The sequence below is a fragment of the Pinus tabuliformis genome, chromosome 6 (assembly GCF_031772625.1).
Source record: "Pinus tabuliformis cultivar Carrire ecotype Pingquan chromosome 6, CPIR1, whole genome shotgun sequence".
NCBI lineage: Eukaryota > Viridiplantae > Streptophyta > Pinopsida > Pinales > Pinaceae > Pinus > Pinus tabuliformis.
In genome coordinates this window covers 1,033,356,766-1,033,500,944 of record NC_142292.1, presented here as the reverse complement: position 1 = coordinate 1,033,500,944, position 144,179 = coordinate 1,033,356,766, and positions in this window count along the sequence as shown.

Sequence of the window (144,179 nt, the reverse complement as noted above, 5' to 3'; positions counted from 1 at the left end):
ACTAGAAGTACTCCTACACTTGAAGGAGATCTTCCTCTCATTAAGTAAAATATGGTAGGATAGTGTAGAAGAAATAAATAAGGTATATATACTATCTCAAAATTAAATTGTTTCACCATTTTATGATTTCAATCCTTAGTTATTGGTTATTCTTTAAGTTGTAACTTCCAAAGGCCCAACTATTGAGACTTCTTCTAGATATCTAGATTGATCACTATTAGTCACTATCATTAGAGAAATTTTGAGGTCTAAAATGGGTCTTCTAAGGAATATTATAAAATAATAGTGAAATAATAAAATAAGATTAGATTACCTCATCTTGTTTTGGAGGGAAAAAAGAAAATTTGTTTTTTCAACTCATATTTTCAACTTATCTATTGGACACCTAATCCTCAATGGGTTAGTGTGGATGCTGAATGGACAAAAGGAGTCCAAGAGACGTTGGGATGTGAAACCCAACAGTCAAACAATGTACTATAAATGTATATCATTTGTCAATAAAAATTGTACTTGCATGTTTTATCTTTCATATTGTTCTTGCTACCCATGTGTGTTTAACATGGTATCAGAGCAGGCGTATTCCTACCCTGCATAATTAATTTGAGCCATTTGTTTTATGGCTTTTCTGTGCAAGTCAGTTCTGCATTTCATGAATGTTTTATCAGCCGTATTTTAGCTGCATTCTCTGCGCACAATTCCCCAAATAGAAAATTCTGACATACCTCACGCTCTGACGCTTCCACTGGCCTGAACGCATCATTATTCTCCTGCTCTGACGCTTCCACTGGCCTGAACGCTGCTCCTGTAGCTGCTCCACCTGCATACAAAACGCTGCTCTCTGCATACAAAATGCTCCTCTCTGTCTATTATTCACCTGTGATTCTCTATTATTCTCTGCTATTATTCTACGCTACTCCTGTCGCTACTCCACCTTCAGGAGCCTCCGAGAAGGTCGCCATTAATTAATGTCATTGATACTTTGTGCAATGGCATCCTCCTCCTCTCAGTCAGCGTCGTGTCATGCTTGTTCTTGTATTTTGCATTGCGTTATGTAATGCTGGTCAAAACATTGGTTCAAGTCAAATTGTGTTAGGACTGTGGTGCGAGTTGTATGTTAAAACTCTGGTGTTGTATTAAGACTGAAATGCATCCTTGTTAATACGTTGCCTCTGTTGTTCATTACGCCCTTAGGTGTAATACCGCTCGACAGTCACGGTTAATGATGTAGTTTCTGGTATTCAGGTATAGCTCATATACAACCACGTTGGAATATTCTCCCCGTAAGTTGCGACGATGTTAAAATCTCTACTGCCATCAATATATGATACAAGTGTACAACAATTCTGGAAATTCCGCCGCAAATTCAAAAAAAAAATAATACAGTAGTTTCCATGTTGAAATGCTGCACCCATATTTTGCAACCCAAAATCGAAGCCTTATACAGCCTTAATGAGTCTTTGTGTCGATTACAAGAAGTCTGCCACTTCCAAATTCCATCCCGTGGAAATCTCGCCGTCAAAGGACATGTCTTGGCTCACAAAATCTCTATTCATATAATATTGCAGCTCGCTTGCTTCACAGGCTCATCAAACAAGTCGTGTGAATCTCCATAGTTCTCTTCTATCCATGTGAACTGGTGGTATCGTTGGAACTGTGATAGTGTGCAGAGAAGGGTGCGTATTACCATTGAAGGACTATTAGCCGAGCCATGATTGAAGACTGAAACTTCAGTAACTGGTATGCACAAAATGCGTTAAGTTATATGCTTGTACGTTGTTTAACATAACTCCTGTGTGAAGGAAAACTTCGTTCTTGAAGAAGGCCATCAGAGCCCATCTACTCCAAGGTGGTGGCAACGGAAACGTTTGCAGGAATCAAGTAAAAAAAGCTGCAGAGGGTCCGACCCTCTCTCGTCAGATGAGTGTGATCGTTTCCCGGAAACGAGCCCCGGTCTCCATACCTCAGCGTGATATATTTCCATACAACGTATTATATTTCCATACAACGTGTTATATTCGTGATATATTTCCATAATTTGTAACACGGAAAACGCACTTTGCAGAACGTGGGTCCCGCCGAAATGGATCCCTGGGCCAAATTCCCGTAGTGGATTTCATTTAGCAGTTTAGTATCAAATTTCTTGTCACCATTTGACAAAATTACTGCACTACGGTGAGTTAAATTTCTCTGATCCGGGCATAAATTTAAGAGCACCGGAGCCACAGCTGCTGACATTGATAACGGGTACTCGAACTATTCCTGATTAGTTTTAGGGCATGAATTTTCCTTAAAATGTGGTAATTTCAACCATCCAAATTTGCAATCCCTAAATATGAAGGTTAATGTGATCTCTACACAGTAGCAAATGGGGCAACTAATCAATTTACTTCAGGGAGTTGTTGCTTACTGGATTCCGATTAAGATTACCAGAAAGAAAGCGATTTGAGTGCTCTTTATCAAGATCCTGAGTGCCCTTTATCTAACTCCTTGCTTATTGCTCCCGTAATTGTTTTGTTTGAATGTTTCACATCCGTGCACCATACAACATGTTATATTTGTGATATATTTCCATACAACGATGAGCTGCTGGCGACGCAGAGCGCTGGGCTTTGGGCTGTCATTGTAAAGACGTTCCAGAACTTCCACCTGCTCTGCTATATACCGAATGTACTTGCCCGCTTCCATTCCAAAAGATTGCGCTGTGGTGATAGTCGGGGGACGACTTGCCTCCTTGTGCTATTTCTCTCTACATCTTCGATTCTGGAACCAGACTTTGATTTGCTTCACGCTGTTGGTATTTCGGAGAAGTTAAGCGACAACTTCAGGATCCTTGATTGGCTTTTCTATTTGGTGTTCCGCAGGAGAAGCTACTGAATGAGCTGGATTGGTGGTTTCGAAGTATCCATTTGGTGCTCTGAGCTTTGTATTTCCTTGTCAACAATTGTATTTGGCTGCACTCCTCAAGCATATGGGCCTCTGAAGTGTTTTCAGGATCATTTCCAACTTCTTTTGTAGTTTCATCAACTGTTTCCGACTTTTCAGCATACACGGCTGCATGTTCAGATTTAGTTTCAACTGAAGTGACTACAGTTTCAATATTTTGATTTTGTAACTTGGAGGGACAAGATATATCAGTGCTTGCAGTTTCAGCAATTTGATTTTGTACGTAAGAGGGGCAAGATGTATTGATGACTGTTGTTTCCACATTTATATTTTGTACGTTAGTGGGGTGCAATGTATTGACTGCAGTGCCAACATTTTGATTTTGTTCCTTGAAAAGGAAGGATGTATTTTCAGTATTTTGATTTTGTACAGTGGAGGAGCATGATGTATTAGTGGGTGCTGTTACAGTATTTTCATGTCGTATCTTTGACAGGAAAGACAATAATTGCGAAAATGCCATGAAGATGAAAATAATTTGTTCACATATATCTTTGATATTTCTTGTGAATTTGGATTGAGATAGCTTTGAAGATAAATTATTCTGCCTAATGGAGTATTAAAGTATATAGAAGTTATCATCTTATTCCAAAAGTTGTATGATTTTACCATTCAGCCAAAACTTGGTGCAAATCGAAAGAGGAGCCACTTCTAATATCTTTGAAAAAAAGGTTAAAATAAGTGTATTTAACAGAGTTTGATTTGTTGATAAAATGGGAAGACTTTATGGAGTATTAGAGTTACTGAACACACTAATACATTCTAGTGCCGAAAACATAGTCAACATCAACAAAGACACTCTCTGTGACATTCAGAGCTACCTGCGTAATGCACAGGAAAAGATCGATTTTTTGCAGCTTGAATCACAGCTACAGCAAGAAGAGCTACATCAAAATAGACATCATTCTGAACCTGTTTTTTTTCAGAACATTGAGACAACCACCCATCAGCAGCAAGTCAATAATGTTACAGTTCATTCAAATAAAGCAGCAGTTGTACATGCAGATGCAGAAACTCAGTCTGCACTTCCCAAGCCCATCATCAGACCTTGGGAACAGCTTGTCCACAACAAGCACAGAACTAGTCTTGGATATGACAAGGACTTGTCCTTTCATATTCCAGACTACACCAAGCCCATTCAGTTTCAGAGTGCTGGATTCATTCATGACAGTTCACCTGGTCTTCATGATAGTTCAGCTTCAACTGTTCCAGATTCTGCCCCTCTTCCACAACAACAACAACAACAACAGATTGTGAAATGCCAACACTGTGACCGAGTTGGCCATTTGAAAGATCAATGTTTTGATCTTCGTCCATGTAAGCACTGTCATAAAACCACCCATTCTTCACATAGATGCTTCAGCAACAAATTTCCTGCAAGAACAAAGATTCATCTTGGATGGATCGCTTCTTAGCAATGGGCATCAACAGCCAAGAAGATATTCCAAACGCATGTCAGAACTTGTTCTAGAGTATTAAACAATCTTGCAGTTGAGTTTTTTCCCTCATCTCACCTTGTGTCTGACAGGGGGGGAAATGATGGTCATCTACAAGCTTCAAAGTCAAATCAAGCGAGCCTGAGCCACAACCTACCACACCAGTTTCAGAGTTGTAACCAGAAACAAAGATGCCCATGAACATGCCTTCAGTTGGCAATCTAGGACACTTCCTCTAGCAGAAGACTTTAGCTTCTTGCCAGTTTCGGAAGAATTCCAGGAACAAAATTGAGAACACTTCCTCTAGCAGAAGACTTCAGTTTCTTGCCAGTTTTGGAAGAGTTCTAGGAATTGCATTAAACATTCCAGAGTTGTTGGTCATCCTTAAACCATCACAGGTTGATACTTCCCTTTTCAGGTTGAAGTTCTCCCTTTTATGCAAGGTGAGACCTCCCTTTCATGGTTGAAGGTTTCCATCTTCAAAACAATAGGAGCAATTCCTCTAGCAGAAAACTTCAGTTTCTTGCCAGTTTTGGAAGAGTTCCGGGAATTGCACTAAGAATTCCAGTGTTGGTGGTCATCCTTAAACCACCGCCCTTTATACCAACATTTCAGAGAGCACATTCAGCCTAGTTCTTCCATGCATTTTTGCACATTTTGTATTACAGCTCTCTTCTTGGACTCATACATAACCCTTCAGATTAAGGGGGGGAATGTTGGACACCTAATCCTCAATGGGTTAGTGTGGAAGCTGAATGGACAAAAGGAGTCCAAGAGACCTTGGGATTTGAAACCCAACGGTCAAACAATGTACTATAAATGTATATCATAGAGAGAGAGAGAGAGAGAGAGAGAGAGAGAGAGAGAGAGAGAGAGAGAGAGAGAGAGAGAGAGAGAGAGAGAGAGAGAGAGAGAGAGAGAGAGAGATAGAGAGAGAGAGAGAGAGAGAGAGAGAGAGAGAGAGAGAGAGAGAGCCTCATTATTTTGTAAAGTGACTATGATTGTTGATTAGATGGTTCCTTTTCATGTCACCTAGTTAAGGTCATCCACTAAGTCAGTTGGGAGGGTTTGTCACTATTATGCTTAGATTAGCTAGTTCCTTTTCACATAACCTAGTTAAGGTCATCCACTAAGTCAGTTGGGAGGGTTTGTCACTATTATGCTTAGTACTTCCCATTCATCAACAAGCAATAATGTTATTATCGAGTGAATCAATCATATTGGTCTAGTCACTCGAAAATTTTGTTGTTATCAAGGAATCCTTTCAAGCTCCTCTAAGTGGTATTGTCAAATAAAAACCTCCTACAGTGCACCACTCTTGTAGAACCTCAATGAGATTTCATGAAAACCCTAGCATGACCAACTAGATATACCTTTCAGTCCTTATCTAAGATTCTTTATTATATCGCTGAAATTTAATATTATTGTGGATGATGTTCCCCTAGTCTAAATATAAATAATTATTTATGTGCCTCGAAAATCTAAAATACTCTTGTACCACCCATCTCCCTTACACTCAAAAAACTTCTAATGAGAAGTATACATTATTTAAAATCACTTGAGTGATATATATATATATATATATATATATATATAGAGAGAGAGAGAGAGAGAGAGAGAGAGAGAGAAGAAAAAAAATGATGAAAGGAAGTATCAAAAAATACAAGTAAACCCATCGGCATATTAAATAGGATTATTAGCAACAAGGCTATGCTTTTATGGTACCATGGAAAACTTGCTCAGGTACTAAACAGGTCTGCTCATAGCCAGGCTATGCCAGGCAAGAGAGAGAGAGAGAACACACAATGGCACATGCTCATCTCAATCAAAATCCTCGAGTTACATTCTGAAGTAATTATCATTAAATTCAAAGCTAGGAAATAAACTTCATAACTTTTGGAGAGTAGATTTAAGGTCCTTCATGTATTGTGCTTTAGAGTTCTATCCTTTAGAAATGAGGAGGTTTTCATGAAAGTGAGACTCTTATTGTATGTGATATACTTTTCTCACATAATAGGGGCTTTTGTTATACACTTCGATGATGACAAGACATTCAGAGACAAAGCAGGATAACTAGCTTGCCCTGTGAATGTATCATCTTGTCAATATTTTTTCCCTATATCACATCATATTTTTATGCCATAGCATTCAAGTCACGTTTACTTATAATTAGGTAATTAAAGTGACGAACTATTAGCTAAGGTGGGTCATGAGGTAGCAATTTGCAAGTGATGGAACCATAAATCATTGATAAAATTCTCAATAATATTTCTTATATACCTATAGGTACTTATGTAAATATTATATAGTCTAGTTGTAGGATCACTAGAGTAGTTTTAGGACACCTATAACATGCTTCTTTTCAAATTTGTTCAAGTCTATTTTAGCATAGATTTGTTTTAAAGAAGACAATGTTAATTCATGTTGATAGAAAACCTCTAAGTCTTTGGTCACAATCGGAAGACCTATGAGTATTGATGGCAAATCAGAAAATCAACTTGAGGTATGAATTGTATGTTCTTTCTTATCTCATTAATGCAAAGGAAATTGACATTATAAATATAAAATTTACCTACATTCTCCTACCTTTATTAGCCCTATATTTTCCAATCCATGCCCTAGATCCTTGATAAAATTTAACAAATAATGATATTAGTGAATTTGTGGTAAGACCTTACAATGCATTCATGATAAAGCTAGGGGGAAATGTGAGAAGGAATTTCAATATTTTGGTCACTACATCAAGACTCTAGTAAAGAGTTACAGCCATATAGTTTTGATTAATTTTGGTCTCTGTTTAGAGTATTTTCTTGCATGAGTACATGCAAGATGATCAGTGTCGGGGAACATTGAGCCTCCATTATGATCTAATTTTACACACCTTTTTCCCTGTGATTACTTATGTTTTTACCTAATTCCTATCATATCATTATCATTTTTAACATCCTTAAGTTATTGTCTTAATTATGAACATGAAAAGGTTTTTTATTTATTTAATATATTTCCTTTGTTTACACTGATTTAGGAGGATTTACATAAGATTTTTACTAATAATGTTCAATATAGAGGATCAATTCTAGTTATAGGAGAAGGGTTCTTATTTGCTTAGTTCAATTATTATTCTCATATTATAGTGCATGTTCGTACCTTACCACTTGTCATATGCCCTACTACCATGATGAAAATTGAACACATGGGTGTTGTAAGGCAGAAGCTTGAGATGGTTTTGTGTTTTTCCAATTGTGCCTATGTCTTCAAGAAGGGGCATGAAACCCCAAGAAAGGATCTAGTCAACTATCCTTTATCTACAACAGATCCTCATATGTAGTGAATCGTAATGTTTTTTCCAGCTCATCAATAATTTGTTTTCCATTAAACTAATAGCTTCAAATATTTGATCTCATTCCTATCAAATAAGCTATTATTGGGAGTTTTATGATCTTCCAATTAACTAGCATATCTAGCCATCCTTGAATTTGTTCTGAATATTTGAACAAGATAAGGTGATAGCAATAGACCATGTATGATGCGGGACCTTATGATTGATGTGTATTCAGTCTATGGAAAAATGGATTCTCATTCTGACCTAAGTCCATAATTCCTTTATTCTCTATGAAGATTCAGATCATATGAGAATCCTAAAAATGTACATCTTAATTGATATTTGACCCATGAAATAACAGGAATTAGTTTTGTCCACGATTGGAATTTTCTTATATATATATATATATATACTAGACCCTCTAATGTGATAGTGGTGGCAGTTCCATTGTAACAATATGCTATTGATTTAGATATCTAAATTTATCCAGAAGATCACAAGATTTTTATCTTTCTCTGAGGTATGTAAAGTTTGAGTATATTTTTAATATGAAGGCTATTTTTGGTTTAACATCTCATTGTTTGTGTTGTAATTGACTCTGTGATTTAATTTCTTTTAGGAAGTAATGAGCTGGTAGGTTGGGTCTGCCAACTCAACTTATTGTCCCATCCCTTTACTCATTTACTATTCTAGGTTATTGATATTCTTATCTATTGTTTGATCTATCAAGTATGGTGTGCTAATATATCTAGTTTATTTTTTATATAAGTGGTTTTCTTATAACAGTGCGTGACATTTCAACTATGTCATTTGGTATAATTATTTTCATTTTAGATATGAGTTGTGTGTGTATAGATATGTGAAACACAAGGAATAAAATCATAATGAATCACATATTTTGAATAATAAACCATGAATGGATTGTAGTGAGATTTAAATTAATAGTATTTTGATAAAGTTATAATCACTACTTTGTCTCTTGTAAGTTGTTTTATATGGATCATCGCATATGAGTGACTTGAAATGGAATCTCATCTTGGAGCTAATGACCTATAACATCCATTTTAATTTTGATAAAAAATGTGTTAAGCTATTGTGACTACAAGAGATCTTTGTAATAATATTTCAAGAATGATTTGTTCCTTCTTATGGTAAAATAGTATATTCATGATGCTTGCTTATTAGAGTTTAGATTGCTTTAATAATGTTATCCATATAACAATGATATATCAGCATGTACCTGCATTTGTGTTTCCTTATTCTTTGTAAAATTAAGTCAATAAGGATTATTGCACAAGAATGTTTCCAAAAGGAAGATAATTCCGAAGTCAATACCATGAGATGTTCATTAGTGATCTTGGCATAATACTCCTTAAGCTCTTTTAATTGGAGAGAGTCTACATAGTGGTATTTTATTCTAGTTACCACCAACCATACACTATAGATACATAACATGAAATTCTAGTACATGGTCATGAGACATACACATTCGATCAATGTAATAAACCAAAATATATTAAACACTAGCAAATACAATTTGGATCTATGTTACAATATACATCAGTAAGACTCTAGATACATAGAAGAGAGGTGCCTTAGAGTAGACCTCAAAGTACATAAAATGATAATGTTGACGGTGCTGGACCCACCAAGATGTAAGGGGATCTCCCCAGTAAGAAGTCCCAACCAAACCTCAGATCGTTTGGTGTAGTAGTCCTAGTAGTGGGCCATATGGTAATGCCTTTAACATGATGTTGCATAGAGGCAAGTAAGATGACTCTGTCAGTAGCAAGGGTGTGACTGTTGTAGTGAGTCAAAGATGGTGTATGAGAGGTTCTAACATAAGTGGGTTAACATGATGGTGAAGGTGAGTTCCAGGTTGAAAGGGATCAATCCCAACTTAGCTAGGAACACACAACACATAAGACATACACAACTTCTGGTGGAGCATTCCACACGGATGTGGCAATAACAACATGCAATGTAATATAACACGTACAACACTCACGGATCAGTCTAAATGAGTGCAACGGTTGTTACAACGAGCTTCATATGAAAGGTTTGTAGGAATCCCAACAGAGAAATCGACATGGATGGGACAACATTAACAACATATACAACACATTTCCATTAATAGGTTATGCATTACAATGAAATAGTTCAGATGTAGAATATAGGTTAAAGCAACATGCATTACAAGTGTTAAAGATTAGTCTTACAACAGATACAATACATGTGTGAAAATGTGTTGGCTTTTATTATATTAATAATTGTAAGTTCAATCACACAATACATCCATGTAAACCTACTAGCCCTAACAATGGAATGTTATAGCCACATCCGCCTACTCCAAAGAGATGAACTAGCTCCGTGCAGTGGAGAAGCCAAGGCACGTTACAATATTGTCCAAGTTCTTTCCAAGATTGTCTTATCAAAAGCTTGGCTAACGAAAATCCCTTACAATGAGTTATGAGGGACTATTTATAGCAAAGGGTGGGGTGACCCTTGCCATTCCCATTTGTGATAGTTTAACTACCCTCATGAATCTTCACCTACTATATGACTGTTACATCCAACTACTGACACTTGACTTAAACTTGACATGTCTCAACATTACAATGCACATGTACTCATGTGAGACAACATGGCTTGAGCAAGCCATGCAAGACATCACTGACCCTCAGTCCGCTATGATGAGACCAACTCTTTTACATGCTTGTGATAGTGAAGGTGGTGAGTTGATTCCAAGCTTGGTCGTCCATGATGGTGTGCATGCACCTCATGGTGACATCTTCCTAAATCGAACTCTTTCCTCTATTGGAACTGGTGCATTGGTTCAGCCCCTTCATCCAACTTGTCTGCTAACATGCACATGGTCTTCTTGGGTGCGGCTGAACTGGCAACACGCTGATACATATTCCCATGTTGATATTCAATTATGTGTTGGTGGTCATGTGCATCAATTTTCCAAAGTACATGTTCAGCTCCAGTTGGACTTGCTTCTTCTCTTGGCCCTGGTGAGTGTGTTGAATGGGTTGGATTGCATGCGTGCACACAATGGCATACATGCTATTGAATCCCTTGCATGTGATCAAAAACACTTCTCACCATGTCTTCTCTGTGTCAACTGTTGTGATGGATCTTTAACTTGTATGAGCACAGTTTCATACGTGACTACATGTTGCACCCACTGCTATTCCTGTTCTTGTTGCAACTCATTCGTCTATCTATGCAGCTTTGTTTTCTTCCTTGAGTTGCTACTTCAACACATGCAACTTCTTCTTTGCTCCATTCCATGTCTATGCACGATCTTCATGTCGCACCATCATCACATAGCTTAACTCTCCAATGTTTCTTTCATCATCAGTGGATTTGCTTGAGCTTGCAACTTTGTTCTGCCTCTTTGTTGTCAACAACCTTCGTCTTGCATTCATTGCATTTGCTGTATTCACTGCGTTCGCTGCATTCGATGCATTCACTACATTCACTGTGTTTGTTGCATTCGTTATGTTGCCTTCAGCTACTCTTCATGATGATTCTGTTGTCATATCTTGATGTCCTTTTCTATGAACAATGTGATATCTTCGTGAGAAGGAAATCTTATAGACATTTGATCGATTGCATGTCCAGGTGTGCTTTGGATGGTATCTTTGATTCTGCTCTCTTGGAAACCATTGTACCTATATTGCTGAAAGGCAGATGAACATGTGTAATAGGTGGAGACAAGAAAACACTCATGGAAATAAATATGTGAGTTGAAAACCAAAATGAACTTGATAACTAACTTGCAACATACCTATCTGGCTGATCATGAAGGTTGCGCAATTTCAGCCAGGAGGTCGGGAGACCGACTACTAAGACTACATAAGGCATACCCTGGGCTACTGGGAGACTGACTGACTGCTGGAACTATGCAATGCAAAGTCCATTCTGACTGCTAACTGCTGGGATTGCACAATGCACAACCTCAGTTGGCAATGGTTGCAGGCTCAGTGACTGCATTGCGCAGTTTTCTTGGCCAACAGTCCCTGTCCTTCAGGATTGCACAATGCAAGCTTGGGGAATAGCTATTGGGTAGAAATTCACATTTCTGTAGTGGAAGGTAGAGCCTTCCCTCTCAAGATTACGCAATTTTGTCTTGGTGAGGCAGAGTTTGGGCCAAGGCTGCGCAGACTTGCCGACAGACAAATGAAACTAAATTTGAGTGTGAATGCATGTTGATACTTAGTGTAAGCATAAGTGAATGATCATGCATGCAAACAACGAATGACATATTCAGAAAATGAAACAACATGCATGTGGGTGAGGTGAGTCACCGAAACAACAAACATTCATGAAAAATAGTTTCATGCATGCAACAGAAGTGACATAGATTCATAAACTGAAATAGTGCTAGGAAAGCTAATATACATGTAAACAACACTAAGCACTCAATAAAACCAAGCAAAAAATACTCACACAAGCAAAAACACACAAAGAAACAGAAACGCAACAAAAGAAATGGGAAGCGATCTTACCCCAAAACAGCTGAGATGAATGTGTTGACAACTCCTAGATGTGATGTGGGATGTTAGAGCTGCAAGGTTGATGTGACGAATCATCTCTGCAGCATCCGGTTGATGAGTTTTGATAACATCGAGATTGTGATGCACATGCCACAAATCTAGGGAAAGTGACACTTGGTGGGAGGTTTTTGAAATGATCCTTTCATGTAACCTCCAATTGCTCAAAACATATCCCTCAAACAAGAGATGCATTTGCATGCTACCTTGGGAGAAGCAACCCATGCATGCAAATAAGTTTCGTGCAATCCCGAAGGGAACCAGTCAACTCAGCTGCACATGCAAGAGACTGCTCGACTATTGGGAGAAAATGCACATTCTTGGTTGGGATTTGGGCTGGCAGCCTAGAAGATTTGTGCAATTTTTTAGTAGAGTAGCTGACTGCTACCCAGATTTTCACAAATTCTTGGTTGAGCAGCTGTGCTGGCGAAAATTGCACAATTCCTACTGGGAGTGTTGACTGGTAAAATTACGCAATCTTGGAGCCTAGCAGGCTGTGAGACAAGATTGCACAATTTCTTGAGGGAAGTTTGGTTTCCCTCCAGAAATGCGCAATTTTCTCAGGGAAGCTTCTTAGCCTACAACTGGACCAAGTCCGGGTGAGTAGCCTATGAGGGGAATGCATCAAGCTATGATTGATAGGCTACCTTTGTGCAAGCAAAACATTGAAGATTGTGAACCTGATGAAGCAAGACAAGCTGCTATGAAGGTTCGAAGGGAAGCTCCAAAACAAAGCTAAGGTAAAATTTTGGAGGGTGGTTGTAGCCGCTACAACACTTGGTGACACAATGGTAGAAATACAGCTCTCTGAATGGACCTTGTTTGTGAAAAGAAAATCTAACACCTCCATAAGTATTGCTCAGTTCTCAGCTCCTCTTGGTTTCATGCTAGCGTGATTGTAAGATGTAGCATCTACCAAACTCTTGGTCGATTGACACACATTCCAAGCCAAATCAACATAGTTGTTTTGATTGGGGCTGAGGGGTATATTGATGCACAAGCAGTATAGTCGTCAGAGTCTTGGTTTCATCTCTGGTGTTGCTCTGCTACTAGTAGGCCTGGAGAGTACCCTGACGAAGTCACAAAGTAACATAGACATGGCTCCACTGCCAATGACCCTGGTCAGTTCCCTGATGGAGTTACTTGCATCACTTCTCTACACAAGAAGCATTTCCCTTCTTTTGCCTTATACATTTTCATTTTCTTTTAACCTTTTTAACTTTTTCATTTTTTCATTTTCATCTTCACGACTGTGCAAAGCACTTATTCATTTCAGAGGCAGAAGAGGGATTCCAACTTATTGAGAGCAGAAGAAGTTGTTCCTATAGAGAAGTAGTTTATTATACCTTTGACGTGCATGTTAAGGTTTTCCCCCTCACCTTACTCTACTTGACTGAGCTAACAATGGTTAACCCAAAAACAACCAACTAGAGTAGGTGACACTAGTTAGTGTGCAAGAATTGTGTTTTCACCAAGGTTCAGTTCGAACAATACATATTTTCCATCGATGTATCATACACTGAAATTAACAAGTTCTTCATATAGAGGGAGGATGAGAAATAACCAAGTAGTGATAGCAGCACACGGCCTCTTGTACTTTACCCAGCTTGCTTCAAGAGTCATACATGGTTTCATGCAAAACTATCCTACGAAACAAAACAAGAGAACTAACAAACAAAAAAGAAAAGCAAGAGCAGAAGCAAAAGTGAAAGCAAAGCAATTAAGCAGACAAAAAAACAAACAAAGCAAGTAAGAAAACAAGCATGAAATAGAACAACTCAAAAGCAAACACTACTCCTACTCCTAAGCTAATAGTGCATGGGTCATCTCACGTGAAGTGATACTTCCAATGTAGCCACCGGCACATTGGTTGACCCATGTTGGTAAAGGCAAGGTTCATGAACAAGATAGCTATGCGAACCAACAAACAAGAAAGATGTAACAATGAATACAAACACACTCCAAGCTTACAAGTGACCACAAAACAAAGATGAGTGAATGCCATATGACATGCATTCTATGCTGCTACCATGATGTTGTGCTACACTGCATGCATATGTTGAGTGAATGCATTCTCTTGACTGTGACATGCAAGAAAACGTGAGAAAAGTAGACCACTTGTGTTGTGCATGTGTGTTTGCTATGTAAGATTCCTCCAACGCAAGAGCAATGGGATTGTGCTATCTGAGTGGAGGAAGAGACATATGGGTGTTTGGTTGATCTTCTATGCAGAGCAGAGAGTGATGAGGAGCCTTAATTGTTTCAACAATTTCCTTACTGGAAGTAAAACCAACCTTAGGAAAGCGAGGGCCTGACATAACCATCAGCTCGGGCTGAAGTGCGTCAACATTCTAAGGGGTTTCGACCTCATGGACAGATATATCATCGTAGACCAATGTCTTGGATAGATTAACAATGGTTGAATCAACATCATGATCAGATGAGGAAGTGAATAGATCACGACAACCAAGATCAGAAAATTCAGGATGTTCGTCAGCATCCTCATGATTTGATGAATCAGGCAGAGGGGTAGATGAGAAGAAAATATGTTCACCCTCTGTGTTTTTAAGAAAGATAAATGACAGATTGAACGGACTTTCCGAGGAATATGTGTCCTCAATGCACTGTAATGACAGAGTGACATCCAACGTATCCTATGAATGATCAGAAATAGAAGCATCCAGAAATGAGTTTTCAGAGGGGAAATAAGTAGTGGAAAAATCACAAGGGATGTCAGGATGAAGCAAATGAGGCGTGACTAGAAGAGACTCATCCTTGACTAGGGGTTCTTCTTTAGATTCCTACACACACTCATCATGAATGATGGAGCAAGCTGGCTGCATAACACCAACTCCGTTGATAGCTTCATCCACATTCACAACAAGTGAGGAGTTTGGAATGGAAGAACACAAAATAGTACAATCTGAAGGATCAATAGATTGTGAGGACGAAGGTCAAGGGAAAGAGTCCATGTGACAACCAACAATATTTCTAGCCAAATCTGCACAAATCTCAAGAACAGGTGGGGTGGGAGAATTTGACAATTCAACAGAGGCATGTGCATGATCTCCCACATCACTCTACGGTGGTCGAGACATTTGATGATGTGAAGGTGGATAGTCATTTGTGACAGTGACTATATCTGCTTGTGATTGTGGAGCTCCATCACCAAAGTGTGCTGAGAGAGGTTCAAATATGTGAAGAAGATACTCAAATATTCCATCAAGAAATCCCCAATCAATATCATCTTCCGGGAATAAGTATGCAAGATTACAAAAGCATGTGTGAAACTGTTCAACGGATTCATCGGGTGCTTTTCGTAATTTCAAAATTTCTTTATTGAGTGCTTTATGGTCATAGTGATTGAAAGCATGGTCTATCTCTACAATCAGATGAGCAAGAGAATGAATATATTTTTTGGGCAGCATGGCACACCAGTGCATTGGGTGCCCTCAAAGTGTGAAGATGAATAGTGCGCAGCTCATGTATTCCTCAAAGAATCCATGTCTTTCACATGAGACTACAATGCCAACCGCGTGCCTTACCGAGGCTATGTAGCCTCCACCATCAAATGTTTTATGAGACAAGTTATTCGAGAGCCTTTTCATAATGATTAAATCATTCCATAAGACATGCATCCTAGAAGAGAAACTCGGTAGTTAGTCATGATAGATGTGAAGAGATTCAAAATAGATGTGAGGACTTAGCTTGTCATATGGCCCTCCTTCTAGTGCCAAAATGTCGATGATGCTGGACCTGCCAATATGCAAGGGGATCTCCCCGGTAATAAGTCCCAATTAGACCTCAAACCGTTTGGTGCAGGAATCCTAATAGTGGGTCATATGGTAATGCCTTGACCATGATGTTGTACAGAGGCAAGTAAGATGACTCTGTCAGTAGCAAAGGTGTGACCACTGCAGTGATTCAAAGATGGTGTATGAGAGGTTATAACATAGGTGGGTTAAGATGATGGTGAAGGTGAGCCCAGGATGAAAGGGATCAGTCCCAACTTGGCTAGGAACACACAACACATAGGACATACATAGCTTCCGGTGGAGCAGTACACACAAATGTGATGGTCACAACATACAAGGTAAGATAACACATATGACACTCACAGATCAGTCCGAATGAGTGCAACGATTGTTACAACGAGATTCATATGAAAGGTCTGTCTGATGTCTAGTAGAGGATTCAACATATATGGGACAACATTAACAACATATAAAACACATTTCCATTAGTAGATTATGCTTTACAAAAATGAAACAGTTCAGATGTAGAACACATGTTAAAGCAACATGCATTATGAGTGTTAAAGATTAGTCTTACAACATATACAATACATGTGTGAAAACATGTTGGCTCTTGTTATATAAAGAAGTGTAAGTTCCAATCGTACAATACATCCATGTAAACCTGCTAGCCCCAATAGTGGAACGTTACAACCACATCCACCTGCTAGGAGAAAGAGATGAACTAGCTCCGTGCAATGGAGAAGCCAAGGCACGTTAGAATATTGTCTAAGCTCTTTCCAAGATAGTCTTATTAGAAGCTTGGCTGACCAAGAGCCCTTACAATGAGTTATGAGTGACTATTTATAGCAAAGGGTGGGGTGACCCTTGACATTCCCATTTTTGACAGTTCAACTACCCTCATGACTCTTCACCTACTCTATGACTATTACATCCAACTATTGACACTTGAATTACACTTGACATGAATCAACATTACAATGCACATGTACTCATGTGAGACAACATGGCTTGAGAAAGCCATGTAAGACATCAGTGATACTTGGTCCGCTGTGATGAGACCAACTCTTTGACATGCTTGTGATGGTGAATGTGGTGAGATGATGCCAAGCTTGGTCATCTGTGATGATGTGCATACACCTCATGGTGACATCTTGCTAAAGCGAACTCTTGCCTCCATTGCAATTGGTGCATTAGTTCGGCCCCTTCATCCAACTCATCTACTAACATGCACATGGTCTTCTTGGGTATGCGACTAAACTAGAAACACACTGATGCATAGTGTTTGTGTTGATCTTCAAGTGTGTGCTGATGGTCATGCACATCAACTTGCCGAAGTACATGTTCAGCTCCAATTGGACTTGCTTCTTGTCTTCGCCTTGGTGAGTGTGGTGAATGGGTTGGATTGCATGCATGTGCATAATGACATGCATGCTATTGAATCCCTTGCATGTGATAAATAACACTGCTCGCCATGTCTGCTCCATGTTAGCCACTAGGATGGATCTTTAACTTGTATGAATGTAGTTTCATCTGTGAGTGCATGTTGTTCCCATTGTTGTTTCTATTCCTACTGCAACTTATTCATCTGTTTGTGTAGATTCATGTTCTTCCTTGAGTTGTTGCTTCAGCACATGTAACTCCTTCTTTTCTCCATTCACTATCTTCGTGTGATCTTCATGCCGTGCCATCACCTCATAAGCCTGAGTCTCCAAAGTTGCTTTCATCATCAGTGGATCTGCTTGAGCGTGCAACTTTGTTCCACCTCTGTGTTGTGAACAACCTTCCTCTTGCATTCATTTCATCTACGGCATTCGTTGTGTTCACTGCATTTGTTCAATTCACTGCATTTGGTATGATGCCTTTAGCTATTGTTCATGATGCAACTTGCTGTGATGCTACCGCTATCATGTCTGGATGTCCTTGTCTACGAACAACTTGATATCTTCGTGAGAAGTCAAGCTCATAGACATTTGCTTGTTTAAATCTCCAGGTGTGATTTGGATGTGTATTTGCCTCTGCTCTCTTGGAAACCATTGTACCTATATTGTTGAGAGGGAGATGAACATCTGCAATACTTGGAGACATGGCAACACTCATGGCAAGAAATCTGCCAATCGAAAACAAAAATGAACTTGAGAACTGACATGCAACATACCCGTGTGACTGATCATGAAGGTTGAAAAATTTTGGGCGGAAGGTCGGGAGACTAACTGCCAAGACTAAACAAGGCATAGTCTAGGCTGCTGGGAGACTGACTAACTTCTATAACTATGCAATGTACAGTCCAATCTGGTTGTTGACTACTGGGATTGTACAATCTCAGCTGGCAATGGATGTAGGCATAGTGACTGCATTGCGCAGTTTTCTTGGCCAGTAGTCACTGTCCCTCAGAATTGTGAAAAGCAGGCCTACGGAAGAGCTGCTGGGCATCAATGCATATTTCTGGAGAGGAAGGAAGAGCCTTCCCTCTCAGGATTGTGCAATGTTGTCTCGGTGAGGTAGAGTCCAGGGCAAGGCTGCCCAGACTTACTAACGGGCAACTGAAAGTGAATGTGAGTGTGAATGCATGATGATGTTGAGTGTAATCAAAGTGAATGATCATGCATGCAAATGGCGAATGATAGATTCAGAAAACTGAAGAATATGCATGTGGGTGAGGTGAGTCATCGAATCGACGACCGTTCGTGAAAAACAATTTCATGCATGCGACAACAGTGAGATAGAAACAAAAACTAAAACAATTCTAGGACAAGATAATATACATATAAATGACAAAAAGTGCTCAATGAAACTAAGAAAACAATACTCACACAAGCGAAAACACAAAAAGTGACAAAAATGCAACACAAGGCATGGGAAGCAAGTTTACCCCAAAACAGCTGAGATGAATGTGCTGACAGCTCCTAGATGTGATGTGGGATGTCAGAGCTGTAAGGTTGATGTGAGGAATGAGATTTGTAGCATCCGGTTGATGAGTTTTGATAGCATCGAGGTTGTGACGTGCATGCCACAAATCTAGGGAAAGTGGCACTTGGTGGGAGGTTTCTGAAATGATCCTTGCATGTAACCTCCAAGTGCTTGAAAAAGATCCCTAAAGCAAAGGATTCGTTTGCATGTTGCTTTGGGAGAAGAAATGCATGCATGAAAGTCATTTTTGCTCAGTCCCAGAGGGAACTTGTCAACTCAGCCTCGCAAGCAATAGAGTGCTTGACTGCTTGGAGAAAATGCACATTTCTGGCTGGGAGCTGGGTTGGCTGCCTGGAGATTTACGCAATTTCTGGGTAGAGTAGTTGATTGCTACCCAGATTTGCACAAATTCTAGGCTAAGAAGCCCTGCTAGGGAAAATTGCACAATTCCTGTTGGGAGTGTTGACTGGAAGAATTGTGCAATATTGGAGCCCAACAGACTTCTAGATAGGATTGTGCAATTTCTGGAGGGAAGGTTGGTTTCCCTCCAGAAATGTGCAATTTTCTTGGGGAAGCTACTTAGCTTGTGGCTAGACCAAGTCCAAGTGAACAACCTGTGAGGCGAATGCATCAAGTTGTGATTTACAGGTTGTCTTTATGCAAGCAAAAAATTGAAGATTGTGAACCTGATGAGGCAAGACAACCTGTTGTGAAGGTTGGAAGGGAGGCTTCAAAACGAAGCTAAGGAAAAATTTTGGAGGGTGGTTGTAGCTGCTACAATAGATACATAAATCCAATTCACCTGAGGAAGGGTTCCATATAAGAGTGAAATGTATGTATCCCATGGCCTTATACTTAGCTCTGATGGTACGAATCTATAACATGTAAATGAATGAGCTAATGTTGAGCATGGTAGAAACCATATGAACCCTGATCAATGAGTTATAAAGTTAACATATGTGAGGGGAATCATAAGCGATAAAAATGGACCCAAAGGTACTTATCACAACCCACAGAGTTTCAATAAATGTGTTGATTTTAAACACTTGTGGAGCTAACCTACTAGGATTCAATGAGGTAAACTCACTAACAATTACAAGGATGCTCACAGCTGAGGTATGCAATGTCCAAGTTACTACTAGTTCCTACATCAAACTCTTGGATAATGTGCTAAATTCAAAATATAGAAGATCCATCAAAGGAGGGACTTGAGATATCCCCCATTGATTTACATAGAAATATTGAGAAATGATGTGAATGGGTGAAGTCATGAAGCACAATTAACACAAGAATGGTTGACACAAAAGGTTAACAAGGACTGTAGGTGGCCAAATAAGGCTTGCACTTCCCTTGAATGTTAAGGCGCACTGCAAAGGTGACCTGGAATCATATAATAAGGAAAACCATATGATATCATGCAACAATGAAGTAGACATTGAAGCATGCTCCATAGTGATTAGAAGAGTACCCAACTATAGGAGTAAATTGACTCCTATGTATGGTAGGGCTCCTAGGCAAGCTAAAACCTAGTTGTGCGGTAATTATGTAGACATGTTCCATGTTCAAGGGTGACACAACATATGTTGTCATTATTCCTAACATAATGGACAAAAAATACTTCCCCCTCCCTCACTTTTCTCTCTTTATTTGTTTGTATCTCCTTCATACTTCAATGAGCATAAAAGAGAGGAAATAAAGCTTGATAGTTTCTTTTCGTTTATTTTTAATGATCCTAAAAAATAGATAAATGGATACTTGATAATGGATTTTATTCATGGTTTAAGGAGCTCAAATAAGAGGTAGAGTGTGCTCAATACAAGGTGTCTTTTTCATGAGGTTTTAACGAGCTTGGAAAAGAGATAAAAGGATGCTTGATACCCTTTAGCATTTAACAAGGATGACAAGGACAAAAGGGAAGCTCATCCTAGAGGAAAAAGTGGTATAAATATTATCAACTAGTTATGAGCTAATGTTATGCTCTTGACCTGCGAGAAGATGTCAGAATAGAAAATATGCAAAGAGATACAACCCAGAACATAGAACAGATGAGAAATAAAATTATGTATTTTATTATTCAGAGAGGAAAGCAATGTTCACTTACCTCTTCGAGGGGGAAACCTCCAATAGAGTAGGGCTCAATTACAAAATAAGACATGACTCTCCTTAATGGGGAGTCTCTATCCTTTATATAGGATTCATACATGCAATACCATGGGTCAGTACCATGGTTCTTATTAATACCATCTATCTAATACCATGGCCCATCACCAAAGCAGGTGTAAAAGGGTGGGGTAGGGCACAAAAATGAGCATACTTAGAAATTTTGTCCACAACCACCATGATGATTGACTTGTTGCCTAACTTCGGAAGACCAGTAATGAAATCCATAGAAACATCCATCCAGATTGAGGCATGGATGGGAAATTGCTCTAAAGTGCCTAGAGATTTGATTGTTTCTCCTTTGTGGCACTGACACACATCACATGCAGCTACAAAAGCAAGAACATCATTTTTCATGCATGTCCAAAAGAATGAATGCCGAGTGCAGATATAAGTCTTCTGAAAGCCTGAATGGCCTGCAGTGGGAGATGAGTGAAACTCTGCCAAAATGTGAATTTTGAGGGTGGATGTTGGTGATATCACTACTTTGTCCTTGCAGTGAAGAATCTCATCCTACCAAGATTAGCCCACTATGGAATTTGGATCTTCCTACAATTTATTAATGAGTTGGGAAAGTGAAGGATGTGAAAACCATTCCTTGCGAGCCTCTTCAATCCACTCTGGAATGGGAAGAGAGATTGCTAGCAGGGTGCTTTCCTCCTCAAATTGGTGTGATAAAGCATCCAATACGACATTTTCATGCCCTTTCTTGTAAATTATCTCATAATCATATCCCAACATTTTGGCTAGCCATTTATTTTGTTGTACCGATGATAGGAGTTGCTACAAAAAATATTTGAGGCTTTGATGGTCTGTGCAGATTTGGAAATGTCGCCCCCAATAAGTATGGTCACCAGGTATCCACTTCATGTAAGATGGCCATCATCTCCTTCTCATAGGTAGATTGTCCCAAATTTGTCCCACTTAGTTGTTGGCTAGTGAAGGCCAAGGGTCGACCTTCCTACATTAAGACAACCCCAATACCCGTAGCTGAAGCATCACATTCAATCACAAAAGATTTGGTGAAGTCGGGTAGTGCCAATATGGGAGTGGAACACATGGCATGTTTGAGAGCTATAAATTCCTGTTGCGCTTCATCATTCCAGAGGAATGAATTTTTCTTGACAAGGTGAGTGAGCGGTATAGCAATGTGACCATAATTATGGACAAATTTGTGATAGTAGCTGGTGAGACCCAAAAATACTCTCAAACTCTTCAAGGTCTTTGGTTGGGGCCAATCCTGCATTCCGTGGATCTTTTTGGGATCCACCCTAACACCTTCATGCCCCACAATGTGGCCCAAATACTCAACTTTTCCATGCCAAAAGAGCACTTGGACAATTTGACAAATAATTTATGCTTCCGGAGCAGTTGCAAGAGTAGGTCTACATGTTGAAGATGTTTTTCCCAGGTGAGGCTATAGATGAGGATGTCATCAAAGAAATCAAGGACAAATTTTCTGAGATATGTTTTGAGCAGGTGATTCATGAGGCTTTGAAAAGTGGATGGGGCATTACAGAGACCAAATGGCATTACCAAGAATTCATAATGGCCTTCATGAGTTTGGAAAGCATTCTTTGGAATGTCTTCTTCTTTCATGCAAATTTGGTGATAGCTCGAGCGAAGGTCTAGCTTAGTAAAGAATTGAGCCCCATTTAGTTCATCCAACAAATCATCAAAAACTGGGATGGGAAATTTATCTTTGACCGTCAACTTGTTGAGGGCCTTGAAGTCTGGACACATACACCATTCCCCATCTTTCTTGAGGACCATGACCACAGGCGATGAATAAGGACTAATGCTAGGATGAATGACACCGACATCCAGTAATTCCTTGATGATTTTTTCAATTTCATTCTTTTGGGTGAAGGGGTATCTATATGGGCGCACATTTGGTGGTAGTGCCCCTAGGACCAAAGTAATGCTATGATCATGTTCCCCTCTCGAGGGTGGAAGCTCATGAGGTTTGTCAAAGACCTACAGAGGGTTGTTTAAGACCTGTTGCATCTCAGGATGAATATGAAGAGAAGTGGACTCGAAGGCCTGGATGGCATTAAATTGGGTGATTACTCCATGGTGGCCCTTTTTTAACAAATTTTCCATCCAATGTTAGCTGATGATAGAAGGAGCACTTGCTTGGAGTTCGTGGAGGGTATGTGTGTGGTCATTTTGCTTAAAGCTCATATATAACTCCTAGAAATCCATTGTGATTGGGTTGAGTGTGTGAAGCCATTCAGCCCCCAAGACAATGTCACACCCACCCATGTTGATGGCAAACATGTGGGTCTTTAGGTGGTAATCGCCCATCTGAAGTTTGACATTCTCACAACAGCCGTCACATTTTATTGTCCCCCCAATTAGCAATCTGGCCCTAGAAATTAGAGACTGTTTTGACAAAATAATGCACTACTTCTGCAAATATTATGGATAAAGTTATGCGTGCTACCACTATCAATCGAGACTAATACAGGGCAATGTTTAACAAAACCTTTGATTTGAGAGTTTGGGGAGAAGAAATGCCTGCCAAGGCATGGAGTGAGATAACTGGTTCTTCTGGTGTAGTTCGGAGCTCATTGTCCTGCTAGTTGTCCTCATCTTCCTCCTTTGGTCCCTCAAAGGGTGGGGCTTCCTCAGTAGCATCAATTTGAAAGAATTTCGGTTCCTTGCATTTAAGCCCCGAGGAGTATTTTTCATCACAATAGTAACACAATCCTTGCTTTCTTCTTTCCGCCATTTCTACTGGTGACACCTTTTGAACCTTAAGTGTTTGGGCAGTTCTCGAAGCTTGGCTGGGGCATCCCTTGGTTATGAAATTTGGACGAGGTGACTGGGCCACTAACGCGCGTTCCACTTCACGAGCCGTCGTGCAAGATGCCAGCCATGTGGCTAGGTGGTGCATCCATACATGGACTTGTATGGCATCTTTGAGACCACTGATAAAACATTCCAAGTAGAATTCATTTGCCAAACCTCCTGTGTGGAATGCTAATGCTTCAAATGCTATAATATAGTCTTGTACTGTGCCTGTCTGTCTGAGCTTAGTAAGACGTCCCAAAAAATTAGATTCATGTTCAAAGCGATTAGAAAGGGATTTTGAGAATATCTATCAAATAATTGGCCTTGCATAGCACTTTTGATGCCACTGCCACCATTGCCATCTTTCTTGGTGCAAATAAAGGCTTCCCACACTTAGCTTAGTCTCATCATATTTGATGTGATTCAATGTGAAATATTGGTCCATTTGTGATAGCCATATGGCCAGATGGGAGCCATCAAATTTGTACATGTCCAGATTGGGTGGTCGAGGGTGGCAATGTTGGTGGTTTCCATGGAAGTGAAGAGAATGGCTAGATTTGCCCTCATGGTCTTCATTAAAAGCATATGCCTCTGATTGTAACACCAAATTGCCCTTTGTGACTGTGTCATTTAAGTTCTGTATCTTCCTCATTAACTCCTCCAACTTTTTTTCAAGGATGTCCATCTTCTCATTAGCATAGCTTGAGCTCTAGTTCTACCCTGCACAGATCCAGTTCACTTTTCGTCACTGTGAAAAAATTTCAAACCACCGAAAATTTGAAGCTGACAAGTGAATGGTACCACCTTGCTCAAACCTTTGTCCTGATTCTTATGGGCTAAGTCTCCTATAAGCGTCCCAGGGTATAGAAGTCACAAGCCTCCCTGCACAAATAGTCAGATCTGTCTGCGAAGCCCTCAACTATAGAGTGTAGTTGTCTGTAAAACCCTCTAACAGTAGTACTTAGCCCAATCTTTTAGGGCACTAACTATGGAGGATAAAATGTACCCTTAGCCATACTACCCGACGACCCTATCATATGCATGATTAATCTCGCTAAGTTCTATTCTTAGTGTACTGTAGTAGCAAGATGGCCGACGGTTTATCTACGGCAAGGTTTCAGGTGAGGTTGGGGGCTTCCGATATACCCAGAGGATACATGGAAGACAGTCTGTGTGTGGTTCTGTCTAATGCGCTACTACTCGAAGGGGTACCCACAGGGGTTACAAGGGAGTCCAGCAAGCGCGACCACCTCTATATTTCCTATGTGCATGCCTCTAAAAATCCACAGGTTTATGCGCTCAATGAAAGATCCCGTGGTTCAAATACGTTGGAACACGTCTCTGGACAAAAAAAAAATTATACTAAAAAAGGAGATCCCACCGGCCCTAGAAAGTGCTCTGATACCACTTGTTATGCTCTTGACCTACAAGAAGATGCCAAAATAGAAAATATGTGAAGAGATACAACCTAGAAAACAGAACAGATGGGAAACAATAATATATATTTTATTATTCAGAAAGGAAAGCAATGTTCACTTGTCTCTTTGAGGGGGCAACCTCCAATAGAGCTGGGCTCGATTACAAAATAAGACACGACGCTCCTCAATGGGGAGTCTCTATCCTTTATATAGGATTCAACATGCAATACCATGGGTCAGTACCATGGTTCTTATTAATACCATCTATCTAATACCATGGCCCATTTGCAACTAACTGTCGTCCCTTCTTTAAATGCAGGTCAACCACTTACAACTATTAATATGGGATTTATTGACTCTTTAACTAACTATAACTATGACTCAACCCTATTACATAAATAATGGGGTTAGGGTTGGACCCTAACAGCTAAAGGACTGACCCTAAGCAAGGTGGAACAAAGCAGTTGGCAAGGAGGACCACTCATCATAGAGTTCCATCCAAGAAAGGTAACAATACAAAGTGAAATCGAGGGAGAGGGCCAAGGTATATGTGACTATGATGACAAAATGAGAGCAAGAAGTATCGGCATGCATAAGTGAGCCTAAATATAGCATCAATCATAAGGTAAAAAGTGTTTGGAATCCTCTAATGGTGTGGATAGAAGATTACAATGAAGAGGAAATAAGGCAAGTACATATTTTGATGGTTTTGCTTCCTGTGTATGTGTGTTTATGTGTAATGGGGTTGTTGTGCATGTATGCACATGTTTTAGGTTTCAAGCTTAGAAGACTTTGCAATGTAATTATGTAACACATGCATATTTATAAAATTAATGGTTATGGACTAAAAATATGTAAATGAGTATGGGGGGCTAAGACTCCATGGATGAGTGAAAAAGGGATCAAATGATTTAATAATAATAAAATATTTCCTGCATAAAACCAAAAGTCCATTAGGGGCTTAGGGGGCTCCCAAGTGGAAAAGGTGATGCATTATTGCAAAAGGAGCATGTCTAGCACTATGGAGAGGATAATTACAAATGATTCCTATGTTATGGAAGGAGTATGGATGAATATTGTGAAGGTTACGTAAATAATACCGTGGAAGCATGAAGACCATGGTGGAAATGGAAGCCTGGAAAGGTACTTAGAGGGCCTGTGATGGAAGTGGAATGCCTAAAAGCCATAGGTCTACTGGTTGGAGGTTTATGGGCTTTGTATATTGGTTGCATGATTCCTATAAGGGTACTTGTGTTATCAGATAAATAATTCTTGTGGACAAGACTAATCTCCTTAAATTTGATACCCAAATCTAGAGGAAGAAAAAATAGAAATATACGACTTTCCCTAAGTCTGTTATAATCAAATAATAGATGAAAACACCAATGAAAGGAGAGAGATGAGAAATTCATACTTGTTTATCATATTTTTTCCTCTCTAGTTGCTCACAATGTTGTATCTTCTAGCCTTTCTTCAATGATCTTAAAGAAAACACCTGTAGATAACACACACAAATGAGAATAAAAGCACATCTAATCAAAATATGATTCAACAAGACTTGTATATGTGGTCAAGAAGATATATACCAAAAATCATCAAACATAAATAATGTTTGTGAGAAAAAAAATACATAATTGTATTATCAAAAGCAAGTGGTTACAATTTGATGCCTTAATGTCATAGAGTCCCCTTCTAGTTATTCCACATATGAATACCTTTCTTTAAAAAGCTTAAGGATCATAATTTGTATACTTTAGCAGAGTTTCGATGAGAATATTAGAGCCAAATCCTTTCTAAAATCAACAAAGACCCCTCTCTCAATGAAATATGGTTGTATTTATAAGCTTAGAGGAGGATGAGAAGAGGAGGTTTATATCTATCCAAATTAGGGATGTGAGTAAGTTCCAAACTCAATGAGATAGATTCCATCCATGAGGCTTATATTCTAGAGGCTTTTCATTATTTTTATTTTTTCCTTTATAAAAATAATATCACACCTTGTAAATGACCAACCTGCAATAATGCCATACCTGAAAGTTATGCAACATGTGACAAATAGATATGCCACATGTTGTCAATGTGCAACTTGCAAATCCTCTTGAAATATGGTTTATAAATGGATTTGAACAATATTTTCATGTTTCAAGGAAAGGATTTTATTCCACCTTGTTCATGGCTTAATGGTAATAAATCTTTAGATGATGAAGGATAGGCATACAACATTAATTTCCATGAATGCAACAAAATAATGTGCAACAAAATGCCCCCCTAAAGTATGAAGGTAGAAAATGAGTGATAAATAAAATACTTTATCATGAAAATGAATTGAAACAAGGAATAGACTAGTTGGAAACCTGCTAACAACAATCAAGGAGTTATAGTACAATAATATAATCTATGAGGTATGGATTCACATACTCATAGTACAAGTGACTCAAAGCATAGCTATCGACATATAAAGATCCATGTTAAAAGAGAAAAGTCATGGCCATTAAAATTAAATCATGGATCCATGGCCGCATGACTCAATACAAATATAGCCACCAGACACATTGTAGATCTATGGAACAATCATAAATACTCAAAAGTCTCCATTGCAACCTGGATGTAACAGATAGGATCTAGGGTCTTCATATCCATATTTCCATAGTACAAACCTAACCATGTGAATAAATCTATTCAGGTCGAACATGGTAGAAATCTTCTGATTATCAATTAATGATGAAAATTATTAACATACACAAAATAAAGCACCAATAAAGATAATGGTCCTTAAGGTACTTGAGTACATTCTATTAAGTGTGAATAGATGATCTGAAGATGAACACTCATAGAATCATTTAATCAAAGTTCAATAATGTAAATGTATCATTGAAGGTGAGGAAAATTTCCATCAAGGCATGAATGATCCTAGGTACTGAATGGTTCCTAAAGAAGCTTCCCATATAATGTGTTGAATTTGGTAGAAAGTGATTCTTCGCAAGAGGCACTTGATGTGTCCCATATCTATAAAAAAAAAGAGGTTCAATTATGTGAATTATAACATAGCACAAAGTGATTTAGAACTAAATTGGGGATGACCAACATGATAGAAGTATTAAGAACTATGAAAATTTGTCGAACTAAGGTTAAAATTGTATTAAACATATTGATGACATGAAAATTGACTTGGAAACATTGACACAAAAAAAGGATCACAAACCAAAGTGTAATACTTTTAAAGAAATATGAGAAAAAAATGATAAGCATATTTCCCAACCCTGACACAAGGGTGAAAGGGTGTTATGTTCAAAAGCGACTTGCACGAATTTTATATATTCCCTTCTCAAATTTCCCCCACCATTTCTGGTGAGTATCTCCTTATGTTTAAGTGAAATTGAGTATGATGAGAATATAAGATCATGCTTTAGATGAGTCCTTCAATTTTTTTTTAACAAATGCTAGGAAGGAGTGGTTTGGTCCCAACTTACAAATGGGACCTTCATTGTTTAAGTTTTATGATTCCATTGAAGGAATGAAAAGAAAACTCCAAGATAACATTTTTCATTTATATTTAGCTAGTCCAAAAAAAGGATAAAAGGCATCTCATTCATGATTCTTTCAATGTAAAATTTTAATGACCCCAAAGAAAGTAAATCTTGGTGATTTTCATATTTAGAGAGTTTGAAAAATAAAAAATAAAACTCTAGTGAGGATCTTTTTCACTACTAGCATAGTCATTGACAATCTAGTCAATAAAATGGGTTGGATATTTATCTTGGATCAATACATACATAGATCGTATCCTATTTCGTGGTGACTGGAACAATATTGGATACCCAATTGAACAAAAGTACAAGGTAAATAAAATCTGCTTTAAGAAGTTTCTTAACCCCATCTTTGATAGTAGTGGCTTTTGGTGGGTGAACAAGATGAAGCTTTTTTCAAACAAGCATGGCTTCACGATGTGTCTTAGTTTTGTGAATGATAATTTGTGGATCAATATCAAGAATTTCTTCATAGGACCAAGAAAAAATATTGTGGAATTCTTTAAATAGGGTTGTATAGGTTCAAATTTATTCATGAGAAAATGAGGTACCTATATGAACCTTTTCCATGATCTTGATTTTATTGAGATATTAATTGGTATGGTTACTGATATACTCCTTGAATTCCCTCCAGATAGAACATCATGGATCAAAATGGGAGCTTGAGTGTTATTGATTATCTTGGTTAAAATCAAAGTTTCAATTTGACTCTCAATAGTCTCAAGCTTAGTGAGAAAGAACTATGATGATGACTATCATCACATGGTATTTCTCCTAAATACATGATCTCCATGCTACTTTCATTAGTAAGAAAATTATCATCGAAAGGATTAAGATATGTAGTGGAAATGAGCTATTAGGATTGAAACTATTGATATAAAACCACATGCATTCAGTTATTGGAACTAGAAGTAGCTAAAAAGGGTGATTTCATTGCTTCATAAGCTAATTCATTTGGGCTAAGTGGCATCTGGTCACCATATTCTTCATACTGTGATGGGATAGGCACTACCCAAGGGTCATATGATTTGAGGGATCCACTAGTGCTAACCAAAATCATGTTAATTTTAGTGACACAAGGAAAAGTGTTGGGTGGTAGAAGTTTAAATTCACCCATTAATGATGAATCTTTCAAAAAACCCACACCAACATTCTCATAGGAAAACAATGTTTTACCTATGAAAGGTACATTACCAGTCATCCGTGAATCAAAAGAATAGTAATTGAGATGGTCTACCATGACTATTTTCCCTTAATGAGGGAAGTGAAGCAAACAAGAAAGAGTAGAATCTATAACATACATATTGTACGTCTAGTTATGACAAAGTAAAAGGTTATAATTGAGAGATCCATCAACAAATTATAATTTGGCTATTACTATTTTACCTTCTAACTCAATAAGAAATGCATTAATAACTCTATATGTTTTGAATACTCTACCATCAAATGCTTTTAAAGTTGGTGTTGATTGATTGAGAAAAGGAGAGCCAATGGGTTTCCAATAGGTTAAAGGCATTATGTAGGTTGAGGCTCCTTTGTCAATGACGATACAAAATTTGTTTTTCCATATAGAATACCTTGAATCTGGAATGCAAGTTGGGGGGGAGACTTAGTACATGATTATACAAATAAAAAACCATCAAATGAAAATCATATGGATCAACTACACTAATATATGACAATAGATTTTTTATTGTGTAGGGAAAATTTGGAGTTCAAGGGCCAACATCATAGAAGGAGCTTGAGCTAAATCTTCCATAATATTGTAATTTTAAGCATCTCAAGAATTTGGAATGAAGGATGGCCTACGAATAACACCCTTTGGAGGGGGTTGGATCACTACATCATAATTCGGTTGCTTGATTGGAGACGTCTAGTGGTAGGTAGAGTGGATGTGGAAGATTTTCTAGGAACACTTCAACTAGGAGGATCATAGCCTTTGTCTCACACTGACACTAAAACTTTCTCTTCACACATGATTATGTTAGAAGATTTTTCAAGGGGAGACTATTTATTTTGCACAAACATTATAGTTTGCCGAGAAGGAAAAGGGTCTGTAAAAACATTATGTGTATTTGAAGTTCCTTTGATGAAATGAATGATGTTGGCACGACATGGAAAATCCTTAGTATAATGATCCTAGTAACAAATAAGAAAAGGATATAAAGGTTTTCACTTTTTTGTTTCCTTAGTGGGTTGAGTTTTAGTTTTACTTCCCTTTTAGCTTTACCTTTTCACTTTTTCTTACTTCCAAGTTGTTAAGATTTACTAGTCGACGTGAAATGGACTATGTTAATGTCAAAAGTTTTAACAGGAGTAGTAGTAGGAGGAAAAGAATTTTGAACCAAAACAGTCATAGTAGATTTGGGTTCAAATGAGTAGATTTTATACTCATGGATTGTTGATTAACAGAACGAATCACACCATCAACAACATGATATTCCATAGAAGGTGATGTAGTGGGATTATTTGATGGTTGAGGAGTATGAGGAATATGATGATATAATATGCCAAAAGATTAATATACATGATCCATCTATTTAGCCAAAGCAATATATTTCTCTTAGGTAAGATCACTACCCATGGAAACATAACGAGAAATAGGATGAAATCATGACTTTCTAAACTAATCTGCTAGTAATTGTTCTAGGATAAAGGATTTAATTAATCAAATTTGTTATCTCCATTCATGAATATGATATGAAATATGTGTAGAAATATATTTTTGTAATGAAGTTAAAAGCTCAATGTCGGTTTCATAATGAATTTCATGTTGGCTGTGGGTCAAAAATGTTTTAGCCATCATATAAAAATCATAGAATGATGCTCATGATAACTCGATCGACCACTTAGATACAACACTATTAAGAGTGTATTAGAAAAGATGTAATTGAATGGAATCATCATTTAAATAGTTTGAGGAACACCACAAATGATAATTTATAACATTCTTTGATAGGTATTAAAAATTTTTTCATAAAATTTGGGAATATCAGTTGGAGGCAAGAATTATTGGCCATAATTGATGATGAAGAATATGATAATTCATAAGTCATGATTGGTATGGTAGGTCTAAAGTCATAGGAAATGTTAACTTCCTATTAAAATCAAGTTGTGGATAAGTAGGATATTAGTAACAATTGTTGGGCCTTGAAATTTTCATTCACTTCCATTACATTTTCATTTATGTTTCCATATTGTCACCTTCACTCCACCTCTATTTCATTACATTTACCTTACCATTATCATTATTGGGTCACATTTATGTTTTTCCAAAATTTATTAATTCTTAGCATTTTTAAGTGAATTTATGGTTAAAAATTAGAAAATAATGTGCATATGCTTATACCTAACAAGTGGGATGAGATTCTTGACATGTGTAGATCAAAAGGAAGCTTCTAAACGACCCTTATGTGGCATCCCAAAAATTCGAATTTGAGTGGAGAAGATCATGGGATCATGAGGATATGTGTATCATTTCCTATTTGTATTGAAACTCTAAGAAGACATGTGTCTTATCATTTCCTATTTTGATTGTAACTCTATAGATATAGGTAGAGATTCATGGACTCTCATTAATGAGATAACTTCTCATCCTTTTGTATTAATAGGGGAAGTTTTATCCTATCATTTCAGATGTGTAAAATTGGAGTTATGCTCAAGCTTTGAATATAGAATTAGATTGTGGCACCTTACTCATGAATGTTCCTTCATTTTGACTTGGTTTTGCTTACATATGGAGCATCCCAATTTACCATCTCTCACACTTTTATCAACTACCTAAAATGTGTGAGATTCAATTGCTTTTATAAATTAAAGTTCATTTGCTTTCTTAGTATTAGTTTTAGAATGACTGTGTAATCTTTTCTTTTCTAAAAATATTTCAATAGGAAAGATTTATGTATTTCCCAATTGGATTAAGTTTGAGGAAAGAGCTCATAGTTATTTAGTTTCCTTTCATATTCTATTATTTACTTTCTTAGATCAAACTATCAATTCATTGTATAATTGAATAAAAGATCAGGCCAAGAAGGTGACTTCAAATTGAGTGATTGAATATTCAACCTATGCAATCATTGAGCTTTACTTTTTCGTGCTTTTATATTTTTTTAAGATACTCATTTAATTGCACTAACTGATATTCCTAAAGATCATTCTAAGAAATTATTTTAATCATATTTCAAGATTGAATGGTTGAATATTTAATACATGAAATTAATGAGTTATGTTCTGCACACTTTACTTGCTTTTCTAGGACATTAGAAGTTAAAGTATAAATAGTTGCTTACACATCATCTCAAGAAGGTAACACTTCATAATTGAATGCTAGAGTAACTAAGTATACATTAATTGTTTTTGATTTCACAGGTTAGTTGATTTTCATTTTCATTATTTGATTTCATAGATTAGATGAATTGGTTTTCATTATTTTGTAGTTAGATTGATCTAAACTGAAGGACAATTTCTATCACATACAGTGCATGCATGCTTCACAAGTTTATGAAACCCCTGGGTTGACAAATTAAGTAACAGGAAATCACTTTTCCCCAACATTTTGGTGTCATTGTCGGGGAAGTGTTCATAGGAACTAGCTTTCAGTTTACAGTGTATTTTATTTTTTTTGTTTTTACTAACCATTTATGGACAAAGGGTCTAGAATGCACCCTAAAGACTAGATTGAGGAATGGTATCAAGAAGCGGTTACACCACAATATTCATCAATTCTTAAAGAGATCCTTGCGGAAAATCGAAAGGTCAAGTCGATTCCACATATCCTTACAAACAATCAGGTACATTTTTCAAGTTTCGATATGAGCATTTCAAAAATTTTAATCCGTAAATGGCTTCATTGGAAGCATGAATATACTTTAAAAAAATAATTTTTAGATAGATAGGAAAAATAAAAATAGTTTTTTTATAGTTTTTAGGATAAGTTTGATGTTTTATGGTGCAGTAAGAACCACCCATCTACTAACCCTTGGTAGGAAAAATTTGCAATAAAGCAAATAGTTGAGAACAATGAGCACAAGCTAAGATCATGAATGATAATTTAATGTATGAGATCAAGCCTTTTCATTTTTTTTTTTGAAAAATTTACAGAGGAATCAATTGATAAGATCTTGATTATGCTAACAAAATAAATCTCCTAAGTATGCTCTCCTTCTGCACTTCGTGTGACTGGAGAATTAGAAAAAGAAATTGTTTTGTTAGTATATCATAAAAAATATTTAGCTACTGCATGACTTGCAAATCCATGTGCAAAATTCCTTACCTTTGTAATGCAAGAGTTTTTTGTGAGATTTCAAAAATAATGCTGTTAGATTTCTTCAAAGCGTTGTCCCACCTTTTATCTCATTCTAGATTTCGATTCCCCTAGAATTGTCTATAGGATGATTAATATAGGTAAATCTTGCCTTTTCCTTTGCTAGAAGACATCCACGTAGCCACAAGCCCAACCTTCAAAATGTGCAAATCAAAAATCACTGGAACATTTCTAAAAAACGCAGTAGCATAAACACACGATTTTAAAACACAAATTTTGAGCAAACTGAGACAAATTAGACAAAACTGAGAAATGGGTTTTCCTTGGAACATGGGAAATTAGGTAACACGTGAGCATTTTTTTAGATTTTACAACTGTTTAGGAGAAATCCAAAATTGATTTTTGCATAAAATGTAATTGCCAAAAAGCGTAACTGTCTTGACATCTGATTTTAAAACGAATTGTTTGAGCAAATCAAGGTGAATCTAAAAAAAATGGGACATGGGTTTCTTCTAGAACGGGATGAGTTTAAAAACACAAAAACCGTTCCCTTGTATTCCTAACCGTTGGGGAGAAAATCGTGGTTCTTCAGGACCCTGTTTGGTGACCATGTGAGGAAAACAGATTTTTGTTATGCACAAGGTTTTGCTGGAAATAACACATTTAATTCACTAAGACTTCTAATCAAACAATGACTCATGCTCCTCCTCAAAATTTCAACAGATTTACCCTCCTTACATCCTTGAACACTTGGAAGAAATTGCTAACTTAATGTTGCACCCATGTGTATACTCATTTCATCATGTGCCAATGTAGTGAGGGAGTGATTTTGTTTTGAATGCTATGAAGCATGAATACACAATCAGTGAATTCATGTTTATGGTTGATACATTAATACGACTTGTGCGAGACATGCAAATAGTGAATGATGGGATATGTGGATTTCCAGGCAAAACAAAGGAAGATAATTTCGAGACCACTATTAATCTGATCAAAGAATACAAGTTTCTGCATGTTCACATTTTACAATGTTATCCAAGGTCAAGAATGCCAACTGCTAGAATGAGAAAGGTCCCTACTTCTGAAGTAATGAAACAAACAACAATAATTTTCAAAAATTGAATGAAAGAAATCATTTTATCTATGAATATATATATATATATATATATATATATATATATATATATATATATATATATATATATATATATATATATATATATATATATATATATATGTATGTATGTATGTGATGATTAATACATACGCAATCAATTTATTTAAGCAATTTATAAAGTGAAAAATACTTGCAAAATTTGATTGAAATATTTTATTTTTTGTACAAGTACTTTTTCATATTTTTGCCGCTTCAAATATTTTTGACACCATGTTATTTTTGCAGCACAAATGATGATTCAATAATGGCTTGCAAAACAATTGGAAAATTATTTAGATAATTTATGAACATTTGGCATTAATATTGTTGTTGTGTATTTTTTTTATGAAGTTTTAACTTGCAGAGCACAACAAATCTTTGTGATGCCAATTGTTTCACTGAGCACAATGCATGAAGTCATTCGACAACAGGGAGTTAATTTAATTTTCATGGTTATTTCTTAAAAATGGATTGTTATCAATATCATGAATTGGACTGAATATAACACTTTTTTATTTTTCTTAGTTTGTTTCATTTGACATTTTGTGTAAGAATTAGAAAGGAACTGATCATTTCTTTTTTAACATACTTATGTTCTTTATGTCAAGTTTTTTTTGCAAGTTTAGGATGATCAAATGATCATTGAAGAAAACTAATTGTGCGCACAATTGGTCTTCAAAGGACCAATTCCACGAGAAACATAAGAACAAGTCGATGTCCATATCTATCACAACCATTACCTTTCCTCCCTTTTGAAATATAAATCCAACCAAGCAATTCAAAGCAAACCACAATCATTTTTCCCAGCAAGAGTGAGTTCTTCATTTTCCTTTATTCATATACACTTTCCGCCTAACCCACAAATAAAAACAAGAAGGTCACTTACATGCTTACTGCCCATTGTCATTATTATTTTCCATTGTCATCTTCCATTTTCATTTTTCCTTTCCTATTATTTTTTATTTCGCAAATAGACCCTACTTCAATGCAAATTATTGAGTCCATAGTCCTTTGAGTCTAAAATTCTTGCAAAAACACCTTGAGGCTTGCATGCCTTAATGGCAAGTCCTCGTGTGACGAACAATGGAATACATCAATGTCCCTTGTTTATCATATCTTCTAGGTACTCAACAACAACAAAATTATTCGTACTTAGCAAGATGTGTTTGGGCATCTTGACTCTCATTGTCATAAATGGTGAGAGTTCTCATGTTGACTAGTGGCATCCATTAATGGCCACTAAGTCAACAATTTCCTGTTATGTTCAACATCAGAACATTTATTCACATAGCAGGAATTGTGCCAATGAGTTTTGAAGACATGAAGACTATCATTTTCAACATTTTGGAGCAAATGTAGAAGATATGCAGCTACAGAACCAAATGGTAGCTACGAAATCAGATAGCAGCTGCAGAACCAGATAATAGCTACGGAATCAGACAATAGTTGCAGAATCAGGTGATAACTACAGAATCAAATAACAACTGCGGAATCAAATGGCAACAACAGAATCAACACCATTTCGTAGCAGATTCAACAAGTTTTAATAAAAGAAAATAAAAATTCATCTTGACTCTTTTCTCCATGACTTGTCCAGCCACTTGAAGAAGATTATGATCAGAATTTTGTAGCCACCACAAATGCAGCTCATTCATTTCTAAAGGGTAAGTTAAGGCATGTCATTTTCTAACTTTTTACCATAAAGGGTAAGTTAAGGCATGTCATTTTCTAACTTTTTACCATAAAATTCCTTGAAAATCTAGAATGATAATTTTTGGAAAAAAACATTTCTCTTTCTCATCTCATAAAATTGCCAATATCATCAGTTGGTGGGGGATACATTCATATTCATATTTTTCCGTATTCATATCACATTGAAAAGCCCACATACTTTCAAAAGATATTAACTATTCCATTATTGTTATGGGCATATAAAGGCTTGTCAAAAGTACTAAAAAGATAATTGGATACAAACACAATCATGGTTGTTACACAAGAACCACCTATGATGCAATCAGATAAAGATATAATTTGCAACAATAATCAAATTATCATTATGCAAAGTTCAAAGATTAAAAATGAATGCAATAACAAAATATGGTTGTAACACAAGAACCAACCATGTTGCAATTCAACTAAAAGATTTTGCAGAAGTATGAAGTTATCAAATGATATCATGTTGAACGTTAAGCCAAAGATCAAGGATAAAAAAGGAATTAATGTAATAGATTGCTTGAGGACATGCAATAACTTCAGTTGGGGGGTATTTTGGGCCTTGAAATTGTCATTCACTTCCATTACATTTTCATTTATATTTCCATATTGTCACCTTCACTCCACCTCTAATTCATTACATTTAACTCAATTTCATTACATTTAACTTACCATTATCATTATTGGGTCACATTTATGTTATTAATTCTTAGCATTTTTAAGTGAATTTATGGTTAAAAATTAGAAAATAATGTGCATATGCTTATACTTAACAAGTGGGATGAGATTGTTGACATGTATAGGTCAAAAGGAAGCTTCTAAAAGACCCTTATGTGGCCTCCAAAACCAAATTCGAATTTTAGTGGAGAATATCATGGGATCATGAGGATATGTGTCTCATTTCCTATTTGTATTGAAACACTAAGAAGACATGTGCCTTATCATTTCCTATTTTGATTGTAACTCTATAGATATAGAGAGAGATTCATGCACTCTCATTAATGAGATAACTTATCATCTTCTTGTATAAATAGGGGAAGTTTTCTCCTATCATTTCAGAAGTGTAAAATTGGAGTTATGCTCAAGCTTTGAATAAAGAATTAGATTGTGGCACCTTACTCATGAATGTTCCTTAATTTTGACTTGGTTCTACTTACATATGGAGCATCTCGATTTACCATCTCTCACACTTTTAGATCAGCTACCTAAAATGTGTGAGATTTAATTGCTTTTATAGATTAAAGTTCATTTGCTTTCTTAGTATTAGTTTTAAAATGTCTGTGTAATCTTTGCTTTTCTAAAATCATTTCAATAGAAAAGATTTATGAATTTTCCAGTTTAAGTTTGAGGCGACAGCTCATAGTTATTTAGTTTCCTTTCATGTTCTGTTATTTACTTTCTTAGATCAAACTATCAATTCATTATATAATTGAATAAAAGATTAGGCCAAGAAGGTGACTTCAGATTGGGTGATTGAATGTTCAACCTATGCAATCATTGAGCTTTACTTTTTTGTGATTTTATATTTGCTTTTAAGATCCTCATTTAATTGCATTAACTGATATTCCTAAAGATCATTCTAAGAAATTGATTTAATCATATTTCAAGATTCAATGGATGAATATTTAATACATGTAATTACTGAGTTATTTTATGCACACTTTACTTGTCTTTCTAAGACATTAGAAGTTAAAGTATAAATAGTTTCTTACACATCATCTCAAGAAAGTATCACTTCATAATTGAATGCTGGAGTAACTAAGTATACATTAGTTGTTTTTTATTTCACAGGTTAGTTGAATTTCATTTTCATTATTTGATTTCATGGATTAGATGAATTGGTTTTCATTATTTTGTAGTTAGATTGATCCAAATTGAAAGACAATTTATATCACATACAGTGCATGCATGCTTCACAAGTTTACAGAACCCCCAGGTTGACAAATTAAATGACAGACAATCACTTTTCCCCAACAACAACCCATAGGATCATAAGGTCTAGCTAGTAGAGGAGGAAATCCTAGAAATGGTTGTGCTACAGAAATTTGAATTCCACCAACATAAGCTAGAAGAGGAAATACTTGAAAAGGTTGGGCTATGTTAGGGCCTAAATCTACTTCAGGCTGAGAAAGGCAGGATCTAGGGTAACATCAAACCACGCTTAACCTAGTAGCTAACCCTACCAGGTCGAAAGAGGGCTCTCTCCTTGTTAATCTAAAAAGAATATGGTCAATAAGGCTTGAAATGACTAATATAAAGACTAATTTTAGGCTAGATATATGCTTAGAGGAGTTTGCTTGAATTTAATTTTGGTTTGCTGGCTCAAATGTGAAAGGCAGATTTGGGTCCGGGGAATGGACATAGTCTTGTAGAGGTTTCTGTGGGGCGAGGTAGACAAATGGTTTATTACTTTGAAATAATTGAGATGGAGAGTCTTAAGATTGGTGAGGAATTGGAGAGGGCATGAAAGTCTCAGGGATCCTCTTCAAACTACTGAAAACATAGAAAACTAAACAAACCCTAGGTAGAGCACTGCGACATCAATGAATTCTACCTTTATCCTTGATTCATTTAGTTAAGTTGAACATAAAGAGATGATGGCATACATAAACACATGTAAACTTGAATTACAGAAGGAAAAACAATACCAAATCAAGTTTCCATAGGAATCCCACAAAGTGCTGCAAACCTTGGTCTATTCTTTTACCAAACTGTAGAGATGAATGTACAATAATGCTCAAAGCATTCACAAGAGTCCAACCTTTACCAATCACTGAAAAATTACTAGATATAGGAAAAAACAACTCATGCTAGGATTTAGGGGCCATATTCATGATTTTAGGAGCTATTTCAACAAGATCTAAACTAAGAACTAAAAAGTAGGCAGTGGAACAACTTGCCTCTGAAACCTAGTAAAATGATTCATTCAGTTTCAAACTACCTTTTCATGATGTATCTACCTTCATGAGTGAAATTTCAACATTTCTACATCAAATTCCATCAATTTACAACAAATTACATCATGAGATTGACTATGAGAGAGAGAAAAGTCAAACTGAGAAAAAACTAGGTGAAAAACAGAGTTTTTTGGGCAAAGAGTCAATTTTCCATTCTGTGCGTCGTGCTACTGTCACTGTGCGTAGCGCCTTTTTGTAGCTGATTTTGGAGGTGTTAACATGCACAAAATTTTCTCCAAGTTGGCTTGTTGGAAAGGTCTATCTCTCAACTTTCCAGAATAGGTGGAATTCCTAAAGTTGGTGTCCATTTGCCCCTCCAAAAGTGAGTTCTCCCAACACTGCTTCCTGTGTGGCCAAAAAGGGGCATAAAGGGCATTTTTGAGGTGTTTTTGACCCTTTTGGAAGCTCAAAACTTGACAAAATTTCTTGGCCATTTTGGGTATTCATAATTTTTCATGAGGAATCCAAAAATACTCAGTTTTCTTCTAGAGAAGGTCCCTAGAAAAAGCGAGCGCTGGGTGGCACTATGCACCAGGCAGAAAAATCTGTGTTTTGCTCCAAAAATTCAAAATTGACAAAAAGTGTGCCAAATTTCTTGAAATTTTGGCTGAGTGACCTGCATCAAGTGCTGTGTTTGGCTAAGGAAGCCCCAGCCAAAATCTTGAGCTTGTCTTGCTCTTTCCTCTTCCTCAAAGCTTTCCTCAACTTGGCCTTCAAAGTCCTAATTCTCGCTTTGCAAACTTTGTTTCTTGCCAAATAGTGATGGGCCATGTGCCTCAACATCGTTTTCTCTTTGTTGGCCTTCTCCAGCATCTTCTCCAAGTGCATGTTTTCCCATTCAAGCCAAGATTCATGATCAACTTCAATCTCTTGCTCTAGTGGTGTTAACTTGATTTTCCTCCTCTTGGCTGCTTGCTAGTTTTCTCTTATGTTTTGGAGCTCCATGATAGTTTGCTGGTATTCCAATTGTTTGTTCCTTTGCTCAAGATAATTGATTACCCACTTGGCTCTTTCCAGGTTTAGAGACAAGTCATGAATGTCAGCGTGTTGTTCCTAGATGATCTCCTTGAGCTTTGAGCTTTGGGAGCCCAAATCAATGTCATCATCCTGAATGAGAGTGAACTCCCTCTCTTGACCTTCTAAAGGCCCCTCATCATGCAATGGCTACTTACCTTTGTCTGTACATGCTTTGCTATTGAAGAAATGAGGCCCCTTCCACCTTGGGTGGAGATAGTACTTGTTTTGCTGCTGCAAACAATCTCCTTGTGCCCTTTTGGTAAGTGAAAAACAATGGCACACTGGTGGTTTGAGTCTCATGAACCTCTTGCTGATGTGAAGGCTCTCCTACCTCATAAGAAACTAATGCCCCTGAAGACCTCATGTGAAATGAAATCATGCCATGAATTATTCAGTAAACTCAACTGGTGCAAAACCACAATCTTGATCAATGCAAAGTGATAGATGTTGTTATACTGCTGATGAGGAGGTTTTCTTTGCACCAATGTGGTAATTTTCTCAATATTTCGACATATGAAATAGGGGATGTTCATCATCCTCACCCTAGTAAAATGCATCAATAATCTGACATGATAGGTGTATAGGTGAGAAAATTTTCCTTCACAGCTGAAACCTTTGATTATGAGTTTCATAAGGGGAGCATATGTGTCTTGTAAGTATCTGAAAGGGAAGACCCTACTGATATGCTTCTGAAAGCTAGCCTTGATATAAGGCTCATAATGGTCTCTTTCCACCAACTGTCCCTTGTTCCACTGTTCACCCACATTCGGAATGCCTGTTGCTTCAGCTATAGTCTCAGGTGTCAAAGTGAATGTCACACTTTGCCAAATTGACCTGGCCATTGTGAAGATGGAGCACAAAAGGTCTGGCAAGCTCATGGTGGTATTTGACTCTTTCCATCATCTCATGAAATTGGTAGCAAGATTGGTGTTTGAAGCATGCTACAGCAAGAGGGCAAGCCAATAGCTCAGTAAGTGTAGTGGGCTCCTCTCGGATATGTTTTCCTCCCTTGTGAGGTCTCCTTGGTTCATGAATTTCTTGGGAGGAATCACTTACCATTTCCTCATTTCTATCATAAGATGAATCTGACTCCATGTTTTCCATTGTTTGATGTTTCTTTGATGAGTATGAAGAGATTTTATAGGAACAATAGGTGATTGTTGTTCAAATGAAAGGGGTTTATGATGGGGGACAGTGAATGATGGATTGTGATGCTGGTTGTAGGGTTTTTGGGAATGGAAGGGTTTCGGGAATGATGTTTAGGGTTTAGAGATGTCAATTAGGGTTTGGGAGTAGTGGGATTAGGGATTAGGGTTTTTAGCTTTATGGATAAGGGGATAGGTGAGTGTGAATGAAAGAGGAGAGGGAAAGTGTTATTAGTGAAGTGTAGTGAGAGAAAAATGAAAATGGGGGATAAAACAGGAAAAGTTGCAACTTTGCAAACCCTAGGCAACTTTTTCAATTGATTGTGCAAGGAACTAGGGTTTAAATTTTCTCCTATTGAAACACCATAAGAACTGACCAAAACCCTTGCAATGGCACTGGGATTGTTAGCTTACTTGTGGAATGAGGTTGGCACAATTTGGAGCTCGGAGGAAGCAATTTGGATGAGTTTCGTTCTTTGGAGGTAGGTGCTTCTCTGGTGCGTCACACCAATTACAATTCCAATTTATTTCCTGTGTTGCATGCACCGCGCTGACCAGGTGCACTGCACCTTGAACCAAGTGCACCGCGCCAGGGACTCTCACAATTTTTACTATGGTTTTTGCCTTTTGCTCCTCAAATTGACTTGGCTTGATCACTTTCTTTTTTGACACACAAATGAACTCCTTCAATATGAAAAATACTTTATATACAAAATATTTTAATTTTTCACTTATAAAACCCACTTTTCTAATGTTTGAATTTCACTTTGTCTTTAAAACTCTGTTTTGGCAGTTTGATTTGTTCTTTGCCTTTGATGGACTAAATGCTTTGAAATTTTGACTCTTTTGTAGGAGCTAGAGTGCATGAGCTTGGCAAGGTGACGAGGGCTACATCTCAGAATTATTACATATAGAAAAAATGAAATTACATGAAATTTTGTACATAAAACATAAAAAACTTTGTTTTTCCTCAAAACAGGGTTTTGAGGAAAAATCAACCACTAAGCATGTGATTATTGAAATTCTTGTTGCTGAGACTTTATTTGACCTCCTCATGTTCCTACTGAACATTATTGAGCTTTTACAAGACTTTATTGACAAAACCCTGGACCTAATGAGATCTAAAACCCTAAAAATGACTTTTGCAGATGTAAAGACAAAAAAATTGACTAAAAATGACCTAAATGTATGAAAATGGGCCAGCAGGTAAAGATCAAGAGGGAAAATTTATAATATGCCACTACCATCAGATGATCCATGATCCTAATGGAATGCAGACGATCAGATGAGACACCTAACATGCAATGAAATAAGAGTATTTTGATCATTGATGGAGAGATGAAGATATCGACATTAACATTGGCTCCAATGGGGATGGTAGCTCCTTGGAGGTGCCAAGAACAATAGACCTCTGGAACGTAGATAGTGCCTTCTTCCATTGGGATATAGAGTCAATAACTTCGACAAACCAAAACCAATATCTTGACTCAATTTCAGGACTGAAATCTGACTCAAAATTGACTCAATTTCAAGACTGAAATTGACTAAAAACTTGACTCAAACAATCCAAACCAAAACTAAAATCAAACCTTCAGCTTTATAGCCTTCACTTTGGGCCCCAAACTAAATGAATGATAATAGTACACACTTGCAATTAAGGAAACAAAATGGTATGTATAATGATACATATGACAACAGAAAACATTTCAAATATGGTACCATTTCAGCCGCCGACCATTGACTGGCCCACCTGGAGAATCTTCTCCATCCATTTCTTTCAGTAAGAAAGCATTATGACCATCATATGCAGCAATCTTGAATGGTCCTTTCCATAGATTCTTGAACTTGCCATGCTTGCCTTTGTCTTCATTTCGAGCATCCCATTTCAGCACTATGTGTTCAATATGAAACTTATCATCCTTTTCCTTTCGATCATATATTTTCTTGATTCTCTTTTGCAGCCTAAAGGTATCTGAAAAACATCCTCTCTCATCTACTATAAATGGATCATTTGATTGATTCTTCGTTGTAAATTATCTTCCTCGTTGCCAGCTTCTTGCAGAAGTTTAACAACCAGGACTGCGAGAGATGTAGGGAAAACTATGTCAACACCATACACAATCTCGAAAGGGGACATGCCTATTGATTTTTTTTGACTTACTCTATATTCCCATAGTGCATTGACCACTTTCTTGTGCCAGCTTTTCTTGTTTGTTTCCAGCAACTTTTTGATAATGTTGACCAAGGATTTATTTGAGGATTCTGCCAATCCATTACATTCTGGATAGTATGCAGTTGAGTGCCCAAGCTAATTTGATATTTATTACAAAAATCAATCATCTTTTTAGATTTAAAAGCTACTGCATTAATTGTAATCAGCTTGTTAGGATAGCCAAAACATGAAAAAATATTGTTTTCAAGAAACTGAATGATTACCAAATCAGTGGCTTGTCCAGTGGGAATCGCCTCAATCCATTTAGTGAAATAATATGTCGCTATGAGGATCCACTTATGCTGAGTTGAAGAAGTAGGATGGATCTCGCGAATGAAATCTAAACCCCACTGCTGAAACAGAGCACTTACTTCCACTGGTTTGAGTGGCAAAGGCTGTAATTTTCTCTTCCCTTGAAAAATTTGACATTCGTGGTAGTGTGTAACAATTTTGTACACATCATCAAAGAGGGTTAGACAATAATATCCCGCTCTCAAAATTTTATTGGCTATTGCCTTCCAAAATAGATGACCTCCACAATCTCCCTTGTGAAAATTATCCATGACCTGTTTTGCTTCTTCTTCAACCAAACAATTCAGCAAGACACCACTGGGATCTTACCAATAGAGTGCATTATTCATTATACAAAACTTGGCAGCCTTTAATTTCAGGATCCTACTTTTATTCCTAGCCATTCTAGGTGGTAGTGAAAGATGTTGGAGCACATAGACAATATCCGAATACCAAGGAGAAAGAAGAAACATTTCTGATACCTGAACAAGAAAATTTTCTTCATCATCTTGGGACATAGCAACAATTAGATTTATGTCCAAGGCATGCAAATTAGATTCCGCCATCAGTTTGGCCAGCCCCTGATGCTTCATGAGCTTTGTTGGTTTGATCTCCACATCATATTCTAACAAAGTTGTGATTCATTTGCCTCGTCTCCGTTCTAGATCTGTTTGCACTAAGACATCTTTAACGGCAACATTAGGGACATAAGCAAGAATATGAGGATGTAGAATATAGACTCAAAAATATTTCAATGCTTTTACCAGGGCAAGATCTTGCTTTCAATAATATTGTACTTTAAGGCTGCATCCCTTATTGTTTTGCTGAAAAAAGCAATTGGCTTCTCAAGATGGTCTCTTTTCTGCATTAAGACCGCTGCCATAGTATAATCCAAAGCAAATGAAAACAAAATGAAATCTTGAGAATAATCTAGGCTGATCAAAATTGGAGCTGAAGAAAGGGCCATCTTTACCAAATTGAAAGACTTGATGGCTTCCTCGGTCCACTTCACTACACTATCTTTCTTTAACATGTTTGTGATTTCCTTCAAATGTTCTGCTAGATTTTGCACAAAACGACATAAGAAATTCATCTTACCGTTGAATGCTTGGATCTCCTTTTTACTTCGTGGAAAATCAATCTTCTAAATGGCTTCCACTTGAGCTGGATCAATGTGGATGCCCTCCTTGGATATGATGTGACCAAGAAGCTTGCCTTCATCCATGGCAAACAAGATCTTCTTTGGATTGAGAGATATGCCATACTTTCTACACCACTGAAATACAATATTTAAATGATAAAGGTGATCTTCATCTGAATTAAAAAAACTATCAAATTATCAAAATAAACAAGTAAAAATACATCTTTCTCATTTGCAAATGCAATATCCATAGCCCGCTAAAAGGTCGCACCAGCATTCTTCAATTCAAATGGCATCTTGGCATAATGGAAAGTTCCCCATGGTGTGTTGTACACTGTTTTGTCCCTATCATCCTCATGGACAAGAATTTGGTTATAACCGGAATACCCATCGAGTAGCGACATACGAGATGCTCCAACTACTCTTTGAAGTATGTGATCCATCTTGGGTAATGGATAGTTATCTTTCAAAGACACCTTATTCAGATTTATGAAATCAATACATAATCGAATCTCACCTGTTTTCTTGTGCATGGGCACCAAATTAGAAATCCAATCTGAAAATCTTATGGGAACGATTATACGAGCTTTATACAATTGATTCACTTCCTTCTCTATTGAGGACAGAAGCTTTGGATTTATCCTTCTTAGCTTCTGTCAAAATGGCTTTTGATTTGGCTTGATCAAAATGATGTGTTGAATTATACTCTTATCATATGCGATCAAATCTAAATAGTCCCATGCAAATACATCAGTAAATAAAGATAATAAACTAATGTATTTTGCCTTTACCTATGGAGGCAATGCCTTTGATAACTTCACCATTTTAGGATTTTCTGTTGATCCAATGTTTACATTCTCAACTCCTTTCTCGGTTGGTACCAAGCTTGGTTTCCGGCCTACATCATCTTGATCAAACAACTCCTCTAAAGGTATTAGACCTTTAGGAATGACATTGTCCTTCAGCTGCAAAACATCCATCTGATTTACTTCCATGTCTGCTTCACCATCATCATGCTCTCCATCGATAGAAGTGTCTTTGTATTTGCCTTCATTTTGCAGAAATTCTTCGATCTCTTTATCATCTTGAAATACCTGCCAATATCTCTAATTATCAAGGATAGCAGGGCGATGTTTCACATGAATTTCAAACTTATTGTTTGAATTCATCGAAATTTTCAGATTACTTGCAAATGTCGCAAGAGAATCTGCAATAACATTTTGTACACGAGGGACACATGTCAAAGTGTAATCTAGAAACAATCTCAAGATATCTAATACCGCATTACGATAAGCCCGCATGCAAGGATGCTTAGCTTGGTATTCACCTTTCACTTGCTTGATAACTAACTCAGAGTCTCCATATACTAAAATTATTTTAGCATTTAACTTCCTAAGAATTTTCAAACCAGGAATTAAAGCCTCATATTCAGCCTCATTATTTGAACAATCAAAAACCAATTTGTACGAAAAAACCCTTACATTCCTTGGAACTTTGTTTGGTAGAAATGTAGGGATACATATCCAAATGCCAATTCCAACACCTTCCCTACCTACTGTGCCATCAAAATCCATGCTCCACAAACTAGCTTCGTCCTCCAAATGCTGAAATTCTGCTTGCTCTTCTACTTTTGTTTGCTGTCCATCAATTTTTTGCTACTGTCGGAAGGCCGATTGCTCAGCAGTACTATCAAGCTTTTGTCTTTCTTGATCTAGTGCAGCTCTGAAATTTTCAGTGATCTCTGGAATATCTTCTACTTCAACTACTTGACTATTTACATCATTAAAACTATCAAAATAAAACAAAAGATTCTAAATCAGTATGTACATAATTGATTGGATGATTTAGAGGTTTCTCCTTGCTAGTGATCATGTACTTCATCTTTTTCTCCCAGTATAATTTCCTCAACTGACCAAACATAGGAATAGTAGCATAGGAGAAATCAAGCTGCAATGTCCCTTTGAGTTTTGCTCCCCAAGATTTGGAAAGAAGCATGCCAAATCTAGGAGGAATATCAGCCACAACCACATCCATCAAAACATTCTTCGCCAGAATCTGATCTAATGTGACAACCAAATCTTTAATAAGCCCAATGCATCTGATCCTACTAGAATCAAAGGAATATAGATCATGGTACTTGCGAGTGATATCTAAACCCAATTTTTCCATGATGTTTTTGGCATGAGATTATGAGAGGCTCCTGAATCAAACATGGCATTATGCAATACATAATCATGCAATCTAAGGCTGATGTAAAAAGGAGCTACATCACTATCCTCAGATTGACCTTCTAATGCTAGACCAAAGATAAGTTCAAGCTGGTCATCCTCCACATTTACCATATCAGATAATGGATCCAAATTCAAAATCTTTGACACATGACCTTTATAGCTGTTGTTCTTCATTAATTCAGTCAAAGGTATTGACACTTTTAACTTAGAAATTTCATTTTCTAAGCTAAAAGCTGAAGTTTTCTCTACCTCTTTGACTGGAGCATCCTTCTTTTCAGTCTTCTCCTTTGATACAATTGGCTGATTTGATATTTCATTTGCTGATTGTGTTTTGCTGGTGGTAGGATCAGCTACCTCCTTTCCCTTTTTCTGCACTATTGGAGAATCGTTCTTTAGCGGCGTCACTTCCTTCCTCTTTTGAATTGGATTGATGGGTATTTCTCTAGTCCTGAGTGAATATTTTCATTGTTGGGTTGTCAAAGCATTCATGTATCCCCTTTGATATTCATCAGATTCTTCTTCAAGAATTGTTTCATTCACCAAGATGAAATCTTCATCCCTTTGTACAGCTGGGCTTTCTGAATACTCTTCATCTTTCGTGATATAAATAGGCAGATCATCAGGTGTAAATAAATGATTCTCCTCGCCTATTATGTCCTCATCATCATCTGATTCCAGAACATGTACAAAATTATGTTGTAAGGGTGTCTTTACTTGCTGTTGTGTTGCTTGGTCTTGCGCTCTTTGTTCTTGTTGCTTGATTTTGAATTGTGGCTGCTGCTGACCACATAAGTTTGGATTTCTGACTTGTGCTTTAGGCTTATCAGTAATTTTGAGTCTATCAAACATCTTATCGATCTTGCGAAGAAAATGATCTGAGGAAGAAGCTTCTTCCTTTATGGTCACCTTCTTTTCGGCCTTTTCTCTAGCTCTCATGGCAAGCATATTTGCCTCAACGTTGATTGCAATTTTTTGCATGTCCTCCAATGTGGCTGGATCTCTTTCTCTCAATTGATATGCCATGTCAGGATCGAAGCCATCAGGAAATTTAATCAAAGCCAACCCCATAGGTTGCTTTATATCAGCAGGAATTGCATTGTAAACAGTATTGAATCTGACACAATAATCTTGGACACTCTGACCAACATTCCTCTTGATGTTTTCATATTAAGAAAGAATTTGAAGAGGGTTTTTCTTTACCTCCCAGTAATCTAAGAATTGTCTCTAAAGAATGGGCAATGTAGTGATACTTGCAGCCGGCAAAGCTCTGAACCACTTCCGCACTTCACCTCCAAAAGTTTGAACAAATAGCCTCATGGTGACATTTTCTGCATCAATTTCATGAAGGTCAAAGAAATTGGTCATCTTATCCACATGCTGCTGAGTTTTGATACCTTGAGGGGTACCATCAAACAATGGAATTTTGCTTTGATAATCGGTAGGCATGGCATCCAGGTTTTGAGGCAACACAAGGGGTGCATATCGGGCAGCCATTGTTCTAAGTGGATTGAAACTGGCCTTGGGGATGTAGGAGTCGTAGGAACAATGATAGCATCTAGCGATGTAATTGGTGTATGAGGTGTCGAAGGAGGGGAGGAAATATGAGATGTTTGAGGGGTTGATGGGGTTGATGGGGGAGAAGAGATAAGAGGTCTCTGATCTGATATAGTGGGCTACACAAGAAGGGTGGGAATGAAAGAAGGTTCAGTAGGAATTTCTGAACTAGATGCAATAGCAGATGAACCAAGAGTTGCAGAGGCGGATTCTAAGAACTCAGGAATGTTTGAAGCCACAATGGAAGTTTGAAGATTCAAGATTTAATTGTCAATTGATCTATTGGCCTTTTCATCTTCAAGATCTTTGACAAACTTTGGATTTAGGACAGTAGAACGAACAACACTTTCAGATTTAGTCTTAAACAACGATAGACCAAAATGTTTGTCAAACTCAATATCTTCAAGATATTCAAAAACAACTGGAAATGAATGAGATCTAAACATGGGAATCATAGAACTTTCTTGTTGGAGAATTATTGGGATGAGATTTGGGTTTTCATACACAGGTGGAGGATCAGGATCGGGATTGGCCTTGGTGTATCATATGGAAGCCAGTGTGTTGAATTATTCCCATAAATCAAATAGACATTATCAACTTGTTTAGCCTAATAAATTCTAAACTCATTATCCAAAGTCTAGAATTTCTTTAGATACTACGGTAGTCATTTAGATAAGATGTTTAGTTTATAAACTAGATCAGAGATTGACTGAAGCAGCATTCATCTACTTTTGCTGATGCAAACAAGAGAATTTTGAAGGTTACCTGGCTAATTTTAGGCTCTGTCTATAGTCTACAAAGAAAAGAAATGATAATAAACTTTTCTTCCCCAGTGGAGTCGCCAATATGTTAGGGCCGAAATCTACCTCAGGCTGAAAAAGGCAGGATCTAGGGTAACATCAAACCATGCTTAACCTGATAGCTAGCCCTACCAGGTCGGAAGAGGGCTCTCTCCTTGTCAATCTCAGAATAATATGGTCAATAAGGCTTGAGATGAGTGATATAAAGACTAATTTTAGGCTAGGTATATGCTTAAAGGAGTTTTATTGAATTTAATTTTGGTTTGCTCGCTCAAATGTGAAAGGCAGATTTGGGTCCGGGGAATGGACACAGTCTTGTAGAGGTTTCTGTGGAGTGAGGTAGACAAATGGTTTAGTACTTTTAAATAAGTGAGATGGAGAGTCTTAAGATTGATGAGGAGTTGTAGAGGGCATGAAAGTCTCAGGGATCCTCTTCAAACTTCTGAAAACATAGAAAGATAAACAAACCCTAGGTAGAGCACTGCAACATCAATGAATTCTACATTTATCCTTGATTTATTTAGTTAAGCTGAACAGAAAGAGATGATGGCATACATAAACACATGTAAACTTGAATTACAAAAGGAAAAACAATACCAAATCAAGTTGCCACAAGAATCCCACAAAGTGCTACAAACCCTGGTCTATTCTTTTACTAAACTACAAAGATGAATGTACAATAATGCTCAAAGCATTCACAAGAGTCCAACCTTTACCAATGAATGAAAAACTACTAGACATAGGAAAAAAACAACTCATGCTTGGCTTTATGGGTTGAATTCATGAGTTCAGGAGCTGTTTCAATGAGATCTAAACTAAGAACTGAAATGTAGGCAGTGGAACAACTTGCCTCTAAAACCTAGGAAACCAATTCATTCAGTTTCAAACTACCTTTTCATGATGTATCTACCTTCATGAGTGAAATTTCAACATTTTTACATCAAATTCCATCAAGTTACATCAAATTACATCATGAGTTTGAATATGAGAGAGATAAAATTCAAACTGAGAAGAAACTAGGTGAAAAACAGAGTTTTTGGGCAAATAGTCAATTTTCCATCCTGTGCATCGCGCCACCGTCCCTGTGCATAGCACCGTTTTGCAGCTGATTTTGGAGGTCTTCCCATGTACCAAATTTGCTCCAAGTGGGCTTTTTGAAAAGGTATGTCAATCTACTTTCTAGAATAGGTGGAATTTCTGAATTTGGTGTCCATTTTCCCCTCCAAATGTCAGTTCTTTGAACATTGCTTCCAGTGTGGCCAAAAAGGGGCAGAAAGGGTATTTTTGAGGTGTTTTTGACCCTTTGGAAGCTCAAAACTTGAAAAAATTTCTTGGCCATTTCTGGGTATTCATAATTTTGCATGAGGAATCCAAGAATGCTAAGTTTTCCTCCAGATGAGGTACCTAGCAAAAGCGAGCGCCAGGTGGCACTACGCACCAAGCAGAAAAATCTGTGTTTTGCTCCAAAAATTCAAAATTGACAAAAATTGTGCCAATTTTCTTGAAATTTTGGTTGAGTGACCTGCATCAAGTGTATTTTGGGCTAAGGAAGCCTCAACCAAAATCTTTTTCTTGTCTTTTTCTTTCCTCTTCTTCAAAGCTTTCCTCAACTTGGCCTTCAAAGTCCTAATTCTTGCTTTGAAAACTTTGTTTCTTGCCAAATAGTGATATGCCATGTGCCTCAACATATTTTTCTCTTTGTTGGCCTTCTCCAGCATCTTCTTCAAGTGCATGTTTGCCCTTTCAAGCCAAGATTCATGATCAGCTTCAATCTCTTGCTGTAGTGGTGTTAACTTGATTTTCCTCCTCTTGGTTGCTTGCCTGTTTTTTCTTATGTTTCAGAGCTGCATGATAGTTTTTTGGTCTTCCAACTATTTGTTCCTTTGCTTAAGATAATTGATTACCCACTTGGCTCTTTCCAGGTTGAGAGACAAGTCATGAATGTTAGCTTGTTGTTCTTGGATGATCTCCTTGAGATTTGAGCTTTGGGAGCCCAAATCAATGCCATCATCCTGAATGAGAGTGAACTCCCTCTCTTGACATTCTGAAGGCCCTCATCATGCAATGGCTACTTACCTTTTTCCTATACTTGCTTTGCTATTGAAGGAAATGATACCCTTTCCACCTTGGGTGGAGATAGTACTCATTTTGCTGCTGCAAACAATCTTCTTGTGCTTTTTGGTAAGTGAAAAATAATGGCACACTGGTGGTTTGAGTCTCATGCACCTCTTGCTAATGTGAAGGCTCTCCTGCCTCATGAAAAACTGATGGGGGCACTTGAGGGTTTGTGAAGACCTCATGGGAAATGAAATCATCCCATGAAACATTTGTTGGAAATAATACTGAGAGGGGGGGGGGGGGGGGGTGAATCAGTATTATCAAATCAATATAACTTTTTCATTTCTATATTTAGATTCATATACACTACTTCAGTTAAGGCAAACTGCGTGTATACACAACTGTGTGTAATGAAACAAGCGTATATCCAGTAAACTTATGATTCAGTTAGTTGATCCTTAACGTGTGCATCAGAACATTATTAACGATATGAATAGTAAACAGGAGCAATAAAACAGAATAGATCATCACACACAAGAAGCACACATGAACACCATGATATAAGGTGGAAACCCAATGTGGGTGAAAACCACCTGCTGTAAGTCGTCTCTATCTTGTTTTAATAAGAAACTTCTTTTTACAATATTTCTATATGGTGCAGTCTTATACCAGTACACAGGCTTCTACCTACAGAAGGCTACAACCTTCTCTCATTCTCCAATTTCTCCTAGAAGGGAGCTACAACCCCCTTAGCTCTTGTACTAGTCAATCCATTTACTAGTATGTAGGTGCTGGCGTACTGAAGGCTCCAACCTTCACTCGTTTTCCAGCTGCTCCTAGAAGGGAGCTACAACCCCCTAGCTCTTGTACTAGCTGATATGTTTACCAGTACGTAGGCGCTGGCCTATAGAATTATACAATCTTCTCTCTTCCTCCAGGGACCACGTTTCATAAATTTTCATACTAGATACTCCTAAAGCACAACACCATAAACTGAAGGCCACGTTTCATCCAATTTTCATACTAGACCCATCAACAACATTGAAGCACAAAATTACCCATCAACTGCACCTACATCATCAATCTCTGAATCACCCAATACTGAAACACTGAAACCCTGTCAACAACACAGTCACCAGAACACATAATAGAACTCTGCAACAATAACCAGATCCAACTGCAACTTCGAATATCATATCTCATAATGTATACGCTACTATGAATAACCAAACCAGCGTACATACACACTTTCGCCAAATCCAACCCACATACAGATCTACAAATATTTACTCATAATTTTGCAGCTGTTCCAGACATCAGTCATACCTAGATCATAAGATTCATACAATAAAACATGCATCAATAATTCAGATCTAGTCTATCCATCATCAAACCATATAATGATAAACATTCCAAGCCTTAAGATCCATATCCATCGTTCATCATCATCCACATGAGTGCATCCTTGGTTCAGATCAAGCAAAGCATCACAAACCCATAACCAGCGTATCATATCTTCATCACTTCTTCACTTCCCTCCTTGGCCTAATGATCTTCTCCTTATATAGGTTTAGGCTTCTCTCAATACCATGGTCCAAAACCATGTTGAAACAATACCTCGGACCCATTACCTGGGGTCAACACTTCGGACCAAATACCATGGACCAATACCAAAATACCATGGACCAAATATCATGAACCAAAACTTAGTTTTCCCATGTACGCGCCTTTCCTTCTGTGAACCTGCGTGTGTACGTATACGTGTCTTTGGTTCTGCTCATCTGTGTGTATACGCACTTTCATCAAGGCTAACATGCTTATACCTCTCTCTTGACCTGTTGTACTATGATCTATCATCTGATTGAGTTGCCACCTATATCATACCTCTGAGTGAGTTGCCATCAAGGCCCTTCTATCATAATGCCAACGACATTCAGTAAACTCAACTGATGCAAAACCACAATCTTGATCAATGCAAAGTGATAGATGCTATTATAATGCTGATGAGGAGGTTTCCTTTGCACCAATGTGGTCATTTTCTCAATATTCTGGCATATGAAATAGGGGATGTTCATCATCCTCACCCTAGTAAAATGCATCAATAATCTGACATGATAGGTGTATAGGCGAGAAAATCTACCTTCACAGCTGAAATATTTGACTATGAGTTTCATAAGGGGAGCATATGTGTCATGTAGGTATCTAAAAGGGAATACCCTACTGATATGCCTTTGAAAGCTAGCCTTGATATAAGGATCATAATGGTCTCTTTCCACTAGTTATCCCTTGTTCCACTATTCACCCACATTCGGAATGCCTGTTGCTTCAGCTATAGTCTCAGGTGTCAAAGTGAATGTCACACCTGCCAAATTGACATGGCCATTGTGAAGATGGAGCACAAAAAGTCTGGCAAGCTCATTGTGGTATTTGACTCTTTCCAACATCTCATAAATTGGTAGCAAGATTGGTGTTTGAAGCATGCTACAACAAGAGGGCAAGCCAATAGCTCAGTAAGTGTAGTGGGCTCCTCTCGGATATGTTTTCCTCCCTTTTGAGGTCTCCTTGGTGCATGAATTTCTTGGGAGGAATCACTTACTGTTTCCTCATTTCTGTCATAAGATGAATCTGACTCCATGTTTGCCATTGTTTGATGTTTCTTTGATGAGTATGAAGAGATTTTATAGGAACAATAGGTGATTGTTGTTCAAATGAAAGGGGTTGATGATGGGGGATAGTGAATGAGGAATTGTGATGTTAGTTGTAGGGTTTTTGGGAATGGAAGGGTTTGGGGAATGATGTTTAGGGTTTAGAGATGTCAATTAGGGTTTGGGAGTAGTGGGATTAGGGATTAGGGTTTTTAGTTTTAGGGATAAGGGGATAGGTGAGTGTGAATGAAAGAGGAGAGGGAAAGTGATATGAGTGAAGTGTAGTGAGAGAAAAATGAAAATGGGGGATAAAACAGCAAAAACTGCAACTTTGCAAACCCTAGGCAACTTTTTCAATTGACTATGCAACGAACTAGGGTTTAATTTTTCTCCTATTGAAACACCATAAGAACTGACCAAAACCCTTGCAATGGCACTTGGGATTGTTAACTTACTTGTGGAATGAGGTTGGCACGATTTGGAGCTTGGAGGAAGCGATTTGGATGAGTTTCGGGCTTTGGAGGTAGGTGCACTATGCCCACTAACAGGTGCGTTGCACCTCTCTGGTGCGTCACGCCAGTTACAATTCCAATGTATTTCCTGTGCTGCATGCGCCGCGCCGACCATGTGCACCGCGCCTTGACCCAGGTGTTACTGGGAATAGTGTCTATGCAGAACTGCTAATCCCACTAAGGCTGGTAGCTACCTTAGAAACAAACAAAGTAAAACTACTTTCGTTTTCCTTTATGAAAGATAGATGAGAGGAGAATAAAGGAGACCAACCTTTGTCTTGCGCTTGGTTCCTTGCTCGATTCCTCTCTCTTCTGATAGTACTTTGCTACTTGCTTTCTTGTATACCCAGCTTCATAGAGTACCTGTAGAATCAAAGCAGCATTACACTATACGAGAACATGGATCTATTATCATAAACAATCTAGGATCATATGTAAATTGACCATACAAATGCATAAAACATAAATCACACAAGAGTATGGAGGAAAACTTGAATAGCTTTATTGATAATGAAGAAAGAGCCAAGAGAGTTACAACCAGTTGTTCTGACCCAGCATCATCCTCTCAACAAGTGAACCCTTCTTCACCTCATGAAAAGCTTAGATCACCCAACACTATGATGTTGCCTCAAGAAACCGACAACAATTCCTTACAAGATGCAAAATTCCAGCCTCCCAGATCTCTGGGATGAGGGATCCATATATAGATTCCTCCAAGGGAGATGAGTCAGCTTGTGATTTGATTAGTGTCTTCCCTCTGATAGTTCTTGCTTCCACTTGGAGATTGATGATCTCTTACTCATCCCTGGTCGAATTTAGAGAGGCAAGTGTCACAGGAGAAGTTTCTGGAAGATTCCATGCTTCTCCACATCGCGGATTGACACTGCCATTTGTCTCTTCTCACCCATCGCACCCCGTAGAAGGGATTTTTGAAATGAAATGCACCTACTATGTGTATTTAGGTGAGATGCAACGCACTTTGCCTATGGAGCAGGTGAAATGGTCCAGTTTTGACCAGTTCTGAGCAGTTTTTCAAGGAAAACTTCTAGGAGAAGTTGTAAATAGATGACATTGTTCTTTTAGGGGTTGGAACAACACTTTTAGGGACTTAGGAGCCCTTAGTTTATGGAAATTTATGGTTGGGGTTGTAGTACCCAAAAATGTCTATAATAGTTGACCCCTAAAGCATGAGGTCGTTAATCTTTTTTGGATGTCAGGTGAAATGTTTTATCATGAGGATTCGAAGTTCTTTCAAGCTGGAAGGAGACCTGTAATAAGATACAATACAATACATTATCTTCATCATATTTTCATGATCTAGTTGAGGCGGGCATTCCCATGCTCAGCTTTATAAATTCATTTTCATGTACATAGGACAGACAATCGTCTGAGTGTAGACTGATGATTCTGGTAGAGCCATCATCCCTTAGATTGGATGATTATATGTGCAGCAATGATGTACATTTGATGTCTTTATTTTCCTGAATATATATCGCAGCCCGGATGGATGAAACTAGATCCGGGGTCTTCAATCTCGTTCGATCTTTACTCAAAGTACAAGTTGATCCATGTGAGAGATGTTCTGGAGTCGAACATGGAAAGACATCGCTTGATTAGCAGCCAAGGATGTAACCTGCTAACAGGCGCGAGAGGAATCACCGATAATGATAATGATCCTCAAGGTACTGCAGTACAATTCACGTGGTCTTATTCCAGTCTAACCCCCTTTTCCAATTGCGGACGGGAGTGTCAGACTAGTTATATATCTCTCGCGGAAACCTATGCTATACCTGAAGTTTTCCTGCCGAAGCAGACCAGGGTGCATGCCCCCTGGGTTTCATTCATGTCCCCCGAATTACTCGCGCTCATCAGGTGGACGGACTGGGGATTGATGAGACATTCCTTGCATGAAAAGACCATTCAGGGATGGTATATGACTATTTGCTATTCGTGAACCGGGAAATGAAAGCTGGTCTATTAGCTTGACCACTCTTCCTTCGTGCGGAAAACACATTACTCTAAATAGTGATGAGACAATGGCTCCCATGCAATAAATATAGTCTCGCCCAAGGAGTAGATTATAATCCAGGGGTCCTTGGACTGCCATTACATTCATGTGAATGGTTTTCCCTCTCAATGTTATGGGCACATTGGGAAGGATCCTTAACGGTCGACTGGTTCCTTTGTTAAAGCCTGTTAGATTTCTCATCTCAGACAAAAGCGATGGTGAACCAATTGCTTTCCAAGCAGTTGAGGAAAGGATACTCACAGAAGCCCCTTCATCTATGATGGTACTGGCCATAACCATTCTATATATTTGAGCAATGATTCGGAATGGTATACTAGCCGGTAAACAGGGTCTGCCTAGTAGATTCCTGTCAAAGGAAACAACTAGGTTTCTTGGAGGTGAGACCGAATAGACGGATGGGTACGACTCTGACGAACTTCCTTCCTGCAGTAAAGGAATGGGTAAATCGCCCCCATGTTCATCATAGTCTATGCTTACGAAAAGAATTTGGACGGTGTCATCCTTGTTCTCTTCGGTGATTGTATCATCTGAAGATGGAACCTCTGAAGGCAAGACTGGGTCAACTGCCGCCTCGACCTTTTGACTTTCGTCTGGTATGGATTCAAATGGTTTTTCTTCAGTGATAGATACATCGGCCGACCACCTGGGTGGGTCAGTTAGATTTTCAACCAGTGACGGACTCAGCAAGAGTTTCTTCTATCCAGGAGGGAGCCATAACGGTGAAACCGGATGGTCGTCCAAAACTCTTTTAGCCTTGTCTAAGAAAGGACAACGGTGGACAGCGTGATCGCCTTCACACAGTTTAGAGGGAAATTTTCATTTTCCTTTTTGTTCAAGGGCTTCACTTTCACTAGTTGATGGTGTATTTTCAACATGATCATCAGAGGTTGATGCACCGGGTTGTGCAAACGACGAGACCAGTCCCTTAAGATCTGAGGGATGCAAGGACAATCTCTATGAAAGTGGTCTCCTTTGCAAATGACACATGGAGATTTAGGCTTGGTCGGTGCAGTGTGTGGATTTTCGCTAGACGACGCTTGGTTACCCCTTTACGCCTTTGGCTCCTTCTTCTTCTTCTCTTTCTTCTTCTTTTCCTTCTTCTTCTCAGGTACTTGATTTTTAGCTTTACCATCCCCATCAAGCGAAGAGGAAGGAGGAGAGGAAGAATTGGATGAAGTAGAGGGTTGGGGGGTAACTCTGGAATTGTCTAGTTGCTGACTCGATTGTTCAGGAATCGCGGTGTTCTGAACGATGGAGGTTGAGAAAAGCCATACGGGCAAGCCGATTGTCAATCCTGGAAGCGACAATGTGGCCATATGGGGTGCACCAACATCTCCTCAAGAGGAGAAGGGACTAGGATTTCCTCCAAGGGGAACTCCTTGGTTGGTGGACTCCATTTTCCTCAACCTAAGACCAACGTAGGAAAGGTGATGATTATTCTGTTTAAAATAAATTTTAGACGCTTTGACACAACTTGTTTTTTCAATTTTTAAGAGTCGAGAAAAAACAAAAGATGACTCTAGTTGCCTTCGATTTTTAATGAGCCTGAAGTGACAAGTGCTCAGATGGACCTTTTCCGTTAAGGAGTCTGAAAAGGAATGAAAGGGATTGCTCTGGAAATCTAGGCAGAGGGATTACCAAACCAATCGCAAAACTGCAGAATACTTTTTATGGTACGGCAGTCAATCTTCCCGAATGTTGTGTTCAGTGCATTGCGATCAATAGGGCGGCAGGCACGGCTTCCTATGGATAAAGGATTAAGCTTATTGTGGTCTCGCAAAATATACTCAATGGTACGTGGGAGCACAAGTCCGTACTGGCACTTATCGTCTCAAAGTGGAGGAATCACCCAACCAACAGTGAGAACAACAGTTATCAGGCTTTACGACGTCGGAATACGTCTCTAGCCTAGACTTCTAGATGTTGTGCGTTAGGTTCCAAAGCATTGTTAGATTCATTAAATTTATTTTATAGTTGATCTTGCTTAAGAAATTTTCCTTTCAGGTTCACCGCGTGATGTAGATGTACAATTCCTAAAGTGCAATCTAAGATGATAAAAAGTCATTTTATCTTCTTTATGCAATGAAAATCCTAGCTACTAAGGAAAGAGAAATGGTGTTCTTTCTGCAAAGAGCATAGAGCACACACTATATGCACTGTCCTAAATCAAACCAATCAAACAGTCTAAATGAAAATGCACATGCATGTATTTGTTTTCAGCCTTCTTAATATGTGAATGATAAAAAGAAAGCTAATGCACAAATCTGAATTATTTTTCAAAGCGACAATTACTAACAAATCTCTATTCAAAATCAAATTGAAGACAATGACAACACTTTGCGATTTGGAAATGAAAACTTTCTTTCGACACTAGAAAAACTACTAATTCAGATCGAATACAATAGTAACAGGGTAATCAACTATCAAGAACAATCAGATTCTCTTCTATGACTGAAAACGACACTTGCGACACTTTCAAACCAAGAAACGACAGTACAATTACGTTACTTCTTTGTAAAGGAGAACTGAAAATGACTCAAAAAATACATAAAAACATTTATAGTTCTTTGCACAATGGAGGCGGAATAACAGCAAGGAAAGGGGTTTCAAATAGAGGTGTACTCACTACAGGTAGCAAAACTCTTGAATAGATCTGAAAAGAGTGAACACAGAAACCAAAATTTAGGAACAATGCCTAGTCTGATCAGCGCACCAGTAACACAGTGAAACTGAAATGCAACGCACCTACTACACTCGGGAAGTGCGCTGAATTTGAGATTCATAGAGCAGACAGTGCGCTGGACCAGGGACGAGACTTTGATTGGGCTCCGGGTCATAGTTTGCAGTTCAATTCAGCGATTTTGGCCGAGCAAGTGGTAATCAGTAAATCAATCACAGGGGTAGATCTAAGGAGGTTACTAGAGCCACCACAAGGGCAATTAGAAAGCTTGTAAATCAATTGTTTAATTCATAAACAAAACCCGGAGATTGACTAAAGCAGCGTTGATCTACTTTGCACTTGCATAGCAAATGCAGTTCGAAGGCTAGCTGGCTTGACTTCAGGCTCTGTCTGTAAGTTTATAAAGTAAACAAATGTAGATAAATAATCAATCTATTCATCTCCCCAGTGGAGTCGCCATTTTGTTACCGGAATAGCGTCTATGCAGAACTGCTAATCCCACTAAGGCTGGTAGCTACCTTAGAAACAAACAAAGTAAAACTACTTTCATTTTCCTTTATGAAAGATAGATGAGAGGAGAATAAAGGAGACCAACCTCTGTCTTGTGCTTGGTTCCTTGCTCGATTCCTCTCTCTTCTGATAGTCCTTTGCTACTTGCTTTCTTGTATACCCAGCTTCATAGAGTACCTGTAGAATCAAAGCAGCATTACACTATACGAGAACATGGATCTATTATCATAAACAATCTAGGATTACATGTAAATTGACCATACAAATGCATAAAACATAAATCACACAAGAGTATGGAGGAAAACTTGAATAGCTTTATTGATAATCAAGAAAAAGCCAAGAGAGTTACAACCAGTTGTTTTGACCCAGCATCATCCTCTCAGCAAGTGAGCCCTTCTTCACCTCATGAAAAGCTTAGATCACCCAAAACTATGATGTTGCCTCAAGAAACCAATAGCAATTCCTTACAAGATGCAAAATTCCAGCCTCCTGGATCTCTGGGATGAGGGATCCATATATAGATGTCTGCAAGGGAGATGATTCAGCTTATGATTTGATTAGTTTCTTCCCTCTGATAGTTCTTGCTTCCACTTGGAGATTGATGATCTCTTACTCATCCCTGGTCGAATTCCGAGAGGCAAGTGTCACAGGAGAAGTTTCTGGAAGATTCCATGCTTCTCCACCTTGCGGATTGACACTACCATTTGTCTCTTCTCGCCCATCGCACCCCGTAGAAGGGATTTTTGAAATGCAACGCACCTACTGTGTGTATTTAGGTGAGATGCAACGCACTTTTCCTATGGAGCAGGTGAAATGGTCCAGTTTTGACCAGTTCTGAGCAGTTTTTCATGGAGAACTTCTGGGAGAAGCTGTAATCAGATGACCTTGTTCTTTTAGGGGTTGGAACAACACTTTTAGGGACTTAGGAGCCCTTAGTTTATGGACATTTATTCTTGGGGTTGCAGTGCCCAAAAATGTCTATAACACTAGGTGCGTTGCGCTAGGAACTCTCACAACTTTTGCTATGGTTTTTGCCTTTTGCTCCTCAAATCATGACTTGGCTTGCTCACTTTATTTTTTGACACACAAATGAACTCCTTCAATATGAAAATTACTTTATATACAAAAGATTTTAATTTTTCACTTATAAAACCCACTTTTCTAATATTTGGATTTCACTTTGTCTTTAAAACTCTATTTTGGCAGTTTGATTTGTTCTTTGCCTTTGATGGACTAAATGCTTTGAAATTTTGACTCTTTTGCAGGAATTGGAGTGCAGGAGCTTAGAAAGGTGACCAAGGTTGCATCTCGAAATTATTACATATAGGAAAAATGAAATTACATAAATTTTGTACATAAAACATTAAAAACTCTATTTTTCCTCAAAACGGGGTTTTGAGGAAAAATAAATCACTGAGCATGTAATTATTGAAATTTTTGTTGCTGAGACTTTATTTGACCTCCTCATGTGCCTGCTAACCATTATTGAGCTTTTACAAGACTTTATTGACAAAACCCTAGACCTAATGAGACATAAAACCCTAAAGATGACTTTTGTAGATGTAAAGACAAAAAAATGACTGCAAATGACCTAAATGTATGAAAATGGGCCAGCAGGTAAAGATCAAGAGGGAAAATTTATAATATGCCACTACCATCAGATGATCCATGATCCTAATGGAATGCAGATGATCGGAAGAGACACCTAACATGCAATGCAACAAGAGAATTTTGATCACTGATGGAGGGATGAAGATACTGACACTAACAGGCTAAATTGGGCTCCACCAACATAATCTAAATTCCATGAGGTAACTTCCATTCTAGGGAATGGAGCACCACTAAAGATTTGATTATTGTCAGGTTGTGTAGAACCTATTTTAGGTGGTCTTTTAGTAGAAGGAAAAGATCCAATGGGAGGTTGTTTTTGAGTAGAAGGAAAATATCCTATGGGAGGTTTTTTTCCACTAGAACTAAAATATCCTATGAGAAGTTATTTTTAAGGACCATGAAATGATCCTATGAGAGGTTTTTATCTAGTAAAAGTAAATGATCCTACAACAAGTCCCCACCCATCAAACGGAAAAAATCCTATCGGAGGTTTTCTCCCAGTAAACAGAAAATATCCTATGGTAGGTTGCCTCCCAATAAATGGAAAATATACTACAGGAGGTTTCCCCCTATTAAAAAAATAGATCCTACAGGAGGTTTCTCTGTGATAAATAGAAAATATCCTATGGGAGGTTGATGTGAAAAACATATCCACTAGGCATCAAACTAGGTTGTTGACTAGATGTTGGTTGGACACCATACACAAAAGTTTGAGAATAAACCATAGTTTGAAGGGCTTGTACCATACTTGGAATAGAAAAACTAGACAAAATTCGAGTAGACCAAGGAGGATAATGAAAAAATGAGGAAATAGTAGAAGCTCTAGAAAATAATCCACTGTGTGATTGATACCCAACATGTACAAAAGGTCCACCATAAATATAAGATTCACTAGTTCCAATAGGATTAAGAGAACTTCTAGGTAAATAATATCCAACAAACATGGAAGATACACTAGATTCAGAAGATCCACCCATAATATAAGGTGAATTTTGCATTAAAGTACTTCCAGGTGTATATTTTGTTAATGTCTAATAATCCACGGCTGGACTAGTAAGAAAAGATAAAGGAATTGTAAGGACTTCTCCTAGATGTATAATGTGTGTCAATCCATAAAGTTGGACGTGAGCTACTCATAGGCCTATGAATAAGAGATTGATACTGAGAATTATGTCGCCATAGGGATAAAATACGTAATTCAATAAGCATAGGGTTTCTTATATAAATTCTCATAGGATTAATTGGAGAAATGTATTCTTTAAAAGTTACCTATATGTGTAGTAGACTAGGTGGAAGACAAGTTACAACTTCATTTCCTGAAGAGACAGATTCTTGATGACTAATTGGTAAATGAGTAGACACTAAACCTGCTAAAGGAGGAATGCCAATTTCCAAAGTTATATGTTCAATAATTTCTAGTTCTAAATTATTGGGTTTGATAACCTCTAGTTCCAAATTCTCAAGTTTGACAACCTCTGGTACTAACATTTCAGGTTAAAAAATCTCTAGTTCCAATGTTTTGGTTTCAATAGTTTATATTCTTGAAACTTTAGGTTCTAATGTTTGAATTTTAGTAATTTTAGGTTGTACAACTTTAATTTTTGATGTTTCATGTTACATCATTTTAGGTTGTTTAACTTATGGTAGTTCAAGGGGTAAACCATGCATCCTATGTGATTAACGAGGTTGATGTTCTTCCATGATGAATTTATATAACCAATTAAAATATTGGTATGGTCTACTAAACAGGAAAATAAACAACAGACATTAGAAAATGTAAGGAAGAAAGCATATAATCAAATGTAATCAGAGATGAGAGAGTAGGTGGAATAGATACATTGGAAACCTACCTAATGGTCATTTGAAATCCGATGTAAGTACCCTCACAACCATTGGGAACCCTCCATGAAGGTCCAAGTGATTTTGACTAGTGTTTTTGCCAGGTATATCAAGGATTTCCCCCCTCATCATCACCTTGTGCATGAGCGTTAAGATTATAGCCACTAAGGCTACCAATTGCAACAACCTAGCCTAGGGGAACAGTAAAAAATAGATACACATATAAGGGGAGGGTATTTAATCTGAAATTACCCTAAGATATTCCTCAAATCAAGGTGTACTCCTTCCAGGTGATCCCCAAGTGTTGTATAACATTTTCTATAATATGTGTATAAATCAATGCCATTAAGACCAATGAAGTGGGGTTAATTAATCTATTAACCCCAATGTGACCTTTTACTTAACCCTTGTGTGAGAAGGGTTACCCAAACAACATGATGCCGCAAATGATCTTTCACTCCCTAGCTAAAGATTCTATGTTTATTTTGTAGCCATATAGAATTTAAACTGAAAAACTATTGCAAGTCCCTAATCCTAAGCTAATGTAAGTGTGTTAACAAAGAAATACAAAAATATTGGATTAATTTTAAAGGCTATTGCTTACACAAGTAGGTTTATGGAGTGGAAAAGGTGGCGTTTGGACATGAAACTAAATCTTAGTGCAGTTAAATGAAGTGCAAGCTTTCATTTTGATGAATGCTATATTATGAGAAGGAGAAAACACTTAAATATTCCAAAATGAAATATGTTCCAATTTTAATCAAATTCATTTTAATACCAAGATGATTTCCATGTTAATTCATTAATTGAAATTGCTTTGTTTCTGAAACAAAAGTATTCCCTCCTACAAATGCAAGAATTTAAAATAATTTTGTTTTCCAAGAAGGAATCAAAACACAAAATGAATCTAGAAAATTTACTTTAAGAAACAAAATACCAATTAAAGGAATATATTTTTTCGCTTTTAAAAAATGAATTATTTAGGGAAAAGGAAGAAATTTTCTCCTTTTATTACAAAATTTAAACAACGATATTTGAAATAATTGATCAAATTCGAAAAACAAAGACACGAGATCTAAATAAAAGATTCGAGACTAAGAGATTACATGCCTTTCAAAATAAAATGAAGAACAATTAGGTCAAATCAGCAAATAATTGAAATTTCAAACAAAATACAAAAGATACAAAAATTCACACAAAAGGAGACATGATATGCAAAGTATATGTGTGAAGAAGCAGCAGACACACTAAAAAAACCATACAAGACATGAATATAAGATAAATTTGGAAAAAACCTAAGAAATTTTGATTTTCTACCCAGTGTCCTAGGTTGGAGTGCAACCTAATGTGACAAGTAGGTTATGTCCTAGTTTTCACATTAACAAGGTGTAACAATGACACATTGGTTCTTAAAGGAGGTTGCGATAGGTAAAAAAAGAAATAAACAGTCAAACAATCTTCCAAGATCTAAGTAGTATGAGGTTTAAGAGTCATATCTGGATCACCAATGGCTGAAAAAGTAGGAAAAAAAAGACTTCAATAGTCAAAATTAATCTTGGAGAAAAAATCCTAAACATTGTTCCCGAGTGGAGTTAATTTTTTTATCATAGAAATAAATATTGTAGACAAGACTAATATCGCTAGATCTGGGTACAACAAAACAGAAATATACAACTTTCCCTATGTCTAAGGCTAGTCAAAGCGTATATGAAAATATCATTGAAAGAAATGAGATGAATGATTCATACCCATTTATGAAATTTTGTCTTTGCCAGTTTCTCAAAATGCTATAGCTTCCAACCTTTTCTTTAGTGCTCATGAAGAAAACACCTTTGGATGACACAATATATATATATATAAGGAGATATATACCAAAAATCAGCAAACACAGATAATGATTGTGGGGAAAAAATATGTAATTATATTATCATAAGGAAGTGGTTACAACCTGTTGCATTGATGTTGTAGAGTACCCTTATGGCTATTCCTCATCTCAACACCTCGATTTCAAAAGCTTTAGGATCATAAGTTTGATACTTTATGATTTCACTTAGAATCTTAGAGCCAAATCTTCTTTGAAATCAACCAAGATCCATATATCAGTGAAAAATGGTTGTATTTATAAGCTTAGAGGAGGAAAGAAGAGGAGGCAAATATCTAGACAAATTAGGGATGTGAATCAGATCCATACTGATCGAGATAGATGCCATCCATGAGGCTTATCCTCTAGAAGCTTCTTGATCTTTTCATTTTTTACTTTGTAAAAACAATGTTGCACCTTGTAAATGAAAAAATTGTGATAGTTTCACACCTAAAAATTATGCAACATGGAACTATCAACTATGTCACATGTTGTCAATGTGAAACTTGTGACATCCTCTTGAAATAGGGGTTTTAAAGGGATTTTAACAATATTTCCATCTTTTAGGGAAATTATTTTCTTCCATATTCTTAAGGGGTTAATGGAAATAATGCTTTTGATGACTAAGGATAGGTGTACAACATGAATTTTGATGAATGCGAAAAAATATTGTGTAACATACTAGAAGGCCTATGAGGGAAATGGAACTCTTGAAATCCACAAGGCTACTAGTTGGAGGTTGTTGGGCTTAGTATCCTGGCATGTAATTGTTGGTACTAGGTATTTATCAAGTTTTTGGAAAAGATGATGTTGATGCCCCATGGAGTGAAAACCATAACTTGGTGGTGACCCATTGTTGAAAGAATGATCAATGTGGTTTATGGATGGGTGGCACGTCAAATACCTATAGTCAATTACACCATTTAAAAGATAAGTAACTTTGTTATAAATTATTTTTGTTGCATTGTGTATATATACATATATTTATGTTTGTGAAATGTACCTACTTGTTAACTTTGATTAATTTTTCTATGATATGTCTATGATTGTGTGTTGGGTGCAGGATCCCCCAAGGGTGGTATTGGGGCTAAGAGCCTAGATTTTTGTCCAATGTTTTAATTCCAATGTAAAGGCTCTGCATTTTGTGGGTGCAGAGCATGTAGTTGTTAAAAAGTCATAGGGTTGTCCACCCTTATTTTGATAATGTAATGTCGGTTGTAGAAGATCTACCCATGGTCCGTGGACTGTGGAATTGTATAAATATAGCGAAGCTCTAAGTAGTCAAAGGAATCTAATCTAAGATAAGATAATGCATATGTATGCGAGATAGTTTTGAAGAGTAAGTCTAAGTTTTGAGTCATAGCATAGGTATAGGCTCTGCAGCTGAGTGCGTCGACCCCTGTCATTGAGCACGTAGGGCGAGTCGAGTCTGTAATCATCTGGAAGTATTAATAAAGAGAAGGTTCTATCATTTCTACGTCTTTATTTCTTATTTATGCATCTATTATATTGGGTATGAATTTCACTTCTAATTCTTATATGATGCACGAATGTATTAGTTAAGTGGACACAAGTAAGAACATTTGTTTACGCAAAGATAATTAAGATCTATCAATAAGATAAGTAAGTTACTTAGCCTAGTTTGGGAAATAGCGCAGTTCGCAGCCCTAGCAGCATGAAAGCATCTCATCCCTTGATTAGGGCTGCGTGAAGGTCGATTGTAACAGATCGTGAAGGTGATGAAGGTTAGAATGGGGCACAAAGCAACCTGTGCGAAGGTAAGTCTAGTTAGAATAATCTAACATCACATCCATCTCAAGGGTGCGGAAACTTGGTTCCAACATTCCCCCATAGTGCTTGGGGTGAGACTTAAGTCCATGCTCCGTGGGCTGATGCCAAAAGGACCAGTAGTGTAGGGACTTGTTTGGCTAAATAACTCTGAACCTAGGTTAGGCCCCCATAAGCCAACAAATGGTTTCACTGCCGAGACCCAAATCTACATAGAGATGTGTGATATCGTATCACTGGAATCCAAATAAGAAAGAAATTGAAGGCTAGTTTTTCATGAGTTAGCAGTGCAAGAGAGCAAAAACCCACAACTTTCAAAAGAAGAGTGGCTAGATAGCTACCTGTATACAGAGATCCATGAAATATTTTTCGCGTCCTTCCCTACTGAGCTATACGAGTGGATCACAAAGCTAGTAGATAGCCAAGGATGGTGGAAGCTTGACAGTCCTATTGTGTGGACCCCAGAGCTAGTGCAGAGATTGGAAGCATCGGGGGATAGGATCGCGCGTGCCGTCGATAATTGGCTCAATCATATTGTAGGGGGATTTGTTACTAATTTCGCGGTCAACACCTCAGTCAGCTATAGTGAGGGAGAGTGATGCTTTCTCAAAGGATCGTGAGGTAAGTACGAAAAGTCTTTTAATACTTGGATTAAAATGTTGCTGTGTGAAAAGTGGGTTATGTAGTTACCTTGATATTCGAGCCTACATGAAGCGAAAAGGTTTACAGGAACGAAGGAAATAAGGGTCCAGAGAATAGCCCCTTGATTTCACCTCCATGAGGGGACGAGGAAGAGCTCGAGAAGGTCTCTCTAAGAAGTGCTATTTACCTGATAAGACAAAGAATTCCATGAATACCACCTCCACCCACACCACCACTAGCTTCAGTGCCATCACCTCCATCTTCACTTGTACCAACTCCACCACCACCGCAATTCAGTATCACAAACATAGTGAAGTTTCCTGTGTTGAAAGGTTTGGGAAATGAAGATCCAGACCAATTTTGGTTTGTTGTAAGGGTTTTATGGGAAGCACAAGGTGTTATAGATGACCATATAAAGAAAGCGACGCTAGTTAACGCCATGCAGGATCATGCACTGACCTGGTATATTAAGTACTCCAACGATAACCCAAATGCGAGAGTAGTGGATATACAAGCTATGCTAAATAGATAATTTAGCAGGATTAAATATGAAGCGCAGTCGATCGTGGGATTTATAGATATCATGATGCTACCAGGCGAGACTACTTGGCAACTAGATCAAAGGCTAAAATTTACAATTCATGAAGCCAATATGAATCTGACAGATGGACAACATCGCGAGTGGTTTGTAGCTTCGCTACTACCAAATTTAAGGAGTGTGCTATTGCAGCAGAAGATAACAACTCAGGAAAATGCCTTAGAGATTGCTATGAGGCTACATGAGACCTCGATGCAAGAACCTAACATAGGAGTTCAGCAGATCAATGTGTAGCTGAAGAATCTGTGCCTTGAGATGCAGAGATTGAAATAGGACAGGACGGTTCGACCAGAATTGCGTGAAGAAGTGTGGTGCATAAAATGCAAGAGTCAGGGTCATGACAAAGACCACTGCCTGGTTTTTACGAATTACCTTGCAGGAGGAGGACCGATGCATTTAAGGTCGTAAGTTAAAGAAGGACCTAGTGTGGCACCTAATTTGTGGTTCGCTATCTGTCAAATAGTAGGAAAACATGCCACTGATAACTACCACTTGTTACAGAAATATATGCAAACTTTGCAACAATTGTTCTACAACTTTTGTAGGTCAGTGGCACATGACGAGTGTACTTGTAGAAGCTATGAATTGATGATGGATAGAACTCCCACCTACAGGGTTCAGGCTAAAACGTGGCCCCTTGACCAGAATGCAGGAATGGCACGAATAGGATTTTAGGGGTGCGGACAAGGCTGAGGTGGAGGAGGACCTAGTAGAGGTCGCGAATATACATTATGAGTTCAAGTTTAGCACAGAGCAAGGGTGACAACAAGATCACAAATTAACCAAAAATTACAATTGCACTACTACCACTACCACTAACCTAGTTCTATCTGAGAGCTATACTTTATACAACCCTTCGGCCTTTGTCCATAATAAAAAATTACATAGTTGTTTGAGCCTTTCGCTGAAACAAAATAATAAACAAAATTACAAAAGTAAGCCAATGGCTATAATAAGCTGCGAACTAACCGTTGACCATAGACCTTATCCTCGACCATATCCTTGACTATCCTCCACTTGATTTCAACTCTAGATGTCCACAACCGAACTGGATGACGTGGACCAAGATTCCTGCACGAAGTGATCGAGCTGTTGCAGAGATCACAAAATGGATAGTTGTCGGCAGTGCAGGAATCTACCTGCACTAAATCAAGCTAGTACAATGATTAATACTTTAGCTTATCTAATACTTTAGGAAAGTAAATATAAGTTACAAGAAATATTAAAGCCACAAAATCTATTTAAAATGATTTATTAAGCACCTAATAAAACTTAAACATGAAATATGAAGTTTACATAGGAATATACAATATTCTTGGACTACTACAGGAATGAGGAGGTTTATGGAGATAAACAGAGGTTAATGATTGTGATTTTGTAATAGGAAGGGGGTAAAAATAGAAACTTTTGGCCTACCAACATCCTACCATCCCTAAGCTATTATGTGTCCTCACACAACCTTTACCTTGTGCAAAAATCTTCAACATACGAAGCCATCTTTCAATCCTACACTTGGATACTGATCCCTACTTTCACTACCTTCGTCTTCTTACCTCAGGATTTCTTAAGTTGTTTGGTCACTTTCTTGAGGTGCTTGTAGCATTTAGAAGCCCAAAACTTCCATACCATCACTTGACGTTTATGTTCTTTGACCTCTTCCGCCAACTCTATCTTGCCTTGCTTCTACTAGGTCTGCACCTTCATGACCTAATTTAATTCCTCCAATTCATGAACTTGTTGTTTGAGCTCTACTATCCGGTTATTTAGATAGAGGGTAGAGGTCTCTGTTTCCAGCTCATCTGGTGCAAGCACTTTTTCTGCAACTGATTCAAAACATGTACCGTCATTGCCAAGATTAAAGTGAGCTTGGTCATTCAACATCTGCATCATAATAACACCAAGAGTTTATGTGCCAGGAGCTTCCATGTCATCAAGGGTTTCAGTCCCCTGCGCATCTAACTCATTAGGGGTTTTAGTACCCTATACATCCAACTCATGAGGGTTTCATTACCATGTTCATTCAACTCATCAGGGTCTTCAATACCCTATTCATTCAACTCATCAGGGGCTTTAGTACCCTGTTCATTCAACTCATCAGGGGCTTCAGTACCCTGTTCATTTAACTCATCAGGGGCTTCAGTATCCTGTTCATCAAAATTGTCGAGGGATTCTATGTCCTATGCCTGGTCATCTACTTGACCCTTTGTCGGCTCTCTACTTGCACTCGGTGTCATTCTTTTATTCTTCAACTTATGAAGGAAGGCTGACAAGGGTATGTCATCCTCCTTCTCTGCATTTTCTTCATTCACCATAGTATGATCTGCTACATCTACGAGAAACGAGAGGTTGTGATATCCAGGTGAAGCCTGTGGTGACTCATCAATAAAAATTGGGGAGCTCGACTAAGTGTGACTTTTCCCCAAAGAGACAGTCCTTTTCTTAGTCAAGGTCATGGTCACTCTTCCTTTTGCTAAGGACAAAGCTTCTTCAACAGATTTCTCCTCTACTTTCACCCGTTTGTTCTTGCTTTTTGTCTTGGCTGGGTGCAAGGTCTTGGCTTTTCTTTTCTTGCTTGCACTCATTCCAGCTAACTCCATTTGCACTTCTTTCCCAAAATTATTTCAAGAATGCTTCCTAGGTTATTTCCTTAGCCTCCAAATCTTTCTTAACTAGGATTGCAATGAGTCAATGATGGTATAGTTTATATGCAACTCGGCTCGCACCCTCGTTCTGCACTCCTTTCGCCATTTTCTCTAAACTTCGGAGCAGGTAATAAGGGAAACTAATGTGTTTCCCTGATTCAAAATGCAACAACAACCGGATATGGTACACGAACATTAATGTGTAACGTTCCTCACAGGCTAGAAACTTCTGTAATATGTACAGGAGGTCTTGCCATTTTCCAAGCATGGCGCTCTATGGAAGCCCTTTCTTCTAGTTGTCTTTAAGCTTCTAGTCGACCAAAAATCAGTGCCATATTTTCTTTTCGATCCTCTACCTTTTGAACCATTGTTCCCCTATGGTTGACAATCATGTATCTCATGCTATAGATTCTTCTGTGACCTCAAATTCCAATGAGCCCACCTTCGCTCGGCCTCCCTCAAATGTCTTTGGAAATTGGAGAGCCACGACCATATCGAACCCATCAAATTTCTGCAAAAATGGGAGAAATCTCGATTATTGCAATAGTGCAAGACTATTTTGATATTCAGCCGTCTGTTCTATATCCTTCACATATGATGGTTCATGTCTCATGGGTGCCATCTTTGTTTGAATCCACCTCAATTCTCTGTCACATCCCTAGGAAGATTTCACACTGTGGAGTGCAAATGGGCTGTTGAGAATTTTATGATAGAGATCCGTCTGTCCACCGCCTTATTGATCCCTTCCATCCAATCATGATTAGTCATTAAAATCATCCCTTTGGGATGGATGCACACACATATCAGTCTGCTATGGGCAGGCAATGATAATTGGAGGAGACAAAGTTTTTATGGTGGTGGTGTAACAGTCACGAATAATCGGATTATGATGTAAGGCTATCATGAACAAGTGATCAAGGATATTTTCAAAAGGAGGTAAGTGTGGGGTTTTGGGTAGATCTATGCCATCCACGTTTACCTCATAATTCACATAAGGTGTACTTCGGTATTCATTAAAAATATTAGACCTCAGAACCTAAAATGTCTTGCACTTAAAATGATTTCTCCCTAAATTAGTAAATGATAAAGCAAAGTCTTAGCCAAAATTTAAATAATATAATGTTATGATCTACCACTGTGGTAGTCATTCATATGCAGAAATAAAAAGTAAATTTCCCAATAAGCATTCTGCATCAAGCGCTCCTGTACTGCGTAAAACATGTTTGCACTGTGTTTTCACAGTTGGGCATGTGCCTGCACTATTCATGCTTGCATTGTACCTGCCTGCACCAATCTTGCATGTTCTTGCACCAGGGATTTTTGTAGAATTGAAGAAAGAGGGGATAAATTTTTTTGATAGAACAAAGTGCTTTATCTAGACCAAATTTTTTTCCTGAATATACAAGAGAAGTTTTATTTTCCATTCTTTGGTGTTTCATGAGCATGCCTTCTGATATGACTGCATCAGATCCTACAATCAATCCATGAGGGAACAAAGAAGTGGGAAGGGGTAATTTTCAGAATGGGAAGGAATATCATAACAAAGATTCCAAGAATAATACCACCAAGGGGGGTAAACGAAAATGGGATGTGGAAAAAATTCAAGGGGGAAAAGAGGGATTTTAAAAAATCGGATAGGGATAATTTTCTTAGAAGAAAAAGGAGGGTGATTCATTATTGGATTAAGTAAAGAAAAATAGCGAGAATTAAGAAATGAGAAAATAGAAGGAGGCCATAATTTTGTCTTCAAGATCTACCTGCAATAATGCTGGAAAAAGTAAATGCAGTGGGAATTAAGCATTTACTCGGATAAAAATTTCCATGCTAGTTACCCCAAACTTGGGTAAGGGCTTGGTTCCTTGAACCTGCTTCTTCTTGGTGACAACCAACAAATCTAAAAATCAAGTAACATTCCCTTTTTTATTGAAATTTTGATCTTCCTACCAACATGCTAGTTTTCAGGTTGATCCTTTTGCAACCATGGCAGTAAACTGATTTTCATAATTATAGGATTTTTTTTTTTTATATTTATTTTATTATATGACGAAAAGAGAGGATTACATCTTCAACAGGTTGGTGTTCCACCTACCATCTCCTTTTCAGATTGTTCTTGGACCTGTTGCATAAAATCTCCTTTAGTAAGGGGCTGAAAATACACCTTCAATCTATGCCCATTTACTAGGAACACAGAATTTCGTCCATCAATAGTTTTGGTTTCTACCGCCCTATTCTCAAACATTTTGACCACCTCATAAGGTCCCATCTAGTGTGTATGGAATTTCCATTTAAAAAATTTAAATCTAGAATCATAAAGGATTACCTAATCACCTGGTTGGAACTGCTTCTTCTGGATAGACTTATCATGCCACCTCTTGTGCTGTTGTTGAACCAATATGTTCTGTTGAACAACATCCCTTCGAAATTCATCTAACTCATTCAACTGTAGAAGACATTGTTGTTGCGCTTTAGAGAGATTCAGCCCCAACTAGACTGCAGTCTTGAAAGTCTTGATCTGGAACTCTATCGGCAAGAGGACTTATTTCCCATACACCAACTCATATGGTGTGTGTCCCGTGCTATTCCTCCAAGTGGTTCGGTTTACCCACAAGGTTTCCAATAATTTTTCATCCCAATCCTTTCTATCAATATTTATTGTCTTTGTAAGGATGGACTCAATCACCTTGTATGTGGACTCCACCTGACCATTTGCTTGTAGGTGATACGTGTAGATTTCTTGTGCCAGATTTTGTGCTGCTCCATCACACTGTATACCAGATTAGAAATAAATTGCGGACCATTGTTAGAAACATTTTCCCTAGGCACACCAAATCTAGTAAAGATTTTAGTAAAGAGAAAATAAACAACAACTTTTTTCAATAGCAAAAGAAATAGCTTTAGCTTCTACCCATTTTGTAACGAAATCTATACAAACCAAAATTTGCTTTTTATTTAATGATGTTGGATTTATTGGTCCTACAAAATCAGTGGCCCATTTTTCAAAAGGCTCAATCATAATTTGAGGACATAAAAGCATTTCATTGGTTTTATTATGTTGTCCAATTCGCTCACAGCTATCACATTGCTTGACATATTGTTTGGCGTCCTTAAACAAGGAGGACCAAAAATAGCCAACATGTAACACTTTGTATGCAATCTGTTTATCAGCAAAGTTACCTCCGCAAGGTTCGACATGGGAAGATTTTAAGATATCAAACACCTCTTCCTCTCTTACACATCTACAGATAATAATATCTGGTCCAGTGTAAAAGAGGTCTCCTTGAATCCAAGAATATGTAGCACTTTTCTGTATGATACTTTGCTTTTCACGAGCGGATAAGTGAGGTGGTGTTTTTCCAGTGACTAAATAGTTTGCTATGTCATCGAACCATGGGGATTCTGTTGACACAGCAAAAAGATGTTCATCAGGAAAATCATCATCAACAGGAATTGCTTCACCAGGATTGTTTATTCTTGAAAGATAATCTACTACTACATTAGATTTTATTGGTCTATCAACAATAGTAATGTTAAATTCCTGCAACAATAATAACCATGTAGTTAATCTACCACCAGTTAATGGTTTATTCATCAAATAGTTTATTGTGGAATGGTCAGTATGCACAAAGACTTCATATCCTGTAATTTAATGTATGCATTTATTAATGGAAAAAATTACAGCTAAAAACTCTTTCTTAGTAACTATATAATTTAGTTTAGTGGGTGACAAGTTTTTATTGATGAAGTAAATAGCATAGATTGTTTGTCTTCTTCTTGTCCTAAAGAAACGTCAATAGTAGTATCTGAGGCATCAGAAGAAATATGAAATGGGAGGGACTAGTTTGGTCCTCTCAAAACTAGTGCCTGAACTAGTTTTTCTTGCAATGTCTCGAAGGACTGTTGGCAAATTGTGGACCAAGAAAACTCACTATCCTTGACCAAAAGTCGGAAAATGGGGGTAGCTATCCTTGAGAAATTCTCAATGAATATCCTATAGTAGCCTGCACGTCCTAGAAAACCTCTCACTCCCATTTGAGTTTTGGGTACAGGAAGACTCAAAATAATTTCTATTTTTACAGGGTCAACCTAGATACCTTTTGTTGGAAACAAGATGGCAAAGGATCACTCCAGCCTTGCACACTAATCTGCATTTTTTTTCACTCAAGGAAAGATGAGATTCTTAGCAACGAAGAAGCACCTTTTCTAGATTTTCTAGGGCTTCTTGAAATGAATCACCAAACACAGAAAATTCATCCATATAGATTTCCACACACTCAAGGTCAGAAAAAATGGCCAAGACTGCCCTTTGAAAGGTAGTTGGGGCATTACATAGCCCAAAGGGAAGCAATCAGTAAGAAAATGTACTCCATGGACATGTAAAAGTGGTTTTGTCTTGATCCTCAGGTGCAATCTGTATCTGGTTATAACCAGTAAAGCCATCTAGAAAAAAAAAGTGCTTCTTACGAGCAAGGGTATCGAGAACCTAGTCAATGAAAGGAAGAGGGAAGTAATCTCTAAGAGTGGCTTTGTTCAATTATCTGTAGTCAATGCCAATGCACCATATCCCATATTTTTTTAGGACTAATACCAATGGGGAGACCCACTGGCTATCAGAAATAAGATAGATAAAATCAACATCGAAGAGTTTTTGCAATTCTTCCTTTACAATATCTCTTAGATCTGGGTTCATATGCCTTTGGAGTTGCTAGATAGGTTGGGCTCCATCCTGAATATAAACATGGTGGGTACAAGTTTCAGAAGGGATTCCTTTCATATCTTCATAGCCCCATGCAAAGGAATCAAGATGGTTTCACAACAAATTCACAAGCTACTCTTGCTGGGATGAATCCAAGTCTGAACTGATATGCAAGGATTTGCCTGGACTAATCTCAACAATAGTAGTATTAGGCTCAAGAGTACACAGAGGTGTTCCTAGAGATGGTGGTGAGGGAGGTACAGAGTCTTGAATTTCCTGAAAATCTAGACTAAAAATCTGACTCAATGACTCGAAATTGGGCATGGTGTCTAGATTGTTTAGGAAGTCTTGAATCTCACCCTCTTGTGAGGACTCAGCATACTGATGTATCATGGAAATAGACCGAGTCTCCTCATCACTACTATAGTCTAACGACAAAATATCTCAGAGCTCCTGAATGGATCTAACGGGTGTATACAAGGTGAGCTTCTTCCTATAATATCCATGGGAAATATACATGTCACCAGAATGACATCAAATGTAATCATCAGCTGTAGAAATCTATCGTCATCCCAAGATCGAGGGATTTCCTCCAAAAGATTCTTTGGCTAAAGCATAATGAACTCTACGTGGTATTCCCAAGATTCTAATAAAATGACCATAGCATTCAACACTCTTTCTCACTTAATTTTAGATCTGTCTGCCAATTCAAGCACAGTGGAAGTAGGATGAATATGGACCAATCCATGTTGATCCATGGTTTGCTTGGTCATAATATTAATGGTTTCCCCCAGGTATATAAGTACTTTAGAGACAAGGACATCACCTATATCAATAGAGACAACAGGGTTTTTGGGGTCAGTATATTTCTCCATGTGCATACACCCTGTCATTAACTCTGCTGCTCTACCAACAAATTGAATAGTTTGAGGTTCCAAGCTTCTCCTTCCCAGCTTCTTGAGACAGAGTTCCCTAATTATTTCTGTGAAATGGGGATCTCTTTGATAGCTTGGAGAAAAGGTACCTTTATGAAAATGTTCCTAAGCTCGGAGGCTAGGCTAGACTCAGGAATGGGGTCATTCTTGTCCACAACTAACCTCTCCGGATAGGGAGGCCGGTTGGAGGAAGATGGAAAAGGCTCCAAGGGTACATGGATGGGCCGAATGGTGACACATTTTTTAGAATGGTTAGGAGTTTCCTCCTCACCTTTCTCATCAATAATAACCATAGGCTACTTCTGTTTTTCTGAGGTTACTATCTTCCCCGATCTCAATTGGAGATCATTAACTCCAACTAGCATGGAATGATATCTAGATGAAGAAAGCAGGCTCATAGAGCAGATCATTTGTACCGATTTGTTATTAGGGTTGGGTAAGAGTTGGGTAGGTAGTTGAGGAGGTCGAAACAGTGGAGGTAAAGGCAATGGTGGCATTGGCTAACTCAACTGAGGTAATTATGGTTGTAGCATTGGGTATGGTGCATATGGTGGTGGGTATGACTGCATAGGTGCAGGATAGGAATGGTGTGAATGGTTTGGACCTCTCCATCCTTATTGCCAAGATTGGGAGGGTTGTCCATAATGATATTGCTTCCCATGCTGCCAATGTTGAGAGTGAATAGTGTTAGGATAGGAATAAGGATGTGCATTATAACCAAAAGAATGCGGTGGAATTTTAGGAGCCATACCTACACTTACCTGAGGCCAGTTTCTTTGTGCTCCCATAGCATGCAATGATTCAGCTTCAGGTTTCCCTCCTTCAAATACAGATTCTAGACCAGGTATGGATGGACATTTTTCTATGGCATGGTTCTATGTACAAATTGAACATTTATTAGCTCCTTTAATATCAAGAGGACATTCTCTTAAATTATGCTTTTTCCTCCATTTTGGACAAAAAATAGACAACGACTCTAGTTCCTCTAAAAGTTTTTGCTGAAATTGTAATGAGTCTATTTTTTTGCTAACAATATTCGCTATTTCAATTTTCATATTGTCCATTTTTTCTCCAATCCAATAATCATAACATTAGTAGATTCCGTTTTCTTATTTCTACTCTAAATTCCTTTATATTGGTTCCTCAGGAATTTCCTGTATAAGTCACAGATTTGATCAAAAGATTTCTGAGCAATATCCCCTTGTCCTAATAGATTTAGATTATTCCTAGCATCATCAGTAAGCTCACATAAGAACAAGGTTCTAATGGTACTTAGATCAAATTTGTGCTTTGACCTCTTGAGGATGTACATGAATCTTTCTAAGTAGTCCTCTAGAGTCTCATCATCATTTTTTACAATAGTAAAGATTTAATCTTGAATATCTCTAGTTTTACAATATTTTTGATATTTTGACAAGAACACTCTCTTCATTTGTTTCCAAGAAGCTATAGTGTTTCCTCCTAGTCCCGTGAACCAGCAGAGTGTTGCGTCCTTAAGAGTTACAGGAAACAACTTTAACTTCTGAGCATCAGATGAATAATCATAAATTCTACATAAAATATCAAACTCAAATAAGAAAGAGTTTGGGTCTTCATGTACCTTAACATAGAAATGAAGAAGGGCTAATGGTGGAATCTTATTCATTTGTACTTGTATATCAAGATACACAATTACGAATCCAAAAATGGATTGTTCCTCATTTACTTGATTTTCACCATTTCCTTTTGCACGGTCTTCATGATTTGCCATTGTTTCTCCTCCAACTGAACGCTCTCAACAGGTTGAGAAGGCTAACTATGGGTTCTCATAGTCCCCTTCTTTCCCTTTGTGGGATGTGTCACACCTGGACTGCTCCTGCCAAAGTTCAAGTACATTGTTCCTGCATGATGAGTCTCAGTCTGTTTGTTCTCCTTCCTACAAAAGAAGGCTGAATATGATATTTGATTTCAGATTTATCAGTATTTCCTCGGCCCTTAGTGGGCTTCGAACTCCTACCTCTCTTAGGCATTGATTTCAAAAAAATGACAAAACAAAACTCCAATAAAATGTTGTAACTCAAAAATAACTCAACACTTATAAATTCCTTCAAACAATAGAAGCACACTGCAAAAAATAATAATAGCAGACTTACCCCTATTGCCGAAAAATGAAATATTCTTACCAGTTCAAATCGCCTCCCCGGCAGTGTTGTCAAAATGTTGGGGTGCAGGAATTTCACTTAAGCAAGCTCCTTCAACAGCTAATTGTCAACCTGGGGGTTTCGTAAACTTAGAGACAAAGCACAGGTAATGCTAGAAGTTGTATGAACTTTTCCTATTTCTATTCTTACTTCTCAATTGAAATATTGCAGAATCAAATAGAAAAATCACAAAGGGAAACTGACACCAAAGTAATTCTAGTGTTGGAATATTAAAGAATGAATTTGTGAAGAAATCAAATAAAGTAAGTTTCACACTGCTGTAAACAATGTTAACTACTGAAGTAAAACTCTATGTTTATCCTCAGTATAGGTGGTGGTAGTTTAACAAGTGGTCCCTTGAAAAGATCTGCCTTCTAAATCATTTTCCTTCTCACACTAAGAGGCCGTTCCTGTACTCTTGCAATCTGCTTGCACTAGTACAGGTACTGAACTTATGTGAGAAGTACATTTTACACTTATACTGAAGACTTATGTCTTCATGTAGGGGCTCTATGCCTCAAGGCTTGTAGCACTCTATTCCTGTAACAAGACATTGGTTCTTGTACTAGAACAAAGCTTCCTACACCAAGTATTCCATTTTACTTTTGGGAAAATAAAAGGGCGTGTTAACTATAAAAATAATTACAAATGCGAGAAAAATCTGAAATAACATGCACATGGAAAAGAATGCTTCAATCAACTGAATCTCGCAAATTGAAATAACTTTTAAGATGAAAACAATCTTCAAAAAGTTAAAGAAAAACTTCTTCGGTCAAAGGGTTTTGCAAGCAATCAAATCTAACTTGAAATGGGTTGATTATAATATTTCATATTACTTTTATTGCTTTTCCTGAAATCATGAGGTGCAAACATAAATTAAGATATTGCAACAACACTCATTTCTATCTCTTGAAGTCATCTTTAATCTTTAGAAGATTAACTTTTAATATTAGAAATTATTCCTTCCGATGATGAATGCTTACTTTGCAAAAATAGATTAAATCATATACAGGAAAAAGAATAAAGGACTTGTTGTAAATGAAATAGCAAACCAGAGTGCAAAATCCTACATGCACTGGTGCAGGAATAATCTTATCTGGATGATCCAAGTGAAAAGAAACCAAAAAAGAAATTACAGGAAGTAAAGTAATTCAATTTGACTTTCACACAATGAATCCATTCACACTTTGACTGTTTAACGAAATAAATCAAAATTCGTAAGCAAGAACAAAATTAAGATTTAAACAACAATTCTGCAAATAAACGAAGTTAACACACACCTTTAAGATAACAAAAACAAGAGGGTAAACGAGCTGGGTTGGTTGGGCCCTAGCCAACCAACTCATTTCCCGTTTTAGGAAATGAGAATCTTCGGCACGTTAATAATGCATCAATAAAGGATTAAAACGTAGAGTAAGAAAATCATTGCACAACTCCTTATATTAATTCCAATCAGAAAATATATATTATGAGTTCAAGTCCATCCCAGCACGAGGGAGACAACGAGATTACAAATTAACGAAAAATTACAATTGCACTGATATCGCTACTACTAACTTAGTTATATCTGAGAGCTATACTTTATACAACCCTTTAGTCTATGGCCATAATAAAAAATTACATAGTCGTTCCAAATCAAGCCTTTTGTCTGAAAGAAAATAACAAACAAAATTACAAAAATAAGCCAGCGGTTATAATAAGCAACGAAATAATCATTGGTCGTAGAGCTTATCCTTGGCCATATCCCTGACCATCCTCCACTTGAGTTCAACTCTAGATGACCGCAACAAAACTAGACGACATGGACCAAGATGCCTGCATGAAGTGATCGAGTTGTTGTGGATATCACAGAACGAATAGTTGCTGGTGGTGAAGGAATCTACCTGCACTAGATCAAGCTAGTACAATAATTAATACTTTAGGTTATAAAATACTTTAGGAAAGTAAATATAAGTTACAAGAACTATTAAAGGCACGAAATCTATTTAAAATGATTAATTAAGCATCTAATAAACCTTAAACATGAAATATGAAGTTTACGTAGGAATGTACAGTATTCTTGGACTATTGTAGGAATGAGGAGGTTTATGGAGATAAACAAAGGTTAATAATTGTGGTTTTGTACTAGGAAGGGGGTAAAAATAGAGAATTTCATACTAACAACACTAACATCGACAATTGATGTGGCATCCACATTAGCATGACATCATTATTATGTCATCAGGGATGTCAAAAATGAAAGGACTCATATAAGTATTTTTAGAATTACACCCAAGAGATAAAAAGGGCCTTGAAAAATGTAAAGTGGAAGGCTGTGTATATGCCAAGTGTCAAAGGATGTAACATAAGTCAGTTCGAGGCCAATGGGAATGGAAAACTTGAAGAAGGTGGAAGGCCACATGCATGCCAAGTGTCAAGGGTGAAACCACATAGGGAAGTTTGAGCCAATGAGAGCTATGGAAAAACCTAAAAAGTATGTGAGACCATTATTTATTTCTCAAGAATCGGAAGGTGTACAAAGGATTTAATTTGTCTAATATAGTAACTTCAAAATGGTGTAACTCAACAACTAGATATTATATTGGAATTCCAAAGTATTCAATGGAAAGTTAAGAGACTATCATACCCAGCTATGGAGCGAGATTTGAAATTCTTAATAAATAATTGCTAATAAAAATATAATTAGTGTCTTGTGACAGAACAAGAAAAATTGGGGTAAATAAGCTAAAAATTTCAGAGAATCCATTCTTCCTCAGGATTAGAAGGTAGTTCAAATATGTCACCAGTAAAGCATTCAATAATAAAACCAAAATAGGATAGTTTATAAGGGGAAGAGGTTGAAGCTTGGGTGTTGGAAATGAGAAAGTTCCTTTAGTTACATGTGTATTATTTCAATTTAGAGGAATGAATTTTCATATATCGCTTGAAGGGGAAAGCAAATTCTGGTGGGAGAAGCTCAAGGAAGTAAAACACTTGGATGAAAAGAATATTTCATGAAAGAAATTTAAAAAGTACTTCCAAAGGAAGTATTTGTCTAAGTAATACTATGAGAGAAAAATGGATGAACTTTTGTGAACTCAAATTAGGGGACATGACAATGGAGCAATATGGCTAGATATTCACTGAGTTACTGAGGCATTCAAATTTTATCATAGATGAAAAGATGAAGAAATAGATGTATGTGAGTGGATGATAGGAAAAGAAGAAAAATGGAAGAAATGGAGAAAGGGCTTAAATCCTCATCTTTCAAAAATGATTCTTAAGGAAAAAAAACAACAAAATCAAACCATAATGAACCAAATGTTAGAAATTAAATCATAGAGCAATGAAACAAAAATATTGGAAACATGTAAAAGCGTAAAATAAGAGAGACACATATATCATGGTTCACCCAATCTATGATACATCCATAGAGACACAACTAGTCCATCCTTTTATATTATCTGGCAAACTAAAGGGATACGACCTACAACACATATGTTATAACTTCCATTTTTTCTCACAAATAATGTCCTCTCTTTTTCTCATAGAATAATACATAGTCACAATGCAATTCCCTCATATACCAAGGGTTTCCTTCTAGGGTTTAACAACCCTAAATTAAAATAACTTCTACCATCAAATCATCTTCCCAATGAACAATTTCTTTTGGAAGTGCTACCCCTGAACCCTTAATAGGGTAGGCTCAAAATCATGTTGTCTCCCCCCTAAGCCCCCCCTCCCCACAGCAATAGTGGGGTGGAAATCCCCCCCACACACCCCCATCAGGGATCAGGATCTGAACATGACTAAAATAAGACCTCTAAGTTAGGAAGACAATTAGGATCCACAACCAACACCTAAGGGGGTTGATTCATTGAACAAGAAATAAAAATTTCATCCCATGAAATTTTGGGGTTGTGATGGAGAACAAAGGTATAGGGACTGCCCACATAAACAAGGAAAAATGAGAATTGTACACCACATCAAAGGAGTTGATAAAATTGATGACGTGTGTAGAAGCATGCCAAAAAATTATGCAACAGTGGATGATAGGAAATCTGAACATCAGCCACACATGGTCGAAGTGGAAGGTAATGTAAATAATTAGCCTAGTGTTATTTTAATTGATTATAGAGCTAGTCATACTTATCTTGATCCTATTTAGTTGAAAATTTTAGCTTGAAGAAAACCAAGAATAGTAAGGATTAATTGGTTCATTAGCTACAAGAGCTAAAAGAAGAATAACATAAATGGTGAAGGAATGTCCCATTAATATGAATGGGCTAGATACAATGCATATTTAAACATAACAACATTAGGATCATATGACTACCTAATTGACATGTATTGGGCAGAAAAGAGTTATGCATTGTTAAAATGTTACAAAAAACATTTACTTTCCTAGATGAAGAGGGGAAACAGAAAATGAAAGGAATACCAAGGCCAATTTCTATTAGGAAAATACCATTTATGTAACTAGAGAACAATCTCAATAAAATGGTTGCAAATTTATGTAGCACACATGGAGGAGATGGTTGAGGATCAAGTATCACGTCAAGAAGACCATCCAATACTTTAATAACTTGAAGATGTGTTTATTTAAATTCTTGGGTTACCACCATAAAGAGACATTGACTTTTCTATAGACAGGGTACGTGTCGAAAACACCATACAATATGAGCACACTAGAACTAAAAGAATTGCAAATGCAACTAGAATAGATATTAAGAAAAGGGTACATATGACCAAGTTATGATCTTGGGGTGCATTGATATTCTTTGTTAAAAGTAAGGATGCAAAATTGAGACTATGCATTGAATCTCATTGGATGAACAAGGTCACAGTGAAAAAGAAGTATCTATTTCCCATGCTGCATGATTTGTTTAACCAACTTAGGGGAGATAAATTATCTTCTAAATTTGATCAAATTTCAGGATATCATCGAGTAAGAATTAAGGAAGAAGACATTAGTAAGACAACATTTTGAACTCAGTATGGACATTATGAGTTTGTAGTGGTACCATTCATACTATATAATGCCCTGGGTGGTTTCATGTGACTTATGAATGGTGTTTTCTACGATTGTTTGGATAAATTTGTGTTTTTGATTTTGGTTGATATTATTGTATATTTGAAATGTCAAGAAGACCATGAGAAACATTTAAGGATTCTGCTATAGGTACTCAAGGAGTGTTAGTTTTATGAAAATTTGAGTAAGTGCTCAATTTATTAGATAAACATCCATTATTTGGGTCATATTAGTTCAAAAGAAGGGATAACAGTAGACCAAAAAATGATTAAAGAAATTGATTAGTCAACACCAAAAAATGTGACATATTTAAGATGTTTCATGGGGTTAGCAAGATATTATAGAAGATTTATTGAATGGTTCTTCAATAAATGAAGAAAACTATCAAATGGGAACTATACCAAGTACCCATTTTTTTGAGGTGGAAAAAAATCATCCGATTTTGAAAAGTGTTGATTCAGAATACACCTTTTTTTTCGAGCATGTTTTTGACACTTTAAATTTTCTTATGCATCAAGTATGAACTTTTTTTTAAATGTTAGTGATTTTCATGCTAATTTTGAAAAGTGTTGATGTAACATCAACCCCTTTTTGGATTATTTTTGACACTTTAAATTTTCTTATTTCCTAAGAATCCACAGTTTCTTTTAAATGTTGATTATTTAACCACTTTTCAAGTTGTCATATTCCCTTTGTTTTTCATCTTGAGATGTTTGTTTTTTAATGGTTTTTGAAACTTTTATTTTTATTTTTCTTTGCAATGCTTCTTTATAATGATTTTATTTTTTATTTTTTTTGCAAAGCTCTAAAAATAATATTTTGAGGTTAGGATTTTCTATATATTTATATATCATTAATTAATACTTACACAAAATAATTGTCGCTAAAATATAATAATTTTAATCATTCGACCAAAATTACACATTTTCAATATATATTTCAAAAAATACAGATTTTAGGGTCTTTTCACTAAAAATGACATGTTAAATAAAAGATTTTTATGAACAAATTGAATAAAAAAAAATGGAAAAGATATCAAATTTTATGAAATTTTTGCAAATTTTATATCCAAAAATGATGACATTTGCTTCTTTTTTCCCAAAAAAAAAATTCAAATAAAATTTTAAGTAAAACTAACAAAAAAGAAATTAAAACATAGAATTTAAAAATAAAAATAAAATTTTTAAAAATAAAAAAGAAAAATAAAAAACATAAAAAAACAAAAAATAAAAAATACAATTAATTAAAAAAGATAAACATAAAAAAATAAAAATCATAAATATTAAAATTAAAAAGTAAAAAATAAACATTAAAAAAATAGAAAAAAAACATTAAAAAGAATTGAAAAAAAAATGGTCAACTACCCAAAGGGGCCATAGGGGAGGGGTGGGGAAGTTCAATGCATCTGCCCTCCTTGTCTCATGTAGCCTGTCGGCTGGCTACCTGGGGTTGGCTGAGACAACCAACCCCCAACCAACTGCCTAAGGGGCTACGGTGAAAAGTGGGGGGAGAAGCACGAAGCCCCCCCACCCTCCCTCGTGTGCAAATCCCCCCACCTTTCCTTGTGGACCCTTAAGCGGTTGGCTAGGGTCTTGCCAATTTTTAGAATCAGCCAACCTCGAGCTAGCTGCCCGAGTGGCCACAAGGGAGGGCGGGGGGAGTTTCACACAACCCTTCCCCTGATCGCCCCCTTAGGCTTTCGAGTGGTTGGCTGGGGGAGTTGTGTGGTTATGGGATGGTCGATTCCAAGAATCATCCACCCATCCAACCACCCAAGGGGTCACAGGAGAGGGTGGGGAGGGTGATAGATGAAGCTCCTGCTACCATACCCCGTGGCCCCTTCAGCAGTTGGTTGAGGGATGGCTAATTTTGAGAATTGACCATCCCCTAGACAACTTCCTGAAGGGGCACAAGGGAAGGAAGGGGGGTTACATGCAGTGCCCCATGGCCTCCCCCGCTATCCCTAACCCAAGTCATCATCACCACCCTCGTGTGATTTGAGCACCCAACATGAACACACTTAATTGAAAATATGATTTGAGCGTGACTGGGTGACCCATGTGCGATAAGTGGTTGTGCGATGTGCGGGGGTGACCTTGGTGCAATGGATGGTTGTGCGACGGGAGGGCATGACTAGGAGACCCAATACATGTGTTTGAACTTGCGCACACCTGAGTGAGTCAACACACACAACAGGTGGAGCGTCTGGTAATGTGTGACGGGGTTGCACACCCGTTATGCACAAAATTGAGATGTGAAATATGACTAAGTGTTGTGGTGTACAATGAGTTAGTTTATATGACGCGGAGGTCAAGCAACGTGTTGGGCCGATGCATGTGTTAGGGGTGTGTCGATCTTGGCAGTTGAGTTGGCTTGGTTGGCTAACACTCCAAGCGACACGACCATTCATTATCCTACACTGTGGGAAACATATATATAGTGGACGTTAGAGTGGAGGAGGAGAATAAAATTTTGAACGTCTAAGTTCGCAGTGAAAAGTGGAGTTTGGTGAATGTTATACAGGAAAATGATCTCCTCATCAAGTTAAAGGAAAAATACATGACGAATAATGGACCGACCAAGTTCATAGGCCCAATGGTCAAGCTAACGTTGTCTAGACACTATAAACTTGCTTTATAAAGCTTCTCAGCAAGCTTAAGGGTGTGTTAATGCCTAGGGTAACTCTACTTGCTACCTCGGGAACAACGTTAGAATGACCTCCTCATCAACTCAGAGGACAAAGACATGATGACTGAAGGACTGCCCAATTTCACAGGCTTAGTTGTCAAGCTAACGTTGTCTAGACACTATCAACCTGCTTTATAAAGCTTCTCAGCAAGCTTAAGGGTGTGTTAGTGCCTAGGATAACTCTACTTGCTACCTTGGGAACAATTTTGGTGACCTTATATCAGTTTATATGGGTCAAAGGAGCGAATTGACTTGGAAAATATCCCTAGATTCTCTCCTATGCGAGCTCATAAAAGTAGGGAAACATCATAACTCGACTTGTTTGGGGGAATTACTAATTCATAATGAAGTACGCAAACGGGAAAGAGCACTAAAGCATGGAAACATCACTGATTTTGCCTAATGGAACTCATGAAGGACTTGGAAACCCTAACCCTACATGCTATATATGCAAGGCTTGGGCCATTGTGAAAGAGGTCAAAACATTTGAAAGGATTGCCTATTTGACTATCAAGCATAGTCTTAGACTGTTACACAATAATTTGTTAGCGACCCTACATTCCCTGATCCCAGACACTGTCGGTCCATGTTATTGACATCTGCCTTGTGTCATGTTGCAAATTATGTGTCAATGTCTTCCTTGTCATCTCAGGAAGAATACCTCAGTTCACTACTCCTGGAGTAGACCCTTTTTTACCTATCTTTTTTGGTCGTCATGGGTCAGTAGTTGTTCCACCCATGAAGATGGCCAAGATTTCACTAGCCCTAGTGAAGTCTTCACTCTATCTCTATGTTGCACTCATGACAAGCTACTTTTGGCAAGTTTTTTAAACAACTCGTCAAAGCTTCAAAGTGTAACAGCTTCATGGGTGGTCCTAGGGTTGGTTGTTTGATCAGATGAGCTCGCCTCTCTACTTTGGGATGGTTGTTCCACCTTTTGTGCAACCTCTCAAAAGGATAAACTCTCTCTCCCATATCTTATGGAAGCTCCTCCTACTATAAATACTTCCTTCATGGCTAAGATTAGCTAGCTTGGTAGCTTCAGAGTTCAAGAGTTTAATAGAAAAATTAGATAGTTTTGATAGAGTGTGGAAGTAGCCTCTTACATAACTTAGCTTGGGATGGTTTTGAGTGGAGTTGGCTTGATTGCAAGGGTCTTCTAGCAATAGCATTTTGGGTAGGAGAGAGAGTTATCCGTCCTTTTGGGAGACAGTTCATGAGCGAATGCTTCTGGAGACACACTGACAAGACCCTTCAAGGAGACTTACGATGTCAAGGCTTGGTTGTAAGTTTTACTTCAATTTACATTAATACAAATCAATAGCTTATTTCTGATATCTTATGTCGAATTGTGTATTGATAGCTTAAAGCTCCCTGACTCTTTAAGTAGATTGTTTTTGTCATACTCTATTATGTTCGTGGTTGTGCTTTGTATGTTGTTTTCAGGTACAAGTGATTAGAAGAACGAGCGCTGGAGCAACATAACAGGGACTTCATAAAAGGACGATTTGAAGGTAGGACTTCATGACATCAACTTTCTAAGGAATTTTTCTTTGGTATTGTCTATGCTGTGACTAGACCCACTCTAGGGCTAGAGGGGTTGCCTCTTTCTGCAAAGGGAACTTGCCTGTGTCACAAGTTGGCGACCATACTAGGGACCTTTGTCTTTTGTCTCTTGATTTGATTTTGTTTTACTTATTTATTGTCTCCTTTACATTTGGGATGAATTTTCCATGTTATGGGTTGTTTGACTACTCCTGGTGGTCGTCCCTATGTAATAAGTGATAGGTTTGGCCTTCCCTCACCTGGATTTTGAAATTTTTCCTTTGATTTAGGGTCGTCATAGTTTACTTTATGACAGTCGTGAAGATATTTGTGCTTGCGCTATCTGATTAGTTGCGCCTTCTGTTGTTTAGCACGATTAAATCGCCTCATAGTCGTGAAGAGCTATGAAATCAGCTTCGCACTGTTAGTTGGTGTACTTCTGTGACAACGTCGCAAAGTGACTAGTTAGGGAGGTGCAACATTTCATTGTTGGTGCATGTTGTCAGTTTTATGCTTGCGAATATTCCTGTAGGTTTCAATTTTCAAGTTCTGTTTGCTGATTGGCGAGTGTGTCCTATCCTTTTGAGTTTGTCTTCTACCTCTTTATTGTGTGTCAAATTGTTTATTGCTAGAATATTTGATTCCGGGTTTCATTCCCTTGAAACTTTTCCTCTTGAACTATGTGACCTATTTACCTTATGATTTCTTGAAACATTATCTTTTCTTAGGTTACTTGTTTGTTTGGGTCTTTGGGCTGTGTTTTGCATGATCCATTACTTTGTTTGAGGCTTCTCCTTATTGACTATTTTTTTCATCTTCCTAATTGGTATGTGATGTTTGGTTACCAAAATTTTCAAGTCTTGTTCATTTGGTTTCCTTCCTTCACTTGGCATAGATCACATTGCTTCTCGGTTAGTGAGAAATCTTTTCAATCTTGCAAAAAAGAAACATTTTCTTGGTTTTGAGTCTTTGATTCATTTTAGAGTAGAATGCTTCTCTTTCTTCATTGAGTGATTTCATTCGAAAAGGGATTAAAACTAGAATTGTTTTGATTTTTTCATTTCGTTGCCTATCATTTATTCGAAAAATCAAAATATTGCATTCATTTTGGTGTTAGTAAATAACAACAATCTTTTGCATTAGTAAATTCCTACCATTTAGAAATTGGAAAGCAAAGGATGTGTGGTTCATTTTCTTAATTAGATTGCTTGCGTTTCTCTTTCACCTTGATTGGTTTGCTTGCATTTTCTTTCTTGTCACTTTGGTTGCTTTGAAATGAACCTCTCACTTTTCTTTAGTTAGTTGTTCATTGAAAAGAAATGGTTTCTTTACTCATTTAGTTGCATTCTAGGATCTTTTGAAGATACATTTGGTAGGGCCTTGAAATAGAAATTTAATTCAATATTAACTACTAAAATTTATTGAATTAATCTAAAAACACATTGGAACTTAATGCTCACATATCTAGAGGTCTAGGCTAGAGATGTGTTCTGGTGTCTTTAAACCTAGTGGCTGTTGTTTTCACTAAGGTTGGGTGATTCCTCCATTTGTGATTTGATAAGTACTAGTACAGACTTGTGCTCCCTGTACCGTTGTGTATATGATGGGAGACCCCATTAGGCTACAATCCTATTATCCATAGGAAGCCAAGTCTATTGCCTTATGAATTTTAATGCACCAAAAACAGCATTCGGGAAGATTAGCTGCTGTACTGAAAGTCCTTGGTAATTTCTCATTCATTTTACCACTAAGGTGTATATGCAGTTTTACAATTTGTCTGGTGAACCTTTTTCCTAGAATTCGAGAGTAGTCACTTTTATTCCTTTTCGACTCTTTAAAAATGAAAGGATCATCTGAGCACTTGTCCTTTTAGGCTCATTAAAATTTGAAGGAGACTAGAGTCATCTTTTGTCCTTTTCCTCAACTCTTTAAACATGAAAAGGCAAAGTTTTGGTCCAGTGTCATAAATTTTATTTTCCCACGATAATATCCTACTTGTTAATTTTGGCCACATCGTGAGTAATATCCTTGAAAATAGTTTAAAGCCCTCGTAATTAAATCTTCTCTCCTGGTCTTTTGAGTTTAGGCCATCCTAGCGGACTCATTTGTTCCATCATCTTTACCAAGTGATGGAGAGCCTTCTTCCCCCATCCCTTCTGAGGTATCATTTGTTAGTGGCTCTCTTGCTATTGTTCCAAGTGTTTAGCCTCTTACCTCTCAAGCTCCGGGTGAGGAACCTTTTGATATCAATTGGACTCCTCCCAACGTTTGGGAATTTTTAGACAAGGATCTTTTTTCTACCCTCACTAGTGCTTTGGTTCATATGGCCTCTTCTGACATGGATGAGTCAAGTCCTATTAGCAGTCAAAAGAGCCTTGTGTCGACTGGTGAATATCAGTTTCCTCAGGAAGGTTTCCCTTTCCATGCCTCTCCAGATGTTTCATTAGCCCTTTGCTATCACGCTTCAGCTAACATACTTGGTTCTACATCTCTGCACCAAAGCTCTGTATGGTCTCGTACAATGATTCCAACTTCAGGGTTGTTCATGTCTACTCAGTCAGCCACGACCTCCATTCCTCAGATAGAGGTCACATCTTTACATTTGCTCTATTGATGCCCACCATTTGTGTGGAATCTTCAGCTCCTCTTGTTAGTGCAGTTACCGCATCCTCGGTGGTCACTGTTGTTACTAGGATATCTTCCAGACCCATTGATGGTGGTCCTTTGCCTCTGGCATCCAGATTCAGTCAACCTATGGGTAATGTACCTATTGTGGAGTACTAAAGAAGGTATGTTTTTGGTAATTATTTCAGAATCTTTTCATTATAACTTACAAACCTTTTTGCATCATGAACTCAGAAAACGATAATGAATTGTAATAAAACATGTCAGATTAATATGCAAGACGAAAACACTGACAATTGTCATTTCCTTATGCAGGAAGGAGGAAAAACGAGAATTTTCCATTCCAAAGGAAAGGACAAGGACAGGTTAACCGCTGTCCCTTTGACGGGAGACCATATGTAAACAAGGCAAAGCAAATCAAAGCGAATCAGCCCTGGAAAGGAAGTGGAGATATCGGCTCGGCACAAGAAAGGAAAGAGATGATTGAGGACTAACGGTTCGGCGAATCCCTCAGGATCCTTGATCATGAGGGATCACTGTTTTATCTATTTCTGCACTTAGATATCTCCGCCTTCACCCTTATAAAAGGGGCAGCACTGTTAGCTCGGGAGAGATGGTTATGTTTTATGTAATTTCCTTTAAGATCAAAACTTTGATCATCGAGTCTCGTTAAGAACCGATCTATTGTAATTTCGCTTTATGCATTAATACAAACTTGGTTACTATTTCATCTCTAAGTCTGGAATAACTTCAAGCGGTGTACCCCTGGAGGCTAAGGGCCCAGCCCTGGAGGACACTTGCTCCTGTACTATTACGTTTGGTTTATGCGTGGTTTGCTTATCAGCATGGTTTGGTAATCTGATGTGTTTTGTTAGTTTACATCACATGCTCTGTTATGTTTACTTTATTGAGACAGAACTATCGGATTGACTCTACAACGTATCACTGTTCTTCTAAGTGTTGATATAATACTGTCAGTCTTTACAGAATATTGTTGTTGTTCAATTACAGAGCCTCTGTGCCGTGCACTTATTCATTGGTATTACGGAATTCATCTTAGCGATTATGTTCTTTGCGATTGTGGATCTATAGACATTGTTGTTCCATTCTGAAATGCAGTCGTAATCCTTTATAACTAAGAGTGATAATTGGTTTACCAAGATCAGGTTACTATTAAGGTGTGCCGTGTGCATGTATGATTTTGAAGTACTGTTCTATAATTTATCATTAATCAGTGTTGTTCCATTTTGTTCAATTCGTCCTTAAGAGTGAAGGATTGCAATTCAATTCCTGTAGATCACGATTCGTGCATTTGATCTTGTAGACTAAGGTGTTACTGCTTGCTAGACTTAGTTCTGTTACAGTTTTTTGTTTACTGTTCTATTTCAGATTTGTTGTTCTATTTCAGGTTTGCTGTTCCATTTCAGATTTGCCATTCCATTTCTTATTTCATTGTTCCATTTCTTACTTGTCGTTCTATTTCCTGTTCTTTGTTATTTTGGTGTGAACAATGATCCAGGGCTGTAGTGAGCACTGACATTTATTGCCTGGCTTCCAGATCCATGATCTGTTATCTAATTTACCTTAGTTCCATCAGTTTACAAAGGGATGAGTTACTGCTACTAAACCCTTGACTGATAACTTGCTTAGTTTTCTGAATGAGTAGTTTAATCTTTTGAAGTAGTTTACTGTAAACAGGCATCCGTTTACTCTTGTATTTCTGAACACTGTACTACTAGCATTACTCTGACAAATGACAGCCTCAGACTGAGACACTCTTTGAAATAAAAAAACGTTCCTGGATTGACAACTAATGTGAGGTAATTAGAGATGAAAGAGACCCTTTTTATAGCTCCACATTTTGGCGCCATTGTCGGGGAAAGAGTGTAGCCATTTTTTCTTTTTTCATAGTAGTGTACGAACCTATTAGGGAAGAATTGTATTTTGAAAATAGAAGGTAAGAACCTACGTGTGGAGCATGTAACAACCCTACTCCCCTACCCGCTTTCCTACAGATTTGCTGCTGTTTTGTTTGGGTAGAATCCAGTAGTTGATTGGTGTGCATGACTAAGCAGAAAAAACCTGAAAAGAATCCCAAACCTCTGCCCAAGCCAGAAAAAGCTAAGGGGCCGGTGACCCTTGGCCAATCAACCTTCATACATGAAATCATCAAGAAAGCAGAATCTCAGCCTTCAGTAGGACCTAGAAAAGTTATTTCTAGATAGCCTACTAGTTCCCTTCAGGCCACGCGATCACCATCTGTAGGCTTTGCTGAGGTGCATAGTCAAACTGAAGAGCAGCACTTTCAAGAAATTGAAAATTCTACTCCAGAACTATTGCAAGAAGGGAATTTCAGTAATCTTTGTGAAGGAGAAGGAGAAACAGGGGAAATTGAGGAACCAAGGTCTCCTATTGGAACAACTAAGCCATTAAACAACCCAGATAAGGGAAGTGCTACAAAAATCATTGTTGAAGAAACCCAATCTCCTCATACATTAGGCACTCTCATTATCCCAGATAGAGGGAATGTTATTAAAACTAGTCCTATTAAAGCCATTCCTTCTCAACCTAGGCATACCTTCCCAGATATCCCGGAAGGCTATTGGCATATATTCGACCAAATGGCTCAAAACCAGCCAAACACCAAAACCTCTACATTGCAATACCCCATAGTGGATACTGCAGCAAATGCACCCATGAAAGCAATCCCTCTTCAACATATCCCTACATTCCACGGTCTTACATCAGAAGATCCAGATGCATTTCTATTTGAGTTCGATGTGCTATGTAGGGGATATGATTACACCACCGACCCCCAGAAACTAAAATTATTTCCCTCTACATTAAAAGGGGTTGCCTTAAGATGGTTTATGGGATTAGGTGGCGGGGTTATAAATAATTGGGATCAAATGAAAGAATCTTTTCTAAAGAAATATCAGGACTATTGCGGGTCTAGAGAACTGAAGGATGAAATATTCCAGATGGTAGCTAGACCAAATGAAACATTAGAGGAGTACGTGGAACGTTTTCAGTATAATCTTCAAAGATCTCCTTATGCATCACTACCTTTACCTGATAATGTGTTAAAAATATCATTAATTCGGGGCATGAAGGAGCAATGGATCGAAACATTAAATATTATGGGAAAGAAGATATTTATCAAGAAAATTTTGTTGATTTTATTGACTTATGTATCAGGAGTTCGAGAGGCAGCACAAGATTGAAACCGGCAGAACATGATCGATTTGTAATAGATAATAAAATTTTGATAGAAGGAGTAACGCGTGCAGAAATTGGAAATCTATTGGAAAATTTTAAAACTGATATACTAGGGACACTAACTACACAACTTGATGTTATGCAGGCCAAGCAGAAGCAAATGGAGGCAGAACAGAATTTGGCAATCTTCTGTCCTCGATGCAGGAAGAAACGTAGCCATAAGGAGTGTCCACTAGATGCAGTCCGAACACGTGCCATCTGCACAAAAGATCACTTTACGGAAAGTTGTCCCTCACTTCCCAGATTAAAAGCAGTATATAAGGAAGCAGAAGAAGAGCCAGAATCGGTATATTTGCTCAACCAGTGCCGGCAGTGGCAACCGCGACAATCTGGTATGTTTTCAGACCCGACCTCTTCTTTTCAGTCTCCACAGTATAATGCTCAACAATATAATATGTGGCAAAGTCAATCCCAACCCCCGCCCCCAAATTGGTCACCTCAGTCGTTTCCTTCATCAAACCTGTGGCTGAATCAGGCAAGCCCATCTAGTTGGCCGAATTTTCCCTATACTCCACCATATTGGCAAAATAACGCATACCCACCACAATGGACTCTGCCTACTTCACAAAGTTCAACCTGGCAGACAAACTGGCAAAGACCGTTGCATCAGCCAGTAGGAACCATGCCGCTCCCTCAACCTACACTGCCAATCCTACAACAAAATCCCCAGTCTAATCTGAGACCGCAACTCCCAGCCCAACCCAACCCCAATCCAAATAACAGACCGGTCCAATCTATCCAAATAATAGAAACATCAGAAATAGGAGCTGATCTGAGGGAGTGTAATGATCTTCAGTTAAGATCTGGGTGTATTATTGAAACTGAGGGAGAAAGGACAACCCATGTTGAAAATCAGTTACCCAGAGAACATATGTCACAAGAAGAGGATGTGAACAAACAACAAACTCATAACCAAACAACCACATCCTCTCCCCCATTCCCGGAATGATTAATCATACCTCGACTTACACAATATCCTGATTTTGACATTCTGGGAGAATTACAAAATTTGTACATAAAAATTCCATTCCTCCAAGCCATTCAAGACATTCTGATATATGCAAAGACTATCAAAGAATTGTGTGTAAAGAAGCCAAGGAGGAATGCAGCAAACAATCCAAGAGTCCAAGTAGTTGGAACTTTATCTAACTTATTATCAGGAAAAGAAACACCCATTAAATATGAAGACCCAGGAAATCCAATAGTCACCATACAAATTTATGGTCAAACCTTCCCTAATGCCTTAGTTGATCTAGGAGCTGCAATCAACATCTTAACAATTGCTACTTGCAAAAAGCTAGGCATTACATCTGTAGAACCCACCTCTACCTTGTTAGAGCTGGCTGACCGATTTGTGGTTAGGCCAGAGGGCACGCTACATGATGTCATGGTATCTGTTGACTCTGGGGAATATCCGACTGATTTTCTGGTAATAAATCCCAAAAGCCGACTTGATGGACACCCATTAATTTTAGGTAGAGCTTGGCTTGCAACTGTCGATGCCTATATTGGCTGCCGACAAGGCAATATGACCATAAAAAGGGGAGCGAACATCAAGAACTTAGCCTTATATCCTCCAGCACAGCCAAGTGTCACAATGATCAAAACTAATAAGCACCGTGTATCATACCTTATTGACAATATTAGATCTCCATTAACTATACATGAGGCACTTGATTTTAAAGATCAGATAGAGGACGATGCCATTAATAAATTTATTAGTCAAACTGAATCCATATCCCGCACACAGTGTCACATGATAGAGGCTGCATTCGACAATGAATTAGAAGAAGATCCTCTTAAAGATACACATGATCAAACGATACATGTTACCTCTATTGCAAATAGTAAAATTGTGGAAATCGAACTGGGAAAAACCTTAAACATTAATTCCAACCTCACATCCGAACAAGAAACGAAGCTCATCCATCTGTTGAGGAAATATAAAGAAGCATTTGCATGGGACTATCCTAATATGAAAGGAATTGACCCTCAATTATGTACCCACCACATTTACATAGAAAAAGATGCGAGACCTGTTCGCCAGCCTCAGAGGAGACTTAATCCTCATCTAAAAGATGTGGTAAAAGCTGAACTTCAAAAACTTTTAGATGTCAACTTCATCTATCCTATCTCCGATAGTAAATGGGTCTCTCCGCTTGTGGTGGTACCAAAAAAGAATGGGAAATGGAGAATTTGTGTGGACTACAGAGAACTAAATAAAGCAACACAAAAAGACCACTTCCCTCTCCCATTCATTGACCAAGTATTAGACACTTTGGCAGGAAAGAAATTCTTTTCTTTCCTGGATGGCTTCAATGGATACAATCAGATCCAGATTGCCCCTGAAGACCAAGACAAAACCACTTTTACTTGTCCTTGGGGAACATTTGCCTATAGAGTTCTACCTTTTGGCTTATGAAATGCTCCTGCCACATTCCAAAGGGCTATCCTCGGCATTTTTGCAGACTTAATAATTGAAGGACTTGAAGTATACATGGATTACTTTACACCGTATGGAGACAATTTCGATCTAGCATTGGATACACTGGAAAAAGTCCTACAATGCTGCATTGCTACCAGGCTTTGTTTAAGCCATGAAAAATGTTATATGATGATGACTGAAGGACTTATTCTTGGACACTATATTTCAACAGCTGGCATTCAGGTAGACCCAGCCAAAATCCAAATAACTTTGCTTATTCCCACTCCTACCACTCAAACAGAGGTACGCAGTTTTCTTGGATTTTCTGGTTATTATAGGAGGTTTATAGAACATTTTTCGCATATTGCTGCACCTCTGTATGCACTAACTGGTAACATTGATTTTCTTTGGACAGAAAAATGTGAACGTGCTTTCTAGGATCTAAAGAAGCTTATGTCCATAGCCCCAGTCCTTCGAGGACCAAATTGGGATTTGCCATTTCAGATATCATCTGATGCCTCAGATACAACCATTGGAGCAGTCCTTGGGCAGGAAGAGGATAAAAAACCATATGCAATTTATTATATTAGCAAAAATTTATCCCCTGCTGAATTAAATTACACTGTTACTGAGAAATAATTTTTAGCTGTAATACATGCTGTCAATAAATTTAGACATTACATTACTGGATACCCTGTTATCTTGTATACAGATCATTCTGCCATCAAATATTTAGCAAACAAGCCTATCACAAATGGCAGAATAACTAGATGGATGATTTTATTGCAGGAATTTGATATTATAATCAAGGATTGACCTGGAGAAGAAAATACTGTAACCAATTTTCTCTCAAGAATGCCCAAGCCAATCGATGCAGTAAATACTGCACTTATCCAACAGCAGCGAGCTAAATGGCATGATGCTCTCATTAAAAATAAAGTCTTCCACGAAGGAGACTGGGCACTTTTGTATGATTCCGGGTTTCAGGACTTTCCCGGGAAACTCTAGACTCATTGGTTGGGACCATACGAAATCCAGAAGGTACATGACAATGGTACTCTTACTCTAATCACTATTGACGGTTCTGGATATGCCTTCAAGGAAAATGGCCACCGAGTTCACCTTTATCGCAAACCACTCACTTGGGAGTCCTTCTGCCAGTAGCTACGCCAAGACTTTGATATGGAAATTCTGGGGGAGGGAGAAAAGTCTTCCTCACCTGAGATTCATTAAGTAATTTATCTCTTTTCACAAGTTTTGTACATAATTTCTCTTGTTTTTGTACATATTTTTGAATCAAATGCTTTGCCGTTACTTTTCGAACCAGCAGCAATGTCATTATTTTTGATGTTCCTTTTCTCAGAGGGACAACATTTTTCATTCTGTTGTTCCCTTTTCAAAAGAACAGCACCTGTTGGATCGACCGTCATTCTGCTTTAAACTTGTTCCTTTTTTCTTTATTTTTGCTTTCTGCTGTTCCTTTTCTAAAGGAACAGCATTTTCGATTTTTTCTTTTTGCTGTTCCTTTTCCAAAGGAATGGCACTGGCGTGTCTTGTTGTTCCTTTTCCAAAGGAACAACACTTTTGCTTTTTGCTGTTCCTTTTCCAAAAGGAACGACATGTGTGTGTTTTGCTATTCCTTTTCCAAAGGAACAACATTTTCGATTTTTGTTGTTCCTTTTCCAAAGGAACGACACTTGGATGTCTTGCTGTTCCTTTTTCAAAGGAACAACATTTTCGATTTTTTTTGTTCCTTTTCCAAAGGAACGACATTTGTGTGTTTTGCTATTCCTTTTCCAAAGGAATAGCAGTGTTGATTTTTGTTGTTCCTTTTCCAAAGGAACGACACTTGCATGTCTTGCTGTTCCTTTTCCAAAGGAATAGCATTTTTTATTTTTGCTGTTGCTTTTCAGAAGAAACGATATTTGTGTGTTTTGTTGTTCCTTTTCCAAAGGAACAGCGTTTCTGATCTTTGCTGTTCCTTTTTCTAAAAGGAACACCACTTCTATTCCTTTGCTCTTCCTCTTTGAAGCAGCAACATCCTCGTATTCCTTTTACTAATGCTTGTTCCCCTTGCTGTTTTAAATTAAGGATGCTTACTGTTCCTATTCTTTCAAGTCTTTTGGAATACAGTTATGCACTTATGCAATGGATACAAAATCACAACATACTGAAATCAGGCGAATTATAAAATCATTAATTTATAAGAGATTGCTCTGAGTTGGTAAAAGGACAGAGGGAAGGACACACTTACCCATTATCTTTTGCTGTCATTGCTTCACTAACACTGCTCTGATTGATTATCTTTATCATGTTGGTTCCTTTTAAATCTTCTTTGATTATTATTCAGGAATAAGAGCAAAGGGTTTATATCTTCCTATTGATATGTTAAGACTTCTTCCACCATTCCCACTCTTAAGGAGTGTTGAACCACCCTTTTTGTATAAATGGGATAGTACTTTATGAAAAAGAAAAAAAAGAAAAGAAAAAAATAGCAAACTGGCTTGTTTATATAAAGTTGTCAAATGCAGGATAGGGGGTCTCACCAAGAGCCAGCCTACCATGATCATGAGGGAGAAAGTGAAGTGGCATTCCCACTATGGCCACCACATCAGGGATATGGTCCAAGAGGTATATCAAATAAATAACCCTTGGAACAAGAGGTCTCATCACGAGTCGGCCTGCCCACCTTTCGCTCCTTCCTCGTGAATGGCATTATGGCTAACTAGTCACCAAGCCAGCATAATGGCCTACATTTTGACATCACACAACACTTCCTAAGCATACACAAAGGATCATGGTTCCATGGGTGAAATAAACAACTCTGCTAAGGTTATGGACACCTGTCGGCAGCAGAGCACTGGTAATGGTATTGAAATCACATTATTTACACCGATAGGTGGTTATTACCACCCTTCTATTTCTTATGCCTTAGTAATCAATCACATAAGACGAATGCATATTATTTTCTGAACCATACAACGCATGTAAATCTATTATCACCAATCATGGCAGAGTAGTGACAATGGCCGCATGAGACTCGGAATGTACGCAGATGTCCTATCCTCCGGGCCTTGCATCATATCACAGCAGTCTCTTACGTATTAAGCGATCCAACTTGACGCCTCGATTTCGGTTATCTGCTATCTATGTAATCATGGCATATTGCCATACACTGTTCCTTTATGACTCTGCTTCAGAACAGACCAGCACGCCACTCCTTTATTTGATGGCCGGGTCGGCCTATCACATTGCGGGGGGGAGGTTAACCTCATCATTCCTTGGATGACATGTCAGACCGCTATTCGGGAAACTGCGTACTTGGGAATAGCATGACTCAACGGTATATTATTTTTTTATTCTTTGCATGACTTGTTGTTCCTAAGCCATTTTCACTGTATATCCTGCAGCATTAGATTTTGAGTGATTCTCGCGTCCGTCAACCTCTCTATGTTTCTAACAGCGTGAACAGTTGTCGTTCCATTGTCAAAATTATGAGATTTCACAGCAAAACCATAATCATGGGAGGGAGATCGATTCTGAGAGATCCGCTGGTGTTAACAGTCTCTGATGCCGCACGGGAAATCCTGGCAAGAGCCGAGTGGCTAACTTATTTCAACCGCTTGCAGGAGTCTAACGAGACTGTGGCAATTGAATTCTTGCAGAACTTGCAAAAGGATCACTCCACAGTGAGGGGGAGGCGCATAGCAGTCACCGATGACATAATTGCAGAGGTCTCGGGACTGCTAGCCACTGGGCTTGTATGGACGCTAAAGAAGGAGAGATTGCAGAAGATTATAGAAACCTTCCAGGATGAAGGCCAGAGACTGACAGTTAGAGGAAAGGGGGTTCTTCCAGCAACATTAGGAGAACCATGGGCAGAATTGTCAAAGACCATTAAAAGATACATCACCTATGAAGGCAGAAAAGACGTGGTAAGACCACGAAATCTCAAACTCTTAGCTGTACTAAAGAAAAAAAGCTCTGTAAATTTACCTGCATTCTTGAATTCATTACTGCATGATGTTGCATGGAGCATAAAAAAGGCACAACATGTAGAATCAGTTGTTATCCATCATGGGTTGATACAGTTAATAGTCAGCCATAGCCTTACCCAGCAGCAGAGCAGCTGGGAAGAGCTAATTGCCATAATAGAAGGAAGATTGACCGCACCATCCCCAAAACGTAAACATGCCACCAGTACCCCTGAGCGACCAAAAAAACGCAGGAAATCGGTCCGGCTAGCATGGCTATGAGGGAGGCTGGAGAAGCCCCAAGAAAACACCAGCCAGCTGGTAGAAATAGAAGATTAGCAACCCCCATGAACAGAAGGGGAAGACGATGAGAAAGGAGTGCAAGAAGAGGAAGAAGGAGAAAAAGAAGAAGAAGCCGAGCAATCTAAAGAAGAAGGAGCCGAGCAATCTGAAGAAGAAGGAGAAAAATAAGAAGAAGCCGAGCAATCTAAGTAGGAGGAGGAAACGGAACAGCAGGAAGGTAGCCCATTGCAGGACCCATTAGGAGAAGATGAATTGGCCAAAGTTTTGGCCAATATGGGCGAATATGGCCAACCTTCCAGTCCATCATACCTCCATGCGGAAGACAAACCTCAGGAGGAGAATGCACCTGAAGAATCACATGCAAAGGAGGCAGAAGAAGAGAATCTTCCCGTTCATGATGAAAACATGACAGGAGATGCAGAACAGGAACAACCCGTTCCTAGCCAGAAGACACCAGAAGAAATTCCAGAGGAAACAAGGGCAGAAAAGGAGGTCACCCAAGAAATAACAGAACCAGCTAGGGTTCTTGCCCCAAAGCAGCCAGAGCAGAACAACAAAGAAGCACCCCAGGAACAAAATCAGGAAGTTAGTCAAAGTCTAGGCTGCAGTGAACAACCTGTTATTCCTTTTAAGGAAATTTTGGAAATTAAAGAATTGCGAAAGGAACAACAGATATTACTGAATATAATAGTCCAACTCCACCAGCAGATTAGGATTCTAAAAGCAAGGCAAAGGGTAAAAAGGAATTTAGGAAGGAAAAATGCAACCACTCCAGCAAAACCCCTCAAGACAAAGGGGCGGAGGACTAGAGTCCATCCTGCTATTCAAAACCCTATCGAAAACTAGGTTGCTGTTCCAAATGATGTTGGGAAGCAGACTGTTGTTCCAATTGAAAAGGAACAGCAATGGACTGATATCCACGTTAAGATAGAAATGGATGAGATGTTGACCCACGATAAGGAAATTCAGACGGAGACACCACCTTCGGGAGTGATCAGAGTCATGAACTCAAAACAACACAATAGTAAAATTCAGGTAAAACTCCCGGCCTCCACTGCCGCATGGAAAAGAGATCCAAAAATAGTAACCCTACGAAAGGGTTTGAAGTAAGCCCAGCAAGCAACAGCAAGCTTAGAGAGCAAACGGTCCCTCGAGAAAAGTATGAAGAGCTACAGCAGCAGCTTAGGAACATCAATCTATCCGAAAGCCAGGCCTTTGAAGGGTGGCGAAGGGAAGAAGAAAAAGTCACCAAGGTAACTCGTAGATTAGATATAGTTATCAAGCAGATGGATACCTTATGTTCCTTATACAATGACGTCCTAGCATGTAGAGCCCCTGCTAAGAATTATGCCTTGTTTTTAATGGAACGATATTTGCAATTGAAAATAAAGGCTATTAAAGCAGGTGCTCCCATACAAATTAATACCCTCGATGATTTTATAAACTGTTGTAAACACTACGGGGTAAAAGTTCAGAGACTACTGTGTGAGTTTTATTTGCATAACCTTGTATTAGACCAGGAGACCGAGCTGAACCCTGGCCCTTTTGTTGGGGATATCCAATTACAGGCATTTATTTCATTTGGGGTTAATCAAATTAAATGGCTTAAAGCCTACAATGCTTTCCAAAGGCAAGAAAATGGATTAGATTTGTGGATAAGAGCTGAGCCTAGTGATCCAGTACAGTTGTGGAGAAAACATAGAAACCTCATGAAGACTCCGGGTGTAATTGAAGCATTAGGACCCATGCATGAGGCAATCATTCGACAAGGATTAGAATACTTTTTCTCTATAAAAGACCCTGCCATTGATGTGGCTAAATTTCGGTATCAAATCTCTAATCCGAATATCCAGCTCAGGGAACCATTTAAGTATGAAAATTTTAAATTAGCCGCCAACCGCTTGCACCTCTATGGCGAAGTCATTTTCAGGGCAGGGCCATCTTGGTTAGGATATAGGTTCCGGAGTCCAATTATTTGGCACCCTGCACCTAGGTACCAAGCCCTGTATGAGATGCCCGAGGGTCAGACAGGCCATTTCTTTGAACACCTAGTTATGCATCATGGTTGTAGGCCTTCACATGAGATTCCATCTCTAGCCTACTCACTCACTGCCTTACACGTCAACTATAATGTTTTCATGAGGGCATGAAAAAGTGTAAGCAAGGGGGTGTGTGGAGTACTAAAGAAGGTATGTTTTTGGTAATTATTTCAGCATCTTTTCATTAGATCTTACAAACCTTTTTGCATCATGAACTCAGAAAATGATAAGGAATTGTAATAAAACTTGTGAGATTAATATGCAAGACGAAAACACTGACAATTGTCATTTCCTTATGCAGGAAAGAGGAAAAACAAGAATTTGCCGTTCCAAAGGAAAGGACAAAGATGGGTTAACTACTATCCCTTTGACAGGAGACCGTATGCAAACAAGCAAAGCAAATCAAAGTGAATCAGCCCTGGAAAGGAAGTGGAGATATCGGCTCGGCGCAAGAAAGGAAAGAGATGACTGAGGACTAATGGTTCGGCGAATCCCTCAGGATCCTTGATCCTGAGGGATCATTGTTTTATCTATTTCTGCACTTAGATATCTCGGCCTTCACCCTTATAAAAGGGGCAAGACTATTAGCTCGGGAGAGATGGTTATGTTTTATGTAATTTCCTTTAAGATCAAAACTTTGATCATCGAGTCTCGTTAAGAACCGACCTATTGTAATTTTTCTTTATTCATTAATACAAACTTGGTTACTATTTCATCTATGAGTCTGGAATAACTTCAAGCGGTGTACCCCTGGAGGCTAAGGACCCGGCCCTGGAGGACACTTGCTCCTATACTATTATGTTTGGTTTATGCGTGGTTTGCTTATCAACATGGTTTGGTAATCTGATGTGTTTTGTTAGTTTACATCACATGCTCTGTTATGTTTACTTTACTAAGATAGAACTATTGCATTGAATCTGCAACGTATCACTGTTCTTCTAAGTGTTGATATAATACTGTCAGTCTTTATAGAATATTGTTGTTGTTCAATTATAGAGCCTCTGTGCCGTGCACTTATTTATTGGTATTACGGAATTCATCTTAGTGATTGTGTTCTTTGCGATTGTGGACCTATAGACATTGATGTTACATTGTGAAATGCAGTCGTAATCCTTTATAACTAAGAGTGATAACTAGTTTACCGAGATCAGGTTACTATTAAGGTGTGTCATGTGCATATATGGTTTTGAAGTACTGTTCTATAATTTATCATTAATCAGTGTTGTTCCATTTTTTTCAATTCGTCCTTAAGAGTGAAGGATTGCAATTCAATTCCTATAGATCACGATTCATGCATTTGATCTTGTACACTAAGGTGTTACTGCTTGCTAGACTTAGTTGCTGTTACAATTTCCTATTTACTGTTCTATTTCAGATTTGCTGTTCTATTTCAGGTTTACTGTTCCATTTCAGATTTGCCGTTCCATTTCTTATTTCGCTGTTCCATTTCTTACTTGTCGTTCTATTTCCTGTTCTTTGTTATTTTGGTGTGAAGAACGATCCAGGGCTATAGTGAGCACTGACATTTACTTCCTAGCTCCCAGATCCATGATCTGTTCTATGATTTACCTTAGTTCCATCAGTTTACAAAGGGACAAGTTACTGCTACTGAACCCTTGACTGATAACTTGCTTAGTTTTCTGAATGAGTAGTTTAATCTTTTGAAGTAGTTTACTGTAAAAAGGGATCTGTTTACTCTTGTATTTCTGAACACTGTACTACTAGCATTACTCTGACAAATGACAGCCTCAAACTGAGACACTATTTGAAATAACAAAACGTTCCTGGATTGACAACTAATGTGAGGTAATTAGAGGTGAAAGAGACCCTTTTTATAGCTCCACACCTATCTCCTCAAATTCCATTCTGGGGGTATTGTCGTATGATCAATATCTGTTTTCTCTTCAAAATCCGAATTATAACCCTCTAGGTTCTCAGCAAATGTCTGTTTCGCATAACCCTCCGCACTATTATGATCACCGTGGAGCCCATATATATTACACTGGACCTCTTCCTCAGACAGCTCCAGTTGACAGTCAAATTCAACCTTTGGTTTCCTAGAATCACACAACTTAACACGGCTCACAAGGACAACCCATTTAGGAACAACCTCATGCCTCGATAGGACAGTTTTATGGTCAGCAGGGGCAACCTTTGGGCTTGCAAGGACAACCCTTTCAGGGACAACCTTTAGCCCAAACAGGTTCATCCTTTGTTTATTCAGGACAACCTCCTTTATCTCAAGGACCACCTTCTAGTTAATTAGGTCAGCCTTAGCTCCAGCAAGGCTAACCTACTGCTTAGCAAGGACAACCTTCTGGTTAGTTAGGTCAGCCTCAGTTCCAACAAGGCCAACCTGCTTCTCAGCAAGGACAACCTTCTGGTCAGTTAGGTCAGCCTCAGTTCCAACAAGGCCAACCTGCTGCTCAGCAAGGACAACCTTTTGGTCAAGTCAATCCAGTTATTAGTCAACCTGGTGTTGAAATGCAACCTGGACCTCAAGCTCAAGCTGGTCCCCAAACTCAACTCGGTCCCAAGGCTTAATTTGGATTCAAAGCTCAACCTGTTTATTAGATACAACTTGGGCCCCAGGCATAGTTTGGGCCTCAGTTTTAGTACGCTCCTCAAGTACCTCAGCAACCCCAAGAGCAACCTCAGGGTAATCCATATCAAAACTATCAGCAACCTCAGGTTAATCCTTATCAGAATTTTTAGCAGCCATATGCTGCCCCTGTTGGTCAAGCTAGTAATCAATGGTTTGTTGGATGTCAAAATCTAGGTCAACAACCAGGGTATGGTTTCAATCTGCCAAACTATAACCCTTATGGAAAAAATCCTCTGGGACAAGATCCGTGGGGGCAACAAGGCTCTGGTTGGAACCCTAACATTGGTGCTTATCAAAGACCCATGATGTCTTTCAATCCTCAGTTACCTTTTCTTGCGATTTTGGAACTGCCTAATGTGTTGAAGTTAACGAATGATCCTATACTTCATAATCCATATTGGCCACCTATTCCAACCAAGATCCCTAATGACTGTCCTAAGTTTGAAGGAAAGTCTGGAGAAGATCCCTAGGTGCATGTCATGACCTATCACCTTTGGTGTTCATCCAATTCCTGGCTTGACGATTCTATTCGTCTCTGTCTTTTCCAAAGGACTCTTAATGGTTCCGCTGCAAAGTGGTGCATTGAACTTGTTCATGGGACTTTCCAAGATTTTAACTCTCTTTCCATGGCATTCCTTATGCATTTTCAGTTACCAATTTGCTATGAAATGGGAATGCATCTTCTTACCTCTCTAAAATAGGACATGGCTACCCACATCTCTGATCATATTCATTAATGGAGAAGGCATCACCTTTTGATCAAGTTCTGGATCCCTGATCAACTATTGACTGATTGGTTCACAATCTCTTTTGTCGATCCAATAGCTAGAGATATTGCTATGGGGGAATTTGTTACTGAAGAGAAAGCCATCGCTTGTGCTCAATATCTTGATTTGGTATATTCCCAATCTGGCATGCTTTATGACGTCTTGCTCGATGCTCCGCGACCTGGAACTTCTAAAGCTACGCCGACACCTTCTGTTGATGGTGTTATTGGTTCCATCACTTAGTCTTCTTGAAAGTCTTCCATGACTCTTGTGAAGCAGAAATCCACTGCTCCTACTGAAACTACTTCTCAGTCTTCATCCAATCCTAGGAAAACCGCAAAAGTTAACATCGTCCAGAACACCACGACGGAGAAAACTTTGAAGGTTAAGAAGAAACAGAAGGGTAAAAATAAGTCTAACACACCAAAGCAAGAACCTCCTAAGAATCCTACCAATGATGGTTCTAAACACAAACCTAAGTATCCTTGTCTTATCTGTGATGAGGATCACTTCACTAAAGATTGTCCTCGACAGTCTGAGGTAATTGTTTGCTTAATCGGACTTCAGGGATTTATGCTGTGCTTAAAGAACCTTTTCCTTCCCAACAAACTCAAATGGTGGACCAGCCTCAATCCTCTTCCTCATCTGGTTCTCAGGTCTTTATGGCCAGGACTATTCCTATTCACGTGTCTACTTGATCGAAATATTATGCTCTACCGACCGGGAAAGAACTGAAGTTCCTTCTAGTGTTCCCCTGTCCAGTTATGCCCTCTTCATATTGAAAGGCCTAGTAATGAGTCTGTCATTCAACAACCTGCTAAAGGAATTCTCCGAAAATCTTCCTATAATCCCAATGCTCATGCTACACAACACTATAGTATTGTCGAAGATCTAGCCCAAGCTCCTTCAGCTATGTCTACATTGGAGGTTCTCCAGAGTTGTCCTCCCCAACGGAAGTCATTACTCTTCACCATCAGTGGAATTGATTCGGCTGATTCTGAGTTTATTACTTTTGATCTTGAAAATCATGTGCCACGTTTGCCTCACCAAATGGCTTTGTTGTTAACACAAAGTCTATTCATCGTATTGTTATCGATGAAGGAGCCTCCACTTGCAACATGTATGTTGCTTATTGGAAAGCCATTGGTTCTACATCTTTGAGTCAATCTCCAAATACCCTGGAGGCATTTGATGGAAGAGATTCTCATTTGTTTGGTATTCCACCACATTTTCCTATCACCTTGGAAGGCAAGATGGTCAATGTGGAAGTAGAGGTTGTCAACGCCAATCTGACTTACAACCTTCTACTGGGTCGAAGTTGGACATATGCTATGCATGTCGTTGCTTCTTCACTGTTCTGCGTACTGCATTTTCCTCATCAAGGGAAAATTGTTACAGTTGATCAGTTGTCCTTCTGTTCTTCCTCTTCCTTAGAAGGCAATATTCCATATGTGGAGCATACCAATATTCCTTATGAGAGTGTGGGTGCTAGGCTCTTCAAAGCTCTTGCCCTCATGGGTGTTTTTCTGCTCCCACCTCCTATTGTCACCTCCATCAATATGATCTCTGTTAACCCTGATCCTTGGGTGATTCTTCCCCTCGCTTAGGTAGATTCTTGTGGTGATGTTATGCTCTTAAGCCCTGCTAAGCTCAACTATGTTGAAATCATTTCGGCTTTGGCTTCTTCTTCTTACTCTACTCCTTCGAGTAGATCTCTTGACACGTATGTGCAATCCCCTTGGCTTGGAGATATTACTTCTCCTGATCCTTTGCAAGAAACATTTCCTTCTGATGAGGCTATTCTTGAAACTTTGTCTTTTGAGGATCCTCCTTGGGTTGATAGTCATCATCATTCCTCATTTCTTCCTAGCTTTGGGGCAATGATTGCCTGTCTAGATAATTTTGCTTCCCATGTTCCTTCTCAACCACTTTAGACGCCCATCTTAACTCATGAGGTCTTTTCTGAAGGGAATATGGGAAATATCATGCAAACCATGCCTATCGACATCTTTGTTAAACCAGGGGTTGTCGAAAATATTCACATTGGAGTAACTTGTACTCCTGAGGAGATCAAGATTTACACTAGCCTCTTCCGAGAGTTCTGTTGGGTTGTGTTATATTCTTTCCACGACTAGCCCACGAAGTTAACCGGGGGGTTAGAAGGGGGGGTGAAGCCCCCCCTTCGTTGCACCAATTGCATAGCAGGGGGGTCACACGGGGTTTGAGGGGTGCAGGTAACCCACCTCTATGGGGTCTGGGGCAGCACCCAGGAAAATTTTGGTTTTTGACTATGTTAGGTTGGGCGGACCTACCTATGGTTTTGTGCATGATTTTCACACATGGTTTTGGACGCGATGGTTTTCGGTCCATGGTTTTGGACACGATGGTTTTTCGGTTCATGGTATTGGATGCTTCGGCATGTATAAATATGTATTGTAACATTGAAGGGAACATAATGAAAAGTCAAGCTGGTAGTCCTGGTTTTGGGATCCAGGGGAAAATCTCTGTGTACATGTGTTTTATGTGTTATGCTCTCACATTGTTTATTTTCTATGTTTAAGAATTTGTATGTAGGTAATTTCTGTACGAGGTTAAATCCTACATTTCGTATCAGAGAAATTTTGGCTTCAAGGGGACGCATTTGTTGCTGAGGGGTTTCACTCGGGCTTGTGGTAGACCCTGTTCAATGGGAGATCTGCGAGATCAATTCTGGTGGTGAAAGAAAATGGCAAGCAGTGGAAATATAGAGATCGAGAAATTTAATGGTCAGAGTTTTGAGTTGTGGAAACTCAAGATGGATGATCTGTTGGTGGATAAAGATTAGTGGATCATGGTAGATCCTGGTACTAAACCAATGAGTGCCTGATGAAGAAAGGAAGAACTTAGATCGGAAGGCAAAGAGCACAATACGATTATGTGTCTTAGATTCAGTATTGTTGAATGTATCAGTGGAAGCTACGGTTAAGGCTTTGTGGAACAAGTTAGTGACTTTGTACCAATCTAAGTCTCTGGTGAATAAACTATTCCCATGAAAAAAGTTGTATAACCTGAGGATGAAAGATGGAGACTCGGTGACAGAGCATCTGAACGCATTTAATATTGTGGTAAGTCAGTTATTATTTGTTAATATTAAAATTTCATATGAAGATAAGTGCATTAGTTTGTTGTGTTCTCTATCAAATTCGTGGGATAGTCTGGTTATTGCAATAGGTAGCAATAGAACTGCCTTGCAATTTGATGAAATAGTCTCCTCCTTGCTGATGGAGGATATGAGATGGAAAAATATGAAGAGCCAGAATGGTGATGCCTTGTCTATATGAGGACGGTCCTGTCGTGGTGGAAAAAGTCGTTTGTGCGGACACAACTGACCTCCCTAGGAGTCTAAACTCTCTAGCGACAAACAAGACAAAATGGAGTGATCTTTCTCTAAATATACCTTTTAAAACATGAAAACTACAAGTGTTTAGGCTTACCTTATTCCAAAACGCGGTTGTTGTAGTCCGTCCTTGCCGATCCGGATGAGCTCCTCCTTCAAGTCAATTCCTGCAACCACAAAACAATCAAACAATTACCAAGCACTTGCATTTCATATAATAAAACATATATTCAACATGCAGACCAAGGAACACATGAAATAACTCATTAACACAAGCTATTGAGAAAAATAAACCAGTTTGTATTAATAACGAAACAAAGAAACTCTTACAACCTGGCCTTGGTGTTGTGCAAGTTCCTCCCAGGGTCCATCAAGGGTTTTCCTCTACTTTGACAAAGCTCACCCACTTCCAAGTAGAATCAAGCAAAGACAATCTCTCCTCACAAGGTTCTAAATGGGAGTCCTAATTCCTGGAGCATTTACCCAAAGAAAATGTATAGTTCCAACCTCCCCTCCCTCTAGCTCAATGTCTTTATTTATAGTGCTGTAAAGAGGTTATTCAGGTCCACCATCAATGGGATAATCCCTCTCTTTGGGTGGGATAGCTCCTTTATTGATGGGATAAGTTCCTCCTTAATAGGGATACATGAACCAACTGGAGGCGCATCCATTTCATCAAACCGACCTCTAGAAAGTTCTAGAAGTAACCACAAGTAACTTTTTTAAGATGAAACTCGCGCATTTTGCCTTTTACAGAAGGACGCACCTGTCCCTTAACATACAGAGCGTCCAAGGACGCAACTTTTGTGAACATTGTGAGCGTCCCCGCAGGTAAGGCTAGAGAGAACCTGCGACCCCAGAGATAAACACATTTTTTACAAGACTTTCTCTCTTCTTTGAGTTTGAGATGGATAGCAGAGGCATAAGACTTGCCTAAGAGGGTAGCATGACTGTTGATTTGAGCCATACTAACTGTAAGTAGTCATGGTGACATTTTTTAGTGTAACAGATTGCCCCTAAAGTGCAAAGCCTGGAATAGATTAGGGTTTTGTAATTCTAGGAAGGGTGAAGCGCTTTATCATTTCAAGGATTGTCTTGTGGATGACCTGGTTGGAACCTGCAATTTTCAACACAAAATACATGTATAAGATTATATCATCACTGAGGTAGGCATTCCCATACTCAGATTCAAAACTTTAACTAATGGACTAACTATTCTGATACAGGAATGATCTTGCAGTACATCATTTTTTATAGACTTTTGTAGACACAGCATGGACACAGCCATCTGTTTATGATTAGTCTACATAGATAATGAATACAAAACTCCTCGCAGCCTGGATGGTAGAAACTAGATCCAGGGTCTTCACTTCTACTTCCCGAATTGGTACGATTCTAACCATGTGATTTAAATGATTTGATGTCGAACATGTTAGAAACCACTTGATTACCAGTCGATGATGTAAACTGTTAACAAGCGTGAGAGAGACCACCAGTAATGTCAATGGTTCTCAAAGTACCAAGCACAACCCGTGAAATGTGAATAGATGTTTTGATGTCGAACACTTCACGGAATCCTTTGATCGAAAGTCAATGATGTAAACTGACGTCAAAGGCGAGAAACCTGCCATTGATGCATGCAGACTTCAAGGTACTGTCGATTCCTAAGTCATCTTTCTAGATAATGTGTCGATGTCGATAGAAAGCGACCCGTTGCAGGCAAGCCCGCAACACGAAATCATTGTTCAAGTTGAAGAAATGTTGCTGTAAAGACTGACTCAGGGATGGTCAAATGGATGACAAGTATTTTGCAGATGAAAGTTTTTCTTGCAGACCTCTTGAACACATAACGACACGACAGATGGCTTGGTGACGAATAACTCAAAGTTAATCCCGGAACCCGGTTAAAGACTTTCAAGTGGTTTGGTCAACTATGAGGTAAAGATTTCCCAACCCAGGTGAATGAAAAGTGTCGTGTTCAAGAGTGGTAATAAAGTTTCTTTTGAGACAAAAGGTAACAAACAGGTTCATTCTTCTCTCTTTTCCCCCACCATTTCTGGCAAGTACCTCTTTATTTTTAACAAGCTGAGGAGGATAACATATGCTTGATTATAAGCTCATCCTTCGGACGAGTCCAACCTAGTTTAAATTCGAACCCTAGGAAGGAGTGGTTCATTCCTGTTTGTAATTGAACAGGTCCTCTACTGTAAAAGTTTAACGAGCCCAATATAGGAGAAACTCGGCGTTTTTCAATTTTAGAGAGTCTGAAAAACTAAAGGAGACTCCACGTTGAACTTTTTCCTACATTTGTGTCCCTCAAGCCCGAAAAAGTATAAAATAATACCTGGGGGAACCGCTTGATCTTGCGACCAAGGAGTACTTTCATAATAGTGTCGTTGACCTGAAAAGTAAAAAGCGATCAAGGACACGTCGTTTTATTTCCTTATCGAGTTTGAAACGACAAAAAACCGGCAATCTTTTCCTGATTTTGCGGTCAGAAAAGAGCTAAAAGGGGACCGTCTTTTAATTCCGTTTTAACAAGTGTAAAAGAAACGCTCGGCGATCTTTTCATGTTTTAGGAGTCAGAAAAGGGCTTAAAAGATGACTCTGAGGTTTCACTTTTTCGTAAGTTTTAACGAGTTCGAAAAAATGATAAAAATGTACTCATGGTTTTCACTTTTTCGTAAGTTTTAATGAGTTCGAAAAAGGGATAAAAATGTACTCATATGGCCGACTTTCAATTTCATTTACGAGCAGGAAAAGACGGAAAGAACTCGGCATTTTCATTTGTTTTACGAGAATGAAAAATGGCAAAATAATCTCGGGATTTTCATGAGTTTAACGAGTCTTGAAAATAACTGAAATTGACTCGAGATAGGTTTCATTTTTACAAAAGCTTGAAACAGGGAAAAACTATGCTTCAAAGTAGTTTCATTTTTGCACAAGCTTGAAACAGAGAAAAACTGTGCTTGATGCCCCCTAAGCATAATTGTTAGAGCGCATGACCCCCCAGCTTCATTTCATTCAACTAAGGTGGATGAAATGAAGGTTCAAGTACGAGATCATTTGAAAGACTTGACCTAAAACTGTAAGAAAATTATGCAAAAAACTGAAATAACTAACCTAAATACTTAACATCTATAAGATCTAGTCAATCTCTTGACTCAAGTAGAGGAGGATTTGTTTCATTTTTTAACGAGCTTGACACAGGAAAAGTGTTGGCATTATGATTCAAGTGTTGTCCTTGATGGCAACTCACTCAGAGGATGGTACAGGTGCTCAGAGGTTGGTACAGGTGATGGCAACTTAATCAGAAGACAGATCTCAGTACAGCATGCCAAGGAAGCTCATACACGCCGTTTCGTTAAGCCCAAGTCGCGTGTACACGCTAGTTAGATTCATAAAAAGCGCGTGTATGTGGAAAGGTTCCTCTGGTCCATGGTGGTTAGTCCTTGGAAGTTGTGCCTATGATTTCGGACCATTATGTCTCGACGGGCGTGTCGATCCCTAGTTTTGAAGTTGATGGTATTGTGTTACTATGGTTTTGGCTCTTGGTATTGAGCTAGGCCTAAGACTATATAAGGAGAAGAAGATCATTAGGCAAAATTATCTTTCGACAAGGCTTGAATATCTAAGAGAGAAAGAGATCTGATATGCAGGTTCTGGGTTGCTTGATCTAAGCCAAGGAGAGATCACATCGGTTGATGGAAGACTAGATCTAAGGATAGATCGGGATCTAATGGTTTGAAATGCACTATCATGATATGGTTGATTATGCGTATTTCTAGATCTGCATATTGTCGCAATGTTACGTTTTGGATCTAACTAATGTCTGGTACAGCTGCAAATTGAGAAAGTTTATTTTTAGATCTGTACGCAGGTTCTTCGGTAAAAGAGCGTGTATACGCGGTTTTTGCTCATTGAAGTAGCGTATATCTTTTGAAGCTTGATTTTGGGTTTACAGTGGGGTCTGACTGTTATTGCAGAGTTCTGTAGTCTGCTCTGTGTTCTGGTAACTGGTGATTGACAGGGTTCAGTGGTTCAGTGATTCAAAGTTTGGTTGTTTTATGCTTCAATGATCTGTTGTGGAAATTGAATGATTTGTGGTCTTCAGATTGTAATGTTGTGCTTCAGGAATATCCAAGTCTGAAAATGTATGAAAAGTGATATCTGAAAGAAGGAAGATTGTAGGTCAGCACCTACGTACTAGTATCTTGGCTAGTACAAGAGCAAAGGGGGTTGGAGCTCCCTTCCAAGGAAGTTTGGAGAACGAGAGAAGGTTGTAGCCTTCTGCAGGTTGTAGCCTGCGTACTGGTATAAGGCTGCACCAGTACAAAAGATTGTAAACTGAAGTTTCATATTAAAGAAAGATAGAGACAACTTGCAGCAGGTGGTTTTCACCCACATTGGGTTTCCACCTTATATCTTGGTGTTCATGTGTGTGGCTTTTTATCTGTTCTGTTATACTGCACATGTTTACTGTTAATGTGGTGAATAATGTCCTGATGCACTTAATTGAAGAATAAGCTAACTAAATTGTGAGTTTTCTTCTTATACGCTGTTTTACTTCGTCACAGTAGCGTGTACACGCTGGTTCACTTAACTGAAGTAGCGTATATGTTTCTGAGCATTTGAAAAGTTTGATTAATCTGATAATACTGATTCACCCCCCCTCTCAGTATTATTTCCAACAAAAAGAACTATGCTCGGATTCGGTTTCATGTTTACGCAAGCTTGAAACGAAAAACTATGCTTGTTACAGTTCACATGCCCCCAGCATAATGATGCAAATCAAGGTACATGCCCCCCAAGCTTCATTGCATTCAATGAGGTGGATGGAATGAAGCTTTACTTTCAAAATCTTGGAAAGACTCGTGGGAGTTGTTTCATTTTTTAGTGAGCTTGACACAAGACAAGGAACTATGCTCATAACTACTTTCTACAATCTACCTAACAAAAACTCTACTCTAAAAACCTTGATTCATTTTTTAACGAGCTTGACACAAGACAGGGAACTATGCTCTAAAATCCTTGATTCATTTTTTAATGAGCTTGACACAAGACAAGGAACTATGCTCATGACTACTCTCTAATCTACCTACTTAACCTACCCTTGTTTCATTTATTAACGAGCTTGACACAAGACAAGGAACTATGCTGAAAAAATTCGCATGCCCCCAGCATAATGATGCAAAGCGAGGTACATGCCCCCCAGGCTTCATTGCATTCAACCGGCTGGATGAAATGAAGGTTTACTTTCAATATTTAACTTGAAAAGGGAGTTGTTTCATTTTTAAAGAGGTTGACACAAGAAAAGAACTATCCTCATACCTGATTCATTTTTTAACGAGGTTGACTCAGTAACAGGAACTATCCTCAAACCTAATTCATTTTTTAATGAGGTTGACTCAGTAACAGGAACTGTCCTTAAAACCCTACTTTATAACTGTCTATATAACCTAAAATCTACCTGATTCATTTTTTAATGAGGTTGACTCAGTAAAAGAACTATCCTCATCAACTGATTCATTTTTTAACGAGGTTGACACAGTAAAAGGAACTTTCCTCGGACACACTGATTCATTTTTTAATGAGGTTGACACAGTAAAAGGAACTTTCCTCACACTAGCCCGTTTCATTTTTTAACGAGGTTGATACAGGAAAAAACTATCCTCGTACACTGATTCATTTTTTAACGAGGTTGACACAGTAAAAGGAACTTTCCTCGTACCATCCAGTTTCATTTTTTAACGAGGTTGCTACAGGAAAAACTATCCTCACACACACTGATTCATTTTTTAACGAGGTCGACACAGTAAAAGGAACTTTCCTCGGAACATTGATCATGGCTTCCAACTGGAAGAAAGACATGTCAATGGACACACCTTGATCATGGCTTCCAAAAGGTCTTCATCCGAAGGAAGAATAGTTTTTTGGAAGGAACACACGTCAAGGGACTCAAAAGGGATAAGAACATCGTGTTCAAATAATCCCATAGAGTTTTCCATGTCAATTACCGGATCTAAATCAACAATGAGAGGCTCACTTACATCGGTAACTGAAAACATGGGACCAGTTGCCACATAATTAACCCGTGGCAGGGTAGATACCACTTTAGAATCAGGAACATTTAGGGGTGTCATATTATTGGTAGTTGAGACAAGAATAGGGAACGAAAGCTGGTCTACAGTCACAATACTGCCATTGTGAGGGAAAGACATCACGCGAAAGAGTTTCGATACGACAGCTTTCATTGCATAAACATAGTCTCGCCCAAGGAGTAAATTGAAATCCAAGGGACCTCGAACTACCATAAGATCAATACAGACAGTTTTACCTTCCAAGGTAATAGAAAACTTAGGAAGGATCCCTAAAGGTTCACTAATTGTTCTATTAAAAGCTTTCAGGTTCTGCGTAATAGGCGCAAGCTGAGGGGAACCCAAAGCTTTCCAAACAGCTGAGGATAAAATACTAACAGAAGCACCTTCATCTACCTGAGTATGATGTATGTCCCTACCACCAGCCTTGACAATGATTTGGAAAGGGATGGAGGAAGGAAGACGAGGTTCTGTCAGTCTATTCCAATCAAAGGAAAAGACCTCAGTACTTGGAGGGGGTTCTGTAGAAACAGGTGAAATTCCCCCCGGCATAGAAGAATCCGATGTAACAAGAAGAACATCAGCGGTATGAAATTTACTCTCGAAAAGGAGAGTGTGATCGACCGAATGTGAAATTGAATCGACCACTTGATCAACTAATGGATCATCAACCTGAGTGACATGAGTTTCACTCTCCAATGGAAGAGTGTGATTGACTGTACTTGAAGTTAGATCAATCACTCCGTTAGTTGACGGTAGGTTGAGAGAAAGTTTACGGTAACCAGTTGGAAATTCTTGTTGTGGAACAGTAAGGTTTTCCAACAATGTTGAGGCTTCATCCATGTGAGGGCAAATGTGAGTTTGATGACTCCCTTTGCATAACTTACAAGGAAACCTAACTTTACCCTTTTTCCCAGAAACCTGACTATCACTGGTTGATGGATCAATGGAAAGTTGATGAGATTTTTCTGACCATACTTCCAAGACCTTTGGAATACCAGGACAATTGACAAGGAAGTGGTCACCCTTACAAAGCCTGCAAGGGTATTTGGGTTTACGATGCATGTCGGAATTTTCCTCAACACAACTAACACTTACAGCCATGGTTGGTTGGTTGACTTCTTTCTTATCTTGCTTCTTCTTCTTCTTCTTCTTCTTCCCTTTCTTCTTCTTCTTAGCCTCCTGGTTACTAACATCAAGGCTTTTACCAGGCGAAGAGGAAGAAATGGAGGAAGAAAGATTAGGCGAAGAGGTAAAGGGTCAACAGAAGGTTGGTGATGTTGAGATGGTGAACTCTGTTGAGGTGAAGCATCTGGTTGAGATGGAACAATTGGAGTATTTTGGGCCAACGAAGTTGAAAATAACCATATCGGTAAACCTATTGTAAATCCAGGTAATGACAAAGTAGCCATATAAGGAGGACCAACATTCCCAAGTAAGGAAAAGTACTAGGATTCTCATTAGGAGGGGTTCCTAGGTTGATAAATTCCGGAACATTTGCCATTATATTCAACTTCAGTGAATTTTATTAACAATTTTAAACTAAAATTAACAATTCACAATTTACACCTAACAATTAAAATTCACAATTCACACCTATGGTCTCTAAAAGTAAAAACAAACAAATTAACACGCGCTATCAAATCTAGGAGTCAAACCACACACAAACAGTAAGCTCTCCGGACCGAAAACACTAGTTGGTGATGAAGCCCAACCTCGCAGAATTCAGTACAGAAATGGCGGGTGGATCAGTTACCCCGGCAACCTGCTTAATGAATAGACTGGACCAAGTTCCTCCACTTTAACCGTCTCGAGTGAAGTGAACCCCCCGGAAAATCCAAGTGAGTATAACCGACGTCTGCTCCAGGTACAGTGGGATCTTCCCTCCACCGTCACCTTGGGTAGAATCCTAAAGATTATGGTCACTAAGGTCACCAACAGTAACAAATACACCTGGGGGAACAGTGTAAACTCCGACAGCACGCAAGGGCAGAGTAGCAAGCTCAATCCCCTTACCGGCTCCTTGACAACAATCCAAGGTTTACCGATAAGTGACCCCTGGCTCCTCGACAATGGTTAATCCGAGGTTTACCGTTTGTAATACGTACTGTCTGGCGTCGTTCCCAACGAGGGGGGAATGATCCCCTCACTGGTTCAGACATGAGCTCGTGCTTCTCCTTTAAGAGGAGCTTTCCAGAGTGCAATTGAAACAATTGGATTTATTCTACTCAAGATAAACTATCTGTTTGGTTTTGTAGTCTTGGAGAGTTAAGTACTCACCTACTCCAAGACCCTAGCCTAAGCTATGTTGGTGTTTCAGAGCCCTAGAAATGTAAAAATTACTAGATGAATTTTAATTAAGCGCTGTGTTATTAAGGCTGTTATTACTCAAATGGGTAAATGGAGATGAAACCAATGGTGTTATGACCCGACTCAACTGAATGCAATCGAATATGATAATGCAATCCTTTCAATTCGATGAATCCTAACTAGAGTAAGGAGAGAGTTTCCATTCACTTCCAACAATGCAAAAAATTGATCACTAAGAGAAAATATAACAAATTCTCTAGTGCACTAATTTCATCAAGAAAAACTAATGCAAATCAATTCCAAACCAATTTTTTTTTATTTTTATTTTTGTGTAAATTCAAATCAAAGAAAGCTGATCTAAATCTACAATTGATTTTTCAGAATGTAAACTATGCAATGGTAATCTAAACACAATTCACTTGAAAAGTATGCAAATGTAATCTATGCACATTTTTCATTCATATTCTGAAAATGAGAATTCTAATTATGCAAATGTGATCTATGCAAGAGAATTCTCAAACACAAGATGATTCTAATGTAATCTAAGAACCAATCAAGTGCAAGTCGAGAAAATTGGGTGAGAGTTCCAAAGATCAAATAAAAACACTCAAAGGCGATTAACACTCATACACAATTTAGCCCCCCCAAGCAAAAACAGAAGCAAAAAGATGCAAAACTGTGAAAAGACTGAGACAAACCTCCAAGTAATGACCAAAGGAAATCAAATCAAGAATTTCTCAAAAAAGAGACTCAAAACACCCAATTGATGAAAGCTTAAAACAGGAATGCTAATGAAACAAGTTCAGGTGAAGATTCTTGGCAAGGGACTAATGAATCTGGGCAGAGAAAACTAAGAAAAAACAAAATCTAAGAGCAAAAAGTGTAAAAAATGGAATTTTCTCAAATTTTGGCAGGGGACGCAGGCAACCCGTTAGCACAGGTGCGGGCCCGCTCTGTGCACACAGCAAAAGTGCATCCAGGGACGCACTGTGCAGCACTCAGAGGGTGCGTCCTACTGAAAAACTCAAGAAAAACCAAAATAAAACTAATCCTAAGCTAACCCACCCAGAGACAGAATCACAGAGCCAAAACCAGAAAAATAAACCAATTTTCTCAAAGCAAAGTTCACACAAAGGAAAAGACTTTTCTCATCAATGGAATCCCCAGCGGAGTCGCCAATTTGTCATGGTGGAAAAAGTCGTTTGTGCGGACACAACTGACCTCCCTAGGAGTCTAAACTCTCTAGCGACAAACAAGACAAAATGGAGTGATCTTTCTCTAAATATACCTTTTAAAACATGAAAACTACAAGTGTTTAGGCTTACCTTATTCCAAAACGCGGTTGTTGTAGTCCGTCCTTGCCGATCCGGATGAGCTCCTCCTTCAAGTCAATTCCTGCAACCACAAACAATCAAACAATTACCAAGCACTTGCATTTCATATATAATAAAACATATATTCAACATGCAGACCAAGGAACACATGAAATAAACTCATTAGCACAAGCTATTGAGAAAATAAACCAGTTTGTATTAATAACGAAACAAAGAAACTCTTACAACCTGGCCTTGGTGTTGTGCAAGTTCCTCCCAGGGTCCATCAAGGGTTTTCCTCTACTTTGACAAAGCTCACCCACTTCCAAGTAGAATCAAGCAAAGACAATCTCTCCTCACAAGGTTCTAAATGGGAGTCCTAATTCCTGCAGCATTTACCCAAAGAAAATGTATAGTTCCAACCTCCCCTCCCTCTGGCTCAATGTCTTTATTTATAGTGCTGTAAAGAGGTTATTCAGGTCCACCATCAATGGGATAATCCCCCTCTTTGGGTGGGATAGCTCCCTTATTGATGGGATAAGTTCCTCCTTAATAGGGATACATGAACCAACTGGAGGCGCATCCATTTCATCAAACCGACCTCTAGAAAGTTCTAGAAGTAACCACAAATAACTTTTTTAAGATGAAACTCGCGCATTTTGCCTTTTACAGAAGGACGCACCTGTCCCTTAACATACAGAGCGTCCAAGGACGCAACTTTTGTGAACATTGTGAGCGTCCCCGCAGGTAAGGCTAGAGAGAACCTACGACCCCAGAGATAAACACATTTTTTACAAGACTTTCTCTCTTCTTTGAGTTTGAGATGGATAGCAGAGGCATAAGACTTGCCTAAGAGGGTAGCATGACTGTTGATTTGAGCCATACTAACTGTAAGTAGTCATGGTGACATTTTTTAGTGTAACAGGTCCCAAAACAGAAACAAAAATAATACATCGAGTGGGAGATCTAAATCTAGAGGGAGACCTAAATCTCCAGGAATACTTGTAAAGGTGGTGTGCTGGAAATGTGGAAAGGAAGGGCACTACAAAAGGGACTATAAATCTAAATCTCTCGATAAAGGAAAGGGATCTGATGATGCTCCTTCTGTAGAGGCAAAAACCACCTTAGATGAAGGTTGGGATGTATACTTGGCTTCTTCAAGTACACATGTAGATCATGAGGCATGGTTGATTGACTCAAGTGCATCCTTTCACTTCACTCCCCATAGAGAGTGGTTCTGTGGGTATGAGAAATATGATGGTGGTGATGTCTTCTTGGGGGATGATAGGTACGCTAGAATTATTGGTCGTGGAAAAGTAAAGTTGAAGTTGCAAGGTGGAAGGGTTAGAACACTTCCGAGTGTTCTACATCTTCCTACATTAGCCAAAAATATAATTTCTGTAAGCAAGCTAGATGATGCAGGTGTAAAAAAAATGTTCGAGAAGGATACCTAAAAGATGGTTCGGGGGGCACTGGTATTGATGGAGGGAGTTAAAATTGGAAATCTGTACAAGCTGTAAGGTAGCATTGTTGTTGATGGGTACAATAGTTCTGTTGTTCCTGAAAGTGGAGCAGAAAATCTAGTGGTCTCTGGAGTGAAGGCCATGATGTGGCATCAAAGGCTTGGACATATTGGAGAGAAGGGCCTTCGAAAAATTCATTGTAATGGTATGGTAGAAGGTAAGAGTAATAGCTCTCTAGATTTTGATTTCTATGAAAATTGTGTATATGGGAAGTAGGATCGGGTGAGTTTACCCTCTCGTGGTAAGAGGGTGAAACAAATGTTAAAACTTGTGCACAATGATGTGTTTGGACCTGTGAAGGTTCCATCACTGGGTAAGTCTATGTACTATGTATCACTTATACATGACTTCTCAAGGAATACATGGATATATTTTCTTAAGAGGAAATCTAAAGTCTTTGATAGGTTTAAAGAATTTAAGGCTCTGTTGGAAAACCAGATAGAGAAGAAGATAAAGGTGTTGAGGATAGATAACGGTGGAGAGTTTTGCAGTAAGGAATTTGAAGAATTCTATAGGAAGTGTGGCATAACATGATAGAAGACTACTCCATATACACATCAGAAAAATGGAGTTGCAGAAAGAATGAACAAGACGTTGATTGAAAGGGCAAGAAGCATGCTCAGTGGTGTTGGGTTAGGACAAGAATTCTGGGCAGAGGCAGTGGAGACAGCATGTTACCTATTCAACAGATCACCTTCATCAACATTGGAGGATAAGACTCCACAAGAGGTATGGACTGGTAAGAAACCCTCTCTTTCACATCTGAGGGCATTTGGATGTGATGCATATGTATATGTTCTAAAGGAGAAATGAACCAAGTTGGACAGTAAATCTAAAAAGTGCATCTTTATTGGGTATAAGGATGGTTTAAAGGGTTATAAGCTTTGGAACCCAGTAACAGGGAAGGTTGTGTATAATCGAGATGTGGTGTTCAGAGAGGTGAAAGATGTTATTAAACATGAAGTCCAACCAAAGGAACTTGAGAAGATAGAGTTTGAGCTAAAGGAGGAAGAATCAAAATCTATAGCAGAGGAGGAATCAAAAGACGAAGAGCCCCAAACTCTGGGTGTGAGAAGATCAGTTCGAGAAAGAAGGCAGCCAAAAAGGTATAGTCCATTTGCTTTCTGTTCAAATTTTGCTTTATCTATTACTGATGATGATACTAGAACTGTGAAGGAAGTAGTAGATTCAGAGGATGGAAAGCTTTAGAAAGAGGCCATGGTTGATGAAATGGCATCTTTGCACAAAAATGAGGCTTGGGATTTGGTGGAATTGCCGGCTGGAAGAAAATCCATTGGCAGCAAATGGGTGTTCAAGAATAAGACAAATGCAGAAGGAAAGGTGGAGAAATACAAAGATTGGTTGGTAGTAAAAGGTTACTTTCAGGTGCCGGGAATTGATTTTGGTGATATTTTTTCTCCTGGTGCTAAGGTAACTTCTTTTGGATTACTTTTATTTATTGTTGTTGCTTTATATTTTGAGGTAGAACAGATGGATGTGAAGACAAAATTTCTTCATGAGGATCTGGAAGAGGAAATCTAAATGAAGCAACCTGAAGGCTTTGCAGTGAAGGGTAAGAAAGAATTGGTATGCAAGTTAAAGAAGTCTTTGTATGGGTTAAAACAGTCACCAAGGATGTGGTATCATAAATTTGATACATTTATACAGGGACTTGGCTTCACCAAAAGCAAAGCAGATCATTGTGTGTATTTTAAATTAATTGGTGACCGTGTTATTTATCTGGTCTTGTATGTGGATGATATGTTGCTGGTTGGAAATGACAAAGAAATTATCCATAATTTGAAGACCCAATTCTCCTCCAAATTTGACATGAAAGATGTTGGTGCTGAAAACTATATTTTGGACATGGAAATTAAAACGATCGAGCAAAGAGGAAGCTATGGTTAAACCAGAGGAAGTATGTTGAGACAATACTGCAGATGTTTAATATGGAGGATAGTAAACTGGTGAAGGCTCCTATTCCTGTAGGTGTGAAGTTATCTGCTGAATACTGTCCCAAGACACAAGAAGAGGAAGAGGACATGTTCCGTGTTCCATATGCAAGTGCAGTCAGTAGCCTGATGTATGCAATTGTTTGTACTAGACCAAAAATTGCACATGCAGTGGGAGTATTGAGCAGGTTTATGTTAAAAACAGGGAAGGAGCACTAGACAACAGTGAAGTGGGTTTTTAGGTATTTTCGTGGCACTAGTGATTATGGTTTCTGCTACCAAGGAAGACTAGGATTGGATAGAGTGTTGGATATTCATGGCTCTGTTGATGCAGACTAGGCTGGAGATCTGGATTATAGAAGATCTACAAGTGGGTATGTGTTTAACCTATTTGGAGGTGTAGTCATTTGGATGAGTAAGAAACAATCTATAGTGGCACTATCAATTATAGAGTTAGAATACATGGGAGCCACTCATGCAAGAAAGGAAGCAGTTTCGTTGTGGATATTGTGTTCAAGTATGGGGTTAGTACAGGGAGCTATAAGGATAGACTGTGACAACCAAAGTGAAATTTACTTGGTAAAGAAGCCTGCATATCATTCAAAGACAAAGTACATTGATGTTCAGTATCACTTTGTGAGGGATGTGATAGAAGACAAAAAGGTGTTGCTAGTAAAGGTGGACACTTTCAAGAATATTGCAGATGCATTGACAAAATCTGTGAGCTCTGAGAAGTTCTCTTGGTGCAGAGAAACAATGGGCATTGCAGGGCTGGATAAATGACTAAGCACTCTTGTGTCCCCCTACGGAAAGAAAACAACAAGTGGGAGAATGTTGGGTTGTGTTATATTATTTCCATGACTAGCCCACGTAGTTAACTAGGGAGTTAGAAGGGGGGGCGGGGCCCCCCCTTCGTTGCACCGATTACGTAGTGGGGGGTCATAGGGGGTTTGAGGGGTGCAAGTAACTCCCCTCTATGTGGTCTAGGGCAGCACCATGGAAAATTTTGGTTTTGGATCCTATGTAATGTTGGGTAGACCTACCTATGGTTTTGTGCATGATTTTCACACATGGTTTTGGACGCGAAGGTTTTCGGTCCAGGCTTTTGGATGCGATGGTTTTTCGGTCCATGCTATTGGATGCTTCAGAATGTATAAATATTTATTGTAAAATTGAAATGAACGTAATGAAAAATCAAGCTGGTAGTCCCGGTTTTGGGATCCAGGGGAAAATCTCTATGTATATGTGTTTTATGTGTTATGCTCTCGCATTGTTTATTTCCTGTGTTTAATAATTCGTATGCAGGTAAGTTCTGTATGGGGTTAAAACCTACAAGTTTCACGATGTGTTTGCCTAGCCATATGAAGAAATGCTCGGTATAGATCTGAGTATTGTGGTGCATGAGATACCTACGTATCTTGATGTGAAGCTAGTTCATCAACGTTTATGCCTCGTGCACCCAAGAAAGGCAGCTTCCATTAAAGGAGAGGTTGAAAAACTTCTCAAGGCTAGGTTCATTTATCCTATTCCATTGATAGACTCAGTCTCTAACATTGTCCCTGTGACTAAAAAGTAGGGCACTATTCAAGTTTGTGTTGATTATCGTGATATTAATCGTGCATGTCTGAAAGATAACTATCCCACTCCCTTTATTGACCAGCTTATTGATGACTGTGCTGGGAGTGAAATATTCTCTTTTATGGATGACTTCTCTGGTTATAACCAGATCAATATTTTACCTGCTGATCAGCACAAGACTGCCTTTATCTGTCTGTGGGGTACTTTTGCTTATAAAAAGCTTCCTTTTGGTCTAAAGAATGCCGGTGCGACTTTCCAAAGAGCAATGTCCTATGCTTTTCATGATATTAGACACATTGTTCAACCTTATCTAGATGATCTTCCTGCTCATTCAGCTAAACGCACAGACCATCCAGACCACCTCCGTCATATTTTTCTTCACTGTAGACATTACCACATTCACCTCAATCTACACAAATGTGTCTTTTCCATTGAGTTTGGAATACTCCTTGGGTTTTTCGTTTCTAAGGACGGTATTCGTCTCGATCCACTCAAGGTTGAAGCTATTTTGAATCTCCCGCCTCTTGCTACTTTGCACCAATTGCAGAGTCTACAAGGGAAGGCTAATTTCTTGCGTCGTTTCATTCGTAACTATGATAAGGTTGCTAAAGGTTACATTCGTCTTCTTAAATGTGACATTCTATTCATTTGGGATGAAATTGCCCAAAAGTCATTTGAGAAACTCAAGACCCTTCTTATTTCTGCTCCTTTGTTGCGTCCACCTAACTATCATCATGATTACTCACTTTATCTAGCTGCCACTGATAGTGCCATATGCATGGTTCTGGTACACGATGACGATGATGGTTCTGAGCATGTCATATATTATCTTAGCCATAACCTTCTTGACAACAAGACTTGCTAGGGTTATGTCGAGAAGTTGTCCTTGGTAGCCATTTAGGTTGTTCAATGTTTTCATCATTACATTTTGTTGCGTACCACAACCATGATTTCTAATTGAAACTCGATGACATATATTCTGTCACGTCAATTTCTGGGGGGAAAACAATCCAAGTGGATCATTATCCTCCAGGAATTTGATTTGGAGTTCACCACTGCCAAATCTAAGAAGTCATTGGTTTTCGCTGAGTTAATTTTCTCCTTACCATCTACTTCCACTCCCTCTTGGATAGAGGACGTCATTCCAGACGATATTCTCTTCGTGATTAGTACCCTCGATCTCTAGTATGGTGACATCATTGTTTACCTTGATACGTCTTCATTTTCCTCTAACTTGTTAAAGGATGCTCGGTGACGCATTCAACATCATTCTCAACCATATCGTATTATTGGAGACATGTTATACCATGTCGGAGTTGATTCTATTCTCCGTTGTTGTTTAACCATCGAGGAAGCTGAGAAAGTCTTAAATGATTGTGACTTTGGCACCTGTGGTGGTCATATGTCTGGTTATGCCACTACTCAGAAGATTCTTCGTGTTCGTTATTTTTGGCCATCCATTTTCAAGGATTGCATTCTTACTGTTTGTTCATTTCATGTGTGTCAAATTTACTAATGCAAGATGTGTGCACCGCCTAATCTTTTGCATCCTGTCATTACCGTTGGCCCTTTTGCAAAGTAGGGCATTGATTTTATGACCTGCAACCCTCTCTTGGCCAGGGGCCATGGGTATATCATTGTTGTCGTTGATTACTTTACGAAATGGGCCGAAGCGATGCCTAAATTGACTAACAATGGTAAGACAACTACTCAATTTCTATTCAGTCATGTGATTTCTAGGTTCGAAGTCCCCCAGGCCATCATCATAGATCATGGCTCTCATTTTCATAATTATATGATGGCTTAGTTGACAACCTAGTTGGGCTTGCATCACGATAGTTCGATGCCATATTACCCCCAATCCAATGGCCAAGTCGAAGCGGTGAACAAAGTGTTGGTCACCATGCTTTAGTGCACCATTGGATTCCATAGGTCCAATTGGAATATGATGTTGTTTTCAGCTCTATGGGCCTACAGAACCTCGATTAATGATGCTACCAAATTTACACCATTTCAGCTTGTTTATGGTCTGGAAGCTACCCTTTTGATTGAATGTGAAATTCCTTCTCTTAAATTAGCTATCGAATTATTGTCGAATACCACTCCGATGGAGGGGCATCTTCTTTATTTAGAACTACTTGATGAGACTTGTCGACTTGCTTCATTGGTCATTAAAGCACAAAAGAAGCGAGTGAAATCTCACCTTGATTAGACGGTCAACCCGTGTTCCTTCATTGAAGGGGATTTACTCAAGTTATATTATCAAGCTCATGATAAGCTGGGGATAGGCAGATTCAAACCCATGTGGCATGGGCCCTATATTGTAAAATGTGTTTTGAAAAAAGGTGCCTATGAGTTGATTGATTATGAAGGAAATCCTTTAGATAAGCCCCGAAATGGGCTTTATCTCAAAAAGTATTATTCATGAGTCTTTCGTGCATTTCTGTGTACATAAGTGTGTTTTCATTTTTGTACATGTTTGGCTTGGTGTGTAAGCATTTTTTTCTTATTATGTCCTTTTGCTTCTTATGCAGATGTCTGTCACACCTTATGTCAGTTTTACTGATGGTGCCTGTCACAGTACTCATAATATTTCCTCCATGGCATGGGTTAACTATGATCCTCATGGTGATTTGGTAGATCTTCAAGGTGTTTTTCTAAGATGTACTACGATCAATGTCACTGAATATAGTGCAGTTATTGAGCTATTGACTGAGGCTATTACCCTCAATATTCGAGCCTTGATCGTAAACCTAGATTCACAACTTCTTGTTCTTCGGCTCAACGGGTGTTATTCTGTCAGAAACCCTCAGATTTTAAGGTTGCATTTACGTGTTTGTTTACTGGAAAGGAATTCTGATTTCATTACATATCAAAATATTCCTAGAAGACTAAATACATTAACAAATGCATTGGCAAACCATGTGTTAGATAGACATTTGCAAAATTTGTAAAAGTAAAAATTGAGACATAATAAGTTGATAAAACAAAACATAGGTATGTATGTATATATATATATATATATATATATATATATATATATATATATATAGATATATATATATATATATCATGTGTAGCACATCATAGTGCTAACAAAATATGTGTTCAAATTACATCATGAGACAACATGTCTCTCAAAATTACAGAAAATAAACCTAGGGGTCTAATCTGTGTGATGCTCTCTATAACACACCACCGCTTGGACAACACATCTAAGCAGTCGGTGGATCCTGTTCAACACCCCTGTTGTGTGTCGCTGGTACTGTTGAGGGACATCATCGAATCTCGTGTAGTTTAGGATCCCCTCTTTCTAGCCCTCCAGGTCACGAGCAATCTCATCTCCACGTCTCCACTAGGAGGAGGTAGCTCAAACTCCCTCTCGACTCTCTGAGTAATGGGAGAAAAACCTGCAGGTATTTCCACTCCAACATCTGCAAGATTGAAACATAATGATCAGGACATATATATAAAATAACAAAAAATTACAAAACTCTTTAAAAAATCAAAAAATGAGTTTGTTACCTCTATCATCCCAGTGTTCCCCAGGAGGGAGTATTAGGTCTGGATCACCTCTGAAGTTCATCCTGGCGTATGGCTAGTCCTCTGCAACAATGAGTTAGCAATCTAGCCACCCAAAGAACTCTGGTCTCCACAACATATGTTGGTCACCGCCTGTTGTTGGGAAAAGTATCTATTCAGAACGCCCCTATCCCACTCTAAGGTGTGATAGTGCCTTAGCAACAAATAAGGAAAACTACTTGAGTATTCTTCTTTATGAAATGTAAATGAGGAGAAAGGATGTAACTAACATGTGTCTTTCGCTAGTTTGTTGATCCAATCGCTCCTCTCTTCAATAGCTCCCAGCTCCCTACTCCCTTACCGGCCCAGCTTCACCGAATTCCTGCAAGATCACAAGAGAGAGAAACTACATGAAGATATAGATATACATTCATAAAAAGCTCAGGATCAGATTAAGCTAAACATGCAAATATAACAAAACATCATTGATACACAGCATGTAGGAGAAACTCAAATAGTTTATTGATAGAATAAGAAAGTGCAAGAGGAGATACAACCAAGTGAGTCCCGATCCAGCATCTACCTCCCAGCAAAGGAATCCCTTCCTCTCCTCCAACAAAGAATAAATCACCCAATGTACTAATCTCAATCTCAAACCAACAACAATTCTCTGCAAAGTACAAAATTCCAGCCCTTGGATCTCTGGGATGAGGGATCCATATATAGATGTAAGCAGAGAGGATGAGTCAGCTTATGTTTTGACATGTGGCTTCTCTCTGTCAGTTCTTGCTTCCACTTGGAGACTGAGAGCCTCTTACTCATCACTTGGTCGAATTCAGTGAGGCAAGTGTCATTGGTGAAGATTTTGGAAGCTTCCATGGTCTTTCTACCTCGTTGAATGACTCGGCCACTTGTCATTTCCCGCTCAACGCACCTGGGTAGTGCATTCAAGTGCGTTGCAACGCACCTAGCCAGTGTATTTGGGTGCTTTGCAACGCAGGCAGCTAGTGGAGCTTCTGAATTGATCCTGATTTGACTAGTTCTGAGTGGTTTTTGGTGGAAAACTTCTGGGAGAAGCTGTCGTTGGTTGACCTTGTTCCTTTAGGGGCAGGAACAACAATTTTAGGGACTTTGGATCCCTTGGATTATGGACATTTCATGCTTATAGCTGTAAGGCACAAAAATGTCTATAACAGTTGCCCCCTAAAGTATGAGGCCGTTTATCGGGTGAAATGCTTTATTAGGAGGATCCGAAGTTCATTCAATGCTGGGAGGAGACCTGTAATAAGATACAATACAATACATTATTCTTCATACTATTTTCATGATCTAGCTGAGGCGGGCATTCCCATGCTCAGCTTTATAAATTCATTTTTATGTACATAGGACAGACAATCGTCTGATGGTAGACTGATGATCCTGATGAAATCATCATCCTTTTGGTAGGATGATTATCTGTTCTGCAATGTTGTACATGTCAATGTCTTTATTTTTCCTGAATATATATCGCAGCCTGGATGGATGAAACTAGATCCGGGGTCTTCAATCTTGTCCGATCTTCACTCTAAGTACAAGTCGATCCATGTGAGAAATGTTTTGAAGTCGAACATGGAAAGACATCGCTTGATCACCAGTCAATGATGTAAACTGTTAACAAGCGCGAGAGGAATCACCGATAAGGATGATGACCCTCAAGGTACTGCAGTACAATTCACGTGGTGTGAATAAAGGACTTGGCGTCAAACACCACACAAAATCTTTCGGTCGAAGGTCATTGATATATACCTGTCGCCGGAAGTGAGAAACTTGCCATTGAGGCATGCAAGCTTCAAAGTACTGAAGGGGGTGTTCCTAGATCAACTTCTTGGATAATGAGCTGATGTCGACAAGAAGCGATCTGTCAAAGGAGGGCCTTGATGTATCCCACATCAATGACACGGAACGGAGCAAATGATTTTGATGGAGGTGAAAACGATCTGATGATATATGGTTCAGGGTGGCGGTCATGAAAGAATGAAGTACAATGTATGGTAGTGGATGGGACACGGTTGACTTCTCTGGATGACTTCTCTTGAACATATCGGCGACACTTATGTGATGGATCAGTAGCATTTACCCCAAAGGTGGATGGTATGGCGAGACCATGGTGATGTGACCGGTGAATGAAACAACCCAACCCGACTCAGGCACGGAGTGGAAGTGTCATGTTCAAGAGCGACTTGCTACCAATAAAGCTTCTTTGAGTTTCTTCCCAATTTTTCCCCAGTCATTGCTGACCAGTACCTCTTTATTTTTGTCAAGATTGAGGAGGATAACATATGCTTGTTCTATAATTTTCCCTTCGGGCAAACCCATCGCTATGTTTTAACGAGCCTAGCGATAGTGAAACTCGTTCTCGTCTAAAGACAAGTTTGTCGCTATTAATGTTTCTAACGAGTCTAATGACAAAGATAACTCGGTCCTTTTCATTTTTAGAGAGTTTGAAAAGGTACGTAAAGTTAACTCCGGAGTTCCTTTTTCGTCATCTAATCCCTTAAGTCCGAAAAAGTATAAAACAATACAGAAGGGATGAATCTTCGATAGTTTTAACGAACCGAACAAAACAAGCACTTGATCGTTTTGTGCAATAATCCCTCAGGTCCAAAAAGATTAAAATCTAGAGGAGGGATAGCACTTCCGGTCGCTTTAACGAGCTGGAAGGCCAAAACTCGGCAATCTTTTCATATTTTATGAGTCAGGTGAAAAGAGCTTAAAGAAGACTTGTCTTTTGAGGAACGAGTGATAAAATGGGTAGCAACTGATTCCAGGTAAGGGTTGGAATTTTCCAATCACAGCAGTGTCACAAGGATGGCTAGTGAAATCACTCTTCGCAGCTGTTCCTCAAAATGGGTAAAAAATCATATGGAGATGAATGATCGGCCAATGGAAAAGTGGAGGTGATGGTGCAAACACGACCAAGGCTTTAATGGCTGATAATGTTACATTCACAGTGGCTATTTACCGGAGGATAGTTCATTTTTTAACGAGCTTAAACGCGGGTTGAAACACTTGCTCGATCTTATGTTTATTTTTTAACGAGCATGAACTATGTGCTAAAACGGCTCGATCTTATGTTTATTTTTTAACGAGCATGAACTATGTGCTAAAACTGCTCGATAACATGGTCTTGTTTTTGATTTTTTACCAGAAATAGCTTTGCTTTTCAAAGATAGTACTGTATCTTCAATTGCTTCATCAAACTAGTTAGAAATGAACAACATTTGCTTGAAAATGAGATTAAAATGCTAATATTTTACTTTGAACTACGTAAAAAGCAATTAAAAAGTGTTTTTACCTCTCATTTTACCATTTCATTTGAACTTGGTTTGTTGGAGCTTTGGAGGTGCCTCTTCCCCCTTGATTTTCATCAGCTGATTTCGGGAGATTCTATGGACGATTCTCGGCGTTGTCTTGACCAGGTAGGAGCTAAACCTGAGCTCTTTCATTTCATGGTTTCTTTTCTGCATTCTGTGCTTCAGTCCCTGCTTTTCTGAGCCCCTGGGGTTTGATGGGTGCGTTTTTCCATCAACGCACCCTAGGCCTATCGAAACCTGCGCTGATTGTGGGTCATCATGAAGGTGACTTGACATTCAATGCACCCATAACACATGTGTAGGTGCGTTGGGCGCAGAAAGGAAAGTTGTTGCACAGTTTTTAATGAAATTTTTCCCTGTTTCTCATCAAAATTAGGATTTAATCTCCTCTCTTGTTTGTTTTTGCAGAGATATTGGAGCAAAATGACCCTTACATGGCGAGAGCAAGAACATGAAGAAGAGGACATGATTGCCCTACATGATCCTGTGACAGTGAACGCGCTGCGGAAATGTGGTTTGCTGAAGTTCTTCCGCATCTCTAGCATGAGACAGCAGATCAACCTACTGCAATATTTGCTCGATGCTTGGGATCCTATCAATCAAGTTTTCCAGATTAGGGGCAAATCTATCCCCTTGACTGCAGTAGACATTTACTTCTTGACTGGCTTGTCGCAGCGGGGTGCCCCCATTTCTTTGTCAGGTTTGGCCCGAGGGAGTGACTCTGTGAGAGATTATGTCCGCCAGTATTGTAGGGAAGGATCTCAGCCAAGTAAAGACGGCAAGATCATCATCCGAGATGTCACTGACAGGTCCCTCAGGTCTATCCTGTTTACTTTTGGTAGGATGGCCGGGAGTGCGTCTCTTCATGTAGCCAACAGATCCTATATGCAGCATGCCTTGGAATGTCTCCAACCGAAAATATTCAACTGGTGTGATGCAGTACTTCTTGTGATGAAAAGTCAGTTGACCAAGGTAAAGGACGGGAGGTTGAAGAACTTTGGGTTCGGTTCTATTTTGACCGCCTTTGCCTTGGAGAAGATACCACTGATGCAGCCACAGTACATTGCACTCGACATACCTCCTCCTACTGAACCACGTATGCAGAGATGGGTTGACCATATGTCTAGGCATGCTGGTCAGTCTCAGATTTCATTTTCCGATACCTTCTTCCGATGGTTTGATCGTCAGGAGATGGCTTATGCCGAGTATCCATATGTCGGCATGGATTTTCGGGGTGATCCGGATTTAGTACTACCGGATGGCGAGAAGTGGGGTGCTATTGGTAAAATCTTTGACCATATCACTGTTTACTGTTTTTATTTATAATGTCCTTGTTCTTTATTCTATCAAGACTTTTAATCAAACTCTTGTGTTCATGCAGATGTTGGTCCTGTTCGTCCAGTAGTCCATCCAAGAGTGTCGGCCGCTGCCCCAGCAGGAGAGGCTGCCGGGAGGGTTATTCTTCGTGACCTTGATGTGGCCGAGACTCTCACAGCTGTGCAGGAGCAGGTTGAGAGCCTTACTCTCGGTATTCCCGATGTGAGGATCGACGAGCTACCTTTGCAGTTACAGCGACATACTACTGGTGTGCCTAGACGATGGACTCGTCTCTTACGCATGATCGCACAGGCTGTGACTTGCTATCACGAGCATCATTAGACTAGGGTGCCCCCTAGAATTTTGAGTTTTTGGGTCATGTGACCAATTTTGTCTTGGTTACAGAACATTATATGTAAACCATAAACAGCTATATATATTTTGATTTTCGGGTTTTATTCTGGTTGAGCTATATGATCCACATGTAAAACATTGATGATGTGTTTCTTTTTACAAATGTTGCAAATGTCTATCTAACACATAGTTTGCTAATGAGTCGGTTAATGTGTTTAAGTTTCTGGAAATATGTTGGTATTGAATAAAATCAAATTGTCTTTCCAAAATCTTAACCCTTAGGAACATGCGATAAATAGCTGGGTTTCGGACGGAATATATACCATTGAGTTGTAGTATTACGAGTTGTGAGTCTAGCCTGACGATTAGTTGGCGTATACCATGGGTGATGGCATCAGAGAGAAGTTCTATCAACGCGCTATACTCAGCAATGTTATTCGTTGATTGACCAATACATGCACCTCTGAAACTTACTAACTCGCTGCTTGGATCAAAAATGGCCCAGGCTGCAGAGGACAGGTTCCGCGAACTACGACTCGCTCCGTCGGCATGTCCAACACATGTCTCCAAAAGGTTTGACATTTTCAATAAATGTAAAAATGTGGATTACTCGACCAAAACGAACACTTTAGTGAAAACAAAATACAACAAAAGCATATTGGTTACTATTTAAGCATAGTAACGCTTGAGGTACAACCCATTACGAGGTTGCGCCAGTGGAATTCCGTCATAATCCATTAACTCATAGGCTCCTTTTGCTAACACTCGTTTAACAATATAGGGGCCCATCCATGAAGAATTAAATTTACCTGCTCCCAATTTATCGGATTCTTGGTCGTAAAGCAAGACCAACTCACCTTCTGAGAAGACACGGGGTTTGACATTTTTGTCGAACTGCGCCTTGACTCGTTTCTTATGGGCTTCATTAGCCAAAGTGGCATCACGACGGGTTTCATCCAATTGGATTAATTCCAAGAAACGGGCCTCTTCTTCTGAAGTTCCGGGGAGGAGATCGATTGCGAGTTTAAGAGACGAGATTTCGCACTGGACTGGTAGGACTGCTTCCAGGCCATATACCAGTTGGAAAGGTGTGAACCCGGTCGCATTCCTTACCGATGTTCGGTAAGCCCACAAGGCTGAGTACAGGATTAAGTGCCACCTTCTTTTGTGAACTCCGATCATCCTTTGCAACATACGCTTCAGGACCTTGTTGATCGCTTCAACTTGTCCGTTGGCTTGCGGATAATACGGAGTAGAGATGTCGTGAGACAATCCTAGCTTGGCAACTAATTCAAGCATCATGTGATTGCGAAAATGCGATCCATGATCCGTGACTATAGCCTGTGGTACACCGAATCTGGCGACTACATGATTGAAAAAGAAAAGGGTAGCTGTTTCACCAGTGTTATCTAATGTAGGCATCGCCTCGGCCCATTTGGTAAAATAGTCAACTGCGACTATGATATACCCATGCCCCCCGGTCGAGGTGGGGTTACATGTCATGAAATCGATGCCCCATTTGGCGAATGGCCCAACAGCAACTATTGGCTGCAGAGGTGCGGGTGGTCTTCTGGTTTTGCTATCAAAAATTTGACAAGCATGGCAACTTCTGACTGCGTTTATGCAATCTTTGAACATTGTTGGCCAGAAGTATCCTGCTCGTAAGATTTTTTGTGCTGTAGCATATCCAGATTGATGCCCCCCACAAGCTCCTGAATGACACTCATTCAGGGCTTTCTCGGCCTCCTCATGGGTGAGGCACCTTCTCAGAACTGTATCGATACCACGACGGTAAAGTGTATCACCGACGATCATGTAGTCTTTTGCTTGGTATCGTATACGTTTCTGTTCGGAGTGAGAGGTGTTAGGCCTAAACTTTTGGGTTTGGAGATAAATTATTATATCTCCATACCACTCATTGCTTGTAGATATCAGAAACAGATTCTCATCCACGATTGATTCTTCGGATGTTTCATCGTTGGATGACGATGGGAGATCGCATAATAATTCTGCAAAAAATAGAGCTTTCTTTGATTTGGATTTTACGAATTCCAGATCAAACTCTTGAAGGATTTCTATCCATTTCGAATATTTGCCTCCCAGCAACTGTCGCGACAATATATAAGTCATGGGGTTGCAATCAGACAGAATGGTAGTTTTCCGAAAGAGGACATAGTGTCGAAATCTTTGTATCGCTTGAACCGCTGCAAGTGCTAGTTTCTCAACATAAGAATATTTACTTTCTGTATCATTTAAGTTTTTACTTAAATAATATATAGGGTGTTCAATTCCATCGACTTCTTGAACTAAAACCATTGCGATGGTCGTATCTGCTGCAGCCAGATACAGGTTAAAATCTCTTTGATAATCGGGGGCGTACATTAATGATGCTTTCATTAAGGAATTTTTTAAAGCATCAAAGGAAGCTTGCGCAACCTGATCCCAGACGAAGGGTACCTCCTTTTTCAAAAGACGTGTATAAGCTTTAGCAAGTTCGGCGTAATTTGGAATGAATCTCCTCAGAAAGTTTGCTTTCCCTTGGAGTTTCTGAATCTGAAGCAAATTTGAAGGTGGAGGCAAATTTATGATTTCCTGTACCTTGCACGGGTTAAGACGAATCCCATCCTTGGAGACTACAAAGCCAAGTAAACGACCAGAACTGACACAAAATACACATTTGTGTGGATTGAGTCGTATCTTGTAGTGTCGGCAATGTAGAAATATCGCTCTTAAATGCTGCAGATGATCAGTCCGCTTTCGTGAATGAGCCGGAAGGTCATCGAGGTGTGGTTGAACGATGTTTTTGATGTCATGGAAGGCATAATTCATTTCCCTCTGAAACGTCACCCCTGCGTTCTTTAAACCAAAGGGTAATTTTCGATATGCGAATGTGCCCCACGGACAAATGAATGTAGTCTTTGACTGGTCCTGTGGGTGGATATTTATTTGATTATACCCCGAAAATCCATCCATGAATGAAAAGATTTCGCATCCGGCGCATTCATCAATTATCTGGTCGATGAAGGGTGTAGGGTAGTTGTCTTTTGGACAAGCTTGATTTACATCCCTATAATCGACACACACTCTAATTGTACTTGTTTCTTCATAACAGGGACAATATTTGATACCCAATCGGTTAGAGGAACCGGGTAGATGAAACCAGCATGGAGAAGTTTTTCAACTTCTGCCTTAATGGCAGCGCTTTCTTGGGGTGCACCTGCCTGAGCCATTGTCTTATCGGTTTGACATCTGGATACATCTTAATTTCGTGTTCAACGATACTCAAGTCGATGCCTGGCATTTCACTTTATGACCAAGCAAAGACATCTCTGAATTCGCGAAAAAGAGCGTTGTATATTTCCAGTTCTGAAGGAGAACAACATTTGCCAACATAAATATTCTCTACAATATTTGTTTTAGTCGAGATATTTATGGCTATAGTCTCTTCAATGTTGGATAAGTTTCGCTCGAAATCCACCGTATTTACAGTCTTTGATAGGAATTCAAAAACTGAAGGATGATAAAGGTCATCTTGAGTATCTTCTTCATAATCCGGAAGAAGGGAACGATGGTGGCAATCATTCCATGGTGCCCCTTCAATCAACATTGATTGTAAAATTCCTTCGTCGGTTCCATGCACTCGCGACCAAGGATCTGAAGGGGTACCATATTCTCTAGACCTATCCACCCAAACGCTTGATGAGCGTTGATTCGGGTTTGCCTCCCATGCTAGAAACATTGATTGCTATAATATTTCTATTGGGCTTGGGGGCAAAACCATTGCATGATCCATGTTGATATCGTTTTCTGAGATCTTTGTGGAAGATATCATATTGCAGGTTCCTATCGACGCTACTTCCGCCAGATTGATTGGAGGTGGAAGAGCGAAAGTTCCCATTAGTATAGGATCTTTTAGTAGGCCCACTCCGATATCCTGAAGCGAATAGGGGCTTCCATGGATCATGGGAATGCTTCCTGTAACTTGAGAACCATTGGGGAGGAAGTTTTGTTGATCGACGATTGTAATCCCTCCTTGAAAGGGAAATGCAATCTTTCTAAAATAGGTCGACACAACAGCTGCCATGGCATATATCCATGGTCTTCCTAGTAGGATGTTGCAATCAAGATTTCCATCGATGACTTCAACATCTATTTCTACTGTTTTTCCCCCTAGTTCAACTTTCAAGTTATTTAGGATACCATATGGGGTATATGACCTTCCGTCGAATGCTTTTAATGTCGTCGAAGATCGCGACAAGGTTGGAGATCCTAAAGTTTTCCATCAACTCATCGACATAATACATGTAGATGCCCCCTCATCAATAATTGTTCGATGAACAGTTTTGTTGAGGGCTTTCACTTGAATAAGGAAAGCTAGTTGGGCTGGTAACTCAGGATCGTATCCTTTGTGGTCGAAGGATACAAGATTGGAATCCTTAGGATCAACCCCACCAATGGCTGATAACAAAGCCTGCCTTTGGGATGGGCAATTTTGTAGTACTTCAAGAGTCGACATAGCAGATGGCGATTGGGCCAAATCTTCCACTATGTTATAATGCTGCGCCGCTCTAGCGTGGGGATTAAACGTCGACTTGTGTACTACTCCCTTTGGCGGTTTTATTGTTAATTCAGGAATGATGGGTGGTACAACTTCTGTCGAAGTTGTTGTCGAACTACTTGGTTGATCTTTATCCTTGTCGTTCGACTACTGCGGATTCCCGTAATCTTTGTTCCTTGTCGAAATCAAAGCATCATTCTGGTGCTTCGAAATCGACAACATTAGCACCTGAGACGGGGAAGCATTTCCACTATCAACCAGATTTGTTCCTGGATTTGGAAACGGATCAGTTAACACAGCTGAGGTTTTCGAACTTTTAAAGAATTTCTTAAGATCAGCTTTGTATGGAAATTCTTTCGTCCAGTGATTCTCATCACATATCTGACACCCAAAGGGGGATTTCCTATTTCCAAGAGGTTCTGAAGAAGTTTTTTCAGGAGATGACTCACCCTGTTTCTTCTTCTTCCCTTTGTTTTGTTTCTTCTTGCTTCCTGGTTGTTTGGTTTCTTTGCCCTTATCTGTCGATACGACATTTACTTCCGAAGCAAGAATTTCGTCTTTTGCATTTTGATCCGAAATCTTATGGGCTTTCTTGGACGTAGCCTTTGTCGATTTCGCGTTTTTCGTGCCAATCACGCCATCGCCGGCGTGAGAGTCATTGTTTGATTTAGGAGGAGGAGGAATTGAGAATTCCAGTCTAGGGGTGTCAGGTATTTTGTCGTAGAGTGTGCCAGACTGAGTATAGACCAAGTCCAGATATTGCGCACGAGCGATAACTTTCTCTTCCGTTACGACTCCCCCCTTTGCCACATCTTCCATTATGGTAGGAAGTAACGACTTGATAAACCATTCAGCTAATAGCTGATCGGGAACGTACATTTTTACCATCCTACGATGACGTCGCTACTCATGTATATGATCAGATATGTGAGTGGCCGTTGTCTGTTTGAAGTTGGTTAGGATTTCCGTTCCCGTTTCATACCTTATCGTAATTGAAAATGGGTTAAGAAAGTTGTGGCTAAGGTACTGAAGTTGTCGAACGAAGCTCTAGGCAATTCAATATACCATTTTGCCGCTGGACCCGTTAACGTCCTCTAAAAAAGGCGAATCCTTATCGAATCATCGTTTAGGGTGTTTGACGAACACCATAGATGAAATGTCATCACGTGATTCGATGGATCTTCACCTGGATTTCCATTAAATTTAGGAATATCTAATGGAAGTTTGTGTGGAATCGCTGGCCACCAAGGGGCGTAAGCAATTGGATCGTTTGTTAACTGGTGTAAATCAGGTAACTCTAAAGTTGCCACGAATGGTAACTGTTGATTCAGGTTAGGTGAAGCATGCCCAGGATATGATGGAATTGCCTGAGCAGTTGGTCTTTGCATACCAGCATAATGTAGTTGATGTTGGTATGACTGATACGGTTGGTGGACATGACCATTGTAAAGTGGTTGATTTTGACCGTTTTGAATGTACGACTGTCCACTGTTCGCAAAGATCTGCTGCTCAGAACCTTGGTATACTTGTTGGAATTGTGGTTGTTGGTATTGCACCAGCCACGGTTGTGAAGCCATGTTCTGTTGCGCTATACTAACTGTTGGACCAAGGTGTGGGGTAATTGTACCCGTCTGGACCTGTGTCGCCCCACTAGTTGGCGATTGTGGTTGAGTCACAGGGTCAAGGGGCTGTTGCATTACAACCTGAGAAATATGAGGTTGACATACAATAGGTAGCGTTTGAACTTGTGACACTGTCACAATAGCTGGTGTAGTCGGGATGTTCGACATAGGTACACATTATTGCATAGAATACACAACTCTTGGTTGTTGGGGTAGTATAGGTACCCAACCACTTGATGTAATTCCAGTATAACCTGAATACTGTTGTGAACTCCCGTATGGATATCCTCCCGAAGGGGGTAATGAAAGGGAAAACTGCCCCCCATACGGTGGTAATCCGGAACTCAAGGGGATTGTCTGCCCTTGGGGACTGGATTGCCCAAATTGACCTCCAAATGGATCAATTTGGCGAGTCTCAACATAAGAGTTGTCGGATATTATTCCGGAGGAACAAATAGGAACGGACCATACTATCGAAATAGCCCCTGGATGGACTCCTTCTAGCGGTTGTGAGCTAGTCGGGACAGATGGTACGCCGGCAAACATTGTCGGAGTGACGGCAGGGAGTTCTGTTGTCGCTGTGTCAGTTGACATAGTCCTAGATGTTGACGGTTGTTCAGACATTTTGAGTCTATCCAAAAGATTACCTAGCGATTCTACAGGAACTTCCACTGGTGGTAGACTAACTTCTGATGTCGAAGGAAATAGAGTGACCCCGACTCCAAAATGTGTTGGAGTACTTTCTTGCGGATCTTCTAGAATTTCCTCTATCGCAATCAAACCAGGTGGAAGGGGAAGACCATCAGGTCCGTAAAATATTTCTGGTGCCGAAGAAGGGGTTGAATCAACATCGATAGATGTTTGAGGAGCAAGACTCTCCGAACCGGTTGCAGATGGAACTGGTTCAGTAACAAAAGTGTTTGCTCTGAGACTAGGATCAGTATCACTGTCCCTCTGTGGCTGTTGAACTTCTTCTGTAGAGGCAGGGTTTCCATAAATGTTTGGAGTAACCAGAATCTCGGATGTTGTTGGAACACTTGTTCTAACTTTAATAGGAGATTTCGAACCGGTTAAACGAGTTCGCTTTGTCCATACTGTTTCCGATTCTGGAGACAAAGACGGTTGACTCGTAAGCCTCCGCGAATGACGGGGTTTCAATTGACTTTCTTCCACGATTGCGGATTACTCGATCAACTAAAATACAAAAAGGGAAATATGTTTCCGAATTAAATGAATTTTAGATGCTTTGGACACAACTTGCTCTTTCAATTTTAAAGAGTCGAGAAAAAGCAAAAGATGACTCTAGTCTCCTTCGATTTTTAATGAGCCTGAAGTGACAAGTGCTCAGATGGACCTTTTCTGTTAAAGAGTCTGAAAAGGAATGAAAGGGATTGCTCTGGAGTTCTAGGTAGAGGTTGTGCCAAACTTTTCGCAAAACCGCAGAATACTTTTTAAGGTATGGGCGGTCAATCTTCCCGAATGCTGTGTTCAGTGCATTGCGATCAGTAGGGCAGCCGACACGGCTTCCTATGGATAAAGGTTTTATGCCTATAGGGGTCTCCCAATATATAGTCGACGGTACGTGGGAGCACAATCCGTACTGGCGCTTATCGTCTCTCAGGAGGAATCACCCAACCATCAGTGACATTGACAGTCACCAGGTTTTACGACGCCGGAACACGTCTCTAGCCTAGACCTCTATGTTGTGCGTTAAGTTCCAATGCATTGTTAAGTTCACTCAATTTATTTTAGGTTGATCTTTCTTAGAAGTTTGCCTTTTTGGATCACCACGAGATGTAAATACAATTCCTAAATGCAGTCTAAAGATGATAAGCAAGCATTTATCCCTTTTCAACAATGAAAATCCTAGCTACAAGGGGAAAAGAAAGACACAATCTTTTCCCAAAGAGCATAGAGCACACTGTAAATGCACTTTTCCTAAATCAAACCATACAAACTATCAATATGCAAATGCACAAATGCATGTATTGGTTTTCACTTTCTTAATATTGATGCCTAAAAAGAAAGCTGTTGTACAAATTTGAATTTGATTTCAAGTGAAAACACAAACAAGTTTCTTTTTGAAATCAAAAAGACGATTACGACACTTTATGATTTTGAAGTAAACACTTGTTTCGACACTAGAAATTCACAAATTCAAACCAAAAGACAAAAGTAAAAGCTCAATCAACTGTCAACAACAAACAAATTTACGACAGGTCTAGATCTAAAGGCGACAGTATGACTAGTTGACTTTTGTAATGGGAAACTGCAAATGATTTAACAAATACACAAAAACAAATACAGTTTCTTTTATACAACTGAGGCAGAATTAAGGTAGAGAAAAGGGGTTTTCAGATAGGTACACACACTGATAACAGGCTGCAAAAAACAGAGATAAAACTGAACACAAGGATGCAAAGAACCACAGCTGCACAGGGCAAAGGCTGATCAGCGCACCTGTTGCACAGACAAACTGAATTACAGTGCAGGTAGCCCTCTCGGGACCTTCGTTGAAATGCAGAATCTCTTCACAGATCCTGCGCTGAAGCAGAAATGAGAATTGTCTCCGGGTTCTGGGTCATGGTTTGCAGTTTGATCTAAGGTTTTTGGCCGGATAAAAGATATCAATAAGGTACAATTAGGAGGATGATTTAAAGGAGGACTAAGAGCTATCACAAAGGGTTGTTAGAGCATTTGTGGATCAGCTGTTCAGATCATAAACAGGCCCAGTGAAAGGACTAGAGTAGCAGATCTTACAAATGCAGTTCGATTCAGTACTCCTGAGTTTATGAGAAGAACAACAATAGAAACACAAATAAACTAACTAGATACGATCCCCAGTGGAGTCGCCAATTTGTTGTTGGGAAAAGTATCTATTCAGAACGCCCCTATCCCACTCTAAGGTGTGATAGTGCCTTAGCAACAAACAAGGAAAACTACTTGAGTATTCTTCTTTATGAAATGTAAATGAGGAGAAAGGATGTAACTAACCTGTGTCTTTCGCTAGTTTGTTGATCCAATCGCTCCTCTCTTCAATAGCTCCCAGCTCCCTGCTCCCTTACCGGCCCAGCTTCACCGAATTCCTACAAGATCACAAGAGAGAGAAACTACACGAAGATATAGATATACATTCATAAAAAGCTCAGGATCAGATTAAGCTAAACATGCAAATATAACAAAACATCATTGATACACAGCATGTAGGAGAAACTCAAATAGTTTATTGATAGAATAAGAAAGTCCAAGAGGAGATACAACCAAGTGAGTCTCGATCCAGCATCTACCTCCCAGCAAAGGAATCCCTTCCTCTCCTCCAACAAAGCATAAATCACCCAATGTACTAATCTCAATCTCAAACCAACAGCAATTCTCTGCAAAGTACAAAATTCCAGCCCTTGGATCTCTGGGATGAGGGATCCATATATAGATGTAAGCAGAGAGGATGAGTCAGCTTATGTTTTGACTTGTGGCTTCTCTCTGTCAGTTCTTGCTTCCACTTGGAGACCGAGAGCCTCTTACTCATCACTTGGTCGAATTCAGTGAGGCAAGTGTCATTGGAGAAGATTCTGGAAGCTTCCATGGTCTTTCCACCTCGTTGAATGACTCTGCCACTTGTCATTTCCCGCTCAACGCACCTGGGTAGTGCATTCAAGTGCGTTGCAACGCACCTAGCCAGTGTATTTGGGTGCTTTGCAATGCAGGCAGCTAGTGGAGCTTCTGAATTGATCCTGATTTGACTAGTTCTGAGTGGTTTTTGGTGGAGAACTTCTGGGAGAAGCTGTCATTGGTTGACCTTGTTCCTTTAGGGGCAGGAACAACACTTTTAGGGACTTTGGATCCCTTGGATTATGGAAATTTCATGCTTATAGCTGTAAGGCACAAAAATGTCTATAACACCACCCCCTCGAGGCATCAATATAGCCTAGCAAGTGATCTGTGCCTCTCCTGGTGGTGCCCTTTCCATGACCAGTTTTTGTCTCTAAAAGATGGAAAGTCATTCCAGGATGAATGGTACGAGGATTGAGCCATACTAAAACTGTTTGGTATCACCTCATCAGCATTTTGTCAATTTCCTTTTGAGGTTGTCTGATACCACCTCTACCAAGTTGAATATGGTGGGATTTAGGCAGTCAGCAGCCAACCGGAGTTGAGTCTTGGTGGCCTCATGTGGATCTTGCGAACCAACTGCTCTAGTGATGGTGGAAAGGAGGAATCAAAGGGACAAGGTAGCTACTATTATGATCTTTAGTTTGCCTCCCTTATCTGATTTTTGGGCCTCCGAACACATCCTTCTGATGAGTATCTCCATTGTCTCTCCTGTGATCCAAGTACTTGTCATTCGGGGCCTTTCTCCCCTCTGTGATAACCCTATTAGGAAGTAGATATCGGATGCATTGATCTCTAGCTCATGCCACCGAATGTTGAATCTCCCTTCATTTGGATCCCATGATCCAATGAGATATTGGAGTAGATCCGGTTGTGCTCTTAGGCATGGCACCATGAAAAAATT